The sequence below is a fragment of the Vidua chalybeata genome, chromosome 23, assembly GCF_026979565.1.
Source record: "Vidua chalybeata isolate OUT-0048 chromosome 23, bVidCha1 merged haplotype, whole genome shotgun sequence".
In the NCBI taxonomy this organism is placed as follows: Eukaryota; Metazoa; Chordata; class Aves; order Passeriformes; family Viduidae; genus Vidua; species Vidua chalybeata.
The window spans coordinates 2,168,505-2,309,561 of NC_071552.1; the positions used below are offsets into that span (position 1 = coordinate 2,168,505).

A 141,057-nucleotide genomic window follows, 5' to 3' on the forward strand; every position below is an offset into this window, starting at 1 on the left:
CTTCCTGGGAAGTAAACCCAGTCCTGGGAGGAGATGCCAGGTTCCAGAAATGCAGGATAAACCTGTCTGTGTGCAGGCTGAGGAGAGCATTGCCAGCTCTCTGCTCCCACCATCCTGTGTGATATCCTGGCCCTGAGCAGAATTGTGTCTCTCCTTGGCATTTCTGAGAAGCAGCCCAGAGAAACTCTGGAGTTCCCAGCAGAATTGTGTCAGCTCCTCTCCCACAGCCCAATAAACCCTTCCCAGTCATGACCAGCTTTGGCTGCTGCTGGTGCAGGTGCATTCAAACCCTCCATGAACTCATCCCTCAATTCAGCCCCAAATCTGGGGCTAAATTGTTCCAAAGGGCCTTTACCCAGAGGCAGAGGCTCCATCCCTGTGCAGTGCAGCTTTGCTGGTCAGAAATATCCTGGGGCTTTTTCATTCTCAGAGTTAGTGCTAAAAAAAGGCCACCAGTGAAAGGTTTATTGATCAGTCGTGTCTAACAGGGAACCTCCTGAGGAAGTTCTGAGTGTTCAGCTGGATTGGGCTCACACCCATTCCCCCAGCAGGGCAGGCTCGGTGTCTCCCTGCCTCTGCAGCCAGCACTGAGTGCCTGCACCAGGAAATCAGCATGGCATGAGAGCTGGGCTGGGGAGGAGGAGGAGGAACCCCCCTTTTCTCTCCCTAAATAGCTGCTGGCCACGAGGGCTGGCTGTTTGTGACTCGATCTGTCCCACCCACGTGCAGGGGGAGGCTGGGAGGAGGATTCCCAAACAAAGTGAAGGGAGACTGGCACCTCTTGATCACCCTGAAACTGGCACCTCTGGAGCACCCCGAGACTGGCACCTCTGGAGCACCCTGAGACTGGCACCTCTGGAGCACCCTGAGACTGGCATCTCTGGAGCACCCTGAGACTGGCATCTCTGGGAGCACCCCAAGACTGGCACCTCTTGATCACCCCGAGACTGGACCCTCTGGAGCACCCCGAGACTGGACCCTCTGGAGCACCCCAAGACTGGCACCTCTTGATCACCCCGAGACTGGCACCTCTTGATCACCCCAAGACTGGCACCTCTGGAGCACCCTCACTGCTCTGGGGGCACGGCCAGGGCAGGGAAGTGCAGCAGGTCACTGAACTCTGCTCCTCTGCTTACCTGTGGGTCCTGTGCGCCCTGTGCTGCAGGCAGGGAGGGATGCAGCAGGAAAAGTGGGTTGTTCCAGTCCTGAGGAGCCTCTGGAACGGGCAGGAACTCCTGGGAGAAGGCAGGAGTGCCTGTGGGTGCATTTTGGGGGGTGCAGTGAAAGGGGCGAGGGATGTGGAGGACAACTCAGCAAGAAGGCAGCCCTGGGAGCAAGGCAGAGATCAAACACCCCCCACAGGCCCCACAGGCAGGACAGAAATTGCTGTAACTCTTCAGCTCACTTTTATTTAAGTTCTGTGATCAGTCTTTTCCATCTGCAAGAGCTCTGGTGTCAGTGCCACCAACACACGGAACAGAACCCGTGACATTTCACCCTGATAACAGGAAGAACAGCTCCATCTTAGAGGTCTTTCCAACCTAAATGATTCTCTATCCTACAACACCAGCTCCTCCCAGCCCACTGGATCCCACTCCACCAGTTTCCAGCTGGACTTGTTCAGTGATCCACGCCCAACAGCGCTGCTGGGTGGCTCAGTCTCCAGAGCAGGGATCTTTTGAAGTCAATTGGCACGGTGTCAGCAGGAGAACACCTCCCCCTGGCCCTGATCCAGCACCTGCAAGCTCCCCCCAGGCATGGGCAGCCTTATTGTGGAGCAAAGTGAGGATTTAGCCCTGGCAGCAGGTGCAGGGAAGTTTGGGAAGAGCCACTGGGCAAACGCTGTGTGACACCAGGGAAAGGGAGCGAGCCCTGAATCAGAACAATTTCCAAGCATGGATTTGTAAAACCAAAACAGTGGACTCACTATTTCTTACTTCAGGGCTTTCCTTCAGGGTTTTCCCCTTTTCCTAGGGCGCAGAGGAATTTGGTGGCGTGTGGCGAGTCCCTCTTGCCATTTTTTGAGATCAACCCAGCTCTTCAGGAGAGGCAGAGAGAACCAAGGCATTCCTAGACTAAATACCTGTGCTGGCATAAGTCAAACTAGTGCTTTGAGCTGCGGCTTCTCCTGCCTTTACCTTTTCAAGGAGCATTGAAATGCTTTTGCTTTGCTGCAAGCCCAGTAAAACCCTTTGTGGCAGACTTCTGTGGGCAGCTCAGATTCAAAGCTGCACAAGGCAAGCAGAGTTTTTCTGTAACGCTGCAGTTTGTATCCCTGCCTTCCCCTTGCTCATCAAAGCAGCTTTGTCCCAGACATGGGCAGCAGAGAAAACCACCTGCAACGTGTTCTCAGCCTCCTCTGGCAAGCAATCATTTTGTCTGGCTTCTTTCCTCTTGTATCTGAAGACCTGAACATATTCCACTTCTCATTTAAATTCCTGGATCTGTCTGAAACCACATCAGGTGAAGGCTCCAAATGAAACCACAGTACAGGCAGTGCTCTGCTATTCCAGGCATGCAGGTAGGGAAGCTTGGAATGGATTTTTGCTTGCTTTTTCCTCATGGTCAGTGGTGCAGGGTTGATTCCAGGACATCAGAAACCCGTGGGGCTTCCAGCACCTCCTCACCTTTCCAAAGAGAGGGAGCAAAGGCAGATTTGGCAGATTCAGCTGTGCCTTCAGTTCAGAGCCAGTTTCCAGCTCTGTGGTACCCAAGGTGTATTGAGGAGAAAACCAGAGAGCAAAATGCATTTTCTGAATAGAGACATGGAGCACTGGAGTCCTTTGGTGTGAGGGAACGACCGGCTGAATCCTCTGGAGACTGGCAGAGGAAATGTGACTACAGATGGTTCCAGAAAGGTTTGCATCAGTCAGGACTGGCAGGATGGGATTGGAAAGTTGTGTGGAGTGCTCTAAGGCTGTGTCCTGATGATCCTCCCCATATCCTTTGGGAATGAGGGGGCTCCATGCACCAGCACGTGGCAGAGCTGCTGCTGCCCATTCCAGCTTGGCCAAAAAATGCATCAAAAATTCCCCTTCATCCTCTCCTCAGCCAGCCAGGCACGCCCAGGTCGCTCAGGTGATGCACCCACCTGTCACTTAGTGGGAGGCCCCCTCCCAGCAGGAAAACACCTCTCCAGGAGCAGCAATTCCCCCCACAAACCTCATCCTGCTCGAGCACAGAGTGGCAGCGTGCACTGGGGAAGGGCTGGGAAGAGCTGGGGGTGGTTTTTGCCATTCAGGGCATCCCCGGGGGATCCATGCACGTGGTGCTGTCCCCCACGGGGCTGTGCTGCCCGGCTGACCAGGGTGTAAACCCTTCTCCCACATCCAGATGTGTTTGTCAGCCTGCAGGGAAGCAGAGCGACCCAGATGTGCTGCTGTGGGGAGGGGGGAGCAGGGACAGGCAGGACGAGGCTCGAGGTGACAGGGACACAGCGAGGGCAGAGAACAAGCAGAGCTGCTGAGATCCAGCTAGACAAAAAGAAACGGGTGCCCCAGTGCAGGTGGCAGGGCAGGAGCAGGGCTGGGACACCTGTGTGGTCACACGTCCCCTGACAGGGGCTGTCACCTGCTGGGAGTTTCGTTTCTCACCTGTCCGAGCAGCACTGACAGGTTTTGGGTGCCTGGGCAGCAGGGTAAGGGTGCAGTGCCCACCTCTCCCTCCCACATGCCCTCAGCTCAGGCATCCTCAGGTTTTCCAGAGGGATTTTAGTGTCTGCAGAATGCCAATTTCGCAAAGCAAAGGAAATTCCCTGAGCCAAAGCAAAGGAAATGCCCTCTGGCCACAAAGCTTTATCCCCTTGGTCAGAACCATCCCAGCCATCACCTCTTCCATGCCATGGGTGAAACAGATGGGAGTTATCCCTGAAACCAGGCTCTGAGGCAGGATGTTCATTCCTTGTCCTCCTCTTCCCCTTCTTTGCTTTTATATACATTGAAGTGTATATCGATAATTATTTTTTTTTCCTCTAATACAAGTGAACACAAATGTGATGTGGAGATAAATTCCCTTCTCTAAAACACTTTGTGGTCACAGGAATGTACACGTTTGGATTTACACACCCACACACATTCCAATATCAAAAAAAGGTGTAGTCCCAAAACTAAGATGCTTTTATAAAAGTTAAAAGGCCAAATTCATGTATTGGCTTTTATCCTTCATTAAGAGCAAGGAGATTACCTGAAAACCTGATTTATTCTTCATATTCTGCCTGAGTTAATTTTAAAATTCCAATCAACAGATGTGAGGAAGAGAGGGAAGAAAAGCTCGTGGGGGGCCATGTTAGGCTTTGGAAGGAAAATTAGAGAGAATGTTTTCCTTTATAATTATTTTCTCCTTTGGGTTTCAGGTTATCAGACCTGGTATTTAAAGGATGCTTTCTCCAAATGTGTTGACTCCAAAATACGTCCCCTTTAAAAGAGTCAATCCAAGAGACTGGAGTGGGAGCAGGAAGGGAAAAGGACAGAAACAAACTGCCTAAACCAAGTCCTGATCTCTATTTTTGGGTTGGTTTTGAGCATCTTTCGTTATAAGCATCTTACGATTTGGTTCAGCAATCTTGGCTGTTTAGCTCTTCACAAACGGGGATTTGCTATCCCCACTTCCGAGGGGGAAAAGGAGCGGGGGAAAAAAACAATTAAAAAAAAGAAATAAAAAGCCACAGGCTCAGCTTTGAGCACTGGCTGTGCTGTAAAACCTCACTGGGCTGGGAATAATCCACACCCGGCTACTCCGGTGTGAAGAGTGCAGGAATCGACACAGGGGAAAACCTACAGACACTGGACTGGGTTGGGCACATCCCATCCACCACAGGGCAGCTGTCACCCACAGACACATGCACACACAGAGCCAGGAGGAGAAAAGAAAGATGCAGGTACTGGAGAGGACGTGGGAGAAGGCAGAGTGCTCCCTTGAGCGTTAGCAAGCCAGGCAGACACTTGGAACTAATCATGGCAGTTGCACCCGGATTTAAAAACCAATCAATAAAACGAGCAATGGCAAAGGGAGGGGAGGCTGGAAGGCCTTGGTTGTTGAGCGACAGGAGAGGTGAAAACCATGAGTTTCTTCTTTTTTTTTTTTTTTTTTTTTTTTTTTTTTTCAGTGTTGACACTTTAAACATACTGTTCCTTAGGACAGATGTAAGGAGCCCGGGAGCCGGGAGGTGGGCAGCAGAAGGAGATGTCGGAATGGTGAGGATAAAGATCTTGTGGGAGGTCTGACAAGGGGGCATAGACATGAGGGATCTTCTCCAGATATCGATCTTCATGTGAGTAACAGCGGGTCAGGTAATCACTCGCATTCGATATCTCTGAGTGACACTTTCCAAAGTTCTGCAAGTAGAGACAAAAGTCAACGGGTGAAAACTCCGGGATCCACGGCCAGAAAACACACACAGCTCTTCAGCTCCTTGCTGAGACACACAGAGAGCAAGCAGGATGGAATATTAACTACTTTACCGAGCTCGCTGCTTCAGGAAAATGGAAACCCAGGTGATAAATCCTCACGCTGCAAAGTTTTTGTCTTGCTGCCTGAAATAGCCAGGTCGCTGATGAATATGTATGGATCGGGCATGGTTTGTCCCTTGTCTGTAATACTCTGCTCTCTGGACTAAACAAGCAGCCAGCCAAAGGAAGGGCAGTTTATTTCCACGCTTTCTAACGCTTTCCACACCTGAGTTTTGGAAAAGCAGTGCTTGAAGGCATCATTAATCTAAGCCAGGCTTGTGCTCTTCCATTTAAAGGGACATGTGTCCTATCGGGGCCTTGGGATGCAGAACAAGCTTACTGTGCCTGTTGTTTACGTGGGAAACAGGAGTGCTGGGCTTTACCTGTGTGAACAGCTCCCCGGGAGGCCTCGGGGCTGGTTTTGTGAGTCAAATCAACTACAGACAACATAAAACCACTTCCAAACCCGAGGCTGCTCTGTTGGCCCCGTGATTTTCCCTCTGTGTGTGGATGCTTTGCTCCCTGGGGTTGAGGGAGCATCTCTCCCACATCCCCGGGCTGCGGCTCCCCAGAGGGTGGCAGCAGATGGGAAGGATTCCTCCCTGCTCCCAGACCCTTTCCTGCTTTGGAAACTCTGCAGGACGACCCAAGCAGGATGGACATTTGTTTTTAAAACCAACCTGGGCTCAGGGGTGCTCACCAGGAGATAATTTCTTCTCCAAGACAATTTCTTTTCCAAACAGTGCTGGAAAATGTTTTGATGCTTGTGGTTTGAAGCAAGCAACTTGCCCTTGAGTCCTTCCTTGTTCCCTTTCAAAATCCCAGGAACAGTGAGTTTAGTGGAAAGGACAAAGGTTTGGCCCTCAGGAGAAAACGCCTGAAGGAGCAGAACAATCCACTCAGCTCATCTGCTGCCAGCTCCTGGATGAATATTTCACCAGGACGCTTTAAAAAAAAAAAAAAATCCTAGAGAAAACAAGGTGTTTACAATAATTTATTGATGGCTCAGACCACTGGGAGAGGCACAAAGGCAATTTTGGGAACAGTCTGGCTGAGCCCAGTGAGGGAAAGTTTGCCTGAGCCTCAGGAAAACAGCAGCAGTGCTGAGGTCAACCTCATTTTCATTTCCCTTCCACTGGCAAAACTGTTTATCCTGCAGATTGAGCTTTTAAAAGCCAGTAGTGGAGTTGCTGTGCTGGGATCCTAAATTTGGGTGGGCCATTCCCACAGTTTTTTGTCCACTTTAGCCTTTTAATTGCCAAATGAAAATGTGGGTAAGTGCAGCATTAGAGCTCTTTAACCAGAGGAGCCCAAGCCAAGGGCCATGAAAAAACCTCACTAACTCTACCTTAACCTTAAATAAATGTTTGCTGTTCTTCTGACCAGCTGATAAAAAGAGGTTAAAAGGGGCTCACAGACTGGGAAAATGGGATGGGTAAAGTCCTCTCCCTGTACAATCTGCTCTTTAAGAATTGTCACACTCAACAGAATCCCTTTCCAACCTGGAAGGGGGAAAAAAATGTATTTAGCCATGTTCTCCTCCTGCTTTAATTTTCTGGGTTAAGCTAACCTGAAAGGGAATTGTCTTAATTACAGAAATTTAGTAAGACAAAGCAGGCAAGGGGGTTTCTTGTAATTTGTTATCAATTAAGTGGGAGGGGAGGTTTATGTGCTTCTTGAGAAAAGCAGAGGATTTGCTGGTGCTGTGTGCAGGTTTGATGGACAGAAAGGTCTCTTAGGAGAGATCCACAGTCAACATAAGTGGAAATTGAGCTGGCTGTGATCAGGTGGCAGCAAAAGGGGCTGTGAGACACTCTTTTACAGGCTGGCTGTGACAATAAACGGGGTCAGCAAAGCGTTTGTCTTCCTGCTTATCTCCCAGTTAATGTGGCCGTGAGACAGGGCCCATGAAGCATTGCCACAGACACCCAGTGCAGTTTTGTCAGCACTTCTGTTTGCACAGGTGAGTGCAAACGAATCCTCCTTTTCTTGCTGGCCCCTCTTTTGTGCTCACTCCTCATAGGTGGGGTCAGGGCAGGGCAGCTGGAGAATGTCAGGGCCAAAGAAAGAGAATTCCCTGTCTCCTTTTACCTCTCCTCAGCACCTGAGCTGGGAGTTGCTTTGCTCCTGAACTCATTTACAGAGTGGCAAAAGGGAGGAGAACAAAACCAGCCCGGTGTTTTTCAACACATTTCGCAGCCGGTGCCCTTTGACTTCCTTCCCCAGTCCCACTGAGACTTTTCCCCAATCTAATTTATCTTTAACGAAGTTTGAAATTAAATTAGGGATAATGAACTAATTAAATTGAACTGGCACATGATTCTACCACCTTCCCCCACCTGACTTCTCCCACTTGCCTTTGTCTCCAGCATGACTCCATGCAATTCTTCATTATCTGGGTTACATCCTCCCCTCTCGGTTTTATTTCCAAGAGCTTGATTAAAGGGGATGTCAGCAATCTATCCACTTCAGACAGCCTGGCAGATTACCTTTAAACAGGCTTTATTTGATTGAATTAGGGAGCTTTCATTTCTGCCATGACTTTAACTCAACCCTTCTCCATCCCTCCACACCCAATTCCATCTTTTCTTCTATTTGCAGAACGTCTCTTTGGGTAGCAGGAGGTGTGAGGCAGCTGACCATGTCCTGTACTTTTAATCATCTTGGAATGATGAGTTCCTACTGGTCTGAAAGTGAAAAACTCCTTCTCAGTGACCTGAGGATCTCTCTGCTGTTTTTTGGGAAGTCTGAAGATTTTACAGGTGAGAGTTGGACGGGTTATGGTTTTCTCTGCTTGGCCAAGCTCATGGCAAACACATTTTTGCTCTTAAGGAATGTGTTTGCCTGTGTTTTCCTGGCTGGGAAAAGCCCCTGCTGCTCAAAACTCCCGAAATTTTGGGCTGCCACTACCCTGACCCTCCTCATCTGTGGGTTTGGAATTTTGGGCTGCAGCACAGGCTGATGGCCAGGAAGGAGCAGCTCTGCTGAGTGACAGCGTCACAAAGCTGCTGCCACACTGTGGACCAGCCAGGGCAGAGGGTCTTGGGTGTCTGGGGACAGAAAACACACTGGGAACCAAAAAAAAAAGAATTATTTCCTCCTGGTGTTGGGAGCCTCGCATCCTCTCCTCCCCTGGGTCTGAACTCCCTACTCGCGGTATTCAGGGTGTTTTTCCACCTCCAAGTATGGCCATGATTGTAGGGATCTCTGGGCAGGTTCCTGCTCTGTTTGGTGCTTTATCTGTGAGGGAGCTCTCGGGTAATCCCTGTCCTGAGTAAAGGACAAGCATTGATGTGTCAGGGATGAGCAGGAACCAGTGCTCCTGAGCTCGGGCTTCTGTGAGGACCAAGCTGAGGGCGAGTGGGACAGAGGGACTCGCCCCTGGGTTCAGGAAATAACAAAGATTGAGCTGAAATTCCCAGAATACAGAGCAAGGACCTGTGGTGAGGGATGCATTCGGACACATGCAAGTATTAATGATGCAGAAAACTTGCTCAGAACGTTGCATTCCTTCTCACAGCATGCTTTTCTCTTCCCCTGCTGCCTCTGGTACCTACCTGGTCCATGTTCCTACAGCACCTCACACCATCAATCGTCCCAAACATTTCCCTCCTGGCTGTTTCTCTCCCAAATCCTCCTCTCCACTCTTTTGGAGTCAAGGCAAGGCTGATATCCTCATTTAAAAATGGGAAATTAATAAGGTGCCACCTCTTGGCTTTGTTTCCCCTGCAATTTGGAAATGGGAATCTGAACCCTGGTCGCTGATTTGTTGTGTTCTTGATTCCAAGTCTGACTGTTTCCAGCTATTCCTGCTGCAACAGGGACAAGAAATTCCCAAGCAAAATTGAGAGCTGGAGTGTGGGGAGGTGAAGGGGGAGGAAATAATTAAAAAAGCATAAAAAAAATTAAACTGCCCTGATCTGTGGTGTGTCTTAGCAGGGAGATTACACCTTCAAAGCACCATATGACTGGCTTTATTTTTACTTCAGAGAGACTGGGAGGATTTCCAAATTTGGATTTGGAGGATTACTGTCCTTTTGCTGACAATAAAATTCCCCACCCTGGGGAGGACGAGGCGAGACCTCCCAAGATGGATTTGGGAGCTCTTGCCTTGTTTGGAACAGTGGGAGCAGCCCAAGAATCTGTTGGGAACGGGAGGTGAAGACACGAGGGAGAGCGGCTGGTTTCAACCACCCCTTCCTCAGGGCTGGAATTCTCATCCCAGAGAGGATGCAGGAGGCTGGAAGTGCCTGGGAGCGCGGTGACAAACAGATCCCCAGAGGGAAACGGAGAAAAGGGAAAACCAAACCCATCCAAAACTTACTGTCCACTCTCGCTCGTTACGTCTACGAAGACCTTGATCCTCATTCTGGGAGCAGGAGTGGGTGAGACACCGCAAGAGAGAGAGGTTACGGATCTGCTCCGGCCCAGGCTGCTGCAGACACTCACCTAGGAGGGCTTTTGCTACACCAGGGGAGCTACAGGGCTGCTTCCAGCACGGGAAAACCAGGGAGCACAGGGGGAGAGCAAACTGGAGCAGCCCCTGCGCACCTCGCACCCAGGTGTGTGTGCTGCACCCTCACCCAGGAGTTCCTCATCCCAGGGAGACACTAAACAGGATTGTCCAAGGGGGCTTTATCAAAAGGCCGTTCTCCTCCTGCTCATCCTCCTTTCCTTCCTTCCCTCCCAATGATCCAATGGCTTTTATCTTCTCCAAGCTGTCCCTCTCTGTCCCCAAGCTGCCGCCTCCTCTGATCTACCTGGGGTGACCAGGAGGGATTCAAGGACCTGCAAAGCACCTCTCCGTTTGCTGTCTGCTTTTTCTCCTCTCCCTTCCCTTCCTCTAAACCCACAGGTCCTTCCTGCTGCTGGAAAGGCAGCAAAACAAAGGGGAAGGAGCAAGGCAGAACCTGGAGTCACCAAAGCCTCAGGAATACACGGGAGTGAGGTAGAGCTGGAGCCAAGGAGAGGGGCACCAGTGGCATTTCCTTGGCCAAAAACTCTTGGAATCATCCAGCAAAGGTGGGAAAGAGGAGAACTCTCCCTTTCAGGGACCTGGTGGCTTTAATAGCTGAGAAAAAGCTGTGATTATGAGGCAAAGGAACATAGGACGAGCTGAAGTCACCCCAGTTTTAGTGGTTTTTCCACTAAAAAAAACATCATTCAAAGGGTTACTGGAGATGGTCCAGAACAACCAACTGAGTCCTAATCACTCCCTGCCAAAGGGCCTGAGCTTGAAAGAGTTTGGTGACACTTGAAAAAGTCAGGAGAACAGGGCTCAGTCTGTGCCTAGTTTTGAGAAGGAGAACACCAAGGAAAATAATCTCTCCCTCTCTCCCAAGCATCCAAACTTGCCACCTGCACCAGCCTCACGCCACGCCAGCCCTGTCACTGTCACATGCACAGTCCCTCTCTGCCTGTCTCCTATCCACGGAGTCCTTCAGCTGTGGGAACCTTTAGGTGCTCCCATATTCTGCTACATCCTCTCCCACCTTGTTCTTTCACACATGCACATATGCTCCATCTTCTCTAGAGTTACTTCCACATGCACACAAGCCCTTCTTTTTAAAATTTTCCTTTCAATCATTCCCTTCTCCTTTCCCTCCCCTCCTCGTCCTGGCCTGGAAGAGCCCTCTCAGCATCTCTGACTTCTGATTCCTCACAGGTGCTGCAGAAATTCCCTGAACCAGAGCAGGAACTTCAAACCCGCCTGGAGCAGGGGGGCAAACCCCTGCTCTGCCACCAGGCCATGAACCCTCTCCCCCTGCCCCGCATGCCTGGCTGCAGGAAGCAAAGGGAAACAAATGCAGCAAAAAGAGCATGCAGAGAGGCAAGGCAAGGCAAAGGCATTCTGGGCAGCACCCCCAAAAAAAAACCAGGGCAGCAGAGAGACAGAGAGAGAGCAGGCAGGGAGGGACAGACAGGGGCAGCGCTCCAGAGGGAGGGAGGAATGCAGGGAGGGGGCAGCGGTGGCTTTGAGGGGTGCAGTGAGGAAGGCAGAGTGCCGTGAGTACCTTGAGGCCAGAATCTGAGGGGAAAGGGCCTAGAGTGACATGCGCTAGCGTAAGTTGGGCTGGATGGTTGCATACTCGACTAGGTCTCCGCCAGCATGGATGGAGCTCCGAGGGCTGGGTGACGCGGCCAGAGCCGACGTGTCCAGCTCTGCATACTGGACATCACAGTCCTTGTTGCCAGGGTTCTGGAGAGAAGAGAGCAGCAAGGCGGTGGGGGGACACGAGGGAGGAGTGGGGGAGTGGGGACAGAGGGTCCGTGCAGATGGTGAGGGGTGAGACAGGACACGGCGGGTGAAGGGGGAAGAAAGAAGAAAAGGGTGAGGAGGGAGGGGAGGAGTAAGAAAACAGGGGAGGAGTAAGAAAAAACAGTTAAAAAGAAGGAGGTAGGGAGGTAATGAATAATCAGTCAGGTAAAATCCCAAATCAAAGCAGAAGTCCCAAAGGCGCTGCTCCCCCAAAAGCAGAGCTGAGTGACCCAGCCCCGGCTGGCAGCACTCCCAGCCACTGCCCCTTTCACTGGGGCTGCTCCCAGCAGCATCTCACTGCTCTGCTCTTCCACTGAACCCCTCTGGGATTCAGCATTTTCCTTAGCTGCGGCTGGATCAGTGACTTCAAACCTTATCATGCACCTGAGCTGTCTGTTCTAACCCAAGAGTTTGGGATTCGTTGCAAACTCATGTTTGGGGAACATGAATGAAAATCCTTGGTTTGAAATTCGGGGTTTTGGGAGGGAGATACCCAGAGGGAATGGCTTTAAAGCCAACACTCCAAAGGCATGGCCACAGGGGAATGTCACTGTTGTTCTGCCCCAGTGTGGGGACACTGTGGAGTGCTGAAGAGCCTCGTTTAACACAGGGCTTGGCTGCACAGCTTGGCACTGCAGAGTACCCCTGCAGCACGATTTTGCCGTTGTAACACGGTCTAAGAGATGCTAAAAGCATCCTCCTTTGGCATGGAAATATTTATGGGCATCCCTTCACTAAGCAGGCTTATCAGCAAGGACTGCATGAATGGAATATTATCCAATTTGTCTGATCCTTCCTACCCAGGCATCTTTCATGCAGATAACAATGGGAGAAGCCTGGAAGGCAGGATAGCCCAGAGCTTGTGGCTCAGGGGGGAGTAAGGATCACCAGGAGGAGCCTTGGTGCCAGCAGCCACGGTGTGAGGGGGATCCTGGCTTCTTGCCCCGTGGAGCTTCTTTAATCCTCACTTTTGGGGCTGGTTTCAGTGCCAGCATTAGCCAGGCATCCGCCGAGCCTCTCTGAGAGGAGAGAGGTGGCTCTTGCAAACAAAACAGCTTTGCAGTCTCTCTCTCCCCTTTCCAAAATGGCTGCACCGCATGGCAGAGGTGCAAAAGGTGTTTAATTTGAAAGTGTTCCTCTCCTCTCTGTTTGGAAGTGTCCTCAGCCACCTAGCAGCTGTGGCTGAGCCGTTTTTAGAAGCTTATAGCCCGGTAATGAGCTGGTTGAGTGCCTGTTGCTGGAAGGGGCTGTTCACTCAGTGATTATCTCTGCCTGCTGCCTGGCCGGTGCCAGGGCTTGGCTCCCTGATCTGCCCCTCAGCCACAGGGATGAGGGGAATGAAGGGGAACGGGGCTGCAGCAGCATTTCCAGTGCTCAGCAAAGCTGGGGGCTGGGGGAGCAGAGGGCTGGAGGTCACCTCTGTCCTGCCCTTGGTGGCCAGATGGCAGTGGCGAGTTGTTGGCATGAAAGCAGCACATCCTACGGAGCCTCTGCTTCGTGTCTGGACCCGGAGTTTGGACACTTAGGAAAATTAGCAATGCCAACTCCAGCCTCAGACCTAAATCTAGGCCTTGCAGAGCTCTCTCCCCCTGAGTTTTGTGTCTCAGCACCTCCCCTACTCCTGGAGGAAGCCAGACTAAGTTTTACCTCCTCATTCCTATCCTGTCTACTTTGCCTCACTCCTCTCCTGCTTCCTTCCCACAGGAGGTGTTTTCTCCATGGATTTCCCTTGCTTTCTCCCACTCCTGGGCTCGCTCCTGCTCCTTGCTGCCTGCTTGGAGCAGAATTTATTGCAATATCAATAATGTGCCTTGTATACAAGGCCCAGCACTGCCTCGCACAAGCGCTCGGTGTAAATCATCACCACCAGCACCCCGGTAATTGCCCTGCAAACCCAGAGAAATTATTTTGCTGTCTGCAGCAACGAAACTTCCCCTTCTACCTGTGCAAATGGGCCCTGCTGACACGGACACTAATCACAGCTCTGCTCCTGCACTCGCTCGTGCCTCCACCTCTCTCTGGCTCCTGCTGCCTCTCACACACGCACGGAGCACCCACCTGACACAAAAGCACTGGCAGAGCACACCTGCCTTCACCCACACACCTGAGACACACTCTCCTGCTTTGATGTCCTCACTGTTACCCCAAAACTGCCCAAAGGAGAACCCTGCAGGCAGCCCCTTCACCCCTACACCCACCCCTGCAGCCTCAAGTGTCCGCGCCACTGTCCTTGGGCGTTTTGGGGCTGTCAGCTCTGTGTTGGCTTTGCCACAGCCTGCAACACCTAAAAACACAGATTCATTCATGGCTCTGCTCCCTGCTGCAGGTATCCTGACCCTGCAGACGTGCCCCAGCCTCTCCCTTTGTCCTGGTCCCCTGCCAGCACACGTCCACACACATGTCCCTGCACACCCTCTTGGAGGTTCCTCCTCCACCTGCCTCTTTGATTTCCTCCTGGCACTTCTCCCATTCCCCCCTCCCTCACTCTTTGCCATCTCTAATCACTCCCTGACTCCCATCCTAGTGCTGTGAAATCGTCAACCCCAGGCAGTGGCTTTCATGCTGCCTCGTGATAAATCTGGTTTATCCCAAATTACGAGGTTTTGCACAATTCATTCAAAGCTGAATGCACCCGCCCCATTTTCCTGCAGAATCTGCTCCCTTCCACTCTCATCTTCTTCACTCCCCTCCCAAAGCCAAATCTGCAGATGAGGTACAGGCAGAACAAGAATATCCTGCCTTTCTGCTGTGCCTTTCCCTCGCAGGGATCCCAGAACCACGGATACCCCGGAGCAGCCGCCTGCGTCTGCATTTTGGGCAGGTGGGAGCAGGGCTGTTATGAAGTGAGGCTGGCAGGGACCAGGGATGCGCTTCCCTCCTCATCCTCCAGCTGGGCCAGCCCTCAGGTGAAGGATTGGGCAGGTCTTGCTCCATCCCATGGTGGTTTTGGTAACCACTGCTGTTCCCTGGGGCTTCCCACTCCTCAGAATCCCACTGTGACATGAAAAGGCGGCTTCTGCAGTGCTTTAAGGGTGAAAAAAAAGTGATGCAAGCCACTTTTTTCCCCTGCAGGGAGGAAGGCAAAGCTTGTTCCTCTGCAAAGCGTGGCCGGACAACACAACCCAGCCCTGGCCTGGCTGAGGCGGCACGTCCTGCCTGTGTGACCTGGGAAGAATCCAGCAAAATCAGCACTCCTTGGCAGCCAAGGACACCCTGGTCTCCCTTGGCAGCCCCGAACTCCAGCAGCCAGCTGCCTGCCCGAAGGATGCAGCGATTCAGCAAGGAATGGGAGCAGGCTGCATCCTGCTGCTGGGGCAGGGAGCCAGAGCACGGCGCAGGTACGTGCTGGGCGAGCCAGGGGCTGCCAGGCACGCTGGCCAGGGACGGGGCTCTGCCACAGCTGTGCCAGGCCCCTGCCAAGAGCTGGAGCCCCCCAGACACCCCGTCCTTGCTGCAGAGCCAGTTCTTGGTGGGCCAAGTGAGAGGAGAGCTCCACAGTCCGCCAGCTCCCGGCTGAATCCACGGGCGAGGAGCGGCCGGTGCCAGGCGTGGGACACGGAAATGCATCTTCTCCGGCCAGGATTGAGAGCAGCAAACTCTGTTGCCATGGTTATGGAGCAGCAACCCATCAGGCCCCATCTCACATCACTAACTCTGCCACTTAATTAACTGACTGCTCGTTATTTCCCAAAATGAGCTCCTCCATCCTCCTGCTTGCCTGAAATTCAGCTTTCAGATGCTTTTCAAGCTCCAGCATCCTGTGTTTCATTTAAAACTCAGCAAGGAGTAGAAAGAGCTGGGGACCAGCCCCAGGACTGAGGGAGGGCTCCAAGGGGAAGTTTTCCTTTAGGGATGAAGTAAATAGGATCACATCCACCCAGCTCAGCACAGAACTGTGGCTTTTGATTTCCAACACCCCTGGCTTCAGACTTGTGCCAGCTAAAGGTCACTGGGCCCTGTCCTTCCATTATCTGCACAGGAACACACATGGCAGGGTCACTCCGGGATGAACGGGGCTATAATCAGTGGTGTTCATAAAAAATGACTCCAGTCACATCCAGTCTGGGCTGATGTTTCTGCACCTTTCTCCAGCCAGGGAGTTCACTCTGCTGAAGCACCGGGCTGGGTGTGCAGTGCTCTGAACTCCTGGTGAGGAGGAGTTTGGGACAGACCTGAAGGATTTACATTGGGATATCTTGTCTGCTATGGATAAAAATCCAGAGTATCCCCATGCCGTGGGGTGAGGGAGGGAAAGGAAGCTGTCCAAGGCCTGGCAGGGGGATGGTTTCCTGTTTTCTTGTCAAAAACTCATTCTAATCTTACCTGTTTTCTGTTCCCTACACCTTCACATCTAAGACGTCCTCACTCCTTGCAAACCAGCCTTTCCATGTGACTGCCAGCATCTCCTCCTGACCCTTAATCTCTCCCCGCTGCTGCTGCCTCACATTAACATCTCCCCATCTGAGGCTGAACAAATCCACACACCAGAAAAAAAAAAAAAAAGAAAAAGGGGTTTAAATAACTTGTTGTTGTCAAGTGAGAGTCAAACGCTGGCATGCTCTGCCCTGCAGATAATTGCTTTGTGAAGCTCTCACTGCTGCTTCCCTCAGCTGCAAACCCTAACAGGGGCTCCTTGCAGGAGCTGAGGAGTGCCCAGGGTGGGGTAGGTGGGTTGCAGGTAGAGAATTTGGGGTGGGCAGGGCATTTTACCCATAAAGGCACAGCTCTGGGACCTACGGACAGCTGAATTAGGGTGAGCTGAGCCCAGAGCGTGGAGCTTTCCTCCAGGATGGGATAGTCCCGGGCTGTGGGTGGTGGGGATCTTGCTTTTTTAGGGTCCCGTGTGGCAGGTGAGGCTGGGCTGAGGTGCCAGACAGTGCCACCATCACCCTGAGCTCCTTACCAGTTTGTCACTGTAGGGAGAGGGCTCGGGGGCTGCCATGTCATAGTAGGGAGTCTGCAGGGGGAACTTCTGGATCTCCTCCTCGTGTTTCATGTTGTCCAAGTGAACGACCTGGAGTAGAGGGGACAGAAGAGGGATGAGAAGAGCAAGAGTTATCCTCTGGCACAGCTTGGGGCAAGCTCTGCTTCAGGTGACACCAGAGCCACACACCAACCCCTTCAGACTTCACTATCCACCAGAGGGGCAGAGCAGAATCCAAATTACAGCTTTTAATTGATGCTAGACTGGGAATTCTGGGGGGACGAGTCATAGACCTACAGAATCATAGAGTCATAGAACAGTTTGGGTTGGAAGGGACCTTAAAGATAATTTAGTTCAAACCTCCCACTAGTTTCTCAGCACCTCATCCAACCTGGCCTTGGAAAATCCTCACTTTCTGCCCCTCAAACTCAAGCCAGGAACTTCTTTGCTCTTGCAACCCCCACTTCCCAAAATCCAGGCACTGTGGACACTGCTTGGGATCACTTTACCATGCCAGAGGCAGGAATTTGCAGGTTTTTACCTGGATGTCTTCTGGAGTCAGGTGGCTTTTCATGTCCTGTTTCCTCTTTGGTGGAGGGGCAGGTTTGTGGGATGGAGGGAGGTCAATCCTGCAGGGACAGAAGAGGCTGCTGAGTAGGAAGCAGGAGAAAAGGTTCTGCTGCTTTGATGTGCCCAAGGATTTGATTGTGTTTGTCACCAAACTGCCAATACAATCACACAGATTATCCTCAGGAACTCCCCCGCGCCCTTTGTCTCACCCCAATTAGAATTGTTCATGGAAATAAACTCCCTCCTAGCATTCTGTCCCTATTCCAGGCAAATCCCGGAGTCAGAGGGCGGATCCCGAGGGAGCAGCTGGGATAAAAACCCAGAGTATCCCCATGCAGCTGGGATAGCTGCTCGGGAGTGGCTGCAAGCCATGCCCTGGGAGGTGTTTGTGCCATGGCTCTGAGGTAAAAAGCGATAACGAGGCAATGCCAGCCCCAGCCTGGCATTTCTCTGGGATGGCAGCCCTGCCACGGCTTCCCAGGAGGAGTTTGAATCCTCCTCATGGCCATGCTCTGCTGCCAGGCAGGGACATTTATCCCTGACCCTCGCCGAGGATCAGCTCTTACCCCAGAGCGTTGGGATTGGCAGCCACGATAATCCCAGCCTAGAGACTGTCTCTGCACATTCTGTTCACATGCACAGATGTGTCTAATCCTTTTACAAAACTTATTAAAACTCTGATCCACTAATTAGCTGGCTGCCCCCCTCCCTTCTCGCCGTGCAGACTCCACCAGATCTGATGGAGATGGGCGCCTTCCCTTGGATTCCAGCGTGGGACTGGAATGTCCTGGTGGCAGGGAGGGCAGAACAGGTCCCCGGGGCTCTGTAAAACATTGACTTCATGGCTCTACAGAAAAGAAATGCTATTACCTTCGGGATCAGCCTCCACAATGGAGGCAGCACCTCGGCAGAGCTGGGCACGGTTGTGTTGCTATTCTCAGCTAAAGTGGCTCTTCCCTGAGCCTGGTGGAGGGCCATTGTGGGAAGTGGATTGTCAGAATGCATCTCGATCACAGGCCCGCTGCTGTTGATGCAATTTCACCTTGTGGTGCTGGTTTTTGTTGTCTGTGTGCCTTTCTGCCTCTCCTGCCGCTTCCCCCACTCCTCTCCCCTGCCTCTCCCGCTATCCTCCAGTGCCCTCTCTCAAATGGAATTAAATGGAGCACAAAATGTGCCCAAGGTGTGACAACAATGAGGTGGGGGGTGGGGGAACATAAAAGCAACCTCTGGGTGCTGGGCTTTGCCTCCCCTGCGAGGTGGGAAGGGAGGGAGGGAGGGAGGGGGCGAAGAGCTGGTGACAAGATAGAGCTGCTCAGCAGAGCCCTAAATGCTCCTGGAGAGGTTCCTGCTGCACAAAGTGACCCCCACACCACTCAATTCCCTGCCTGGGATCTCGGCTGCCCTGTGCTGGGCAGAGCAAAGCCCAGCTCCAAAGAGGAGCCCCTGTGGTGGCCTCTGTCCCTGCTGTTGACAGAGTTTATGTCACCCATAGTTCCAAAACTGCGATGCGGGTGGATGTGAACCCTTTCCAGACACTTTGGGATGCATTGAGAGGTGCTCAGGGTCTAGCAGAAACCCCTCTCTGACGGCAGGATGTGATTCAGTCTCATTCAGGAGCCTGAAGCCGTTGGCAAAGGAGGAATAGGAGCCTCCTCTACCCACGGAGGGGGACAGTGGCACTGAGCCCCTGCCCCAAGGACGTGCCACAGCAAACCCAACACCTGCTGGAGCATCCCTGTGCTCCAGCTCCCACTTCAGCCTTGTGCTAAGAGCTCAGAAACAGGAGAGAGCAGGATGGGAAGCACCAGGAAGCCCCAGGGAGGGGAAGCTGATCGGAGGAACGAGGCAGAAGCAGCAGGAAAACATTTTGCCGCCAACTTCTCCCATTGTGCAGGTGGAGGAAGGGCCAGAGGTGCCGTCCCCCATCCCCAGAGCAGCTGCAGCCTGGGTGGGCAGTGCTTGTGCTACTCACAGGTCGTTGTCCGTGTCGGAGCGGCTCTTCTGCTGCCGCCTGTAGACGATGACCACGGTGACGGCCACGCCGATGATGAAGACGGCGGCGATGACGCCTCCCACGATGCCGATGATGCCTCCGGGGGCACTCTGAGGTAGTGGCTTGTCTGCAACACACAGGGAAGCACAGGGGACAGGGTTAGAACACCAAAAACCGCAGCTGGGGTGGCGCTGGCACCACCAGGAGCAAAGGTGAGGGTGAATCCCGAAGCTTTGCCGAGTGTCCCTGCCCAGCAGCGCCATGGAGGGAGCCAGACCCTGTTGAAACGCGCTGCTCAGAGCTCAAGAGGAACAGAAATTGTGGCTACAATTGCGTCTCCAAGAGTTAAACACTTCCTCACTCCGCTCTGCAGTTTCATCTTCAGGTGTTTATTCCTGGATCCGCTCTCCTGCCTTTGTTCAGGCCTCAAAGGAAGAAGGGTTCAGGGAATAAAGGTGCTTCCAAGCATTCATGTGGGCCTGCTGCTTGATACTGTTGAAGTATTTTGAAAGCCTTCTGCTGGGCTTTGTCCCAGCGTCCTCACTGAATTCCTGGTGCTGCTGGAATGTTCTTGAAACGAGCTAAGGAGCAATGCTCAATTGAATGAGGTGGAGCAGAGGTTTGTGCACCCCAAATCATTCCAAAAAAGAGATGTCCTGAGTGCAGGATTTGGGGGCAGGAGGGAGATAGACCCAGTGCTGAATTTCATCCCCTGCTCGGTGACCTGGGCCAGCTCCTTGGTGACAAACACGGGCCTCATCCAAAGGAAACCCATCCCGATGGGAAAGCGCTTTGAAACCTGCGATAAAAGGATTTAATTTGCTCTACCTTCCAACCTAATTAAACTTGAAAACTAGCTAATTGGTACTTTGTACTTACAACTCAGGCAGTGATGAAAGGAGGAGATAATTGGGATGGAGGAAGAAGGAGGAGGAGGAGGAGGAAAAGATATTCAGGGGAGGGGAGCAAGACAAGGATGAGGGAACAAGGGGCTTTGTAGAACTTGTCTGTCACATCTAATTTTTGTACTTTTCTTAATGCCCTGGCTCCTGGCTGCTCTTAGAGACCAGATTGGGCTAATGGATCTTATTCTGCAACAATTTTGGCTTTGGGTACCAGAATCTCCCCTAAACTACCCATCCCCAAGGCCTCAGAATTAGGCCTGCTTTCCATGTGCAAAGTAGTAAAACGAAATGTATGTGGCTATAAAACATCTGTGCACATTCCCAAACCACACAGGATGACGAATCCAGGACTTTTCAGGGTGAAAATCCTGCCTTTTACTCCCACTTCACCTCCACGGATCCAGCAGTTGCTTATCCTGAACCCCCCCGTGCCAGTTGCACTCTCAAAAGGGCTGTGCGGGATCATTTCCAAGAGAGTATTCCCAGATCTCCCCTCCCAGCCAGCCTTCCCCAGCTCTCAGATTTGCTGCTGTCATCCAGGAGTGAACTGAGGTGTGCAAACATCTCCCTGGGAACCCCCCCCTGCTCTGCTCCATCCCAAATTGCACAAAGCACTGGAGCCCCACGCTGGGAATTGCTCTGACACCCATGCCCCGTTCCCATTCCCACAAAATGCTGCTTTTCTCCTGCCAAACTTTGACACCCCATGGGGCAGCATCCCACCCTCCCCCTGCCTTCCCCTGCTCCTTAATGAAGAGCTCCGAGCTCTGTCTCTGCTGGCAGGATGCTGGAGCCATCAGAACCCGCGGTGGCAGCCACTTCTCCTCCCTCCTCCATAAGCCACAATGCCTTGTAAATAATATTTGTGCCTCCAGAGAGCTCTCTCACAGCTGACATCTCACCATGGAGCCCCCCCCCCCCCCCCCAGGCCAGCATTTGGGATTGTGGCTGTAAAGAATGTCCCAGTCACTTTGGCTGGGGCATTTCTGTGATGGATTGGCCCCTGATGGCTCTCGGGATGGCAGGGACCGAGCAGAGAAGGAGCAGAGAACATCAGCCTCCTGCTGCTGCTGTAAATCAGCAGTGTAGGGAGGGGGAAAGGCTGGAAGGAGAAAGAGGGAAAGGAAATAAATAAATAAAATGGATCTCCAGGAAGTCAGGTGAGGCTGGGTGACAGCAGGAAGGGGCTGAGGAAATTTAGAGGAGGGGGGGGAAATACAGCAGAAATACAGGGAGAGGTGAACACAGGGCAGTGAGGGGAGGACGGGGGTGAAAGAATGAAGGAGCACAAGGAGAATTGCAGATATTTGGGTGTTTATGAGAATCCCTCTCCTTCCCAGGCTCTCTGTATGAACATCCCGGTGTCAGAGCCCGTCCCAGGGCTGTGTGGCCTTGTAGGGACAAGCACCAAGGCATGGCACAGCCCTGTAACAGCAAACCCTGCCCCTACACCTGCAGCTCGCCTTGCTGGGGACAGTCTGAGCCACTCCAGTGCTGGTGACAGCTTTGCAGGGGTCCAGGCAGGGAGGTGGCAGCGGTGACAGCGCTAATTGCTGGCAAGAAGAGGAAACCCCAGGAGGTGAGGAAGATAAATGAGAGAAAAAGGTCCTGAGAGAGCAGGAAAGTGCCCAGGATAGAGGAAAATGACAATTAGAGAGAAACTTTGCTTTATGCTTGCTCTTCTCTCTTACTTTTTTTTTTTTTTTTTCCCCTTTTAAACCTATTTTTTCATCTCTATCCACTGTTTATTTCCCCCTGGGGGAGGGTTGTGGTCGGCACAGCTCGGAGGGCACCACCAGGGCTTTTCTGTAGGGGAGGGTGGCTGCAAAAAGAGACGTTTCAAGTCAAAGAGGAGAACACCAGAAGAGGCTCAGGAGATGCCCAGAAGTGCCAGATGAGGATTCAGGGCTTTTGGGCAGCCCTGGGAAGATGTCTGCAAGGCTTGTGAACCAGGATCAGAATAAATTGGCAGGACAGCTCAGGGGCTTCCAAACAGGAGTGGGAAAAGGCTTTGCCAATTAAGAATGCAAACCCCCGTGCTCTGTCACGCTTGAACAATCTAAAACTCTCTCTCAAAAAAAAGAAATAAAAAAAGAAATAAAAAAAAAAAAAAAAAGAAGGAAAAAAAGTTTGTGTGAAGCAGTTGGCAGTGAGGCAGGTACCAGAGAACCCAGAGGGGCTCAACAAACAGCTCAGCCTTATCTGGATGTCTGAGGGCTGCTGGGAAGCTCCTCGTTCCTGCTGGAAGCTGAATTAATTCACAGTATTACAATTAAGGAGAAAAGAAGGGCGTCCCACCCCCAGTCCCTTTCAGAGCTGTTTTGTTCATTACTCTGTTCTCCCACGGCTCTCCTGGAGATGGAGGCAGACACAGGGAAGGGAGGGAATGGTTATCCCTCCGTAAAGCATCATTCCCAGTCACCTGATGTGTGTCTTTCCGAGAGGAGCCGCCGGCAGAGGAAGATCTTGGCACCAAGCAGGCCGATGGCACCATTCGGAGGTGCTGATAGCCAAATGCCCAGCCCCGGAGCCCGGGAGCCACACTCCAACTGCCAGCCACACCCAGGAGGGATGCCACTAGCCACGGATGTGTGCCACTCCCATTAGCCATGGACGTGTGTCCTACTAGCCATGGATGTGTGTCCTGCTAGCCATGGATGTGTGTCCTGTTAGCCACGGATGTGTGTCCCTCCTGCTAGCCACAGATGTGTGTCCTGTTAGCCACAGATGTGTGTCCCTCCTGCTAGCCACAGATGTGTGTCCTGTTAGCCACAGATGTGTGTCCCTCCTGCTAGCCACGGATGTGTGTCCTGTTAGCCACGGATGTGTGTCCCTCCTGCTAGCCATGGATGTGTGTCCCTCCCGTTAGCCATGGACGTGTGTCCTGCTAGCCACGGATGTGTGTCCCTCCTGCTAGCCACAGATGTGTGTCCTGTTAGCCACAGATGTGTGTCCCTCCTGCTAGCCACAGATGTGTGTCCTGTTAGCCACAGATGTGTGTCCCTCCTGCTAGCCACGGATGTGTGTCCTGTTAGCCACGGACGTGTGTCCCTCCTGCTAGCCATGGATGTGTGTCCCTCCCGTTAGCCATGGACGTGTGTCCTGCTAGCCACGGATGTATGTCCCGTTAGCCACGGATGTGTGTCCCTCCCGTTAGCCATGGATGTGTGTCCCATTAGCCATGGATGTGTGTCCCGTTAGCCATGGATGTGTGTCCCTCCCGTTAGCCATGGATGTGTGTCCCTCCCGTTAGCCATGGATGTGTGTCCTGTTAGCCACGGACGTGTGTCCCTCCTGCTAGCCATGGATGTGTGTCCTGCTAGCCACGGATGTGTGTCCCGTTAGCCATGGATGTGTGTCCTGCTAGCCACGGATGTATGTCCCGTTAGCCATGGATGTGTGTCCCTCCCGTTAGCCACGGATGTGTGTCCTGTTAGCCACGGACGTGTGTCCCTCCTGCTAGCCATGGATGTGTGTCCTGCTAGCCACGGATGTGTGTCCCGTTAGCCACGGATGTGTGTCCTGCTAGCCACGGATGTATGTCCCGTTAGCCACGGATGTGTGTCCCTCCCGTTAGCCACGGATGTGTGTCCCTCCCGTTAGCCACGGATGTGTGTCCTGTTAGCCACGGACGTGTGTCCCTCCTGCTAGCCATGGATGTGTGTCCTGCTAGCCACGGATGTGTGTCCCTCCCGTTAGCCACGGATGTGTGTCCCGGCGGGATGCCCCGGGCTCGGTCACAGCACCGAGCTGATGGCACTGGCTGTGACAAACCATTTGTCCCAACAGCCCAAACAGCCTCGGGGCTGGTGGCTCCGTCCGTGACTGGCTGCCAAGAGCCAGGCCAGCGTTTCCCAGCGCAGGGACAAAGGGACAGAGCCGTCCTGAGGGACAAAGGGACAGAGCCATCCCGAGGGACAAAGGGACAGAGCCATCCCGAGGGACAAAGGGACAGAGCCGTCCCGAGGGACAAAGGGACAGAGCCATCCCGAGGGACAAAGGGACAGAGCCATCCTGAGGGACAAAGGGACAGAGCCGTCCCGAGCCATCCCGAGGGACAGAGCCATCCCGAGCCATCCCGAGGGACAGAGCCATCCCGAGGGACAAAGGGACAGAGCCATCCCGAGGGACAAAGGGACAGAGACGTCCCGAGGGACAAAGGGACAGAGCCATCCCGGCAGTGACACAGTGCAGCAGCAGTCAATAATCACCGAGGCACAGCGGGACAAGCAGCTTGCAGGAGAGCAAGAAAGATGTTCCCCAAGGCAGCGTGCAGCCAGGCAGAGATGGATCCACTGGAAAGCATCCAGGGAAAGCCATGGCAGGGCGGGAATGACTCACTGGCTCTTGGTGTGGAGGGATTTGTGAAAGGAATGGGGAGATGGGCTCTGTCATGTTTTTGGAAGTGAGGTCTCTTTCCTCGGAGCTACTGGAGTGGCTGGGACATGTACTGGGACATGTACTGGGACATTTGCTGGGACATTTACTGGGACAGTTACTGGGACATTTGGATCATGAAGCAGCCTGGCTGTTCTTGGGATCAGGACTTGAGAGTGGGATATGCTGCATCCCCACTAAGGGTCTGGGCCTGCCTGGGGTTGGCTTTGTAAAGCTGGGCTCCCACAGCTCGTTCTGCACTTTGTGCACCCACAGTGACACCCTCAGCAGGTGGGGGGAGCAGAGCTGTGGGGTGGAGTCTGGGCAGGCAGGAAGGTTTTGTCTGGGGGAGATGACTGGGTCTCACCCTGGTATTTTTTCTGTTCTGACTGTCTGCCCTGAATTCAGCTGCCCTAAGGAGAGCCTGAGCCCCATCTCATTGCTGAGGCACTGACCTGCGTCCCCCAGGTGAATCTGGAAGCTGGGCCAGTCTCAGGGCTGCTGTACAGCAGCTCTGAGTGGAGTTAATTTGTTCCAAGAGAGCTGCACACCCTTCTCCTGTCTGCCCTCTCCTAAATCCAACCCGATCCCTCTTTCCTTCCCAGCAAACCACCACCACAACACACAACACCTCTGCTGAACCTCTGCTCCGAGGTCTGCCTGCACCATAACCAGTTCCAAAGCAGGGTTCCCTTTCCATTTATCACCTCCCCACAGTGAGCAAATCCCCATCTATTTCACAGCTGGCTGGCCAAGGGGCTCAGCCTTGCTCAGAGCCATGGGAAGGGACTGGGATCCTTCTCTTTTGTGCTGGAAGCTCTGAAGCTCCTGCAGCAGCCAGCCTTGCTGCATTTAATGCAACCTCGGTGCTCCATCCATCCCTGCTCACAGCATTTACAGCAGAGCACCCTGTGCCCAGCCAGTGCCAGCCCAAACCAAGCCTGTCCCCAGCCTGGGTTGTCACCCTGACCAGTGCCAGCCCAAACCAAGCCTGTCCCCAGCCTGGGTTGTCACCCTGACCTGGTGGAAGGAGACATTTGCTGGACTCTTTCTGCCTGCTGGTCCTTTTGAGCAGGACAATGAGCTCAGATGATGCATATTTATAATACACCCCACCTGACACATTCCAGGGAGCCTGAGACAAGTTCACAGAGCTAAATTAAACCGAGTTGAAAAGCTTGGCAGAACAAATACTTCCCCAGCTTGGTTCTGAAGGCAGGAGCAGGATTGGCTAATTTGAGACACGCTCCAGTAGAACACACACCCCCAGGCACAAGCTGGCTCCCAGCCTTGTTGTGATGCCTTTTGTTTGCAAAGGGTTAATGGAAAGCTGTTCCCAGGAGCTGACAGGGCAAAGGGGAGGATAAACAGCGGGGCTTGCAAAGCACTGGGGGTTTTAAAGGGATCTGAAGTCTGAGGGAGGAGAGTGGGGAGGGTTTCTCTGGGCTGTGTGCAGTCAGTGAATCCCTTCCAGGGACAGCCAAGCAGCCAGAGGATGAAAGGGATTAAGGAGGCCAAGACATGGCTGGGAAAGCTGCACCAGCAGCACTGGACCATGAGTGTGTGAGGCTGAAGTGCCTTCAGCCCTTCATCCCCTGGGTCCAAACCCTTCAGAGCCCTTGCTTTGATCCTGGTTTGGAGGGGAGAGGAGAAGGGGAGCACAGCAGCTCACTCTGCTCCCACCCAGGCCCCCTCAGACCCTGCTCCAGCTCAGACCCTTCCCTCACTGCAGGTGGAGGTGACCAGGCTGCTCTTCACAGTGAAATTCTGTCCTGTGAGAACACAAACCCGTGTTCCACATCAATTCGTGGCTTGCAGCACCACTTAACCCCTGGCAGGAGCCAGACCCAGCTCTGTCACCAAGGGCTGCTCACCCAGGGAGAGGAACAGGGGCAGCTGGAGCTCAGCTCGGGGAACAGGAGTGGTTTGGTTAGGAAAGGTGGCTTTTCTGAGCAGGAAGAGTGTCTGGGCTTCACTTGGAGACAAAATCATCATGTTAGTAATTCCCATGCCAGTTATGTAACCCCAGCAAACTTCTACACATGCTCAGGGGAAGAGTTTTCTCCTGGGCAGGGCCTTTGTGGTGTGATTTTCGATATTACAGTGAAGATAGCTCACTACAGGACCCATGGGCAGTGAATGTTTTGCCACACAGACATCCATCAGCATTTTGATTTAACACATCCTTAAGGCTTGTTGGCTCCAGGAGGTCCTGGAGTAAGAGATGCTCTCTGCTGTCTGTTCCACTGATAGGCAACATCTTCATTTACCCCAACTTGTTAGTTCCAGGACGCCCTTGGCTGAGGGATGCTGCCTGTTCCCCTCATTAGGTCTCCTTTCTTCCTGATGAGGTTTGAAAGCCTGCAAAGATCTGACAGCAGGGAACATCCTGACACGAGATAATCTTGACCTGTTCCACATTTTGCAGCACAGCCAGCTAAAGGTTAAACACCAAAATGAAGGCAGAGCTGCTCTTCTGCCTCCGTGCCCTGATATAAGTCAGATGGAATTTTCAGAGCCGTCACAGCCTCTCCCATCGGGGTGTTTGTTGATGTAACTCTCACTTACACAATCAGCCACCACACAGGCGAGTGCCAAGGCATGGCTGCAATCCTGACAATGCCTCATTTCCCTGGAAATCCCCCTCTGCACAGGCTGGGCCCCCAAAATGTGCTGCTCACCTCCCACGTGGCGCTGCTGGTCCCTGCAGAGGGGTGCTGGGAGTGTCCTGCTTTTATTGCGTGTGTGACGGGGGCAAAACCAGTGTCCCCAAGGGTGCTTAAACAAACAAATGCCCCGACCCCTCTGCATTGTCCTTTCTCTCCCTCCCACAAGTGAGAATCCCTCTGTCCCTCTCTAATTTCCCTCCACTGAAGCCCAGAAATCTGGGTATCCCCGGGGTGCTCAGCTCGTTCCCAGCACGGCCATGCCCCTGTCTGGGTACTGATCACAGCATCCCTTCAAGATCCCTGACCACTTTCCTTCCCTCTGTCATTTCTGCCAGCCCAACTGGCACTTTGAGGTTTCTCAAGCCTCTCTCCAGCCTCTGGTGAGGTTTTGGGAGAGGCTGGAAGTGCAGTGTGTGGATCCAGCCCTCCCTGGGGTGCCTGCTTTGAAGTGGACACTGGGATGTGCTTGGCTTTAGTGGGGATTTCACACACATTCCAGCTGGGGAATGGCTTTGCCATGCAGGGCTCTCTCCAGTAAGGACCAGTTTGTCCCTCTCCTCCCCTCCCCTGCAGGAAGCACCATCCTTGGTTAAACAACATCTGGTTAAAGAGCTGCTGGCCGCAAAAACATGTCTGGAATGTGGCCCTAGCCCTCGGTGACCTCCCTTTTTATGCTGCCAGTGGCCACTAACAAGGATGGGGTTTGGATGCAGCAGTGGGAGCAGGGTGTTATCCCCACGGGATCCAGCAGGGATGAGGATTCTGCAGAACTCTGGTGGGAACTCCACCACAGATTCCTCTTCCTGGGCTGGCTTTTCTTCTCTGCGCCACTCCAGCAAAGAGGGGGCAAACATGACCTTGCTGCCACTAATCCACCCCAAACTCACCTGCCCTCTCCTCACCTTGCTTGGCCAGCCCCACGGACCCTCCTGCCTCCCATAACCCAGGACTTGCAGGACGGGGAGCACCCCAGCCTGTTTTGGGGAAGAACATGAGCCCTGCAGAAGAAGGGAAATGTTCTCTGGCACTTCCTCTGCCTCGCAGCCCTTAATTTTAGTTCTGCTTCATTTCCTTGCAGCTTGGCAGAGTAATGAACAATCAAATCCCTTTAGTAATTTATTTCTTCTGCCGCTCAGTTTCGAGGAGGTGATGACACTTGAAATTGCCTCTCCTGGAGGGATGGACGGGCCAGATCCTGCAGCCCATTACAGCAGAATGTTCCTGTCCTGCTCTCAGCAGCCTGCCCAGAGCACAGCGAGCTCCCAAACCCATGTTCAGCCAGAGATACAGCCCTGCTCCCTTGATGAGTCCATTAAGGTCACGCTATTACAAGCAGCCACCAGATGAATTCTGTCAGATAGAAGGCACAGGAACTGCAGCTCAGACTCTCATCATTTGTGTTAATAGAGTTAATTTGCTCAACGATCCCCAGCAGCACTCCTGGGAACGTCTCACTCTGCCTGGCCGTGTGCCCCGGGCCGTGTTTGTCTCCTGTTGCCGTGGGGGTGTTTACAGCAGCGGGCAGCTGTGTCCTGGATGTCTCCAAAGGATGAGCTCACCTCCCGTTTGCATCCGCGTTCAGGGACCCAGGGGATGCCCGGCAGGGTGAGGAGGAGCTGCTCTGCTTCCCTGTCACCCGGCCAGAAGTGCACGGGCAGGGAAAGGGGGACAGTCCTCTCCCGTCCCCGGGCAGCTGCAGCAGCAGGGAGGGCTCCCGGCTGCTCCTCACACCCCCTTCCTTCTCTCCTCCCCCAAAAACCCCTGAGAGCTGCAGCAGCCCAGACCGAAAAGTGACTGTCCAGCCTCCTGGAGCAGGGAGGGAGCTGCCAGATGTGTGAGGATGGAGTTGCTGGAAGCTCCTGTGGCTCTGGTGCTGCTGCCCCTCACACACCTTCCAGGAGTGTCACCGTCCCTGTCCTGGTGTCCCCAGCTGTCCCCACCCAGTCCTGCTCCAGGAGAGGGACCTGGTGCAGAAAACAACTCAGACTTCACCTTCCTGCCCCTGTTCCTGATTTCTCCCTCCTGTTAATGGCATTGAAAGGCTTTTCACACACCGTCCCACCTCGCCTAACTTCTGAAATGATAAAAGCACCAATTATTAATTATTAATTAGCCATGCAGCCTCATTCAGCTGGGAGTTTCTCAGCTTGGACACAGCTTCCCCCTTCTCCAGCGTGGAGCAAATGGAAAAGCAGGAAAGGGAGCAATAATCAGGACAGAGAAGCTGGAGGACAGGCCATGGGTACAAAAGCCAGGCTTACCCTGGGGACACAACAGGACTGAACAACATCCCTGCACTGCTCCATGGGCTCTCCAGCAGGTGGATGTGGTCAAGAGGGCTGAAAGGATTCAGAAAAGGCACAAGATTTGAAAAGCTGCTCATGATCTGTCTCTGGGGACTGGCACATTTTTGTTTGTGGCTTCTGAGATGACAAAACAATTTTCCTGTGTTTGAGGGCGGCAAGGCTGAGGAGCTTGCTGGACAGCATCTCCTTGGATACTCCACTTATTAGAGGCAAACAGAGGGGTTGAAAGGCTCAGCTGAGGAGATTCCAATCTCACTGCTGTTGGTTTTTTAATATTTTTTAAAATAGTTAAATTTGAGCAGGTTAAATTCCAGCAGAATGGAGGAGGGCACAGAGAATGACTCGAATCCTACAGGGTGGTTTCCTGGCACCATGGAAAAAGCAAACACAGGCTCTAGGTAATAAAGAAGTAAAAGGCAGGAATATAATCAATGCCAGTCTGTGAGGTTCATGGGAAATGGGCCTTGTCAGTCAAACACAATGTCATTTTTTTGCCTACTAAACCAGTCATGTCATCAAAGCAAGCGTAGAGTCGGGATGGAAAACAGATTTAGAATGATTGACAGGATTTGGGAGCTGAACACAGAGGCTGCCAGAGCTGGCCAGTCACAAGGTCACCCCCTAAGCCAGGACAAGCTCTCCCCTGCTCCAGATCTCCTTCTCCCACCCCAATCCCCTGCTGGGTGTCAGCCTCTGGGCTCAGCTGGATGCCAGGAGAGGGGAGGTGACCCCTCTGTGAGGAAAGGACCCCCTCGGGATGGGACAGGGCTCTCAGAGCCTCTGTGGAGGCTGCAGAGCTGTCTGTGCACATCCCTCCTTTTGGGAACATCCTCCTCTTCACCTCCCCCCATTCTGTTGCTCAGGTAACACTTTCAAGGCAGGTCCTCCAAGCAAATTTTTAGGTCAGTTATAATTGGAGAAGCTCACACGGAGCTATAAAACATCAGTTAATATGCTGGAACTATCTAGTTAAATGCCAATTATAAAAGCCCATAAGCTCCTCAACTCAAATATATTAATAACATAATTAAACATTTATTGCTTATGCAAATTAAAAGTTCAGTTAATCGGACGTCAACGAAGCCCAGGAAGTGACCATTTAAGTAACGAATTTCTATTTAATTACGATTCCTCCCCGTTGCAAAGCCCCCCATGCCATTATTGCTGGGCAGTGTTTACTCCAAATTGGCGTTCCCACCCCATTCCCAATCCATTCATTACCCCCGACAGCTGCAGCATTCAGAGCACAGCTGGCAGCAGCTGGACTGGGCACACTGGGGGAATTATGGACCTCGGCACGAGCATTTCGGGGTGGGATCAGCGCCCTGGGTGGACAGATCTGTGTGCCAGCAGAAAGCCACTGTGCATTGTTCTGGTGGCAGGGTCACTGGAAGGACTGGGAGCTGCAGCAGAGGGGTGAGGCTGGAAATGAAGCATTTATTCCTCGGGGAACGCAGGAATTTCCCCTGGTGAGCAGCGCCATAGGGGTGGACTCCCTCCTCCCCTCCCTCCACGGGCAATCAGTTAAACCTGGCAGGTGTGAAGTTGGCAAATTTCTTTCCCAAACCGTGAGGAAAGCAGGCTGGCAGGAGTTTGGGGAGGTTCAGGGAGATGAGGGAGAGAGGGAAACACTCCCACACCCTCCCTCCGTGGGGTGGGCGGAGGGAGGGAAGGTGCTCCTGGGACTCAGGGGTGAGGCTGGAAAAAGACTTGAAAACCAAGAAAATCAGACCCCCCCCTCCTCTCACAGCTCCCTTTGATCCCTTAGGATTGGATCCCTAATCACCTCCTGGGATTTAGCCAGTGCTGAGCTCCCCAGCAAACCACAGGACAGTGTCGTCTGCACAGAGGCAGGAAAAGACCATTTACTGTTCGCATTCAAACCATTTTCCTCCCAAAATTCCCAGCCATTCAGACAAAACCCTCTGCCTGCTTCCTACCAGGACCTGGGTTTGGTCCAGCAGTTGTGAAATCTGTGGAGGAGGGAGCATCCCTAGCTCACCTTGAGCCTGGCTTAGTCAGATGAGGCCACATTCACCTCAGCTCAGCTCGGAGGGCAGGTGTCCATAAATCACTGCCTTTCAATAATTCAGCCCCTGGAGGGTGACACAACATTTTTACCCTACATTTCAGGTGAAAATATCAGCCTGGCTCTTTGATTTCTGCTCGCTAGGATGTGAAATTCCAGCAGTGCAACACATATCCATTTTTTATTCTTTTTTTTTTCTTTTTACTGGCTGAGCCATGTTCTGCAAATACTCTCTAAATCCAGGCTGCATCTAAACACGTCTGGGAAGGCTGTGAAATGCCTCGTTTGGCAGGAGGAGGAGAGAACCAGCCCCCCTTGCCTTCTGCCAGGCACCACCGAGGGCATCTGAGGCTCAACAGCACTTCTGGTGTCACAGGTCCCTCAGCTGGAATCCATTTGCATAAAGCAATTTCCTCCAACAAATATGTTCTTACAAATCAAACTGGAGATTGCAAATAATTTGAAAGTGGGAAGAAAAAAAAAAAAAAAAAACAAAAAAAAAAAAAACAAAAAACCAAACCCAACCCTAATCAAACATATTTGTTGCTACAAGTAATTCAGCCTGCACCGTGAGTTTCTCTTGGTTCCATTTATCCAGCAGTAGCTGGAGGAGATTTAATGGGCTCTGTGTGACCTTGAGTGCTCTGAGCTGAACTGGAGCAGGGCTTGCCTCTCACCTCACAGGGAATTTGGGATTGAAGGTCACGTATTTCAGCGACCTGACCTGTTTCCAGTGCCCCCTCACTGGCTGGACATCTCCCAGTCCCTGCCTTCTGCTCTGTCTGCTGGAGCCCTTTGGCTCCTGCACTTCCAGTTGTGATTCTGTGATCCCTGGGAGATCCCCCTGGTTTTGGGTGTTGTGCAGGGTGTTAATCCCAGGTGCTGTTCCAGGGATACGGGGCAGGTTCCCTGGAAGTTCCCTGATTACCCTGAGCTGTATCTCACCACAAATCCTACTCCAACTCCTTTATCTGGGCAGAAATAAACCCCCGTGGTAGCCAGGAATGGTGAGGGGACACACAGGACAGGAACCTGGCTCTGCACCCCCACCAGGGACATTCCAGCCCCGAATTCCACGTGCATCTCCCAGGGCCAGGGCAGTGAATCCCACCACGCTCAGCACTGTGCACACAACAGCCACAAAGCTTCTCCTGCCCTTGATAGCAAAAGGGTTTGAAAATAACGGGATCTGGGGAGTTAGAAGGAAAGTTAGGCTTAGTAGGCCCTGGGAAAATACCCTGGGAAAGCACAGGCCTTGTGCTTGCTAGAGCTGCACCTGTGTGACCAGTATATGAGAAATGATATAATTGTTAGATGGGATGATTGTTTAGTAATTAAATGTAATTACTGTTTAATCATAAGAATAATCATGAGAAACTGTGGTCAGGGGCTTGAGAGAGACCACGAGAAATTCATGCTTGAATAAGGTCAATATATACGACAGAACAATATAAGTTTAATAATTAATATGTAAGTTATATAAGGGTAGAATATAAAATACGTTCAAGCTCAAAAGCCATGTCGGAGTCAGATTTGGGTCTGTACCCCTGGTTCCCAGAGCTCCTCAATAAAAGCACCTGCACATGATGAAATTCCGTGATTATTTGTGTTCCTGATCACTAACACCCTGATGCAGCTCCTGCCTCACCCTGTGCTGCTCCTCGGGGCTCTGCAGCCCCTTTTGGGGCCAGCAGGGCTCTCCTGCAGAGCTGTGCCTTGGACAAGGGATCCAAGATACTTTATTTTTTTTTCCATTGGCTACAGGCACCGCTGGCACTCCCACCCCCAGGGTGTTTCTGCTTGGTTCCAAAGAAACCCAATCCTTGGGGGCACTGCGTGGGGGGCTGGTCCTGCTGCCTTCAGCCCTCTGCAACCCGAGCTGAGGAAAGGCCCCAGGCCCTGGGTTTTATCCATCATCGCTGAACTCTTTAGGCCTGGCCTAGGAAATCAGAGCAGCATTTCCCAGGGGCTCATCCCAGCCAAGACAGCCCCTCCTGTCCTTCTTCCCGTCTTAGCCCCAGCTCGCCAGGGCTCCTTTTGTCCCTCCCCACCCCCAGAGTTGGCTGAGGTGGCTGAGGCAGCTGCTGGGAGCTGGTTCTGTAGGAGCTGTGGTCGCTCCTGAAGGAAAGCTGCCCCTCCAGCAGGTGCCATGGCCAACGGGGCAACATGAGAGGGGGAGAATGTGGGGAGAGCTAGACACAGCCCAGAGAGTGCTCACAAGTCCTCTTGGTCACCTTGAAGCCTGGCTTTTCCTCCTCTTCCACAAGGAAAGCATTCCCAGGGCTCTCTCTAATCCCTCCCAAAGCAGAAGGACAGAGCCCTGGCCCTGTGAGCAGTGCAGGAGTTTGGAGGATTCTCCTGCCAGGCTGCACACAGGGCACCAGCCTGGTGCCAGCCTCCCGCTGCCCTGGCACAAGCCCCAGGGACCAAACCACTCCTTCCCACCTAATCCTGAGCATTGCCCTCTCTGTCCAGCTGCAATCCGAATTTGGGTCAGCATCCCTCTCCCCCTGTGCTGGGGAGCTCTGGGGTTTGGCTCAGATTTAGGTTCAGGCCTCCAGCACATCACCCACGTGCTGAGGCTGGCTGCAAAAACCCCTTCCCAGGGAGCACCCCACTTTCCCAGAGAATGGCAGAGGAGCTGCTGATGGCAGTGCAAGGACAGCAGAAATGTTTCCTCTGATCCCTGCCTGCCCTGTCTCTCCCTCCCTGGCCTGGCCTCGGTCTCTGGGAACAAGGCTTCCTTTGCAGCCTCCTTTCACACCAAGTGTCCTTCCCAAGGCAGGGGGCAGTGACAGGGACAGGGGGATACTGATGCCTCAGGTTTGAGCTTTTCTATTTTTCAGGTTCTGTGCTGCCTAGGTGTGGAGTTCTGAGCTTCATATTAAGTGTTGGTAAGCTCTCCTCACAGAGCAGGGAGACAAAACAATTCCTGCTCCAGCTGGGCACCAAGGACAAATGACCCAAAGCTCAGGCCCAGGAGCACAAACAGCGTGGGCTGGAGAGAGAAAAACAAGCAGGATGGGAGTGCCTGGGCTAAAGCTGGAATGGGACAATGAACTGCAAGGTGCAAATGGAGCAGAGCTGATCCCAGTGAGAGCCCCCGGGAGCGCTCGTGCATTTTGGGACCATTTTGGTTCATCTTGGGTTCATTTTGGGACCATTTTGGTTCCTCTTGGGTGCAGCCCTGGCTGGGCTCTGGTGCTGCCCAAGGTGGATCCATGGAGGTCTCTTAACAAACCCCCACTTTATTCTTTAGCTCCATCTAGTCTCTGTTCTAGGCCAGCCTTCAGAAGGCATCAGTGTGCCCTGAGCTCAGCCTGAGCACCCCTGAGCCTGCAGAGGGTTTTGAAGCCCCATTGCCATGGCAGGCACGTGTGGCACTATAAAACATCCTCCACTATCCCTGCATCCTGGCCCTGCCACCAGCTAATTCCACATTTCTAAGGAAATATTGACATTTTCCCAATAGCCTGTCCCATCTGCTGCAGCCAGCAGTGAGAACTTCCTCAGCCACAGACACTTGTCCTAACTTTTCACAGATTTTCAATGGATTTTTTTGCCCTGTGTTTTTCTAGCCACTTATTTTTAAGCTCAGGTTAACTTTGGGCCTCGGCCAAGGAATTTCACTGTTTACATCAACAAAGGGAAGCTCTCCCAGCCTCCTTCTGCCTGTACTGGATCTGCTGTCCAGGAATTCCACACAAAACCACACTGCCAGTGGCAAACCCAGTCATTCCCAGTCACCTTCTCCAGCCCATTGCTGGAGATCTCTTAACCCTTAACCTTCAGCCTTCACCTGCAAGCAAGTCCCCTTCCAAAATACAAATACAAATAATTGGAATTTCCATAAAAAACCACTGCATATCCTGGGATGTTTCCAACCCAAAGCATTGGAAAACAGGTGCCACGTGATTCCCTCACAGCTCCCAGTCACTGAGTGCACGGCGACGCAGCCACGGATGCCCCAAAAAGGAGGAGAAGGTCTCTTTTTTTTTAAAATTCTTTATTTATAAAAAAGTACATTTTTTTTTCCACAGCTCAGCCACGATTGGTTTTTTATACAAGTAAAAGGAAGGGTGATGCAACACCCCACCCACACAAATTATAACCATGAAAATATCCCGCCCCCCAACCCAGGACTCAAAATGAACAAATTACAAAGGATGGAAAACAAAACAAAACAAAAACCAAAAAAGGAAAACAAAAAAATAAGAACCCAAAAAATCAAAACAAAACAAAAAAACCCAGAAAAAAAACCAAACCGAAATCATAAAAGTCCATTACATTATTATTATTATTTTTATTTTTTATTTTTTACAAAAGCACTTACAACACAGATTACAAAATAAAAAAGAAAATAAAAAGAAAATCAAAGATTAAAAAAAAAAAAAAGTGGGGTTGGGGTTGTTTGTTTGTCTGTCTGCAGTTTTAATTCCACAATGATCATTACAGCCAGAGGACGAAGAAAAAGAGAGATAAAATCCCTGGAGCTGAGGAATCATGTTTTTTAAAAAAAAGAGAAAGGCCAAAGAAAAGAAAATCCAGATCCTCAAGGAGAGTCCCTCCACCAAGAGCAGAGGATCTGACTCCGTGTGCTCCTTCCATTCACCCCGGGGGAGTCACACAGGGGAACCCCCCTGGTCCCAAATCCAAGCCCAGCCTTAAGGCTTGGCTTTCCCTCCCTTGCTGAGGGGCTGAGCCCCCCCTGCTCTCCCCTGCTCCCCACTCCGGGTGAGTTTGGGAGCGATGGGAAGGACCCCAGAGCTTCACACCCTCCCTGGGCCAAGGCTTGCCCTGCTCATCCCGGGGAAAAGCTGAAAGTGGCAGCAGATTTCCTTGGGGCGCAGGGTGGGGAGGGCCAGGGGCTGTTTCACACCTCATCAGTGAAGAACAGGCAGCAGCCACACGATGCTGGCAGCGTCCCCTGTCCCCCACAGCCTGCACAGACCCCAAAACTTCAGCGCTACAACAGCAGAGCTTGAGGGAAACTTAAAAGTGGATTTTAACCCGCTGGCAGCCTGGGATCCCCCCATTTCCGCACTGGGAAGCTCAGAGCCTGCAGGAATGACACAGCTGACCCCCACGAGGGCAATGGGGTTCTCCCCTCCATCTGATCTGCTCCCCAAACCCCAAAAGTCTGCGTGTGTGTGTGTGCTTGTGCACGGCAAAGGGAAAGAGCCCAGCAGAGCAGCAGCCCCCGCTCCAATCACACTCCCTTCTCTAATTGCCTCGAGATCAATCTTTGGAGTCTCTCTCTCTCTCTCCCTAACCCTCCGTGAGTTTTGCTGAACTGTTGCTGTGTTTCTTTTTGACTCAACATCAGGAAAATGCCTCCCTTTGTCCCTCATGTCTTTGCAGTCAATTCGGTGCAACCATCTCAGTTTGTTGATTTATTTCACGAGGAAATCTTCAGGTTGTTTTTTTAATTTTTTTTTTTTTTCCCCTGCTTGAATGAAAATGATTTAACAGGGGGGAAAAAAGCCAACAAACCTGGTAATTAAATAAGGGAAAATAACATCACTAGGGTGAATTGCAATGAATAATCCTAGAGAAAAGTCCCCAGCAGGGAAACAGCTGGGGTGTCTTTGTACATAAAGCACAGGCTCGTTGTGGGTTGTGACACGGATCTGTTTGCTTGTACGGCTCCCTGAATTCACACCGGGGAAGGAAATGGGGGATTGGGCCAAATTCACCTGAATTTTGGGTCATTTACTCTCTCTGCCTGCTCAGCTTCCCCACCCACCCCGAGGTACCACAAGCTTTGCCATCCAGGATGAGGCTTGGAAAAGGGAAAAGCACCAGGCTGATGTCTCTGCTCCCTGTCCAGGGATGCCGGCCAGGGGAGGAGATGAGGCACTGACACCCGGCCCCAGCAGGGTGAAGGCGTTCCCCAGGCAGGAACCCAACGCAGGCACAGCCAGGGGGGCCACACCAGTTCGGGACTGGTGTGAAATGGGGCATTTCCTGCACAGCAGCAGCTCCCTGGCACCGGGCTGGAGAGGAGGAGGCCCGTGGACAGCTTCCCTCTCCCACCTGGAAGCTCCCACTCGCTCTTTGCCAGGTCCCACAGGGGCATTCCCGCCTCCTTAGCACCTCTGATGAAAGGGGGGTGGGAGAAGCAGGGGATTTTTCACTTGAGGCAGCCTGAGGGTCCCAGAGAGGTGGCCCAGCTCATGTGTGGCACTCCAGCCTGACAGAATCTGCCCTCTGAGGGAAACTGAGGCACAAGGGGACAGGTGACACCATCACCAGAGCAAAGACCAGCCCAGGCTGGCCCTGCTGCTGAGCCCTGCACAGTCCCAGCTCAGTCCCTCCCTGCAGGAGCCCCCAGGAGCAGGATGCACGTGGTTCTTCACTTTGGCCTCTCTCCTGAGCTCACCCCTGCACTCAGGTGGGAACAGGGACCACTTCCTGCTTGATGATGCTGGAAAAACTCATCTGAATCCCTTCGAGGGCCCCCTCAGAGCAATTTAACCCAGAGAAGGCAGTGATGCTATTACTGGACCAAAACAGCTCTCAGATGAAGCATCAATCTGATTTTCTTCCCCCACACTTCTTTTTTCTTCCACCTCGCTATGGATTAATGGCTAATCACTCGGCTAATTACCACCCCAAGAGTCTTTTGGCCATCTAGCTGACCTTGCAAGGGACAGCAAGAAGCAAATGACAGCACAGAGGAGGCATTTCTCCATGGCTGTGGTGATAATTGCACCAGGGGAGCAATGCTGAAGAGCTCAAGGATGAGGGAAATGCAGCACTGAGCCTTGAACTCGCAGGGCGCCTCGCTGCTGTGCCGGGCAACGCTGTCTAAGGGTCTTCCACTCCATGTTCTGGATGAAAAATGACCATTTGACCCCTTTTCTGAACCACTCCGAGGAGGTAAGTGGCTGAGCTAAGTCCTAAATTTGGGCTGGTGCAAAAAGGGCAGGAAAAAGTGCTGCAGCAGGAAGGGAATTGTGTGCAGGCTCTAGCTCGGAAATTCCACATTGTTCCACTCTCTCCTTTCCTTTCCCTGGGTCCCACTGGGTTTTTGAGCCTTCACTCAGTGGACAGTGTGGGAATGGGCAATAAATAAGCCAAGGAGGCTACAGCTCCAAAAATGACACCCTCAAAGGCAAGCTAGCAACTCCCAAAGCAGATTTCTTAGGGTTCCTTTGGTCATCCCTGAACTTGGGAGCAGCCATGCAGCCCTGACCTCTCGCAGGCCCTTCTGCCCCACTTGCCAGCCTTTGCACCTTTGTTCCTTAGGACACAGAGCTGTGGTGGGAATTGGCCAGGCCTGAGCAGTGGCCTCAACGTGAAGAATCACTGCTGGACGCTGCAGGTTTTATAAGAGATTGTTTTCTGCCAATATAAAAGATTGTTTTCTGCCAAAGCCACCCCCTCACGGGGAGATCTGCAGGGCAGGGTCGGTGCCACTGGTCTCTCTCAGTGCCTGCTGATGCCTGCCCAGAGCTTGGTGTTGGAGGCACTGCCACCACCCTGTTCTGAGCCTGGTTCAGATCTAAAGGATTATTCACTCCAGAGATGGATTTTGTTGGGAATTCTCCCTGCACCACACATTGGGCCAGATTACAGGCTCTCCCTCTGGGGGAATCAAAGCCCTGTGTGTGCTGCTCTCGCAAGGCACTGGAGGGAAGTCATTCCCACCCCTAATCATCACTAATCAGAGAATTGCAGGGATGTTAAGAGGTTTTATTTCCTTTATTGGGGGCTTTCCTGCTCGCAGGGTGCTCCTGGTGGCAGTGGATGGACCTGGGACGGTTCAGCCTGTGGGAATTCCCTGAGGGAATCTGCGTGCCCTGGCTCTGAGAGGACACAGAGCAGCCTTCCTGTGGCATGTGGCTGTCGTGCCAGAAGCCAGGAAGCCTGAGGGGCTGGCAGGAACAGCAGAGAGATTACAGCCCTACAATTGGATTGCCCACTGCCCTACCCCACTAATGCAATCAGAGCACACTGGGGATGGCTCAGGCTGTGCTCTGCAGCGAGCACCTCACGGCAAAGGAAAGCTTTGGAGGCTGCCTGGATCAGAGATCTGACCTTGACTCATCTGTGTGGGTCTGCCTCTCCACCCTCCTCCCTTTTTGCAGCAGGATAACCGCTGTGGAACAAAACCCAGCGGGTAAGGCGGGAGGAGAATTAGTCCTGCTATTTTTAGATGTGCATGATAATACAGCTCAGAAAACTGGGGATTTCTTTTCAAACAAAAGATTTATTTATACATCAAATTAAAAAAAAAAAAATATATAACCCACAAGAAGAAAAATAAGCCCCAACCCAGTGAATCTAATTTGGAGATGGTCGGTGTGAGACAGAGGGCCCTGAAGTCTGGAATCCCATTTATTCACAGAGCAGAGATAGCAGCAATCCAAACCTCCCCAGCACAACGCCGTGGCTCAAGGCAAGGAGGGAAAGATCAATACCCCAGGCTCAATCCCTCCTGCCCTGTCTGCCAAGCCTGTGCTCAGGAGAGGGATGTGATATTGGAAAAGTGGCAATCAATGCCAGCTACGTGGTGCAGCCACGGGCTGGGGTTGTTGCTAGGAGGGGGAGAGAGAGAGAGAGAGAGAGAAAGAGAAGCACCCCCGTGCTCTGACCAAAATAAAAAATAAAGTGTAAACACATGACGATTAAGTCTTAGTGGTATAATAAAATAAAACTCAGGGGCTGGTCCTGCCCTGCCTGGGTGTGCAGAGCAGGGCTGAAGGCAGTGAATGTGTGGAAGCAAAGTGTCCTCAGTTGGTCCCTTCCCCAGTGGATGTGCCCGGCACAGTGGTGCCCCAGTGAACTGCTCTGTGGCTGGCACCAGCGACAACAACAGCAACAAGAACAAAAAGAGCCAGCCTTTCTCTGAGCCATCACGGGGGGAAACGTGTCAGCAATAAATACTCCTTTTCTATCGTTTCAAAGAACACTCAAACAAAGACAGAAAAATGGAAAGCCAGGCCATAATAAATTGTAGGAGGAAAATGGCAGTTTTGTTTCCCTGCTCTGCTATCAGCCCCTGCACCTGGGGTTTGGTCTAGGGCTTTTTTTCCCCCCCTTTCTCCTCATTTTCCTTTTATTGAGTCATTAAAAACTGAGTGTGGTTCTCTCCAGGTGTGCAGCAGGCAATGGGAATGTCACCCAGACCCCATTGATTAAAAAAAAAAAAAAAAGTGATTAGGGGGGGGAAAACCCAAAATCCATTCACCTGATAATGGCACCTATGTTTCCATTGCCATAAAACTCTCCTGGCCTCTGTCCTACGGACAGCCCACCTGCCCCCCTCCCAAGGTTAAAAAACAAACAAAGAAGACAACATACAAACAAATTTCCAGTGTTTCAGGGGGGTGGGAGCGGGAGGAGGAAGCCTCGGGGAGGGAAGGGCACTCTGAGACATGAAGACACAAACAGAGTGTAATATACAGGCTGGGCAACAGTCGTTAAAGCAAAGAGTAACACCTAAGCCACCGACCAATACAAACACCACAGAAGGGGACGAAAGTCGTCGAAGAGAGGAAATTAAAAAGCCAAACCAAAACCGAGAGAAAATAATTACCCGACCTCCCGCCCTCCCGCACGAGCCCCGCCCTCCCCCCCGTCCCCAAAAAATGATCCGAAAGCAAAGCCGCCCTCCCTCCCCGCTGGCCCCCAGCATCCAAAAAGTCTGTGCGGGGCCGGGGCGTGCGTGGGTGTGCTCGGAGGGATGCAGGGGAGGGAGGGCATCGCTCGTGGGCGTGTTTGTGAGCGCGTGTGTTCGCGTGTGTGTGTGTGTGAGTGTAGCAGAGGGGCGTGGAGCTACACGTACCACTCCTTTTTGGAAATAAAAGACCCGTCGTTCTGCGACACCATGTTCTCGGCCAGGTCGAGCTGCTCGGGGTCATACTGGAAGCCGAGTGTCCTCTCGTCGTAAGGTTCGGGGTGGGCCTCGCCCTCGTCGACGGTGAAGTAAGGCCTCTTGGCGTCCTCCTCGTAGGCTTTGGGGCCGCCCAGCTTGCGCTCGCCTCCTGCATCCTCATCCTCGTCCTCGTAGGTGCTGCCGCCCAAGGGGCCCGGCTTCTTCTCGTCGTCCGAGTCGTCGGGGTACTGGAGGTTCTGGGCCATGGGGGGGTGGTGCTGTGGGATGCCAGCCTTGCTGTAGCCGTTGCCGTACACGTGCTTCTTTGTGCTGTAGTCACCCTTGAAGGTGTGACGCCGGCGCCGGAGTACCACAAAGAGCACCACGGCCACCAGCAGGACCAGCGAGACGCCTCCCACTATGCCCCCAATCACCGGTGTGGGGATGTTCGGCTGCACCATGGATTTGTGATCATCGATTGGAGACGGGGTGTAGGGAAATTCTGGGTAGGAAAAGACAGATGGAAGGGGGAACAGTGTCAAACCATGCGGAAACGCGCCCTCCCTCCATGCTCTCATTGCCAGTTTGGGGCGGGGGGTGAGGGGGTGGGAAGATGAGGGTAAGGAACAGGGAAGGGAAAAACTGGGGAAAGGGGAAGAGGGGCGTCCTCACAGGGGTCAGCTCTGCCTCAGCAAGGGGAAGGTGCCGTGCCAAGCTGGCCAAGCCTCATGCAGGAGCCCAGCAGGCTGGAAGCAGTGACTTGCCCTCCCCAGCCCTCCTGGTGTCTCCAGGCGCGCTCAGATCCCACCAGCCCCGTGTCTTGAGTCCGGACGCGCTCCGTTTTACCGGGTGACAGAATTCCAGTTCCAGTTTCCCTGAGAGTGCTCCTGGTAGGGAGCGAGACCCCAGACCCCACCCGAGGGTGGGCACCGAGCTGCTCAGAGGTGCCACGCTGGACCCACCAGCTCTGCACACATCCCAGCCCGGATCAGAACCAGCTGGGGCCAGAAGGCAGCAGCAGCTTGTGATCCCCCACCCACAGGTGCCCTGTGGCTGCACGGAGCTGCTCAGAGCCCTGCTGGCTCCTGACCCCTTGTGCTGACCCTGCAGCGTGAGGACACAGCCCTCCCACTGCTTCTTCCCCTTCCCTGGCCAGCACAGTGCCACTCCTCCTGCTAATCTTGCTCCTGCAGCTACCCTGACCTATTTAAAAAAAAAAGAATAAATAACTCAAAAAGAGGCATAGGAAAGAGATGAGAAAGCAGCTCTCTTCTCTTTCATGCAGTTCAACACCTACACTTTGGCACAGATAAAGTTTGAGCCAGGACTTCAATCAGCCTTCCTGGGCACAGTTACAGCCCCTGGCCGAGCTCAGAGCCTGTTGAACACCCGTGTGCAGCAGGCGTTAAACACCACATGCTTGTCTCAGCCCTTCACCTGCCTCCCAATTCAGGCAGCAGGTGCCCTGTTAATGCCCTGTGGCAGTCTTGTTTTTGCACGTGACACCTCTCCCAGTGCTCTTCCCACCCCTAAGGCCTCTCTGCCAACCCTGGCCTTCACGTCTTCCCCCAGCAGCCAAGGAGAGGTGCAGACCCAGCAGCAAACTCAGCATCCCTGAGCACAGCCAGGGTGGGGTGATGGGCAAAGAGGGGCTCAAAGGCAGCAGATTCCGAAGGGATGAGAGGCAGTGACTGCTGCCTGCCCCCCTCCGTGTCCCTGCTGGCACAGCTTAGCCCAGCCACTGCGGGAGAGGGGACAAAAGAGCTTCCCCCAAGTGAAGGCACAGCAACAGCTGCAGGTTTTGGACAAGGGCACTGAATTCGAGCAATTGCTGGCCTGAGCCATAAATGTTTTAGGTTTTTTTGTGCCTGGAAGATGATTAATTCCTGCCTTTCCTGAAACATCAACCCAACAACAGTGTCTTGGTTTCTGCAGTGCTGACTTGCCTGGAGCAGAGCCTCCTGAGGCTGAACCCACACAGAGAGCAGCCCACTGGGCAGAGTGGGCTGGGGGACAGATGGAGGGGCCCTGCTGCAGCCAGAATGAGGAGCAAGATGCTGTGCAGGCAGGAGCCAGCATTTTTTTCCCAGAGACAGCCTTAGAGAAGCAGCAAGGACATGTCTTGCAGCACGGGGAGCCGGGGCTGGGCTGTGGAAAGCCAAAGCCACATGTTGCATCAACAGAAGGCCTGTCCCAGCCGGCTGGGTAATGCAGAACCTCTCTGCAGGGACAGTCACGTCCATCCCCTCGTGGTCCTGCCTGCTGAGGGCTCAGCTTCAGCCACACAACATCCACACTGTTCCCTCTACCCCTGCCCAAGCCACCTCCCCGGCGCTGCCCCTCGCTGTCCCAGCCTCTGCGGTGCCCAGTTCCCAAAGCTGTGCACGAAGCAGGGGAGACCTGGAGGCTGGGTGGGAGCAGGGGAAGCCCAGCAAGTCCCCGGGGGCTCAATCGTTCATTTTCCCACAGCTCTGAAGGCTCCTCACACCCTGCTGCTCCCTGCAGCAAGGCTGACTCTGTGCGTGGCCCCAGAGTCCCCAGTGCCACCCTGAGAAGCCCCAGCCGTGGTGTGCAGATGCCCCAAGGCACACTGCTCCCTCTGCCTCGCAGCTCCGGAGAGCACACCCGAGAGGGGAAGGCTGTGCCTCATTTCTAAAGGAGCTTGGCCCACTTTCCTGTTAAAAGCCTCATTAACAGTCCAGGTTGGACGCGTGCAGAGAAAAGGGGGGGATGTTTTCCTACCTTTCTCAGGAGATATTTATTTTTTTCCCTGCCCTTTGTGCTGCCCACCCCCGATGTAGCACTCGCCACCCCCGTGCCACCCCCGTGGCACTGCCAACGCCGCGGACACGAGCAGGAACACATCCATCCCTCCATCCCTGGTGGATTTCACACCTTGCTCAGGCAAGGAACTATTTTCTCCCCTCATCCCATCCCCACCCTCCGTTCCCATGCCGGAGAAAACAAACCCAGACTGTGGGAAGGGAGAAAGAAAGAAAGAAGGAAGACAGGGGGAAGATCACCTGTCAGCAGCCCCAAATCGCCCCCTCCTCACCCACACAGCTTCCTCCCTCCTCATCCTCCCTCCGGCGCCGGGACAAGGGGGGCTCTGGGGGTTAGGGGGTGACCCTGGGGTGGGGTCAGTGTCCGGGGAGGACGGGGTCCGGCCACTCCAGAGCCCGGCACTGCCACTGGATGGCGGCACAGACCGGCGCTGGCTCCGGAGCAGGGTGGGCACTGCCGCGACCCTCAGCGGGATGGGAGTGGCGTTCCCGGGAAGGAAGGGCTGTGCCCCGTGACCAGGTGCCTCGGCACTGGCAGGTGGCGAGCGGGAGTGTCACCTGTCCCCACGTCCAGATCCATTAACGGCCGCCGATCCCACAGACTGGGATCCACCCCTCTGCCCACCCCGTTCCAAACAGAGCAGCACCAAGGAGAGAGAGGGAAGTGTGGGAACAGGATCCCCTTTTTTTGTGTCCAAGGGGGCCGTGAAATTTCTGGAAACCGGTGCGATGCCTGAGCGTGCTCGGGGGCCCCATGTGAAAAATCCATTAGGAAGAGTCTGGAGAGAATTAAAGCCCCTGTGAAAAGCAGCCTGGAGAAACAGGAGACAGCGGAGCCGAGGGAGGGGGAACAAGCCAGGCTTTAATGCCAGCATGAAAAGCCTCCCCCCCGCTGCCACCCCCCAGCCCTTATAAAAAGAGGGAGTGCTGTATGAATAGGAATTAAAGCAGCAACACTATCTGCCCGTGCCCGGCTCTGCCAGCTGTTGCATTCAGCTCAGCTTCCTGTCCCTGTGCCAGCAGCCAGACCTCTGGGACAGCAGCTGGGAGAGCAGGGAGAGAGGCAGGAGGTCAGTCCGGGCTCAGCCTGGCACCTGGCCCAGCCCACAGGTTCTCTTTGATCCCTTTGCAAGGCTCCAGGCATCTCCTGCCCTCTTCCTGCAGCACCCCAGGGCTCAACAGTGAGGCCACAAACTTCCCCAAACCTTCCCCATCACAAGAGTGGCTTCAAAAGTACAGGTTTTAAAGAATCCCATCTTTCTCTTAATGGCAGTTTTTCAATAAAAATGAGGCATATGCACCTGTCCATCAACCCTTTATCTGCTGCTTTTTTGAACTTGCTGGCCAATTTTAGTGCTATGTGACAGAAGGAGCTGAAATTATCCCTACCAGAAAGCTCCTGGAGACGGCTGGAGTGGGATCCTTGGTAGAGGTGGGAGCCAAACCTCATTAGACATCAGAGAACCCAGAGGGACAGGAGGCTGCTCCCAGGGGCAGGAAGGGCCCAGATCAGAAAAAGGGTATTTTTAGACACGCGGTAATTCTTCTGTGATATGCAGATCCACTGGAAATCAGCTTTCAAAAGCTCTTCTGCTCATCTGCTGGGATATTTTAAAAGACTGCTTCCTGTGGACATGTTTTTCCTTTAAGTCCCATTACCATCCTTTTCTCCTCAATTCTAAGGACAAGGGAAAAGCCAACCCCAGCCCAAATTCTCCCTGTAGCCACAGGCACTGAAGAAAATGTCAAACTCCATAAGGAATTAGCTGTTGGCCATGTGTCATCCCAAGCTCTTCCACAGGAGTACTCTGGATTTCCTTCTGCCTTGGAAAACCAAACATCCACACAACGTGAACAGCGCTCCACAGAGGAACAAGGATCTGAATTCCAGTGTATTCACGGGGCTTCCCAGTTCCCAGATGGCCTCAGCAAACACAGAAATGACCCTGTAGGGTTTGTTTAGGAGCCAGATTGCTGATGGCAAACTTTCCCTGCCGGAACAGCCCACGCCAAATTATCCCAGAACTTTGCCCGTGTGTTAAATTATGTACACCAGGGAAGATAAGGAGAAACCTCGGGACAAAGCTGCAATTTGAGAAGCCCAGAGCACTGCTGACCTTCTCCCTCCCCGCTGCACCTCTGCATGTCCCTCTCCAGCTTTCCAAGCTTTCCTCTCCCTCCCAGGGGTTCCTGCAGGGCGGGTGGGGATGGAAAAACCACTGGCAACTAATCCAGCAGTTCAGCAGCTGCCACTGGCGTGTCAGAGTGTGACGGCTTTCGGGCCAGATGCCAAACGTGTCTTAGGTTTTAATCTCTCTCTCAGGTCACCTATCCCCTGTCAATCAAGCCCTGCTCCCGCGGGGGCCGCTGGCACAGATGCCACCAGACAGGAGGCACAGCCACTCTGGAAGATTAGCATCAGCCAGACCCCCCCTCGGGGCTTGCTCCTCTTTGGCCCCCCCGGCCCTACATCCTCCCACCTAAATCTGCCTGGCTTTGGGAGCACCTGCTGCAGGAATTGGGATTTAGGGCTTCCCAGAAAGGGCTTTCCCCTGCCCGGTGCTGCGTGGCAGCAGCTCCAGCGAGCCCCACGGGCTGTTTGCAGTGACCTTGCTGGGACGAGAGCTCTGCTGGTGTGTAAATAACTCTCTGCTGGAAGCCAAGCGAGCAGGGGGGTCAGCAACCCCTGCCAGCTTTTCCTCCCCTCCAGCCTGTAGCACATCCAAGGCCAGGGCTGCAAAGCTGCTGGCACAGGCTCTCCCTGCTCCCCCAGCTCTGTGAGTCTCCTTCAAATGTCCATTTGCCATTTTTTTTCCCTTTTCCCTTGTGCTTCCTCTGGCTGGAGCCAGTGCACAAGGGGGTGAATGTCTCCTGCACAGGGCCAGGGGGTGTCCATGCTCTGCTGCACCCAGAAGAGCCCATGTCCATGAATCCATGGACATTCCCACTTGCAAATGCTTTATTCGTGTCATGTGCAGCAGGGCATCCCTGTGCGTGCAGGGTTGGGAAAACCATTTCCATGGCCAGGGTGAAAATGGGATCACACAGGTGTGAATGTCCAATGGGATCACACAGGTGTGAATGTCCAATGGGATCACACAGGTGTGTAAGTCCAATGGCAGGACAAAAATGGGATCACACAGGTGTGTAAGTCCATGGGCAGGACAAAAATGGGATCACACAGGTGTGAATGTCCAATGGGATCACACAGGTGTGTAAGTCCACTGGAGTTGCACACATGTGAATGTCCACGTCCAGGATAAAAACGGGATCACACACATGAATATCTGTGACCAGAACACAAATGGGATCGCAGAGGTGTAAATATCCATGGCCAGGATACAGGTTGGGATCACACATATGAATATCCACGGCCAGGATGCAGGTTGGGATCACACATATGAATATCCACGGCCAGGATGCAGGTTGGGATCACACATGTGAATATCCACGGCCAGGATGCAGGTTGGGATCACACATATGAATATCCACGGCCAGGATGCAGGTTGGGATCACACATGTGAATATCCACGGCCAGTTCTCTGTGCAGGAGCACACACGTGCAGTCCATAAGCACAGCCTCTTTTTGTGTCACCCACTGCCTGCAATAAATAGTTACATGTCACACTACATGGCTTGCCTGTGACTGACAAAGGTCCTGCAAGGCAGGAGAAGCTATTAGGGGAACAGATTGCTGGAATAAAATATTAAATTTTCACTTATCAATCTCTTTAATGCGCCATAACTCTCATAGAAGCATTCAGCCTTCTCCCTCTGAACAAATTGCCCTCCCCATCAGGGGGCTGAACCAGCCCTGCACTTTTCTTCTCTGGGGCCTGGAGGGAAGATTTTGGGCGGCAAAAGGGGGGAGAACAGGGAGACAGAAAGGGGAAAAGCTGCTGCAGGGTTTTCTCTGCATCAGCCTTCTGTGGTTTTTTTTTTTTTTTTTTTTTTCTCCCAAGGCTGGCTGCTCACTAGATTGAACTCCATTTATTGCGTGCAGCTCTTGAAAGAGGTTTCGTGGTCCACTGACAATCCCTAAATTGCCTGCAAGACCCAAACAAATGTACCTGTAATAGCTGAGAGAGGAGGGCTGAGCCCTCCCCAGCACCGGCCTAATCGCTCCTTAGGGAGAGCTGGATAAACATATTCAGATCCCATGAATTATTAAAGGATTTTTTTTTTTTTTTCATGTGGTGCAGGCCTGGCCTGTGTGGTTGGCTGTTAATCCCTCCTCGCAGGGCAGCTGGGGGTGTGCCCTTCATTGCCTCTCATTTAACCTCAACCCCACAGCCAGGACCTGTGGGAACCAGCTGAGATTACAGGCAGGCAGACACCAACCCAACCCCAAAAATCCTGCCAGCCCCCACTTCCTCTGCCAGCCCTGTGCTGGTGGAGCCTGAGAACGATGCTCTTTTCCAGTCCTCTGAAAAAACACCAGGAAAAGAGACAATTCCAAATCCCAGAGAGGGAACCCACAGCCCCTGGTCTCTGGAGGAGCCTGTGCAGGTGAGCTGGTGCAGCCACCTCCAGTGCCACTGAGGTGCTGAGACACATCAAAAACGGGCAGGAAACATGAAGAGAGGGCTGTGCCTGGTGTCCTGACACCCCAAATGATACGGGGTGGTTGGACAGGCAGAATGGCAGCAAGAAATGGACACAGAGGCTATGGAGGAATGGAAAGTGAGAGCCTGTTACTCTCAAAGTCTTCTTCAGTCCCTACTCCACCTCCTTCTCTGTGTCTGAGGGCTGAGCTTGGAGGTTTTTGAGCTCTGCTCGCTGTTGGGATGGATTTCTGTTGCCAAAGGGAGTCACAGCTTGTACCAGGCACTGCCCCAGGAACACTGAGGTGACAACTCCCCTGCAATGGCCAGCAGCTGATTTTGGCCATGACCTTGCCCTGGTTTTGGGTGGTTGGGCAGGGCTGGGCACAAAGGGCTTTGTTCTTCCAGTGCCTTTCCCTGGCAAAAGAAACAGCCCCCAGAGAAGTGGCCGTACCAGGAACAACTCAGCAGGCAGGGATCCAGGCCAGGAGGTGTGAAAGAAAGGCCTGCTACAGTGATAACGATCATAAATAAATACCGGGTAATTAGCATCTAATTAGCACATCCCATCCATTGACCTCCAAGCACTTGGATAGAGGGAGATTAGCCTGGCTTGCCCACGTTACAGAGAGGGGAGCTGAGGTGCCAAACACGGAGTTATTGCTCATTTTAGCTGCCCAGACTGGGCTCTACGCTTGCTCAGCATTTACCAGCAGAGAAAGCTGGCGGAGGGGGCTGGAGTTTCATCACCCTCCGGTCAGACAACTCCCCAAGGGCTGGGGTGGCAGGAGAGGCTCTGACTGCCTTGGGCTGGACAGAGGAAGAGGGAACAGCCCCGGGAGCCTGTTCTGTGTTCCCCGTGCCTCGGAAGCCCCCAGTGCACCTCATTGCCCACCCTGTCCGGGCTGTTCGCAGCCCAGAGCTCGCTGCAGTGTGGCTGTGCTCCACCTCACTGCTCCAAGAGGCACTTCCAGCCCTCCTGAGACCCACCAGTCACTGCCTGATAGCCCAAATCGCTCCTTTTACCCCGAAGGAATGGGTTAAATGTCCCTTTCTTGCTCTCAAAGCACCCACAGCCACTTTTCTCCCTTGGTGATGTCTCACAATGTCACTCTGACTTTCAGAAATCAGGTTATTGCCATATGTTATTTCTTCCCTTGAAGCTATTTCTTGACAAGACTTTCTCTCCCTGACACTACCTAAGCTTGCCCACATGTCTTTCCCTCCCTCCCGTGGCCGCACTGCTTTGCAGGCCGTCAGATTCCTTCTGTCTCCTGTGACATCACAGCCTCACTTCCCACTGCCTGCATGCTGGGATGTTGTTCCTCCCTGGAGCCCAGACAAAGCTCCTCCAGCACTCACAGGAACCCGTGGCAGGCAGGTGAGCGAGTTCACAGAGCACTGCAAGGAGCTCAAATGAAGACCATGAGAACTGCCCAACACCAGAAACACCAAACACCATCCTGGACAAGTGACTCATCCATCTCCTGCCTTCCTGGCAGTCCACATCCTCATCCTGCCCCTTGTTCTCATCAATACTGCCCTGACGTGTCACTGCTGTTAACATGTACAACAATCCAAAGCAGAAAGGTCGGGGGGAACAGATTGAATTGGTGTGAGAAAGAAAAAGACCATGAGAGGAAAGGAGAAAAAAAAAAAAAAATCCAAAGCAAACCAGTGCAACACCAGTACAAAGCCAACACTGCCCCGTTTGCCTCAGGAGATTCCCACACCTGGAAGGAGACGCTGGTGACTGAAGAGATGGAACTGGTAGATGTCAACTCCTCACACGTTTGCCTCCCTCCCCACCTTCTTGTCCACGTTCCAGAGCAGCCCAGGTGCTGTCCTACCTGTGACATTGACTTCCACCAAGCCCGAGCGTGTCCCGATGGCGTTGGTGGCCTCGCAGACGTAGGTGCCGGCCACGCTGTAGGACACGGGCCCTTTGAAGTAGATGGTGTTGTTCTGGATTTCCACGCTCCCTGGCAGGGTCCCGTTTGGCCTGGGGGGGACAGAGACCGTGGTTGACCCCACAGGTGACACCCAGAGGTGACACCAACGTTCTGGGGCTGTGCTTGCCCTTGGGTGTGGAAGCTGGAGGTGCTGGCTGGAAAATCCCCATTAATGTAGGCAGGAAAGGGACACAACCTGACCCTGTTTTAGCCCAATTTCCTGCCCATTTAACTCTCCTGATCAGCCACTGTTAATTACAACTCGAACTCAAGGACAGCAGTGTTGATTTAGAGCCCTGCTCATGTCAGAACAGTCAGGTAAGTGTGAAACTGGAAAAATGCAAAACTAAACCTGGAGATACAGAAAATAAATTGACAGAGGCAGATGAAAAAATTTTAAATAAAGCCCCTGTGTGTTAGGAAAAGACACACATGGCCTGGTTATTCTTAATTACTGAAGCAAAGTAAAGTAATTACTCCTCTTAGGCAATTAAAAATTACTCAAGCAATTCCTCCCCCTCCTCCCAACCCAAATGTGCACATATTGTCAGCAATTTATAAGAAACAAAAGGGAATAACGGGGGTATAATTAGGATTGTGAAGAAGTGCCTAAATGCATGTATTTTGCATGTCTACATGTACACATATGTACAGAAAACACAGATTTCCCAGCTGCATCAAGCCAACGATCCCCAAGCTGATGGAAAAACACCTTAACCATGGTCCTATAGAGCCCTGAGCCTACAAAAACAAGAGCCCAGCTCAAAAGGGTGGTGTGGGATGCTCCAGGAGGCTGCTGCCTCCTCTGACAGCTCCCCTGACTGCTGCTCATCACCATCCACACGGGAGGAGAGGAAAAGCACTGCTGGGTTTTACATTCCAGGCACAGAAATAGCCTCAAGGGGCATCTCTTCTGCCTTGGGTGCATTTTTGCCTCTGAGGCTTTCCTGGAAATGTTGAGAGCCCCCTAGGAGTTTGTCAGACTGGCAGAACCAACAGGTGGAGAGAGCTGGGGATGGAGAACTAGGAAAAAAGGCAGGAAAAACAATCCTTTTCAGACTTCCACTTTGAACAGTTTGATCTGGGAAGTGGAATGAGAGAGAATGTGCTCCTTGCAAAGCCATGTTGAGAGCCTCTCTCCTGATGATAAATGCCAGCTGAAAAGAAGAAAGGATCCATTTGATCTTCCCCTTTTAAAGCTACGTGAGTGCTTACAGAGAAGAAAGAGCAGCAGAGAGAACCACATCAGGTTGTGCCAATTCCCACCTGACTGCCCAGACACCCCTCACTCACTTTTCAAGTCCCTTTAGTGTGTTCAGCCAAAAGCTGGAAACCTGAGGACAAGGAATTGTTGCTGTTTAATGTCAGTCACGTGAGGAGCTGATTCCAGGGAAAGGTTGTTCACACACAGACAAATTTTGTGTTATTTGTGCCCTTTGAAAGCAGGGAAATCCTGGGTTCTTCCCCAGCTCTGCTGCCGAGGCACTTGGTGGTGCTGGGCACGTGAATCACCTTGTCACATCTCAGCTGCCTCACGTCACCAGGGCAGAATATCATCCCAGTGAGGTGAGAGGGGGAAGTTTTCCCTGGATATTGAGGCTGCGCTGAGCTGGCAGCCACCTTCACCACAGGCACAGGTTGTACCTTGGGGTGACACCGCTGACACTAATGGGACTGGGCCCTAAGTGACCAGAGGGTGAGTGAGGTGTGTGCAGAGACTCCTTGTCCCTGTTGGGAGGTGACATTTGCTGCTGGCAGCAGGGCTCTGGGGACACTTACAGCTTCCACTCGTAGGTGTGAGCTGGGGGGTTGGCATCAGATTTGCAGATCAGCTTCACATCCTTGCGGTTCAGGAACCAGTTGCCATCAAAGCCCTCGATGGTGACTTCTGGCTCATCTGCAGGGGTGGGGAAAGTCAGGAGAGCAGAAGGGGAAAAGGAGAGAGGAAAGGGTTGTGGGAAAGGAAAGGGGAGGAAATGAGATGGGAAGAGATGAAGGGCATGGGTGGAAAAAGGAGAGAGATTAAAAGGAGAGGAAAGGATTGTGGAAAAGGGGAGAAAATGAAGTGGGAAGAGATGAGGGGGCAGGAGTGGGAGAGGGAAAGAGATTGCAAGGAGGGGAAGGTGATGGGACAAGGAATGTGGGAAAGGAAAGGGGAGAAAATGAAATAGGAAGAGATGAGGAGGCAGGAGTGGGAGAAGGAGAGAGAACACGAGGAGGGAAAGGTGATGGGACAAGGAATGTGAGGGAGTGCAAAAGAGAGAAGGGCAGCAAAAGGGACACGACAGAGGCAGAGAAAGAAGGTAAGAAAAAGAGAAAACCCACAATCATTCCAAAGGATCCTTTCAGTTTCCACTCTCAGAACCAAGACCACGACCCCTCCACCAGCCCAGCCCCTCCCCTGACAAACCCCTCTTTTCCCAGAGCCCGTCCCCCAGGCAGCCCTGAGCAGGGAGCCCTCCCAGCCCTCCAGGCCCCTTACACTGCACGTTGAGGGTGATGCTGTCGGTGAACCTCTCCAGCTGGTAGTTGACCACGCAGGTGAGCTGCTGCCGGTGCGCCTCGCGGCTCGGCACCAGCCGGTACCGGCTGATCACCGTGATGGTGCCGTTGCTGTTCCGGATCTCCTGGAACTCCGCTTCCCCCTTCAGCTTCGTGTCCCAGGTGACGGTGCTGGGGGGTTTCCCGTTGGAGGAGGTGCAGGTGGCTACCAAGATCTTTTCTGTCCTGCCAGACTTGGCAATTAGTGGCCTCTTGGTGCCCTCCATCCAGTTCGTGGGCTTGGCTGCAGGGGAGTGCAGAAAGGAGGAGGAGAAAAGGGTGCAAAGGGATGGTTAGAAAGGCAATACTGCTCTGTTTGCTCCATGCCAAGAGCCATCTAACACCACTGAGGCTGTGACAGAGCTTGTGGTGAGTCCAGAGCTGTGCAAATTGCCAGCAATAATTCCCATGTAATAATTGCTTTATGGCAGTGCCTATGTACCTTGCACCATCTACCTGCATCATTTATGGGGAAACAATGGTGGAGATGCCATAAATGTGGAATAAATAATAAATAAATAAATATGGAAAGTCAATCCTTTCCTCCCAGAGGTTTTCATCCCTGTGTTAGAAAGGAGCTGAAATTGGAGAGAAAACAACTCATGTAGACCTTGGGTGGGGTCTGTTCACTCACAGCCCTGAGCTCTAGGGACAAGCTCTGCTTGAGTTTAGGATCAATCTGTTGTTTCTTCTCTCTTGAAAACCCCAGCTCACTGAAACTCACAACTCCCACAGGGACCTGGTCACTGTTACTGCACCTACATTAGGAGTAGGTGGAGGGAAAAGGGGAGCTGAGGTCTGGAAAGAAGAAGTGTGACAGCTCAGCTGCCTCAGAACCACCTGCTTTGTGCTCCCTGCTCTTCACCTCTTCCCAGTCAACTTAAAAATCCATCCCAGGTACACTTTACACCCCCAATTCATGTTTGCCCTGAGCTCCCAGGATGTGAATCCCAGGTTCCTCCAGCTCTGCTGGACTGGAGGTTCACCCTGCAGAGCCTGCCCAGAGCCTTACCCAGCACGGTGAGGTTCAGCTGCCCTTCCCGGTTGCCGGTTGGGAAAGTGGCAAACTCACAGATGTAAACCCCCTCATCCTCCAGCTCCAGCCGGGACAGCTGGATGGTGCCATCCTTGAAGGAAGGGTTCCGGAAAGTCACCCGCTCCTTGTAGGGGGACAGGATGGACACGCCCATGGCGGGGTTGTAGATGGCCACATTCTGCTTGGTGCCGTTGGTGGCCTTCTGCCACGTCACCTGCGTGATCTTCACAATGGGCAGCGAGTTGGTGAAGCTGCAGTGCAGCACCACGTCCGTGCCGATGAACCCCGAGACGGAGTCATTGACCAAGACAGTCTGAGCTTGCAGCCCTGCAAGGAAATGGCAACACGTGAGCGCTGGGGTACTTCCCAGAAGCAGTGTGGTTATTGGGCATCAGGATCAGGAATTCCTCTGTTTATTCCACTTGTTTCACAGAATTCACAGAATGACCGGGTTGGAAGAGACCTTCAAGGTCATCGAGTCCAACCCAGCCCCAGCACCTCAACTGAACCCTGTCACCCAGTGCCACATCCAGGCTTTGTTAAACACACCCAGGGATGGTGACTGCACCACCTCCCCGGGCAGAACATTCCAGAACTTTATCACCCTTTCTGTAAAAAAACCTTTTCCTAATATCCAGCCTAAATTTCCCTTGGTGCAGCTTAAGGCTGTGACCTCTGGTTCTGTCAGTTCCTGGAGAAAGAGCCCAGCCCCAGCTGAGCACAGCCACCTTTCAGGGAGTTTAGAGAGTGACAAGGTCACCCCTGAGTCTCCTTTTCTCCAGGCTGAGCACCCCCAGCTCCCTCAGTTGTTCCTCACAGCGTTTGTGTTTCTTATTGGCATGGCTGATACAAGAGCAATTTGTGGCTACAGGCACCTTCTGCACCCACCTGCAGCTTCATTCTTGGTCATAAACACCTTCCTCCCACTATGGCCAGCCCAGGGCTCATCATCATCATCACCCAAAGGCACAAGGCTGGATCAATAACACCTTCCTCCCACTATGGCCAGCCCAGGGCTCATCATCATCATCACCCAAAGGCACAAGGCTGGATCAATAACACCTTCCTCCCACTATGGCCAGCCCAGGGCTCATCATCATCATCACCCAAAGGCACAAGGCTGGATCAATAACACCTTCCTCCCTTTTGTCTTCAGCTCGGGGTGACTCTGAATCGGTTGTGGTAAATATGCAGGGCATGTGTGTCTGCAGGCATGTGAAAGCCCTGATGTTTATCAGCTCAGCACATCCCAACATATGCTAACACACACTCAGACATCCATTTAATCCCGTTGGAGCTGCAGCAGTAATTAAAGGAGCTGCAAAGACTCAGCCTTCATTTCAGGGCAGCAATAATTCCCATACAAGAACGGCTTTAAGGCACTGCCTCTACACCTTGCATGATCTCCCTGTATCATCCAGGTCATTTCTGTGGCCTTTTTATAACCCCAGAAGTGGCTGAATTTAGGAACCTTCCACCCTGATTCTGTGGAAGGTGCTAGTGAAAAGTGGGAGCTGCAGTCCATGACAGCTCTTCTGTCTCAGTTGATTCCTCCCCCGGAATCTGAAGAAAAGTATCTCCCACCAGACTGACCCTGAAATTCATCTTTGCTGCCACTGTGTCTTTTCCTAATCTGTGTGTTTAGAAATAATGCTCTGGTAATTATACAGCCAGTATTTGTATGATAAATACAACAGAGAGGCAAGGTGGGAAGAACGAGAAAAGCGGGTTTTGCTCCCAGCTTCTGGGAGAATCTGCAATTGGATGGATTCTAGGAGCTGGGGAGGAAAGGAAAGAAAGGGAAAATAAAAAAAAAAAGAATGATAGAGAACTCTTTCATGTTCTGCACAGAGAGTGGGGAACATGAAAGAGTAATGGAACAGAGGGAGGGGCTGGGGAAAGAAAAATGCAGAGCAAGAGAAACAAGACAGCACCTCCTAACAGAAATGTCACCCTACTCTGTTCTTCCAGGGATGAATGGCTCCCTGTCCAAGGGTAAAATAAACTCCTCAGTGTTGGTCCCCGTGGCAGATGTGCCCTGGGACTTCTCCAAGTCTCCTTCCTGCAGTTTCTCTCTCACACACATGAGTGCAGGCAGACAAAACTCTTCCCCACCCACACTCATGTTGCCCCCTCACTCCCTACCTGCTGTTCCCAGCCTTATCCTCATCCCCACATCTCATCCACGCCTCTTCTTTCTCCCTTCTCCTTCCTGTGACCCTGAGGACAAGCCCCAACAACCCAGCCTGGCCACGAGACGCCACCAGCTGACCACAGCCATCAGCAGTTCCGACCGAAACCCGGCCTCCAGAGCTTTGTGTGGACTTGCCCCCTGTTCCCCGAGCCAAGCCCCACACCCCAGCACTGCAGCTGGGTGCTCAGGAATGTTTTCCAGAGCTTCTTACAGCCACAGCAAAGTGCTGGTGCCCTCAAGTGCCTGCACGCACGAAGCCACCATGTCCTCTGGGGCTGGCAGGGTGCACCCTTCCCCTCCCAGCACAGCCAGGGCCATTTCCCCCACAGTTTTCCCTCCACAAAGCAGAGGGTAGGGATGTCCCCACCCTGAGAAAGTCACATCTGGACCACGTTTTCCCTCTGGAGAAGGATGTCCCAGCAGCAGGACACAGTGCAGGACTTTTCTGCCACCAGTGCCCACAGCATCCTCCCTGATGAACTGAGGGCACAGGCTGGGTTTAGACGAGGCCACGCTGAGCTCTGAGGGAAGGATGGGTGGACAGGGGAGGGGGAGATGTCTCCACCATGCTGTGCAGCATATGCTGCTCCTTCCACCCCGGAGGTGAGCGAGCCTCTTGCAGCGTTGCCCACACCCGCCGAGGTGAGGAACAGCTTTGCCAAGCAGTCTGGCTCGGAAGGCTCCAGAGCCTCCCAGAGCGTGTGGGAGCTTGCTGGGGAGCACTTCAATCACGTAGCCAGGGCCTTGGGAACGGCCCAGCCTGGGTGGGTGTGCTCAGCACTCCCTCGGCTCCCAGGGCCGGGGGAGCGCGGAGTCATCAGCGCCTCTTTCACCAAGGGCTCGTGCCCCCAGCGGGGCCTGCCTGGGGCTGGGGCGCTGCCACAGCTGGCTCTGCTCCCCACAAGAGCTGGCTCTGCTCCCCACAAGCTCCCTGACCCCCCACGGGGCCCAGCGCGGCCCTTTAACCGGCATTTCCACACCCCAACAAAGGAAGTCACGGCTCAGCGTCTCCTCGCGGTGCCCGGGAGCAGCAGAGGAGCCAACCTGCAGGCAGGAGAGGGTGGAAGGCCACCAGCTTCTCCTCAGAGTCACCCTGCAGGGCTGGCAGTCCCTCGTGGCGTGAGCACTGCCAGGCTGAAGGCCGCCACTGATGGGCAGCCGAGATGTGCCTCAGGAATGAAGATAAAGTCAATCAACCTGCAGCCATTCCAGCAGGGAATGTGATGGATAGCACTGGGGAGGTCAATCCAGTCCCTCACTCCATCCATCATTACTGTGCCCTTCCTTTATGCTTTGATTTCCCTGCAAATTAATGAACCGACCCTTTTAAAAATCAAGTTATTTATCTTGACCTTGAGGAGCAGCAACAATTCCCAGTTCTACCCTCCCCCTGCCATGGGATCCATGCATCAAAACAGGCAGGGCTTGGACATAAACTGGAGAAAAAGTGGATTTTGGAGATGATAAACCTAATCCTGAACCCACAATGGTCCTGCAGAACCCACCTGTGTCCAGGTGTGAAGAGCCAGGGAAAAAGCTGGTGCCAGTTGAGTGAGGACAGCTTGCCAAGAGCCAAACGCTGCCAAAGCTGGGATTCAGGCCCTTACACGCAGCAGCCTTGACAAAAACACATTCCAAACTTTCTCGAGGCTCCAGGGGAAAAAGGAAAACAAAAAAACAACACCCGGCAGAAGAAAAAACAAACAAAAAAGCAACCTGAAAAACCCCAAACACAGCGCGGAAATCGCGTTTCCTTTCCAGGTGACTGAACAACTCTTTTGCAAGACAGGAAAAACTCTCTCTGTTCCAGTCACCCAAGCCTTAAATCAGGAAAACAACGCACCCATTCTGCTCCAGGAGCACCCACAGCTCAATGCAGCGATGAGGAAGGGGGACAGATGGAGGAAAGGGTTTTGGGAAGTTGCTGGATCAACTTCCCACCCTAAATCAGAAGCCAGAGGGCAAACTTGGCTGCTGCCACGCTCTGGAGAGCGCTTGTTTGCAAGGTGACTGAGCTGGGCTGGCGGGCCTTCCCTCGCCCCGTTACACACTCAATAATTCATCAGGGCAAATGCATAGATAATTGATGGCAATGAGCACGCACGGCCGGCAGAGGAGGAGAAAATAAAATCACTAATCAGCCTCTGGAGAGGTTTGAACATATTCAGCTGGATGTGTGTGTGTGTGTGAAGTGCTGGGATTGGCCGCGTTTCTCCTTTGCTGAACGATCCGTGTGGTTGGAAGGGCAGGGAGAAAGCTTGGGATGAATCCTGCCATTTTCACACCCCAGATCTCCCAGTGCCCACCAATCCATGCTGACACCTCCCAGGGGCGGCCAGTACCCAAGCAAGGATTAGCTGGATAGGTTGCAGCTTGCCCACTTGCATTTTATTCATTAGTTTTGTGGTGTTATTTTTTGTCGCGGACCAAAAAGGGCCCAGCCGTGTGCCAAAGACATGTTGGTGCCAAGACCTCATTAGCGCAGACCTCGGAGATCCTACTCCTCCACCTTGGTCTCTGAAGTGGTTTGTGTTGATGCCTTTCCCCACGATCCCAACCTCAGATATTCACCGCGGCCTCGGGGGCACCGTGCACAGCTCGGGGTGCCCTGAGGCACACGGGCTGGGAAGGAAGGTCTGCACTCCCTGAGTGTTGGACACAGCAGAAGTGGCAGGTGGCGGCTCTTGGAGCTGGAAACCCTTTCTCCTAAAAGCCCAGGAGGTGCTGTTCCAGTGAGGCTCCCGCACTTGCAAATCAGGTTCTTGCTCCCCCGTATAGAAAGCTCTGGAAATGATCTCCAGGCTCTGGGGGAGCTCTGTCACAACCTCACTCAATGCCTCTTTGTTAAGAGCCATGTGAACTCCACTGTGCTTTGCACAACCTTGCCTGTGCTGAGCCTCTCACCAATTCCTCTCCCTCCTGTTCCCTGATACTCATCTCCCCCCAGGGGCACTCGAACAGCCCTTGGCAGAGTGTGATGAGCCACCCTTTGGTGTGGCAATATCATGACTGATGCAGATGTCACAGGGATGGCTCCTGATCCTTAGTCACAGCAGCTGGGATCTTACAGAAGGACAAATCAATGCATCACGCTTCAACTTTGTGCACAATGTCCCACAAAAGGACCTGATTTTGTGACAGCACCGTGGCCACGGGCAGTGATGTCCCACCCGTGGTCCCGTATCTCTCACAGACACCCCAAATTTTCCATGAAGGAAAAGTGGGATGGAGCAGGAGCCCAAAACTTTCCACTCGGTGGCACTTCAAAATTTCTCTGCTGGTGTTTCTGAACTCATGTTTCCAAAGGAAAACAAGGTCTGAAACACAACTCTTGTGCGGCAGAGCCTCCAGAACAGCCCAGGTGTGTCAGGCAGGGTGGGAAACACGGGAAAGAAGATCCTAAATCCCAGCAGGGGAATTTCAGGTGGCAAGAAGCAAAGGTGTGAGGTGGCGCTTGGCCAAGAGGTTGGGGTTAGTACCTCTGCTCCTGCCAGGGAAGCTTTGCATTGATTGCCAGGCATTTAAATCAGGATTCTGCTGCTCTTCCAAGAGCACAGAGCCTGCCTCGCCCTGCTGGGAGCCCGTTGCAATGAAGGAGTGGGCTCCAGTGAGTCAGTGGGCTCCAGTGAGTCACGCCCAGGCCCTTCCTGTGGCAGCAGACCTTCACTGGAGGTCTCTCTGTCATCCACTGATTCACTCCTGCAGAGCCTGAGCACCACAGGGATTGTAAAACTTGAGTTTTACACAAGGGGAGGGGGAGCCTCAGAAGGAAGATGAGAGAGATGTGGCAAGATTATAGCTCCAGGTGACATGGCTGCACATGAAAGGCCTGAGATAACACTGGGATGGGGTGGGGGCACCCTAAGAAAGAAACTGCACGCCCAGACATCCCTTCCCCCTTCCCAGTGGGAGCTGGGAGAGATCTATGGGAGCTGTCGGGAAATGGCAGCGTTGTACAATGGCCCGCCTGGCCCTCAGCCAATAAATCCCTCCAAACAAGAAAGGACTGGGCTGGGATTTGGCTTCAAATGGGAAACACGGGGTCCTCTCCTCGAGGTCATTGGTTCAGACCCAGATCCAGCCCATGGCAGCAGAGCAGAGATGATTTTATCCCAGGCCCAGTCAATGGCTTGTATCGAGCGAGGTCTCCAGCCAGGCCATCACTGGCTGCCTTTGGGATAAAGCCTTCTCCTGCCTATGCAGGATTTCCTCTCTGGATAAATGGAGCACAAAGCAGCCTCAGGAGCCCCTGGAATGAAAGCTCTGCTCCAAAGGGCCTCATCCATAGATGCTCCACTTATTCCCTGTTACACTTTGGGAAATCTGGTCACTGAGCCACCGCTGGGATTCACACACAGGCCCCAAGCAAGAGCAAGGCCATGCTTGTCCCATCGAAAGAGATGGAAGAAAAGCAGAGGCCAGGGTGGGATGGGCCACAGACTGAAGGGACAGGGATGACCACCTGACTAGACCAGGAGTTTTTCAACTTTGCAAACATGCCCAGCTGCATCCAGCCAGGAAAAGGGCTGCAGAGCAGGGGAGTGGGGTGGGAACAGCAGCCTGCCTCTGCTCCCAGCTCTCACTCCCTGCCGTTCCTTCCCTGGCTTTCTCACAGCTGCTTTGCTTCACCCCCCAAGTCACGGGGAGGGGAACATGCCCCATGGCAAAAGCAGGGAGGCTGGCAGAGCAGGGCTCCTGCAGAAAGAGCTGACACAGCACTGGGAAAGGCCTTCCTGCAATAAAGCTCCCAAAGCCCATGCTCAGCAACAAAGCACAAAGGCTCCGTCCCCGCCGCGCAGCGCCCGGCCCGCCCCAGCGCGCTCAGCTAATCCAGCTGCCAGCTCCCACACACCTGAGCACTCACGGGCTGCCCTGTGCCCCAGCCTGGCGTGCCCCAGTGCTGGCCACTTGGCTCATTTCCCCTCTCCTTCTGGGCTGGATGTGACTCCAGCTCCTTCCTCAGCTCCTTGTCCTGCTGTGTGCTCCCACCTGTCCAGGTAGCCCCAGGGAGGAGCTGGGTTGTGCTACAGCACTTAGGGGAATTTGATGACAAATGTCCCTCTGGAGGTGGAGTGACACCAGTGCTGAGTGCCTCAGTGCCCAGGGATAAAGGTGTCCCTTCAAACACAAACTTCAACACTTTTGGGGCCTCTCTCAGGATGTTTCACTTTTATTCTGATCTCCACAGCTCCTGCAGGCCTCAATCCCTGTGGCAGTCTGGAATCACAGATTTGCCCTAAAACTGTTCCCCAAGTCCTGGTTCACGAGAGACAAGGCAGGAGCAGAAAGCAATCAGCTCCCCATGGAGCTTGGTTTCACAACTCCAGTCTCCTTTCTCCTGCAATTTCCACGTCACATCTCCTTCCCTCCCCACTGCCTGTCTCCAGGATTGCCTCTCCAGCCGGTCAGTGCTTGTGCCTTTGATTTGCCCTCCTTCCATTGTATCTTTAAACATCTTCCCACCCCTCCTGTGTCTCCACCACCACACCCCAGCCCACTTGCTTGCCTCTGCTCATCCCCAGCCACTATTCCACCAGTGGATATGTCCAGGATGACATGCTGCACGAGGAAAAGCAGGCAGCTGGCCAGGCAAAGACAAAGATCCAAAAATCCAAGACTCTTCTCTCCAGAATCATCTCGCTGCCTGCCAGCAAGGAAAAAAAACAAGGTCTTTTTGCTTACCAATTCTAACCTGTAAGCAAAAGAAAGAGGACCACAAGCAGAGCCAATGCTTATTTGGTGGTTGGGTGGGGAAGAAAAGCTGGAAAATCAAGTGTGGAGGAAGGGAATGAAGCTGGAGCTTTGAGAAGAGGGAAGCTAATTAAGCTGAGACTGTCCTGAGACCTTATCTTGATGGGCTGAGTCCCCAAATGCACACGAGTGTTTGCTCTGCTCTGCCTCTTTCTTGGACTTCCTTGTTGCCTTGGATGTTGTTCAAGGAATTCTGGTCCAGTGCTAAATCTCCTCGCTATTAGAGCTCTCCAGGTGCTAAGGAGGAGAGATTTAATGAGGAACTGTGAAGAGGGGATCAAGATAGTAACCCATGGAGAGCCTCATTTCCGAAAGGAGGGAACTTGAGACTGAAGAGATTCAATAAAAACAAAAATAAACTTGATGGCACAGAAAAATGAGAGAACATCAGATCCTTCCTTCCCTGGCTGGTCTGTGGGCTCGGAGCTGGAGCAGGAAACGGGGGAGCTCTCAGGGCTGGAGCAGGGAATGACTCACTCGCCTCCACAATGGGAACGGGACAAAGCCGAAACTCTGCTGACTCAGGCGTGACTTCAGCGCCAGGGTTAATAACTGGCAGCCTCCTCTGGCTGGCCCCACCAGCCAATTCCCTCTGTCCCCACTCAAACCAAGCCTCTTTCATCAGGACAGATGCCCGGTCACAGGAAATTATCAAAGATCCAAACGCTGGTCTTGCGTCCAAAACGCGGTGAAAAATGCATCCCTGCCAAACCCCGCTGGTGCTGGCCAGCCCTGTAATTTTCATGGAGAAGATCAAAACTCTGACTTTCCTGTAGCTGAAATGTATGTTTAAGAGTCACAGCTTTCTGCCTGTGGTTTTGCTTTCCTCCCATTATCTCTCAGGATATAACATATTGCTGATATCTCACTATCTCCCGAAGTTAAAAAGAAATGTTTCCTCCTCTCGCAAGCAGGAATGCCACGCTCTGTTCTTCTGCAATTTGTTTCGAAAGACAGAAACATGCAAGTTTTTTCTGTAACCAGGAGAATGTGATATATGTTCTGGTGGCTGACAAGTAGGGAAAAGCTTTGCAAACAAGACAAATGCAAACATGGCACCAACAGATGCAATGGACAGACACCCTTCGCTGCCTCCCCGCCTGTGATTTCTCTTTTAATGCATTTTTATCTTGCCCTAGAGATATCTCTGCAGGGAAGTGGGAAAGGCTTAGACCTCCCAGCTTTCTCTGGGTTTTTTAAAGATTCCTGCCCATGAGCAGCAGCCCAGAAAGAACAGTGAACACAAATAACCCCAAATTCAGTGCTCTGCTCGATTTCCAGCCTGCTGCTGCTCAGCTTTCTTATCATCAAGCCCCTGTGTAAGGAATTTCTACAAATTTCACTTCTTCCCGGGTTTATGATCTCCACAGAGCAGAGGCAGACACAGCTCCAGTCCTACCTGGGCCCCATCTGCAGGAATCACTCTGCATATTTATGGGAAAAACCTTTGCATCTTCAAAAGGCTTTTCAAACAGCAACTAATTAATCCTCCAACACCCTGAGAGGCAGGAAAGCCTTATTACCCCTGCTTTCAGGGGTGGGGAAATCAGAGGTGCTGAATGACAAAGAGATGTGCCCAAGGCCACCCAGGCAAGCACCGGCAGTCTCACCTGGTTGGAGGTGGGGATGTGCAGAGGATGGTGGCAATTCTCACCTGAGGAAGCAGGGATGGAGGATTTGTGGGGAGGCCCCACAGCCCCACCCACCCTTCATGCAAATGGACAAGTCACCCTCATTTCCAAGGCTGAGGAAACCGAGGGAGATGAAGTGGAAAATCCATTTAATAGGCCGAGTGTGGAAACCTAAACATTGCCCAGTCAAGAGCTCCACTAAAGGTTCCCAAAATGTGGCTCACTATTTTACCAACCACGAGCAAACTGCTTGCAACCAAATCTCTGAGATTTTGTGCTAAGGACATGCCAGAAATTAGGAGAGACTTTGAGGCTGGGGGTGAGTGTGCCATTCACCCTCTGAGCAAAGCCAGCCCCACGTTTCTGAAATATCCCACATACTGAAAAAGAGTGGGGTTAGATTAGATTTTAGGAAGAAATTCTCTACTGTGAGAGACTGGCACAGGTTTCCCAGAGAAGCTGTGGCTGCCCCGTCCCTGGAAGTGTCCAGGGCTGGGTTGGATGGAGCTCTGAACAACCTGGGAGAGTGGGAAGTGTCCCTGCCCATGGCAGGGGGTGAAATGGGATGAACTTTGAGGTCCTTTTAACCCAAACCATTCTGTGACCCCCGTGCTGGGTGGAGATGCAGCTCTCTCAACCTCCATCCAGGCTGTCTGGGGAATGATTGCTGGGCTTAGAGGGGCCTGCAAGAGCCAGGACTGTAAACAAGTGACAAGACCACCCATTAAAGGCAGGCTGAGCAGGGGGAGGGGGGAAAAAAGCAGGGAGGGAGGGTCAGAGCCCAGCAGGGAGACCTCCCAGCACGGGTCAAGCTCCCTGCCCCATCCTCTGGGGTGCCTGGGCTTTGCTTTCCTGGGAGACCAACACAGGAACAGCCCCTCTTCCCTGCCCAGAAAGGTGAGGGCTGTCAGCAAGGGCTCAGAGAGGCCAGAGCAGAGGGCAAGGCAGGAGGAGCAGGGAATTCTACAGAAAAAAAAAAAAAAAAAAAAAAAGATTTTTTGTCCTGCAGAGAGGAGTTCACAAACTCCCATTTCCCTTTGGACACCTCTCAGTGGGAGCAACACTCCTCCTGCTGAGTTAACTGGGGACTTAGACTCAAAAGTTGCATCTCCTTAATGATTGTAATGCAATGAGGGACCCAGGTGAACTTCCAGGAAGAGAAATGAAAGATTTCTCCATGCCTGATTATCCCGTTCTCCAAAAAGGTGGCTTTGTGCTTCCCGGTAGCCCCAGGGAGGAGCTGGGTTGTGCTACAGCACTTAGGGGAATTCGATGACAAATGTCCCTCTGGAGGTGGAGTGACACCAGTGCTGAGTGCCTCAGTGCCCAGGGACAAAGGTGTCCCTTCAAACACAACCTTCAACACTTTTGGGGGCCTCTCTCAGGATGTTTCACTTTTATTCCAAGCAGGAAGGTTGGGATCCCCACAGCTCTGGCAGGCCTCAATCCCTGTGGCAGGCTGGAATCACAGATTTGCCCCAAAACTGTTCCCCAAGTCCTGATTCACGAGAGACAAGGCAGGAGCAGAAAGCAATCAGCTCCCCAGGGAGATCCATGCACGGGCAGCAGGATGGAGCAAGCCAAGAGCCAACACCCCATTCCCAGCCTCGTGCTGGAGAAACCAGGCCTGGATTCTCAGGGTTAAACAGCTCAGTTGGCCTCAATTGACAGATTTTTATTGACTTTCGTGGTGATTTCACTGACTTTTGTTCAACTACATCAGCACCAGGCTCCCTGTTTCCTTCTCAGGGAACAAGCCACTTGCAGAAGGATGTGGATGCCAGATGGATTTTCCTGTGCCACTGGGGAGAGCTCCAGGGAGTCATCCTGCTCTTCCAAAGACCAGGAGGTCAACTGCTCTCAGGGGACTCCTGTGTGCTTTGTCTCAGCTCAGACTGGAGGCTGCCACAAAAATGGAAAGCATGCTATGAAAAAATAACCAGAGATGGTGGAAAATTTTCCAGCACAGCGTATTTTTCTGATGGAAAGGGTCACTTAGTCCAAGCCAAAACCATCTAGTGGAACGTGCTGATTTTGGCAAAATTCTATTAAAAAAAAAAAAAAAAAAAAAGCCCTTTTGATAAGTTTGAAATGTTTTTTCCTTGTGGACTCTCATTTCTTTGAAATGGCATTATGGTAAAACACCGGCCAGGAGTGCAGCCAGGATGGGATGCTTTGGTTGCCATGCAATGGGAGCATTTTAGATGAAGCCAGGCCAAAGTTTTCTTTTGAAATTTCCTTTCTGTGGATGTTTTCAAATGCCAGCCACAAAGCAGAAGGAGACCTCCCTCTGATACGCCCAACTTCCCCACTCTGCCAGCCCATGCTGCGTTAGTCATCCCTGCAGCCGACCTTTCCAACAGCTCTCACCCCCAAGCACAAATCACCTCCCTGTGGCTCTCCCCACCTTCACTCTCCACAGCCCACTCCAGGCTCTGATCCATCTGGATTCGTCCTCTCCTGGGTCTCATCCCACCCTGTGCCTGGGTTAGGAGTTTTCTGGGGGCTTGGGCCAGCCCTGCAAGCTGGGTGGGACCCCCAGCCCCCCTCCAGCACCTCTCCCTCTGGATTCCCTGTCTGTTCCTCCTTCCTGACAGACGGATTTGCTCCCACCCTGCACCTGCCTGGTGTGCCCACCTCCTCCTCCTCCGTCTGCTGCTTGTGCCTTTCCACTCTCAAACAGCTCCAGGGGAGGCTGGTTGAGAGATCTCCTGTTCCTTTCAGATTTGGGGGCAAAAAGAGGGAGAGAGAGAGAGAGAACACCAACCAGGCTATTACATTTTTTTAGCAGACATGACAATACGGACGCAGCTCCTCCAGAACATTGTGCATATTTTAAGACAAACTTCACCCCAAAAATGTCAGCCAGCTCTCCTGGTGGGAGGAAGAACAAAGGAATGAAAGGGTCCTCCAGGCTTCCAGCAGAACTTTTATCATGGAAAAGATGGGAACTCCTGAGCACCTTCCCCAGCACAGCATTCTGCTGCCTCCCCCAAGGGCTGGAGCGAGGATGGGTTATAATATGGGTTAAATGGTTAAAAATATGGGTATAATGGGTTAAAAATACCACATTTCCCACAGGAGCAGTTCTGTCCTCCACCAGGGGGGTGCCCAGGGTGGGGGAAATGGCTCTGGAGACAAAACAGTGGAGGCAGAAGCAGGGAGGCCTGGAGGGGAGATGGGCTGGGCTTTGCCCAGACAGGATGTGGACTCTCCATCCCTGGAAATATCCAGGGCGAGGTTGGATGGGACTTAGGGGAAGCTGTCCCTGCCCGTGGCAGGGTGTGGAATTAAATGGTTTTTAAGGTCCCTTCCAGCCCAAAGCATGCAGTGACTCCATGCCTTGACCTCCCATGCCAGGACCATCACCCAGGCGAGGAGGAACTCTGCAGGAAGAATCCCTGGGAGACAAGAACTCCTCCCCAGAAGGATGGGACCAGCCTGGCTGTGGCTCCCCTCGCTGCTCCACCACCTCTGGACGTGGCAGCTGGGCTGGGGCTGCTCCCAGGCTGCAGTGTCACTTGTTTGTCACCCCTGCTCGAGCTAAGAGCTGCTCAGAACCACCTTTAATTGTTGCTTAGGGACCAGAGTGGCAGAGAGAACACAGCTGGATGCTTGGCTACCTAAAGAGATGGATGGGAGGATATAAATAGCTAATGGCAAGAGGAAAGAGGACAAAAAGTCCCATTTCCAATTTGGTAAAACACTGACCAGAATAGTAGTGGAGGAAGACTTCCAGAAATAAGCATGTGGGTATTAAATGAATGGAAAATGAATTAAAAGAGAAGATGGGGAAAAGAGACTAAAAGGAGATTCTGAACCTGTTTGAACAGTAATTGTCCCATCTTGGAAAAAGAGTTTATGTCACCTGGGTTACTGGAGGTAACTTCAGAGTGAGAAGAGGCAGTGGAGAAGGAAGGTAAGTTGTAGATAAATGTAATTAACCCCTGTTAGTGCAGGGCTTAGAGAGTTCAGAGGCTCAATCTGCAGTGAAGGGTGGAGGTCTCAGGAATTGTCTGTAAAAACTCTCAGAGGAGGCAGTTGAATGAACCAGAAGTTTTTTCCAGGCTTGAGAGCCTCCTGTTTGTGATGCTGCCACACCACCAGGGCTGTGACAGTCACAGGGATCTCAGCAGATCAAGAACGGGGAGAGGAGATCAGTCCAAGGTGTGTTCTGCTCTGAGGTCATCCTGTGCCCTGACCCACAGGGATGGAGCAAACAGAGCACAGAGGATGAGAAGGATGTGCCCCAAAGGGAAAGGAAGAGCCTTCCCTGAGGGGAGGGACACACCTTCCTTGGGAGAGATCCCATCAGAGAGAAACAACAGCCCTGAAAAGGAAAATAACAGGCTCTTCTCGAGCTGAGGGAGCCCAGTGAGATCCCCACGGCTGCTCCCAGCCCTGTGGGTGATCCAGCCTCAACAAACACCCTGACAAGGACTGGGACATTGTGCTGTGGATGACCCCAAGCAAAGGACTCAGACAGGGAAGCAACACAAAGCCCGAGAGGAAGAGGAAGTTTACAGCTGTCCTCAGAAAAGTGAGCGTGGCCTTTCCTCTCAGAGCTTCCACATCCCCTGGGAAAGAACAACAACTCATCTGCAAGTCTGCACAGAGCCCTTTGGGAGCTGGAACCTCGGGCCTGACAACTCAGTGGCAAAGTGTGAATCCAAAGCAATTGCACTGTTTGCTCTGGGAATACTCCAGATACACTTGGCATCACAGAGGAACACTCAGAATTCTCTCCTTGTAGGATCTACAAACCCCCTCTTTCTTCACATCCCTAGGATTCTCTCCTCTCCCTTCTTTCTTTCCATTGCAGTGATTTTAGAAAAAGGCATTCACGTTTCTGCCTTCACTCTCTGCCTGTGTAATGAAACGCTTTTAGCCTTGCAGAGGGGGGGTTCTCTGGAGCAGACACTGAGGGCAGGGTCCCTTGGGCATAAAGACGAATGATCTGCAGGCAGCTGCTGGGGCTGCAGGGTTAAGCCATTTTAATTACCTGCCAGCAGAGCACCAGCCAAGGAATGGCCAATGTGCAAAGCAAGGCCTGCTGGGATGTCTCACCAGGCTCCTGCTGATCCTCTGTTAGATTAAATTCTTGGGTGAGAGCTGCCCTACGGTTTTATGGCAGCGGGGATGACTCCCCTGCACCATGTTTGGGCTGGGGCAATGCCTGCGATCCCAGAGCTGTGCGACTGCAAACCTCCCACCTGGGTGACACCACTGCGAAACCCAAGGAGCTTCAGCAGGCTTTGAAGCTGTTGCTTTCCCATTCCTAACGCAGCAGAGAGGCAGATCCCTCGTCTCTATCTGTCCCCATCTTACCAAGCCCTTCCCAGCTCCCAGCAGGTCCCCGTGGTCCCCTCATATCCCTTCATCTTCCTCAGATGCCCACAGCAAACCCAGGGGAAGGAAAATGGTGTTTGGCTGTGTGTCTGTGTGGGCAGAGGGAAGGGAGGGAACAGATCTTTCCCAAGGGACTCAGATGGGAGTCAGGGCTGAGCAGATGCTCTCCCCAAGCAGGGAAAGCATTTGGGGCACCCTGGCTTTGTGTGAAGGCATCTGAGGCCATGGCGGGGCTCCTTCCCAGCAGGAATGTGGCAAACTGTGCTGTCAAAAACTCCTGCATGTGCCTAACTCCCCTCTGCCTCCTTCCCAAGCACTCCACAGGGCAGCTCAAGCTGATCCAGGGAATGCTGTCCCCTCTCAGCTGGCAGTGGCTCTGCTGCCCTGACCTTGGTTCCCTGCCTCCATCGCTTCTCCCCCATGCCTGCAGGTACTGGGAAAGCCACAGCTGGGTCCCACGGGGCTCAGGGTCCCCATTCCTTCCATTTCCCTTGCCCTGGTGCATGGGAAGCCGCACCCTGACCTCTTCCAGCTCCGACTTGCTTTCTCAAATTGGGCCGGTTTTGGGCAGGACGTGCCTGGACCTGCCACCTCCTCCCCAAGCCTTTGAAGGCAGCCACGTAGGCAGCTGCACCCCGCAGACTTTCGTGTGGAAAAGCCACAAATCCCTGAGTCACCTGGCTCCAGCCTGTGAAGCTTCCTGTTCCCTCTCTCGGTGGGACAGACAGGCCAGGACAACAGGACTCCCTTCCCAAAAACTCCTGGGAAGGCCGGCTTCTGTGCCAGGCTTGGGAGCAGCATTTTGGACCTCACAGTGGGAGAAGGGGAGGACTTTGTGCAGGGTTTTGGACTCAGGATGGGAGAAGGAGAGGCCTTTGTGTAGGATTTTGAACTCAGGATGGGAGAAGGAGAGGACTTTGTGCAGGATTTTGAACTCAGGATGGGAGAAGGGGAGGACTTTGTGCAGGATTTTGGACTCAGGATGGGAGAAGGAGAGGACTTTGTGCAGGATTTTGGACTCAGGATGGGAGAAGGGGAGGACTTTGTGTAGGATTTTGGACTCAGGATGGGAGAAGGAGAGGACTTTGTGCAGGATTTTGGACTCAGGATGGGAGAAGGAGAGGCCTTTGTGCAGCCTGCCATGAGAAGGGGGAAGGGGACAAGGGACAGGGATTCCTGGTGCCACAGCAGATAAGCAGAGCAGATGATTCCCTGCAGGGCAAGCCCCAAGTCAGGGGGTTCTGGTGTCCTTCAGCCTCAGCAAAGGAATCTGCCTGCTTGGGGGATTCTCTGTGCTCAGCACTGACCCATTTCCCCTTTCCAGAGAGCCCCTCTCCCCCTCCAATCCACTTCCATCCCATTCACCCACTCTCCCTCTCCCCCCAGTGCTCTCCACGGAGGGCTGAGGCTGAGCTGGGTGTGGGAAGGAGCCACCTGGCAGGCAGGGCACAGAGCAGGGTGTGTGCACAGGGAACATGTCAGGGAAGAGGAAACACGTGCTGTATTCCAAGTACACAGGGCTCGGAACAAAACCCTCCTGGATTTCCGCAGCCCCAGCTCTGAATCCCCCACCAAGGCCATTTTCTCAGCCAAAGGGACAATGGAGACCTGACATAAACAATCCCATAGGATCAGCACATGGAATCCCAGCCTGCCCCCTCTGCTGCCTCGCCTCCCCCTCAGCCGAGCTGAGGCCAGCAAGACACAATGTGTAATTAGGTTAATGAGCTAAGCACGGATTTTAATTGGGATTCCCCAATTTACTGGTCTATCTCCTCCTTTTGTTTTACTGCTGGTGCAGATTCCTAAAAGCTGCCCTTGCTAAAGGTCCTGATATTAGAAAGGTCTTACGGATCTTTAATTGTATTTAATCATCGAGGTAATTAATGATCCTTGAGCAAAATGGAGATTGCATCTAGAGTAGTTCCAGTCTTGCCCTTTAGCATCTGTTGTGTCTGGGCACAGGAATTCTGCAGGCAGGCAGGAGAGGGGCTCACACAGAGCCAGACAAAAGGATGGAAGAGAGAGGAGAGAGGTGGGGAGGGAAGGGATTGGGAGGAAAAAGCACATTTGAAATGGAGAAGGAGCTGAGTAGAAGAGAGGGAAGCAGGGAAAGGGAAACAATGCCATTCCTTCTCCTCACAGACAGGAGCCATTCAATTCCAGAGCCTGGAGTGCTGGCCCAGGGGGGATGGCTGGCTGTTCCCTGTGTCCCCAAACTGGACAGCCTTTCTGTCCCCCCTTTCTGTCCCCCCAGCTCCCATGAGACAACCACCCACTCCTCCTGCTCCCCTTCGCCATTCCTTGCTCCCCTCTGGCACCGTTTCACACCCCTTTTTTCTCAGGGAGACATTCCCAAAGTTCAAAACCTTGAGCTGGAACAGTGCAGAGGGGGAGTGATGGGCAGCAAGTCCCAGCACGTCCCCTCTCTCCCAGGCCACAAACCGTGCACCTCCCATCCCTGCTCCCAACCCCTGCGCTTCTCCCAGAGCACAAACAAAGCCTGTCCAACCAGAAACGGGGCTGCCTGCTCCAACTTGCCCCAGAAAGGCAGATTTAGTGAGAAATGTCACAGGCAAAGCAGCAGCAGGGACGTGGAATCAGCCCCTGTGTGTTGGGACGTACCAGAGCTGTCCTGAGCACAGGGATGTGTGAGCAGGGAGCTGGAGGGGCTGTGCTGGCTTGCTGAGGAATGTCCCCTGGCTCCCAGCCCCAGTGGCAAGGGACAGTTCAGCCCAGGCAATGCACTGCTCTCCCCTCCTCCAGCTCCAGCGAGGCTGAGCGCAGGAGAGTTGCACAAATCGCACGCGAAGCAGTGCAGCCTGGTAGTGGGGTGATATTTGGGACTGCACGAGTCCTCCCCAAAGGAAAATTCCAGCTGCCACAGCAGATCCCTGTTCTCATTCCCATTCTGGCGGGCTCTGTGCCGGAGCACAGTGAAAGGTGCTGGCGTGGTGCTGGAATGAGCCTGCTTTCATTCTGTCACTGCGAATGAGCCCCGGCGTGGCTCCAGATCGGGCCCAGATAAGCTCTGGGAGTTGGGGCTTGCACAGAGGAGTTGCTGGGCTGGGCTGACATTTCCAGCTGCCCACAAACTGAGCTCCTCCAGCTTGGGGCAGCCTGCAGTCAGGGTTAAGGGCTGGGGGCAGAGTTCCCCTCCAGGTACTGAATGAAAGCCCAGCTCTTCCTGCAAACCTGGGGCTCTGTTGCCATGGGAAAGGCACTGCACAGAGCCAGTCCTGACTGGGAATCTGCCCCTTCCCACTCTGGAACGAGCTGCCTTCCCAGGCAGGTTTCAGCTTGCTTGGGCCGTCAGCTTGGCGGATCTCATTTCTGGTGTTTTCTTCTCCTTTATTGCCTCCTGATCTGCCCCAGGGCTTGAGAGAGGGCTGCCTCCTCCTTCAGAGCATTAGCAACCCTGCCAATTTTCCCCACTTGGAATATTTCATGCACAGGCCCTTCTTTCTCCCACGCTCCCTCCCCATCCACCTTCTCCGTCCCACGTCCGGCTGTGGCTCCTGTGGCTCCTGAGCCTCCAGGAGCTGGCACAGTGCAGGTGGTGCCCCTGCTCCCTGGGCATCACCCCTCCAGCCACGGCACAGCGGGGCAAAGGGGAACACCAGATGGGAGATACTGGGAGGGGCAGAGCAAGCAGTGACACCCAAAAACGGGGGACACGGAGCGAGCCAGCACAGAGGGGACAGGAGGGGAGGAAGTCACAGGCCTGTCCACAGGGATGGGCCTTGAAAAGGGGCACTGCAGTGGGGAATGAAGGGCTGGGAGATTGGGAAAGCCTGGCTACAGATGCTGGGAAGGGAAGAAGGGGGAGATGTTGGAATCAGAAATGAGGGGAATTCTCAGAACTAAGCCAAAGCTTAGAATTAAACACAGGATTTGATCTGACACCTTGGAAAAGGCTTCCAAACTTAAGTGATACCTTTGGTCCTGCTCCCACAAAACCCTCACGCTGGCAGAGCAGGGTCCAGCCTCTCTCCCAAGGCTGATCTCCACAGCCCCTGATGCTGGGAATGGCTAAGCTGATTGCAACAGCCCCGGAGATCTGCATCAAGCCTCTCCTCCCTCCCAGCACACCAGATCAGGCCGCCTGATTGTGTCATTTATTCCCCCGTAAACAAAGCAGCCAAAGGAGAAACCCAGCCCAGAAATGAGAAGCCTTCCTGGAGACACAGCTGGGCCAGGCAGCAGGAGCAGGGCAGGGATGAGGCTCCCTGGCCTGACCTCGCTTGTGCTGGAGCTGCCTTGGGCTGGAGGCACAGCAACACCACCTGCAGCTGGCAAAGACCCCTGCCAGGCCCACCCTGCCCCACAGCACCCTCAAAAAAAGCAGCTGGAAGAGAACACAGCCAGCCCTCGAGCTTCAGGGCAGGAGCTGATCCAGGCTGCCACAGCAGGGAGGAGCTGCCCCTTCCAGGCACGTTCCCTGCTGTCCATCCTTCCCTGCTGCCACTACCCAGAGCTTTCCCTGGGCTGAACGGCAGGCCTGAGGTCCCAACCCAAAATCTGCAGCAGTGGGGCTCAAATCCTGCTGCCTGCTCACAGGGGTTGTGCTATATCCCGTCAGGGAGCGACTCCAACAGCCCACACCCTCCTGTGGGGATGCAGAACTCCAAGCTCCCTGTGCCTCCCTTCCAGCTCTGATATTCTGTGATTCCAGCACTGCAGCCTGACCTGGTGAGCAGCCCCAGCTGGGATCCCACGGAGGCACTGCACGCTGTCCCACTGTCCCACTGTCACCAGGCCACGGTGGCCTGCACTGGAGCAGAGGCTGGGCAATTCCAGCACCCCCAGAGCTGGAACACCCCGAGGAGCAGGGGAGGAGCAGGGGGATTGTAAATGCAGGTGAGCTTGGTGGGAAGAAATGATGATGTTTGACTCTGCTTCAGAAGGCTGAATGTTTCTTTTATTATAACTATACTATAATACATTAATATACTATTTAAAGGAGAGACTAAAACTATAAAATTAGTTCTAACTACCATACCTAACCCACAACTCGTGACTCTCTGCTGAGAGTCTAGACACAGGTGGATCTGATTGGCTATTAGGCTTAAACAATCTTCACTAGACACTAATTAAGTAATCACTCTAGGTAAACAATTCTTTAAACACATTCTATATGTGAAAAACAAGGAGCAGAAATAGAAATTGTTTTTTCTTTTTTTTTTTTTTTTTTTCTTTTGTGTTGTTCTATGAAAAAAAAATCTTGACAGAAAAAGAAATGTGCTTACCACACCGGGGCTGGGCCCCTCTTTGATAACCTCACCCCGTGCCCCAGCTCGGTGCACCAGAGCCCCTCCAGCTGTTTTGGGGAGCTCCCCCCCAGCCAGGGCTGCCCCAAGGGGGGCTGGAGCTGTCCCTGGAGCTGCTCAGCCTGGCTGTGGTGCCTTCTCCTGTGTGGGGCTGTGCTGGAGCTGCTCAGGGGTGATTTCCCTCTCTGTGTGTGTGCCAAGGGCAGCCAGCAAAGCCCTGGCTGTGTCTGAGCTCTGCCTTCCCAGGAGCAAGGGGAAGAGGCAGCACTCACACTTCCCATGTGTTTTCCCTTTCTCCCACCCTTCCACAGCACCTCTGGCTCTGCCTTTCTGGCACCTCTGCCCACAGCAGCATCGCCAGGAGGAGCAGGCTGACAAATTCACAGCAGGGAAATTCAGCGTACAGGGAGCCGGGGCTGTGGGAAGGGGAGGGCAGGGGGACTCACTTGGCCCTGTCACACTGCAGAAACACTTCCCTGTCACCCCTGCAGAGCTCGAAAGCTCTGCGCTTCACCAACGTGAACGCATCCAGCACCGGGAAGCACCGCAACAGGAGATTTTAGCCACAAAACAGCAAAAAGCCCCCACTGTCTGCTTGGCACTGCTAGATGAGACAGAACCAGGCCAAAGCATGCACAGAGGTTGTCTGAAAACTCCTCTTGATCCACTGCCTTCGTTTTTTCACAGAGGTGGAAAAAGAGCAAAGGATCTTGAGGGAGGCAGAGAAGTCACTGGCTGAATGCACAGCCTACAAAACCTCGCCAAGTCCCTGAGAAACCTCGGAACCAGTCCTCAAATAGATTTTAAATGGAGTCCCAGGCCTTCCTGCACTGAGGGTGACGAAGAATAAAATGAGCTGAGAGCTTTTCAATGCACACACTGAGGACAAATGGCTTTTTAATTGATAATGCCAGGAGCTGGGGCCAGGGGATTCATCAGCCATGTTTTGGCACCTCTCAGCACCGCAGGATTCTGCCCACACTTGTGTTAAATGACACATTAACAGGAGCAGGAGTGCAAGAAGAGTGCAAGGACTCAGAACAGCTCAAAGAACTCAAGAAGCTGCTGCCAGAATCCATCTCTGAGAGTCCACCTGTGGAGAGCAGCTCCTGCAGTGCAGACAGCAGCTCCCAGCTGCTTTGGCTTGGACTGTCCCCTGCCACACCACAGCTGTCCCAGGGCACAGGGATTTCCTGCAGCGAGCACAGGAGATGATGCTTCAGCTTCAGCCCAGTCATCCTGCCCTGTCTATCCCCAGCTTTGGGAGGATGCCTTGTGCCCTGCCCTTGTGCCCTGTCCACCCTGGCTGTGTGTTCTGCTCTCCATTCCCCTCAGGAAGCTCTGCCCGGCCTTGCTGTCACAGTTCTGTGGCTCCTGGGACCGTGTGGGAACCCAGGCAAGGAGATGAATCTTGGAGAGACAGTAATTACTTCTGTCAGGTTAATAAATTAATAAATCTCCCATTAATTCTCCAGATTTAATTTCCAATCCTTGCATTTTCTCTTCCTGCCATGCAAACACACCACAGAAAAATAGGGGAAGGCACAAGAGAAGCAGGAAAGGGGGAAGGAGGCTCCAAGAAAGGGCCACCTTTCCCACTGTGAAGCTGTTAAGCATCTCCAAGCCACTGAAAGGGCTCCTAAAGTTGCAGAAAGGTGAGAGGAGGAGGAGAAACTCTGCCTGCACAACGAGCAGCACACCTTGATGGAAAAACCCAGCTCACCGTGCAGACATCTTCATCTTGGCTCTCTGTCTGCACTCACTGCAAAGTCAGTGAGGAGAAGTTCTTAATTCAGGCACTCTGCATAAGAAATCTACCTTGGGCTGGATAAATCTGGAAGTGCCAATTTTTTTCCCTTGGACACGAGGGAGTCTGGATGATTTGCTCCATTTTTTCCTCTTTGTTTCAAAGCGGGTCTTGCAGGGAACTCGGTGAAATCGAGCCTTTCTCACTGACCTGGACAAGAGGGAGAGCTCTGCTCATCCAGAGACTTCCCCAGTCACTGCTAAAATCTCTTGTAGAGGAGACCTCAGCCTCTGTTGCCTCAAGGAGCTGCTGAGCTGGAGAACCCATTTCAGGAGAGCCTTTTTTCTTCAGAAATCACTTCTGAAGTGCTGCTCTCCTTAGTGGGGCTTAACCAGGACAGCCACAAGGAGAACATCACTTGAGCCTGTCTCCTCCTCCTTGGCACCACTGCTTCTTGCCCAAATTTCTGAGCAGAACTTGTCTTTCCCCTTCTCCCTTTGCAAATTCCCCCTCTGAGAAAAGCGACACGGGCTGCGGGTCAGATTTCAGACTCATCACTTAAAGATGATGCGTTTTGGCCCAGTGCTCAGTCCAGCCTTGGTAAAATGATGCTTGGTCCCACCCCCTGCTGCCCTCCTGGACCAGTCTGAGGCAGAGGCAGTGCAAACCCAGCTGGGTTTGTTGCAGGGGAGGAGGCACTGCAAGGACCTGCCTCTGTTTCCCAGCTCAGCAGAGCTCAAGTGGAGCATCCATGTAGAAATAATAGGAAGGGGAGGAAAATTAGGATCCTACTGTGGGCCATCAGGTCTTTTCCATTCCTTTCCCAGTCATACATCCCTGGATGACCCTGGATTCCCTGCCTTGCTTGCGATTTCTTGCTGGCAAGCACACAGGCAGGAGGATGAGAGGCTTGGTGCCAAAAAATAGGTGGTCAGAGCAGGAATAGGAGCAGAGACATGAGAGAAGCCAACAGAATCAACCTCTCCTGCTCAAAGCATTCCTCTCCTGAGCAGCCCAGACAGCAGCACGCTCACCTGTGCAGGTGCAGGGCTAAGCCAGCGTTTTTCCTTCTTATTTTGAGGAGGCAGAAAGCAAATCCCCCAAGGATCGCCGCAACTCATGGCCACATTCCGGGCACAGAAGGTAAAAAAAAAAAAAAAAAAAAAAAAGCCAGAACAAAAGGCAGCAGCGGCTCCCTGCCCCCTCCCTGCAGATGTCCGCTGGCTGCTGCCTAATCCGCCCGGGCAGCCAGGCAGCAGTGTCACCCCGCGGGGGGACAGCGCTGTCCCCTCCCCGGCGCCCCGCACAAAGGGGGGGTCAGCGGGGCCGGGGGCGGCTCATCCCCGCTCCGCCGGGAGCAGGAACAAAGCGCCGGGGCCGGGAATTCAGCGCGACCAACAGCATTTCCATGCTAATGAGCGCTCCCGGTTCCATCCTGCCGCCCGTGGCAAATTGGAGCGAAAATCCAGGCTTGAGAGGATGCAACTTTTATGTCCGATGAGCGTCGCTGGGCTCCAACACCAATCCTCTCCCTCGGTTTATTTTTAATTGACTCCTACTAAGCCGGAGTGCATTTTCATCCGTTCCAAATGGAGCAGCTGTTGAAACTAAAAATCAGCAGCAGAAAGTGCGGACGTTTCTATTTTGCGGTGTTCACTCCTCAGCGCTCCATTTCCAAACCTCAGCAGCCTGCCCAGAACAAAGGATGCCTTGGTGCAGAGCATTAACCCCATCCTGAAACCTCGGAGTCCCCATCCTTGCAGCCCTCACATTCCACTCTGAAAGCCTCACATTCCATCCTGAAACCTCTGCATTCTCACCCGGCATCCCCATCCTGCCCTCCTGACATCCTCATCCTGTAGCCCTTGATATCCCCATCCTGCACCTCTCACATCCCCATCCTGCACCTCTCACATCCCCAGACTGCAACCCCTGCATCCCAATCCTGCATCCCCAACCTCCCCATCCTGCATTCCTCATGTCCCCATCCTGCACCTCTCACATCCCCATCCTGCAACCCCTCCATCCCAATCCTGCATCCCCAACCTCCCCATCCTGCATTCCTCATGTCCCCATCCTGTACCGCTCACGTCCCCACCCTACACCCTCTTATATCCCTGTCCTGCACCCCTAACACCCCATCCTGCATCTCTCATATCCCATTTTGCAAAATCTGTATCCCCATCCTGCATTCCTCACATCCTCATCCTTCATTCCTCACATCCTCATCCTGCACCCCTCAAATCCCCACCCTTCAACCTCTGCACCCCCATCTCATCTCCCTTCCATCCTCATCCTTCAAAATCTGCATCCCCAGCCTGGATCCTTCACATCTCCATCCTGCAGTGCCAGGTCTCTGGATTATTCTCCCTGCACCGAATGTCACCAGCGCGGTGACAATGTGCGGTGCAAGGTGAGCCTGGAAAGCTCTGTCCCCCAGGCAGGGAGTGCTTCTATCAATAGGGTCAGCAGGTCAGTTGTGCTCTGCACAACCGGCCAGCACACAAACCCCAGCACCTCAGAAAAGCCCTGGCAAGGCTCTGACCCCTGGAGTGGACAGCTGGACTCCAGGAGCTCATCCCAAGGCTGGGATTTAGCAGGCAGGATGTTGGGATCAGGCACCAGAGCTGACAAGCTTTGGTCCTGCTCACAAATAAGCCGTGCCCTCCTCCACGAGGCAAACACCAGCTGGCCAAGTCGTGGCCATCCCACTGCTCAGTCCCAAGGGATAATAATCCACAGACCTGGCACTACAGAATCCACTGCAGAACCCTGGGGATTGCCAAATCCCTGCACCAAGCCAGAGCCAACATGGAAATGCTGCGAAAGCGAGCACCTGGGATGGAGCCCGGGAGCTGGGAGAGGATCCCTCAAGCAGGGGTTGAGCTGTGGGGTCTGGCTGGCTCTGGGGACACCCAGAATTCACTCCCTGCAAAGAGGGGAACAGCCAGTTCCTAGGGGTGCTCTTGCAGGCAGCCTGGCCATGGAGCCCAGCTGCTGGACAGGTTTCTGTACATGGCAAGGGTTGCAAATGGGGGAATAAAAACTCAACTTCCCACCCTCAGGAGTTTGCAACAGGGTTTCTACAGGAGCAGTTGTCCAGGGCCTGGATCCCTAATCCCAACAAAGCCAGAGGGAAGCTGGATCCTGCTGTAGGAAGGACATCCTTCTCTCCTTGCCTTCCTCGGAGAGCAGAATCCAAGCCCCAGGAAGGAGCAGGAGGAGGGGGTGGATCCAGGTAACACTTTGCTGGCACATGTCAGCAGGGCTTCCTCTGTAAATAACATTTCACTCCAGGGGCATGCTGAGTGCCAGCCAGTTCAGGTGCTTTGGCACCTCATAGGTTTGCTGGGAGCTGAGGTGTTCAGAAAATCTGTCACTGACCGGTGTGCTCCAGTCTTAAAATAATTGATTAATTAAAAGCTGACCCTGAGCTTTTTTTTTTTTTTTTTTTTGAAGGTCTGTCCCTAGCCCTAAACCCCAAAAAAGCCATTTTTATCTTTTGCCAACCAAACAAATCAAGCTTCAGACCTCTGATTAAATATTAACAACTTAGCACAGACCACAAGCAAGCTCCACAGCTATTTATTGCTCCAAAGGCAGCTGCAGCAAGAAGCACGGAACAAAACAAACAAAAACCAGCCAGGAACGAACCTGTCATCCACATCAACAAGTTTCCCTTGTGTGCCTGAGTCAGCTCGGAGCCAGGGGGCATTTCAAGCACGTTTCACTGGGCTCAGAGCTTGGGGACCTGGTGCTGTGGGAGCTCTCCCAGCTGCAGATGCCTCCCAGCACCCCTTTCTGGAGTGCTCCACGTGCTGGTGATGTCAGTGGTCCTCACTTTGGATCTCACTGCAAAACCCCTGCGATGCCTGAAGAGCTCGGTGAGGGTGAACTGGTGACTGGCTGGATTTATCAGCCTTTCATCCCCCTCTCCAAGCCCAGCTTGGGGCTGGCAGAGGCCTGGCAGTGACATTTAGGGACACAGAGATGCGATGGGGGCGTGCAGGAGGCACTGAGCCCACCAGCAGCCAGGGGGGGTCAATGTTTGTCCCTGTGCAGTCACAGCCAGGGCCAGGTGTGGGACACCACTGGAACCAAGGTCAAAACCCCCAAACTGCCCGGTGTGCCCCCCTTTTGTACACCCCACACAAGGCTTTTCCCCAGTTTCACTCCATCCCCTGGAGCAACAGGACGAAGCTTGTTCCCCTCTGCACTGCTGATCCTTACTGGAAATCACAAAGCAGCTGTGCCTGCGTTTGGGCGCCGAGCCAGGCTGGGATCCCCCTCCCCACCTGATTTCCCAGGCACGGGCTCAGGTTTCTGACGCACAGGATCAAATAACCCATCACTCAGGGCGAGATATTATCCCCTATTACCAATTCCATGCAAACAGCTCTGCTCTTCCCAGGATTAAAAGCCAATTAAAGAGCCTTGCTTTTCAAGGGGAGAGGAAGATGAGAGGAGGGGTTTTTGTTGGTGTCTGGCTGGTAGGAAATATCCCCCATAAGGACTATTGATGAGTTCCTTTCAGATCACATTGATTTTGCCCAGAACCATTTGGGACTCGTGTCTCCAGAGGAAAAAGAGAAACACAAAGAGGACAACAAAATCCCCACAAGCCGTGTCCTAAAAAGGAAAAAGAAAGAACTTTTATTTGCAGGAGGATCAATGGTGTTTGCTGAAGTCAGCAATTGGTGTTTTGGGTTTCAAAGCTTTCTCAGGGCGAGGGAGCCTTACTCTCAAGGTGAAGAGCAAGCTCATAAATCTGGGAGAAGCTTCAAGCCCAGAATCTGCTGATTCCCCACTGCAGGGAGGGCAGAGCCAACAGGAAAAGGGCATTTGCTCTGCAAACAAGGAGCAGGATGAGCGCTTGTAAATCGCTGCTCACAAGGGAACAGGTGACATTCAGCCCTGCTGCACTCAGATCTGGGATAAAGGGGAGCACAAAGGTGACTTTAAGCCAGCTCTGCATTCACCAGGGCCATGTGAGCGCCTGGTTCCTCATCCCAGCTCCCAGCACAAGCTTCAGGTCTGATGCTGGGAAAACAAAGCTTGTCTTCAACACTTGAGCCTGGCCCCAAAGCCTAAAATCATGCAAGGGGTTGGAAGGGAACTTAAAGATCAACTTCCCACTCCCCTGCCATGGACAGGGACATTTTCCAGGTTGCTCCAAGCCCTATCCAACCTGAAATGCCTCCCATTGCCTCCTGCCCTGGGAGCAGACGTGTCCAGGGCAAGGGGAAAGCCAGAGATGGGAAAATCTCCAGCTGGGACTGCAGCCAGCCCAGCCAGACTCCACCACAAAATGCACAGGGAGAACTCACCCCATCGATCCCCCTTCCCTGGACTGAGGAGGAACAAACAAAAAGCCTCGTCATCAAAAGCCCAGCCTGCCTCTGCAGCAGGTGTCCTCCCCAAAAGGAGCCCTGGGTTTAGGATCACAGGATCGTTAGGCTTGGAAAAGCCCTCCAAGATCATCGAGGGCAATCTTTGCCCAAACACTAAACCACAGAGCTCCCCCCAGCCCGCTCCTGTTGCCCCCCAGCCCCAGTACCTCCAGTTTGGATCCAGCTCCTGGCAGCCCTGCCACTCAGAGCAGCCTTCTGGTGCCAGGGGTGTGTGTTCAGCACACCCACCCGCCTCAGCAGGCAGGTAGGTGACCCCTCAAGGTCCCCTGCAAACCTGAATCATCTTCTGTTTCTATCAGGATGCTAAACTAGCACAAAAACATGTCTGTCTTTCTGTCAATCTGTCACTTCGCGTTCGCTTCGCTTTCGTCTGTCAAACATTAGCCCAGATCTCACTGTCAACAAGCAGATATTTATTTGTTGTTTCCTCTTTTGTTTGCTTTTTTTTCCAGGCCATTTCCACTTGAGATACACCCAGGCAGGCAGAGCCATACGCACACAAATAGCAGGGCACCATTTTCACTCCATTCCAGGCTTTTTTTACTGGAATGACTGGGAGTAACTCGCTCTGACAAGTGACTCCTGGCATTAAAACCAAGCTGCCAGGCTCCTCTTGGCCACACACCTGGGCAAGGTGAGGGGATCTGGGCTGGGCAGAGATGATCTTGAAGGTCCTTCCAACCCAAACCAGTCTGGGATTCTATGGGAATGGCTCCAGGGCTGGGGCAGAGGCAGAGCCTCCTGTCAGAGCATCCTCACTGCTTGTGGCTATGCCAGGGGGGCAGGAGAGCTCCCAGACCTCACCTGAAGAGATCCAGACCTCACCTGCACAGCCCCAACCCTCACCTGAAGAGATCCAGACCTCACCTGCACAGCCCCAACCCTCACCTGAAGAGATCCAGACCTCACCTGCACAGCCCCAACTCCCACCTGAAGAGATCCAGACCTCACCTGCACAGCCCCAACCCTCACCTGAAGAGATCCAGACCTCACCTGCACAGCCCCAACCCTCACCTGAAGAGATCCAGACCTCACCTGCACAGCCCCAACCCTCACCTGAAGAGATCCAGACCTCACCTGCACAGCCCCAACCCTCACCTGAAGAGATCCAGACCTCACCTGCTCATCCCCCACCCTCACCTGGCCACTGCCACACACCTGGATGGGACACCCAGCCTGGGGGAAGGGAAAGGCAGAGAGCAGGAGGAGCCTGGGGACAGCACAGCTCTAAGGGGGGGCCACAGGGAGGAGCCAGAAGGGTCCCCTCCCTCTCCCCTTCATTTCTGCCCAGGATCCAAAAAAAAAAGGGAATATTTTTCCTGCCTGGATTCTTTTTCCCGGCCCATCTCAAGCCACCCCGTTGCCATGGCGACGGGCCGAAGGAACAGATGGGCCTGGCAGGCAAATCCCCCTTCGAGGCGAATGCTCAGGGCCACACGCCTTGGGGACAGGGAGGTCACCGCCCCCTGGCACCCCTCCCCTCATCCTCCTTGGTGGCACCTCGGGGTGGCTTTGCTGGACGAAGGGACAAGGGTTCTCCCCTCCCAAGGGGCCTGAACTGTCTGAGATCCACCTGGCTGTGGGAAAATCCACATTTTCTCAGACATCTGGAGCATCTCCCTGGGTGCCTCCAGAAAGCCTCGCCCCTAAACCAGGGCATTGCACAACGGGACAGGCACAGGGGACAGAGTTCCCATCCCTGGAGGGAGTGGGCACAGGGCTCAGCTGTCCCAGACGGATTCATCCGACCAGACTGCCATGAGGACGGGGTGGGTGAAGATAAAACTCAGCCACTAATCTCCCTGTGGATTAACCATCCACACTGGGGCCGTGGTGTGGGGCTTTGGAGCAGGCAAACAACAGCTGAGCCCTCCTGGAGAGCCCAGAGCTCCTCTGGAATATCTGAGAGGAGCAGCCAGGCCTGTCCTGGGCACCCGGAGAGAAGAGGGTGTTCTTCCACCTCATCCTTCACCTCATCCCTCAGCTCGTCCTTCACCTCCTCTTTCCTCACCCTGCGTGCAGCCAGAACTGCAAACCTGATGCAGCTTGTTGTGCTCAGCCCCAGAACTGGTTTCCCCTTTTTTTTTGGGGCAGGGGGAAAACAGCAAGTGTGAAGCTACACTTCAAAGGCTCCACGGCTGTCTGGGCCTGCACAGGTGAAGGGCTCTCTGTGGGGAAACACGGGCTGAAGGCACCAAGAAACTCTGCTGCAAGGAAAGGAGAAATAAAAAGGAAATGGCTCTTCTTTAGGAACTTCAGCACAGGCCGTCCCAGCTGCTCCAGCCTGTTTTCTCCTGAAAAACCCAGAGCAACACTCACTCTCCAGAGCCAGTTTTGGAGCTGTTACCACCATCATCCCAACCTCCCTGCTCCACACAAACCCCTGTGGGTGGTGGGGGAGCTCTGCAGCCCTGTCCCCATTCCACAGGGGCCACACATGGGCTTTCCTTGCCCGTGGAGGAGACTCTGGGGTTGGGAAGCAGCGTTCCTCAGGGCTCAGAGGGGGCTGAGGAGGGGAAGCAGGGTGGGAGATGATGCTGCTGGGAGGCTGAACCCCTCCAGCCTTCCCTTCCCTGCCGGGCTGCTCCCTCCCCGCGGCCCTGGCACGCTCTCAGGGGTGCTGGGTGCTGGCCTGGGGGCCCAGCCCGGCCCAACCGGCTCCAGCCCACACCCGTGGGAAGCTCAGGAGCCCGTCCTGCCTCTCAGGCGTGGCCCTTGGCCCGCGGGCTCCCGCCCGGAGAGCGCTCGGCTGCCAGCTTGGGAAAGGAGAGAGGGAAGGGCAGCACCAGCGCCCCTTTTTGGGGCTTCTTCTCCTTCACAGGGGGGTTCCCTGATATTTTTTTTTTTTCTGCTGGTGTCTGGAATGCTTGCAAAGTTCTGATAATCCTTCACGTGCTTTATGACTTTATCCAAATTTCACTTTAATTTGTGTGTCCAAAGCTGCGGTATCAGTGGGAGACCCTCCTATTAAATCCATGCAGAAATTAGTTGGCTTCCTGGTACCATCAGCCTGTGTTACTGCCTGCCCCCCCGAGCCCACCTCTTCCCTTCCCTCTGCTCCCTTTCCCGGATCAAAGCTCCCCTCCCTGTATTGCAAACATTATTCAGCTCTGAGATAAGAAGCTCTCCAGCAGCACTTTATTAATCCCACAGGAGGCAGAAAAGAAGCAGAGTGAAAGGTTTAGTGTGGCCAGGACAGACTAATGTTCCACAAAACACCTTTGCAGAAGAGAGCCACGTCTTTTTTCCCAGAAAGTCTCCTTGGAAGCTTGGGTAATAATTAACAATTATCGAACTTTAAACCCTCCATCTCTCTCTCTCTCTCTGTCCTGACCAGGATTTTGTAATAACTCCCCCAGTCTGGAACAGTCCCAGCCCGGGGTGCTGGGGTGCACTGGGGCTGCAGGGTGAGGAGGAGGAGGATGCAGACAGACTCCGTGGGCAGGCAGGAGGCAGCTGCTGACTCTGCTGCTTCCCTGCTTCTCCACTGAGCTTGGAAGTGAACCTCCCTTCCTTCCTCCAATGAATCCTGCAGCTCCTTTGGCCACGGAATGAAGTGGCTCTTTGTGGCTCTTCCCAGGGAAGTTTCTCCCAGCCTTGGAATGCCAAAGACTCTTGCATATGGCTGAAATCATCATCACCCAGGAGAGAGACTCGGGAGCTTTTCTAGCACAGAGACACTTGTTTAAACCCATCTGCTGTCTGAGGCAGCCACACTCGGTGCCATGTGAGGCTCACACGGGGACAAACTGGGTGGCTCAGCGGGCCTGGGTTCCATCCCTACCTGGGGGAAGGACCAGGGCAGAGCTTTGGAAGTGCTTGCTCATGCAACAAAGGGTGCTCCTGTTATCTGCAGCCTACCACAGGGCAACTCAAGTGCCAGGAATCCTGCTCACAGCCGTGTAGGGAGCTTTTGGGAAAAGCAAAACTGGCTGCAGGTGCCTGGAGACTCCCACTGCTGTGTGGAGTCATGGTGGGACACCATGAGTGTCACCTGCTGTCGTGGTGGGACACCATGAGTGTCACCTGTCATGGCAGGACACCGTGAGTGTCACCTGCTGTCGTGGTGGGACACCATGAGTGTCACCTGCTGTCGTGGCAGAACACCATGAGTGTCACCTGCTGTCGTGGTGGGACACCATGAGTGTCACCTGTCATGGCAGGACACCGTGAGTGTCACCTGCTGTCGTGGTGGGACACCATGAGTGTCACCTGCTGTCGTGGCAGGACGTCCTTCCTGCCTCAGCACCCACGGCAGACCCAAGGACAGGGCAGGATGGGAACACCTGACAGTCATTCCTGGTGCATTGTCCAGCAAGGAGCCAGGCTGTGGGTGGGAAGGAGCAGGGAAGTGCTGAGGTGTCCAGCCCACACCTCTCACCCTCCTGCAACCCCTCTCCTGGAAAGCAGAAGTGACCTGAACACAAAACCAGCAGAGCAAGAAATCAAGAGGCCTTTGTATTCAAACAGGCAGGGAAGCCAGTGGGCCATGTTCACCCAATTCCATGATGTCAGCCCCAGAGCAGCCAGAAACTGAGCCCAGTGTTTGCACGGACAGAATATTTGTACGTGGGTCCATGCAAAAGCATTTCCTGCCTTCCAAACCTCCTGGGCAAGGAGCCGCCTGCTTCTGGCTGCCATGAGAAAATGACCAAATAAAGGAGAGTCACCTTTCCCTGTGCTCTGCAAATGTCTCCTGCCTGGATCGGGGAGGATCAGGTGTGCAAGGCACCCTGCAGACACGGGGCAATGTGAGCAGAGCAGAGAGGGACAGCTCCCAGCAGCTCCTGACAAGGAAAGGCACACAGAGGTGAAGTGAGCCGGCCAAGGATATTCCAGGGAGCTCGTGGCAAAGCCAGGAAACGCTGCCAGCCCTTCTGAGCTCAGCCTGCCTTTGCCATCACCTCCAGGCCATTCTTTCCCTGTAAGTAAAAGCTGATTCACGCCTGGTAGGAGTCGGTGTGAGGCAGCAGATATTCCCATTTCCAGCGAGGCGCTGTAAGGTACTCCACGGGCACGGCAGCATTTGAAATGTCAAGAATACAAAAGAATATATGTACTTAAGGAGAATGATCTGAGCCTTTTATTTCCAAAGTTAGTTTAGGGGCAGTGAAAGGTCTCAGATCAATACCTGCAAAACTGCAAATTGGAGTCCTCCCCTTTGCCACAGAGAAGGTACAGCTGAGACAGCATCTGCACAGACAGCCTGCCCACAGCCCTGCCAGCCTGCCTCAGCTCTGACCTTCAGGAGTTGCCTTCAAGTGGGAGAGGGAAACTCCCCCTTCCCTTGCAGCCCAGGGCTTTTTTTCCCTGGATGCTGATTTGTTTAACTTGGGTACATTCTGTCTAGGGAAGAACCTGAGTCTTGATAAACTCACTCCACGTGCACACCAAGGAGAAGCCTGCCTCATCCTGCAGCTACAGACAAACCCCAAGGGGGTTTTGCAGCACAGATTTTGAGGTAAATCCAGAAGAGAGCTTGAGTACCAGGCTGGCTGTGGCATTTTGGAAGGTGAAATGCAGTCACCTGCTCAAGTGCCCCACTACAAACAGGCTTTTCTTCCCCTCCCTGCCCCACAGCTGTCCCTGTGCTCAGCCCCAGGGACCCCTGGAATGGTTTTCCCCATCCAAAGTTGGGATCAATACAGCTGCCAGGCTCTGGCCACGCTACCCCTGCTAATTGGAATTGCAACAGGCAGACTGCAGCTTTCACTCCATCTCTCTGTCGCTTGTCATAATGTAATCAAAATCTCTCTCTCTCTTTATCACCGAGCGTGACAGGGGCAGAGGCAGCCACGAGACTACAGATTCCTTCAGATCTCACTGGGGCTGGGGAGCTTTGCCACAGGGCTGGGCAAAGAGCTGCCAGAACTCCAGCTTTTGGATGAGCAGGATAACGGGAGAGCCGGCCTGAACCCCCAAGGGAGGAAGGGATGGGGATGTGGGCAGGGGGTGCAGCCCCAGGTCAGTTGTGGAGGTGGGCAGAGCCCAGGAAGGAGCCTCCCTCCTCTTCCTCGCTGCCTCCTGCCATCCCAGGCTCCTGCCTCGCCTCAGCCACAGGTTCCCAGTGGCTGCCAGAGCCAGAAGTGAGCAGGGATCACTGGATAAGGCACGAGGCAGCCTGGCACGGGCACGGGGCACTGAGCAGCACTCGGAGCCAAAGCTCTGTGCTCACCCAGGAGCCCGTGCACGTCTCGCTCCCCCCTGCTCTGAGGGCTTGGCCAATTTACAGAGCCAGGGTGATCCATCCTGGGCAAACGGTGCAGCATCCGTGATTTGTTGGCCATTATCAAACAGCAGTAATGCAGGGCTGAATTGCCCAGAGGAGGGAGGGATCAGCAGCCTGGACGTAGCCAGCTCCCCTGAGAGTGGCCATAAACAAAACTTAAATAATTAAGAGTGCTTGGGTGGAGATGCAGCCTCTAAGTATTCTTAGGCTTGTGCAAATATAGGAAATAAATTCTTGGAAGGTGCCAGGCTGGATGGGGCAGAGGGAGACTCATTTTCCAGATCACTTGAGAGCAGCCATTATAAATCTCAGTGAAAGATGCACCTCCCCAGGCTGGCGATATTTTTAAACTCAGGGAGAGAGAGAGAGGGGAGGGGGGGGGGGAAGAGAAAAAACACATTTTAGTATTTACACCACAGGCGAAATGGGTATTTAAAAATCAGGGTACATTTTCCAAAGTCTGTTCCTGCCATGCCAACAAATAAAGAATTTTCTTTCTATAGTGTGCTAGCTGGCAATATTAGCCCCAGAGAATTCACTGCTACCACCATCATTCTGTTGTGAGCTGAGAAATCAAACTCCCAGAAGGACTGGGGGAGTCAGGGGATAAAGGTTCTTTCACTGGCAAATTGCTACTCCAGCTCCAAAGTGAATCAGCAGCAAATGCGAATCCTTGGAATCCTGAGGGGTGACTGCTGCCCTGTCCCTGCTTGCTCGGTGTCTGGGATGATGTCCCAGGGGAGTGTCCCAGCCCTGGTGAGGCCCCCTGAGCTCTGGAGCTGGGGATCCATGGATCAGCAAGGGCAGGATCGCCAGGCCAGTTTTCCTTCCTGATCCTTCGTCGTGCTCCAGTTGGTCAGTGCTGGACTGGGCACTTGTGAACTGGTTTTTGGGTGGACATCCAGGAAATCTTGTCAAGAGTGACTGATCACGGGTTGAATGAGGCTGCAGGTGACAGGATGTGAGAGTTTGCAGCCTGGCTCTCCCAGAGAGCCCCAGATAAGAACTGCCAGGGCACTGCCTCTCCCTGCAACCACTGCAGCCTTCCTTTTCCTCAGTCCTGCTCCTCAGGCACAGAGAAAATTCCCCCTTTTACGAGCTCTGCTCTGTTCAAGCCTTTCTCCCTCCCCAGGACTGCTGCCATCCCCCAAAGGATCCCATCCAGCTCCTATCAAAGGGATACACGAGCACACCCATCACGCATCACAGCATCCAGCAAATCCCCAGGGAAGCCTCCTGGAAAGATCAGAGCACTGCAACCACTCCCTGTGAGAGGAGATCCCCACAAGGCCTCCCCCACTTCCCCTGGGTTCTCATTGAATCTGAGCTCGAGGTAAATTTGCCAAAGCTCAGCCCCATCACTGGGAAAAGTCTCTCCATAAAACACACACACGGAGAGCTCCTGGCCTCTCAGACAGCACCCAGATTTTGGGGGGGCTGAACTGGAGTAAAGAGATCCACGCCTGCCCTTTCCCCTCAGCACCTTGCACACGAAAATAACCTCACCATTCCCAAGAAAAATATCCAGCACTCCATCGAGCCTAGCAGAGCCAAGAGGGGTCCTGTATCCAATGGAAACTGGCAGCTGATATGAATTACAGCATGGCAGGGATGCTGCTATGCAACACATCCCTGATCCTCAGCGGCCGTAAATGGGCACAGCCCCGGTTCTGCCCCGTGCCCAGAGATGTCCCTTCCTCCAGCACGGTCCCCAGACACTCTGTTGGTGCAGCTGACCAGGGAAGAGCCCAAAGAGGCCCAGGAATGAGCAGCTTGTGCAGTGGTGCACCACCAAATCTGCTGCTGCCTCCTGTTCCAGCCCTTAGAAAACAACATCGCCTTGGCTAAGTGGGGAGACAGGCATGAAAGAAAAAGGAAATACAACTCCTCCAGAATGGGGGAGATCTTCTTGTGTGTTCCTAAACTGATCTGGATTATCCATCCTTAACATTTCCTCTAGTTTTGGCACCCCCATGTTAGGAAGGCCATCAGAACTGGTGGGAACAAGACTCTGGGCTTGCCTCCAAGGGGTTTCTGCTGATTGTGTAGCCCAAGAAAAGTCAGGGTAAAGCCCCCTGGATGCCTCTTCCTAAGAAAAATGTAGCCAGAGCTTGATGCCGGTAATTCTCCAGTGCAAAGTGTCCTCCTGACTGCAGGCTTTGTAGGGTGTTATTTCTAGGAGAGGTTTCAAGGCAAGGGAAACCTCCATCAGGGCCGTGGGTTTGGGTGAGGGCTGAGTTATGACTCCACAGAAGTGATAACTCGGGGCTGGTGACTCAGAACTGATAACTGGCACCAGGCTCGAGCTGAGCAGGCTCACGCTGGGCTGCTCAAGGGCAGGGCAGGGCTCATCCCTCCCTTGCTGCTCTCTCCTGCCCTGAGTGCCACAGTTCCTCACAGGGCAGCAAAACCACCCCATGTCAAGCTGCTCTGCACAGAAACCGGGAACAGAAAGTGACAGAAACTCTGACCTCTCTCCCCCGCTACTTCTCCTATTAAACTCTCCCTGGGTCTGTGACTTCTGCCCATCAGGGATCATTTGTAACCCTTGGCTCTGCCAGGGCACTCAGCACAACAAGCTCTAATTACAGCCCTCTGCTCTCGAGTCACACCAAACTCTTGTACCCATCAGCATCAGACCCTGAGCCCACAGCCAGAACTCTGCCCCCAAACTGTGCCCTTGGGCTGTGAAAATGGCCAGTGGAAAGCTGCTCCAGCAGCATTTCCCTTGGTCCAGAGGGTGTCCTGCCAGGGAATAAGAAATGAAGCCTGGTTTTGCCACATGTGAGAACCTCAGAGCAGAGAGCAGACACTCTTGGGACAATCCTTAGGTGGAATCCCTGGACCCACAGGACACAGCTAGAGGCCCTGCACTGCAGCAGCCTCACTGCCTGGAGCCACACACGGAGCACAAGGCTGCCTCTGCTCTCAGGTGGCCACACAGCGCTCCAGTCCAGCCCCCTGGGTCCCTCACAGACAGCCCTCCGTGCTGGAATGGCTCTGGGAAGGCTGGAAAGGCTAACAGGACCCTCTGTCACTCCTGGCCGTGCCTCCTGATGCCCCTCTGGAATGACTCTGGGAAGGCTGGAAAGGCTAACAGGACCCTCTGTCACTCCTGGCCGTGCCTCCTGGTGCCCCTCTCCAGCACAGGGGGAGGGAGGGATGGATCTTCCACAAGAGAAGCAAAACAGCCTCAAAAGCAGCCTGATTGCAGGTAGGGAGAGAACTGCTGGGAAGAGAGGTGGAGGCTGAGTCCTCTTGCCTAAGCAGGCTTGGGAGAACCTGCTGTCTCTCAGCCAGGTGGTCCATCTGGTGCCTGCCGCTGCTCCAAGGCAGGGATGTGATTTGCAGGTCCTGGACCACATCTGGAGCATCCCTGCATGGTCGGGAGCAGATGGAAGCACTTTGCTGTTTCCTGCAGCTAGAAAGGCAAATAGGCTGGGATGGAGGACAGAAAACCCCTTCATTGTGCTTTAACTCCCAGGAAGGAGAATCACACTGATCCTGCCTCTCCTAGGCTCTTCTCCCTGCACACCTGGAGGCTGAAGTGCTGTCCAGCAGTCCCCAGCTGGTCTGGCTCAGGGCCAGGGAGGGCAGGCCTGCAGCAGAGCGAGGCAGAGAGAGGAGAGTTGGGTGGATAATGCTTAGAAATGCTTCCATCTTGCATCACACCCAATAATGTCAAGGCAGGATTATAAACCTCCTGCAGGGACTGCTTTGTGGTGGGGGAATGGAGAAGAGATGGTTCATCAGGTTGGGTCAGTTCCTCCCACCCATCCCCAGCACCCCACAAAGCTGCTGACATGACAGGAGACCGCTGGCCAGCCCTCTGTGCCTCCCTAAGCTGGGCCCTCCTGTCCCTCTGAGCTGGGGACAGCGAGGGACAGGAGCTGTCTCCCCTTCTCGTGGCCAGGAGCTGCCCTGGGACTGCCAGTCTGTGGGGAGGGCTGCAATCAGTGCCCAGACGGGGACAAACACTCAGTGGGCAGCAGGAGTTGGGCTCCACACGTGTCCCCAAGGAGGCTGGGACACAGCACAGGGCACAGAAAGCAACACGTGCTGCAAAGGGCAGCGAATTTCACTTCCCATTTCTCCATGTGACAAAGAAGGGACGTTAAACCCAGCGAGGAGACAGAGGGGAAACTCTCCTTCCTCTCTCCCACTTTGGCATTTGAGCAGATTTTCTTCTGCTCCAGAGCCAAGGGCTTCCCCTTGAAAACCCTGGGTGTGTGCTGGGATGTGCCTCGATCCAGCCTGGGCTAATCCTGCACTGGGAGAAGCCAGGCAAAACGTGCACCTGGGAGAAATGTCCAGTGTCACGAGACCTCTCATTCCTTAGTTAAACAAACCTTCACCCAAAACGCTGCTGTGGGTTCAGAGCTGGGAAATGTCCGTGCTGGGATGGCTGAGCTCTGGTAATTAACACAAAGAGGTGTCTCCAGTGCAAACTGGGTCCCTGCTCCAGTGGCTGGCGGCACCAGCTCACCCTTCAGCAGAGCTGCCCTGATTTAATCTGACATTATTTGAAAAAGCAAGATCTCCAGGGGCTGTGAGATTGGAGTACCTTTCTTTGTCCCTCCCTCATTTGCTTCTGCATTTTTGCACTGATAAGCCTGGCTGGCCTGTGAAAGGGACTGAGCAAGAGCCATCAGCACCTTGGGCAAGGATGTTGCAAGATTCAAACTCTTTCTGGGCAGCCCAGAGGACCGTGGCCATCCTCCTGAGCACTGGCCAACTCACCCCTGCCGCTCTCACACACAGCCCAACTCCAGCTCTTCCCAAAATTTTTGGCTTGGAGCAAACCAGTCTGGTGGAAGGTGTCCCTGCCCAAGGCGGGGGCTTGGAAGGAGATGATCTTTAAGGTGCCTTCCAATCCAAATCATTGTGGATTCTGTGATTAAAACCCCTTTTCCCTGCAGTGCTTGCCCCATCCCTGTCTGCTGGCAGTGCTGTGTAACTCCCCGGGGCGCTGGAGGTGGGAAGAGGTGGGAAAAGGCCACTTGATGCTGTCCCCCCAGGCTGTCCCCAACCCGAGTGGCACTAGCGGAGGGCACGAGGTGCCAGTGGCAGCCAGGCCTGGGAAGCAGGTCATGGACAACCGGCTCTTCTGGTTCCTTCCATGATTCAGCCGAGGTGTGAGCCCTGCTCAAAGGAGCCCTGTGGTGCCTCCCCTTAAGCTTGGCTTTTGTGGCTGGTCCAGCTGCAGGGGTGATGCAAGGAGAGATGTGCCAGGCCCTGCCAGCATCTCCTCGGCCGCCAGCTCATCCCAAGCGCTGGATGTGCTGCTGGATGTGCCCCTGGAATCTCCCTGGATGGGACTGGGCTGGAGCTCCTGCCTGACGACCGCTGCTGGCTCAGGGAGCAAACAGCGTCTCTGCCACGGGGCAGACACCCCCTGCTCGTGGGCTGAGCTGCCTCTCCCCCAGCCTGGCGCCTCGCCCACGCTGACACACTCAGCAGCTCCTCCATTCACGCCAGGGTAAAACCCGACCGGTCGGTTTAAGTGAGGTTTAAAGAGAGAAAAATCAGCCAAAGACACGCTTTTGCTTCCTGAAATAGCCTGATGCTGCTCTTTGTGAGTTTTGGGAGGAGGCAGGTGGCGGGGGAAGAAAAAAATAACAACCAAGAACTCAACCCAAAGGCTGAAGGAGACTCTGGCAACTTTTTTTTGCATTTTGGAAGCTACTTTGGGATATTAAAGCAGCTCTAGAAAGTACAAGATGGAGCAGATCCTGCAGTGACACGCTTTGGCTCTTCCCAGCACTCCACAGAGCCGTTGTACCTCCCCAAAATGAACCCTCCCTCCAGCTGCAGCCAAGTTTGACCTCAGCCCTGCAGGTCACCACGGCTCACTCAATGCTCCTTTCAAGCGCCGTGATGGAAAAACCCCGTGTCAAAGCAGCTCCAGCCACCTCTGCGCCTCTCCCCTGTGGAGCATCTCAAAGCACTTCGCAAAGTGTTCCCAGGCCCCTCTGGGAGATCAGGGGGTAGCCCAGCAATAGCAGAGAGGAATTTGTCTGCAGCCAGCGTTTGGGAGCAGAGGCCCAGATGTGCAGAGGCAGGACCAGGCACAGATGATGCCTCTGCTCTGTGTGGCTGCATCTCAAGCTGCAGGAGCTCCACGGTGGGGATAAACAGACAGATTGTTAAGGCTCGTAAAGCATAAATTTAACTGCAAGTGTTCTTAACCTCTGCAGATCAGCTGCCTGGGATATCTCCTCTCCTTCCCCCACGGCTTTCTGTAACCCCTGTTGATATCAATGTTTGAATGGAGCGTGAGTTGATACCTGGTTCCAAGTGGATGGGCATAGAAGGCTGCAGGAACCATGAATTGAATCCGTTCTAGACGATTGAACTGCTCACATTAAAGATAATTTGTAAAGCAGATTTTTATACGAGACTCCTTACAGCTTTTACAGTGGCGGAACTTTTATTTCCTTATCAGAGCAAAGAAAAAAAGCTAACATTATCTGAAGGGGGAGGTGGATGGGAATAGAATGAAATGGCATTGATCAGCTGGACATGAAAGGTTTTCCAGAGAGCAGGCACTGCTCTGATTCTTCTCAAGTGTTGGGTACGAAACCACATTTTCCAACAAGTCCACAGCTACTAATTCACTTGTAGTAGAGGATCCTGAGTTTCCTCTCCTCGTTAAGCAAGCTGGTCTGTATTCAAAGCTTAAATACAGCTTTATATATGTTTATATATATGATTTTGGCACAATACATTGTGAGCTCGAGGAACTACGTGCCTCAGGAAGGCATCCAGACCTGGGGTCTGGTAAAGACTCTGCTTTGTGCAGCGCTGTGCTGGTCCTTCCCTGCAGCTCTGGGTCCATCCACAGCACCCAAACGAAATAAATGAATGAATGAATATTTAATATCCAGGATCAGACATTCCTGCAGCTGTGGTGCACCCACCACTAAACTGGTCGGGCCGAGAGTCTCGCCCACACAGGCTGCAGGGCACCAGTGTTCACGGCCAGGGTTTGGAGAGGATCATCCTCCTGGAACACTGCGGAGCTGGCTGTACCCCGGGCTTGGCAAGGCACCACGAGATGCACCACTGGCTTATCCTGGCAGAGCTGTCAGCGGGACAGTGCAAGACAGACTGCCACGCTACTGCAGAGGCAGGAGACGAGCCCGCCTGACTGCTGGCAGCACAGCCCTGAGAACAGCCAAAAATAGGAGAAGTGCAGGGGAAAAAGTCTCTCTTGGCAGGACAAGGTGAGATGCCAGGCTGTGTCAGGGTCACTGCGTGTCTCCTTGGTGAAAGCAATTCCCAGGGGAGCACAAAGTCCTTTTGGTTTAGCCAGCACAGTCACCACAGCACTGCTGCCCCGCCAGTGCCTTTGCCCGGGGCTGTGGGGAGGGGTTCCTGCACGGGGCTGCCGGGTGGGAGGATGAGGAGGGAAGGCCAGGTGAAGAACGGCATGGAAAGTTCTGAGACTCCTTGTGAGGAGCCAGAGCTCAGCCAGGCACCTGCCTGCAAGCACAGAGGAGTGCAGGGAGCCCGAGGCTGTCCCTTCCGTCACCTCTTTTTGCAATGCACAGCAGATCCCTTTGTCCTGGGAATACCGAGGTGCACCCAGCCCTGCTTTCTCACCGCCCTGTTAACCTTTTCCCTCTCACAGCCTCCCTGGTTTCTGGATCACCACCCCCTCCCATTCCATCTCTGTCCTCATCCATTTTAACCAGACCATCCAGTCGCTGTGATCTGTTGATCTCCCGTGTCCTGATGTTATCACATCCCCGTTTTTGCCAGGGCCGGGGAACTCTGGGCCCTGGCATTTGCTCTGACGGCCCAGACCTCGCTCACTGCGGCCACATCGCAGAGTCCCAGCCCAGCCAGCCTGGCCGCTCCTCCGGGACGCTGCCCCAGCGCCAATATCGGAGAAGCGAGCGCAATTCCACCCTGCCTTCACCGCGACTTCTCTCCAGCCGCGGATCCCAGCGCTGCTGCAGGCACAGGCTGGATCCGCTCCTGTGCCCGCTGCCAGCGCTCCAGCCCCAGCCACCCGCAGCCGAGCCCCAAAAATGCAAAACACCGGCTCTGTTTGCATCTCTCAGTTCATTCACAAGCTGTAAACGCAGACTGCCGATCCCCTTTCCATGGCTCCCACTCCCGGAAAGCCCTCCAGGACGGCATTAACCCGTTCTGCACTGGAGCAGAATAAATGAGTCCCCGCAGGGCACTCGCCAAAGTGGGTCACTCGCCCGCTTCCCAGCGCTGTGCTGAGCCCGGGGCAGGTCCTAGCCCAGGGAAGGGACACACGGACTGCTCTGCCACCGCCCGGGTGGCTCCAGCGAGCTGGGGAGCAGTCGATGCGCATCTTTGCCCATCTCCTCCGTCCCAGAGATGGATCAGAACGCAAGGGATGGATCGGAACCAAAGGGATGAACAAGATGCCATCAGGCAGCCAAGCCGAAAGGCAGCGAAAGGAAGCGCTGAAAGCTGGGAGCGGTCCAGTCCCTCCGCAAAAGAGCCCGTGGGAAGTGTGTGCGGAGGGGAGCGGGGATTTTGGGGATGCTGGAGAGCCGAAACCCTCCCTCTCTCCTCCCGAAACATCTGCGCTCCGTGCCCAGCCTCGTGGCTGCCTTTCCGGGGAAGCCTGGCTGCTGCGCCTCGCTAGACGCTGCTCGATCCAAAAAGCAAACAAACGGCCTCGGCTCGCAGGGCTCCGGAGCCCGCTGCCTGCAGCTGCTTCCAAAACAAACGAGCGTGTTGTTCCGAGCCGAGCCGGCGCTGAAACCGGCCCCGGCTCTCTCCCACCCTCGCACGGATGCTCCCACACCTGCTCCAGACCCGGGCGCGCACCCCAAAACGCCGAGCCCACACTTCCCCGCCGCTCCGCAGCACTCCCCGCACCCCCTTTCCCCCACGGGCACCCCGCAATCCCCCGCCGGGGCTGCCTCCAGCCCCGCAGCGCCCCGGCGGAGCTCAGCGCCCTCCGGGGACCGGCTCACCTGGTAGGAGCGCGGCTGCCAGGATGCAAACTCCGATAGTCCACCACGATGCACGGCAACTTGTCTGCAGCCGTGAAGCCATGAGAGTTCCTTAAGAGCGATGGGCAGGGGTCGGTCTGGCAGCGCCGCGGGGCCCCCCACCCTCCCAGCCCCGGTGATGCTCAGGTCTGCTTGAAAAAAAAAAAATTCAAAAAAAAAAAAAAAAAAAAAGAAGATCGTGGATGGGTGAGGACAAAGAGGCGGCGGGAGGGCGGGAGGGCTCCGGGGGGAGCTCTGCACATCCGCGGGGCCCCTCTGGGCGGGCGCGGGGCGCTCCGGCCGCGGGGCAGCGCGGGCTCTTCCTTCCGCAGAGCCCGGGCGAGTGACGAGGGAAAGGGGGGTGGAAAATGCGATTTAAAAAAATAAATAAATAAAAAAAGAGAGGAAAAAAAAAAAATTCACCCAAAAGAAACCCCAGGCAAAAAAGAAAGAGGGGAGGCAAAACAAATAAAGAGCAGCGAGGCTGAGCCCTCCGCGGGTTGCGGCGGTGCCGTGGCTCCGGCGGCGGGGCTCGGCAGCCCCCGCCCGCTGCCCGCCCTGCGCTGGGGCCCCGGCGGCGCTCAGGCGGTGCCGGTGCGGGGCCGGGCGCGGCGCTCCATGGCCGGGCGGGGGGCGCGGGGCCGGGCCGGCCGCGGGGCGGGGGTGCCCGGGTGCGGTGCCCGGGTGCGGTGCCCGGTGCGGGGCTCGGCGGCCGCGCTCGCACTCACGCACACACTCGCGGGCGGGGCCTGCCCCGTGATGTCAGCGCTCGGCGGAAGGAGGGCGCAGCGTTAACCCTTCGCCCGGCGGCTCCCGGGGATGCGCGGCGAGGGCGGGACGGGTGGCCGGGCTCGCCGCCCGCCCCTCCGGATGTTGGCAGCTGGCGGCAGCTGGGCTTTGTTCGCCGTGTCCGGCCGCGCCGCGCAGCCCAGGGCGCCTCGCCGTGGGTTGGCGGAGGTGCTCCTGCCTCGCCACGCGGGGCTTGTGGACTTGAGGCTGTTCCTGAATTCCCTTCGGACGCCGGAGCGCCCGGGCCGCGGCTCTGGCAGTGCCCGACACCCACCTCCCAGACTGAGCACATTTTTCACCCGGCGCGATGTGAGTGAAATACGTGGAACCTAAACCGGCAATCCGAAACGCCTGGGATGTGGATACCACAGCGTTTTCCTGGGGCCTGCTGAAAGAAGGAGCTTGTTGTGGCCACCCTCTGTGCGCGCTGAGGAGCGAGGGGATTCGGAACTGGCACAAGAGCTGACGCGCGGGAGGAGGGGGCAGCGGTTTCGCTGCGCTTTGTGGCAGCCTTTATTATGTGGACACAGACACAGCCTTTGTGGATCTCTCGCTAAGGAGGTGTTTAGCCTGCTAATGCCGGCTCCTGAACTGCCCTGGCCTCTGCAAGGATGCTGAACCAAACAAAGATGTGAACAACAATGACAACAACCAACAACAAAGTCATGTTGATTTCAAGCTCCATTAGAACAACACGGGAACAAATCAATGCCTGGCAGGCAGAAAAGGATGGAATCAGTGGGGAAGGATACCACACATAGTGGGAAAGGGAAAGAGGGGGGGCAGCCAGCAGCTATAAAAAGATACCCCTAAGGACCCCTTCAGCAGTCTCCTCCTCCTTTTAATTCCTTTAGAAGTTAATTCCTGTTCAAGGGAAGGATGGGCAGCTCTGTAACAAAGCGGATTAGGCAGATACAAGGTTTGTTCCGAAATAACAAAAGTTATTACGTAGTAATGAGGTTTAGTTAATAGATTCGCAGACTGTAAGGCCGCTGGGATTCCTTTGGACATCCTGCCTGTGAAGCTGAGGCTGCTGAACTGATGATTTCTGCCTCCTGCCTCTTCTCTAAAGCTGCAGACCTGAGCTTAGGAGTGCAACCCCCCATCCTTGTGGGCAGGCAGGCTATGGGGGGTTCCCAGCATCCTTGTTGTTGGTTGGTTTTCCTGCCCGTGGAGTGTTTATCTGTCTAATTTCAGTTTTAATCCATAAAATCTCATTATTTCCTTTCCCAACTCCATTAAAGAGATACCTCCGATGAGACATTGTTCCCCTGGGCAGCTCTCTCTGAGTTACCATGGAGTTCCCCACATTAACAATGTTCCAGCTTACATTATTCCCAGTGTTACATTCCCCTTTCTCTTCCCCTTTCTTTTTCTGTTGTCACTGCACCTGAGCTGATGTCCCTGAGATCTGTGGGGCAGCCACACCTCAACGCTCCTCCTTTAAGCTTCCTGCATTTCAGGTGGTGTTTCAACCCAGGGGAAAATTGACATTTCCCTTCAAGAATCTGGGGAGATTTGATAGAGCCTTGGCGCCTTGGCCTCCCAAATCACAAACCTCAACCATGTGAGACAAAAATGTAAATCCATTTAGCAGCAGCAGCAGCAGCAGCAGTGGACCATTAGCCCTGGTGCATGAGGCCTGACTTACTGAGCCAGAATGTATTATTTTCATGATCCTGCACAAAGCAAAACCCATCACATTTGGCACAGTTCTGGCTGTTAACTTCTAAGATTTATTACACAGTGCCATGGGGGCCCCTGTTCTGCAGCATTTTGTGAGTCCAAAATTTCCGTGAAGCCCAAGGGGACTTGTGCATGAGCAGGAGAGGCAGGAGCAGAATGCTTTGGTTTGGCAGTTTTTTTGTTATTTCTAGGGGAGGAAGATCATAATATGTAACATATTTAATTGCATCATCCTTTATATTGTTTTTAATTTGGGGAGGTCTCTGTGTGCATGGCCTCTGAGGGGCCGGGGGAGCTGCCTCCTGCTTTGCTAAATCAGCTGGTTTAAGCCCATTTTTTTACTTCCTTGTTCTACCCCTCACAACAGTGGGTTCCTAAAACTGATCCCAGCCAGAGGTGTGGAAAAGGAGCCCTGACTGTGGTGCCTGCAATGATAAGACAGGGAATTTCAAGGTTCCTACTGCAGGAACACATGAACCATTGTGAGACTCAGAAATGCCTTCCATAAATCGCTAAATGTGTTCCACTAGAAACAAAGAGAGAAAAAAAAAACACCCAACCCACCTGGTGCCTCATATAGAACTGGGCTGTGAGGAATCCCACCTTCTCCAAGGAAGATAATTTCTAAAACTGTGATATTTACCCTCTCTTGGGTTTTAGGGGTGGTAAAAGTCTCATTTTAGGTGGCAAATAGCCACCAAAACAGAGATCCAAAGCCTTTCCTGTGCACCCCTGTGAAATCTGGTTTAGGCACAGACCCTGGAAGTGGTGCAGGAACTTGGCCCACACTTAGATAAGTTGTCACGCCAATATTGTTCTTGAAAATCGCCATTAGAGCATGAAACAACATTTGTCTGGAAAAAAAAAACCAGAAAAAAGAAAAAAAAACAAAAAACCAACAGGCTTGCAGTGTTTTGTGCTCCCAGCGTTTTGGCTGTTCTGCTGGCACCGGGGTTTTCTGCTGATGCTGCCGTGTGAGGTAACGTCTCCTCAGCAACCTGCTGGAATGGGACCTCCCCAAACTCTTCCCGCTGGAAAATGTGGTCTTTGGGCAGCAGGCAGGGGTTGGGATGGGGTTGGGATGGGGCTGGCACTGGCACGACTCCTTTGGATGAGGGTTCTGCTCTGGCACAGCTCCTCTGCATGGGATCTTCCCTGGCGAGCTGATGCACATCCTTCCCCAGGGTGGAACAGTTCCTGGAGTCAGACTTGTCCAAATCTTTCTAAAGCAGCTCCTGGCTGCTGTGGAATGAGCACAGAACCAGGGTTGGGCTGGTGGATGGCCCTCAGGGGAGCCAGGAATTCCCCCAGTGTCTTCCCAAGCAGTGGCCTCTTCCCAGTGGCTCCCTGCCACTTGAAAGGCTCAGTGGGAATGGACACCTTCGCTGAGATTTTTACAGTTATGACTACCAGAAAATCTTGGAAGGAGGGGAGGAGGAGGGGGGAAGGGGATGCTCTTTAAAGCATTCCTCGGTGGGGTTTTTCAGCTGCTTTTGTTTGCTGCAGAGCCCACAGCAGAGAGCTGTCACTCCGAGCTGGGAGCGCGTTTGACGCTCCTGTCTCTGCCGCGTACCTGGTGTGTATTTGCTGCAGTGCTGATTACATTAACTCCCGTGTTTATAAACATTTGGAATCAGTGCAGAAGGCTGTGCTCGGTGGAATTTTGAAGCCGGCATCAGTTTTATTTTTGCTTTTTCATCTGTAAACACACATAATGCGTCTGCAGCGCAGCCAGCAATGGGGGATCAGAGGTGCAAAGGGCTTCCCGAGCTGATTCCGTGCTTGGCTTCACTTCTGAGCTCTCCTGATGCAGCCTCCTGCATGAACTCACATATATACACCACACATGCACTGCACAGGCAGCTCGCACTCCCTCAGACCTCCGTGCACCATCCTATTTTAAAAGGCAATTCAGCACTGATAGTCGTTGCTGCCCTGCTGTTCTCTGGATAGGGCCAGCAGTTAGAGGAGGAATTAAGTCTGAACTGGGGAGAAAATTGCCTCCCAGTTAATGGGAGCTGATGTGAGCTGTGAGCAGGCTGCAAACAGCAGTGGGGTTTTCTTTCTCAGCCCCTCTGCTGAAGGGTTTGTAAGAGCCTTTCGGTGCTGTCTGAGTGCCTTAACCCTGGCAATCCCCACAGCACCACCTTGTGAGGCAGGAATTAAACCGTAATCCTCATTATTCATGGAGAAAAGAAACCCGGGAAGATTAGGAATCCCAGCCTTGCAGGAAGCAGGATGAGTTCTGCTAGGGATTTCCAGTGGAAAGCAGCTGGAATTGCAAGGCTGGTGGGCTTGGGGGGACCCACGGGCTGGAAATCGCTACAAGGGCTGGAGTGAGTGGATTTCAATCCAGGGGAGCTATTTGGGCTGGAATTTGGGGTCTTGCATGGAACTGTAGGAATTGGAATTGTAGGAATTGCATTGTCTTCTAGGAATTTCTACGGGAATTGTAGGAATTGGAATTGTAGGAATTGCATTGTCTTCTAGGAATTTCTACAGGAATTGTAGGAATTGGAATTGTAGGAATTGCATTGTCTTCTAGGAATTTCTACGGGCTGGAAATGCCTACAAGGGCTGGAATGAGTGGCTTTCAATCCAGGGGAGCAATTTGGGCTGGAATTTGGGGTCTTGCGTGGGTAAGAGTGATGCAAACAACAACCATGGCCTGCTCAGACCACTGGCCCGAGGTTTGGCCAGCAGTGCTGGGCACTGCAGTGCCTTGTGTGGGCTCTGTGTCAGCCTGTTCCCATCAGCAGAGAACAATTCCTTCATCAAAGCTATGAAATTCCTCAGAGAAGGAGCTGCTGTCTTCCCAGAAGGAGCTGATACGGAAGAAGGGATTGAAAGGTGTCTCTCAGATGCACACAAAGCACTGGGGATGGTGTGTGCGTGTCCATGAGGGCCAGAGGCAGGCAGGAGATGAGGCACAGCATCCACGGGGAGCCCGTGGCACAGGGAAAGGGAAACCAGAGGAGAGACAGAGAATGAAATCAGCAGGAACACTTCAAAGGGCATTGCTGATGAGGTCGGGCAAGGGGAATTCTCTCTCAGCTCCAAGATCTGAACCGAGGCACGGACACAGCTCGTTCAGAGCCAGCAGTTAGTGCATGAGAAAATAACATTTATTATTGAACAGCTCTGTGCCCTGACATCCCCAGGGCCTTGGCAGTGCCCATGCAAGGAAGGCAGGACACAGAGTCCCAGACCAAGTCTGGGAGCAGCCTCCTGATGGAGGGTGTTAGGAGCTGTGCAGCCATCCGTGAGGGAGAGCTCCCAGAGAGGATTTCTCCTGCCCTGGAAATTCACTGACACGCTCTGCTTCGGATTTGAATCGGGATCAGGGCTTGCTGCAAATTTACAAGTGGAAATAAGCCTTTTGCTTTTAGTGGTTGGACAAATAGGCTTCTCTTCCTGCATAAGCTCTTCTGGGGCCTGATCTCTGGGTCGCAGGGAGGGTTTGTGGGCCTGTCTCATTTGCAGGCTCTCATGGCAGTGGCACGAGAGGGTGAATTTGCAGAGCTGCTGTGCTCCTGCAGCCATCCCAAATGTGAGGGGCACATTGCCATCAGCAGGGCAAAGCCACTGCCACCCTCTGGAGACCTTGGAGTTGGACCAGATCCATGTCAAGGTGTAATTCTGCAGCAGCTCCACTGCACTGAGTTCAGCAAATCCATGCCAGACGTGGGGATTTTTGGTGTAATCCTGGAGTGAGTTGAGCACAATCACTGCTGTGAACACGGAGGAGCCCCAGTGACAGGGAAGGGACTGCCCCACTCAACCCTTGCCATTTTCTGAGGCACATCCAGCAAACATTATCTTTTATCTTCCTTTCTTTCAGCCACACCATTAATTTCTCTCTGTGCCAAACAACCAGGACCCTCTGCCCCCATCCACCAGGCCAGGTGGGACAGAGGAATCAGCACATCCCAGAAATGCTGATTTATCATCCCCGAGGCTGGCAGCTTTAATAGCTGATAAACAGAGATCTGAATGCCAAAGGCTGAGTTTCCCTTGTCTGCAGCCATGGATCTCCTGTGAGGTTTCCTGTGCACGTTCCTCCTCCAGCCCAGGAAGGGAAGGGGTTTTACTGTGAACAATGCACTGTGAGCCCAGAGTAATCCCCCTCCCAGCCTGTTTTGTAAATGCCAACCGGGCCTGCCTGATGGCCATTCAGAGGGGTTTTGCTGCAGCCTGAGGAGTTAGCAATGGGAATTTGGAGGGACTCCAAATGTTTCTGTCAGCCTGGAGTGACTGCAGAGGGGGCAGTGGGATGGGGTGACTGCTCTGTCCCAGGGCACAAACCTCTCCTCACTGGCCACTTCCCTCCTCCTGGCTCATTGTTCTCCATCCAGGAGTTTCTGCTTTCTTCTGCAGGTGCTGGAGGGAGGAGGTCACCTGGGAAATCATGAGACCTTTCCAAAGGCTCTGGGTGGCTTTTTGGCCACCTCCCTGCTGGCCTGGCTGTGGCAGGCACATTCTTCTCTCTCTCAGGATTTTTTCATAGAAAAACACAGAGAGAAGAAAGAGAAGACAATTTCCATTTCTACTTGTTTTTTTCCCATGTAGAATGTGTTTAAAGAATCGTTTACCTAAGGTAATTACTGAATTAAATTCTAGTGAGGATTGTTTGAGCCTGGTGGCCAATCAGATCCACCTGTGGCTGGGCTCTCAGAGAGGGTCGCGAGTTATGAGTTAGATATGGCAGTTAGAAAAGTAGGTTTGTAGTTTTAGTATCTCCTTTAAATAGTAAATTAATGTATCATAAAATAGTTCTAATAAAGAAATCATTCAACCTTCTGAACTAGAATCAGCCATCAGCATTTCTTCCCACCAAGTTCACCTGCATTTACAACAGCTGGCAGTGAGCATGAACACGACTCCTCCTGGCAAGACTCCCCAAACTTTCCACCAGCCAACGAAACGGGCTCTGCTCCTAACTCCTCTTTGCTGTTTGGGTTTATTTGTGGTGAAAAATAAAATAAATACTGGGGAAAAAAAAATCAGTGGATTAATGGTACTTTTGAGCCTTCCCATGAGGAAGAAGGATTCATGCAGGCTTCGGATTTTGGGGAGCCAGATTTATTCTCCCTCCCTCCCAAGTGTGACTCTATTTCCATGTGCCATGAGCCCCTGCCACCCTGGGCACCCACTAAGAGCTGTAAAGTGACTTAATGAGTCATCTCCTCCCGAGCGGGGACAAAAAATGTCACATTAAATTTCTGTTTGCAAATTTTTCAGATGCGTGGCTCCAGCTCTCTGACACAAAATGAACTCACAGTGGAAACTGTCTGCAGGGCTGCATTTCCATGGGGTTTTGGTGGGGATTTGGTGACATTTCTGCATTCCAAATCCTGTTCTCATCGGGAGACAGCTAAGCCAGCACCTACACAGAGTTTGGTGGTGGCAAAATTCAATGTTTTCTACAGATTTGTGGCAAGGAGAAAACTTTTAGCAGCAGGAAGAGACCCCTGAGTTCAGCCTGTATTTTTGACACCTTTTTTCTCATGGAATTTTCTGTGTTCGAGGCTGGGTTGGGTTTGGTTACATTTTATTTCACCCTGATGCAAACAACTGGGACAAGAATTCAGATCTCCCAATGCCTGTCTGTGGTACCTCCAGATTTGAGGCTGAGCCTTCATCACCTCCTGCCTCAGTTTGCCACCAAACATGGCAAGTTTGGAGGCCAAAAACCTTTCAGTCATTTAACCCAGTGCTGGGATAAATGAGTAACTGGTTCCCATCTGGAGCATTATGGGGAAATTGGACCTCTGTGGAGCTGAAGTGTTGGAGATGGATAATGGCACGGACAAGCTGTTAAGGGCTTTTTGTCCTTCTGTGGGCAGCAAAAGTCTCTTTTCTCTTTCAAGATAACCTGAGTGGAGCTGGGCTATGGGCTCACTCCATTTGTCAAGTGATTCTTCTAAATGTATTTAAATACTTTTACAGCCTCTGTTAATGAAACTTTGGTGACCCCGGGGCTCCTGAGGGAATCCATCTGCATCTAAGTGATGGAAAATGAACTCGTTAATGGCTGGGCCCGGCTTAGTCAATATAGGATATCGATCCCTGGTGATGAAGGGCTGGATGGGAAGGGGCTTGGTTAAATGGGCTTTATCCTGGGATGAGCAGGGCTGGGTGGGCAGAGATTGATGAAGGAGAGCTGGGAAAACACCTCATTTTCCCTGCTAACTGCAGGGGTTTAGGAGAGCCTGCCAAACTGAGGAGGTGGTGCCTGAAGGACGCGTGGAAGGGCTGCTCGAGATCTGATTGCAATCTCTGTTTTCTGCTTCTGCACTGCCTGGCTCCGGGGCTCTCCTCATCCCAGAAACTTTGGATGTCCCAATTTCCCCCTCTGTGAAGGAGAGATGTCTCTCCCAAAGCACCCAGCCCTGCCCCGAGCAAATCTGATTTCCTCTTGTCGCAGCTGATTCAGCCCAGGCAGGGAGATTAGATATGGATAAGGCAGGAGATAAAGGCTGGCACTTCCAGAAAGCCACAGAAAACTGTGCTCTGGGGGCCTGCATCCCCTGGGAAGTGCCCTGAAGGGTTTGGAATGTTTCTCATCACCTGATGGGAGTTATCCTGGGGGAAGGGCTTGTCCTAGTCTTGCTTTTGGGCTAACAAACTGCCCTGAAGTCTTTTCCTGTTGCCCATCATTGAGGGGAAAAAAAAAGGAGAGAACCACACCTGGAAATTTGGGAATCTGCTGCAGGAAGTGGGAATTCCTTGTGTGGTTGTGCCAACACATTGCACAACAGGAAAGGAATGAGATGGGGGAGGAATGACAGGTTAGAAGAGGGAATAGGGAACAAACCCCATATTTTTGGTGCGTTTTGGGTGCAATCCTTCTATAAACACTGGCAAAAAATGGTGTTGGGTCTTTTAAGAGCCCTGATCCAGCCTTTCATCACTCCCACAGGGCAAAACACGGCCCGGGGAGCTGGGAACAGAGCCCCAGACAGAGTAAATTGGTGGTGTTCCACAGGATGATGCTGATTTCCATCACAGCGAGGTCAGAACAGCAGGGCTGGCTGGGCTTCACTCAGGGTCCCTCTGCTCTGCCTCAGGGGCACCCCCCTCATTTAAAGGGATTGCAGGAAAAAAAAAGGCAAGTTTGGAAAAGTTGGTAAAACCTTTCTGGCTCTGGAGCAGCTTTGGCTGCCTGCGCAGGGTTTTGGGATCTGCAGGGCAGAGCTGAGCAGTTTTAGGAGGGTGGGATGGTGCTGTTGCCCTCAGGGATTCCCAAATCCCCTGGGTCTCATCCTCAGCTGATAAAAGCTGGCAGAACTGATTTATGGCCACTGAAGATCAGCTGCAGCAGGCCCACATGAGAGCATTTGCTGAGCGCTCTGCTCCCTCTCCTCTCTCTCCACTTGCCTTCAGTCACTAAAATCTGCTTCATTAACAAACTCTCCCTAATCACTGCTCCTGAGCAGCCGAGCACTCTGCCCACTGGGGCTCTGCGTGGAGCTCCTTCCCAAGGATTTTTCCAGCCAATATAACACACACTTTAATGACTTTTCTTCTCCTTAGCCAGTTGTTGGAGGAGGTGGAGCAGTGGCTCTGCACGGTGGCTGAATGTTAGCTGTGAATCTGCTGACATCCTGAGCAGCCAGACATCTTCCTTCCCTGGAAAGGGGGTGGTCTTTTAGCTGAAAAAATAAAAGAAATTTGACTCGGGGAATCGGTGGAGGTGATGCTCCAGCTTTTACGGCTGTCATGGAAAAAGTATAAGGGTCTTTAAGGATTTCAATTTCGTATCTTCAAAGGAAAAACTCTTCCAGAAAATGTTAATCTGGAAGCGATTAGATTGTGAGGGAGGGAAAGATAGGCATGGAAAAGAGCAGGCTCAGGCCTGGAATGATGCTCAGGATTTGTGCTCAGCAGTGTCTGTCGATGCTGGTCCTGCACCCCACGGCTGACAGAGCCCTCTCCCAGCCCTGGATCCGACACTCAGAGCATCTCAGAGCTGTTCTATTCCCATCCTGGTGTGGAGCCATCTGTGTGAGACGTCAGAGTCTCCCCCTCACCTCCCTTCCTCAGCACCTTTGCCGTGGGGAGCCGCCGTGCCGGGGGAGCAGCCCGGCCCAGGCAGCCTCACATCCCGTGGGCGGCTTGTTTTCCATCCTTCCCACCCTCCCGGTGGTGAGGAGGCCTATTTTTCTCCCTTTCCATGAGCAGAAATAGCTCGTGCTTGTCGTAAATCACCTCGGCTGCAGATGGTGAGTCACCGGTTGATCAAAGGCGAGACCCTTTTCTGGGGCTGGGAGGAAGAGTAGGTGCTTCAATAAATCATTAGGAATCAGCAGCAAAGAGTGTCCCTTGGGTCTGAGGAGAAAACCTGGCCACCCCCTCATTTGTCCCTGTGCCCCTGCCATAAATCACAGATTTTAGTGTCAGGAGTGGGGACAACCACAAATTTTAGTGTCATGAGTGGGGACACCTGATTTAGGATCCCTGTCACTTGATTTAGGATCGCTGTCACCTGATTTAGGATCCCTGTCTCAGCCGTTTCTAGGAGCTGGGCAGGGCTTTGCTGCCCTAACCATCAAAGCTGGACAGCATCAAACCTGTGGCCGAGGGGGACGGAGGTGCCAGGAGCAGGGAATGCGAAGGGACAGAGTGTTGGCATGTGCCACTCACCGCCAGAAATCAGAGGAGGAACGCGGAGTCGAGCGGGATCAGCGTCAGCGGGGCACGGGCGTGACAGGAGCTGGCGTGGAGGTGACAGCAGCGGGCAGGCACGGGGAGGGGAAGTGCCAGCCTGTGACAGAACTGCCTCGGGATCCAGGATAACACACCGGGCACCTGTGGCAGGGCGGGAACGAGAACAGGAGCACCATGGCAGCGGGGAGAGGAGGAATCCCTCATCCCTCATCTCTCATCCCACACCCCGAATCCCGAATCCCGAATCCCAAGCCTTTCCCCGCGGCTGCAGTGCCATCCCAGGAGGGAGGATGGGTCGCACAGGAGCACAGGGGGGTGTGAGAGCTGCCAGGGAGGAGGGAAGGAGCTGGAGTTGTTCCTGTACCCTGAACACTCCTCCCCTCTCCTGCGTGTCTCCAGCCAGCCTCTCCGGGAAGGAAGAGACATCAATGGCTCTTGAGGCAGAGACTCCGCCGAAAGCCGAGCAGATGAAGGGTTTGCCATCTGTGAACAAGTTGTTCTGATTGAATTAGAGAACATTTAACATTTACAGATAATTAGGAACAGCCACCCATTACAAAGGCGGCGGAGGGAAGGGGAGCTTTTGAAAGGCGATTGGAAACTCCTTGACACATCAGCCAGGGGAGCTTTTCAGACACAACTTCTGAGCCTTTCCAGATGCTTTGTGCTCCTTGCATCCCCGAATCTTGGGAGCCAAGAATCTCCCCCGGTCTCTCCCTTCTGTCCTCTCCATTTCTGTTTAACTGCCTTTTGCCTTCTCTCCCCGCCAGCACTCAGCCAGCTCCTCTGTGGGAGGTTTTAGCAGGGTTTCCTCTTTGGTCCCATACTGGGCCGTCAGCTGTGAAGCAAAAGGGAAAGAAATTTGCTTTTCTGCTCCATTACTGTCACAATTCCTTTGGTCTGGAGTTGGGCTGTGCAGCCATGGGGAGGGACGGCCCTGGATGCAGAGGCTCCTGTGCTATCCTGACCTCTGCAGGAGAGACCTGGACCTAAAGCTGGTTAGGATTTTATTCAACCTCTATTACAGAGCAAGATAAATACCTTTATAATAGAAAAAAATATATTTTTTTGTAGATAAAAAAGTAAAATACTCTCCTTTACGCTCAAAAATACGTTCTCCTCTTTTTATCCTTGTGCTTCCTTAATGTGTTTTTACATCAACAGTATTAAGAAAAGCACGTTTGCCATCCTTTTCTTTTGAGCGCCAAAGAAGCTCAAATTCCCCAAAACACAAAAAGAGATGATTTCCATCCCAAATTTCTTCTGAAAAAGAACTGGCATTTCTCAAGCAGCTCGAGCAGTAATTGCCTCGCAGCAGTGCTGGTAATTTCCCCGCATCTGCTGCAGAGATACCCAAGGGGTGAAGCCATAAAGCTGCAGCTGCCCTTTGGCTGGAAGGAGCCTCAGCGATGGTTTTTGGGCAGCACATCCAAGGCTTGGCCTCTGCTCCCAGAGCCGTGGGCAATTCCGGAGCAGAGCCATGGGATCCCAGTGGGATTGCTGTGCCTTGCAGGGAAGAGAACCCGCACAGGGAGTGAACAGGTTCGTGTTTGCATGTCCTCTTAGAAGGAAATGAATACCCAAAGAAGTCCTGGATGCTCTGGAGGTGTTCAAATCCAGGCTGGATGGAGCTTGGAGCAACCTGGGACAGTGAAAGGTGTGGAACAAAAGGAAGGGGGTGGAACAAAATGATCTTTAAGCTCCCTTCCAACCCAGCCCATTCCGAGAGTCCGTGAAACGGCAAACCGAGGTTTTTCCCACCAAAACATCTCAGGAATCCTGTCTGGGACGCTGATACCGGCACGGGCACAGCTTGTACCCCGTCCCTGTCCCCTCTTTGCCAGGCTGTGCCCAGCAGGCGCTGCGCAGGACCCTGACAGACATCTAGTGGCATTTCCTATAACTACAGGCACGTGGGGCTGCCCAGGGGCACCAGGGCTGCCCAGGGGTGCCCAGGGGTGCCCAGGGGTGCCCAGGAACCGGGCAGGGACGGGGCAATACAGAAATCAACATCAGCCATCGGGCTGGGCAGCTCTGAGCTCCATCCTCTGCTCTGGAACGAAGAAGGGGAGAAATCCCAGCAGGGCTGGTTCTTGGACAGCCGGGCTGGATCATTGCAGGCTCACCCTGCACTACCCCGTCCCCGTGCCACCGACACTGGCGGCTGGCACCGGGCACGGGCAGGGCATGGTGGGCATGGGCAGGGATGGTGGGCACGGGGAGGGGATGGTGGGCACGGGCAAGGATGGATGGAGGGCACAGGGATGGATGGTGGGCACGGGGAGAGGATGGCGGGCATGGAGAGGGGATGGATGGTGGGCACAAGGATGGATGGTGGGCACAGGGATGGATGGTGGGCACGGGGTGGCTGGGCACAGGGATGGATGGTTGGCACAGGGAGAGGATGGCAGGCATAGAAAGGGAATGGATGGTGGGCACAGGGATGGATGGTGGGCACAGGGATGGATGGTGGGCACAAGGATGGATGGATGGTGGGCACAGGGATGGATGGATGGATGGATGGATGGATGGATGGATGGATGGTTGGCACAGGGAGGGGATGGATGGTGGGCACAGGGATGGATGGTTGGCACGGGGTGGCTGGGCACAGGGATGGATGGATGGTGGGCACAGGGATGGATGGATGGATGGATGGATGGATGGATGGATGGATGGATGGATGGTTGGCACAGGGAGGGGATGGATGGTGGGCACAGGGATGGATGGTTGGCACGGGGTGGCGGGGCACAGGGATGGATGGTGGGAAGCTCATCCCCGCCGCTCCCCGGGGCCGCACGTGCCCGCGCCCCGGCTGCGAGCATGAGCAAATGCCTCCAAGGGGGTGTCAGACACAGTTACAGTGAAACGCGATATTTATAACAAAGTGTGGGGGAAGGTGTCACATCACATCACGCTCATGCTCCGGCGCCCGAGACGCGGGGACGGCGCTGCAGAGCGGGGATGGGGAGGGCGGGTAGGCAGCGGGAGGAGCCGGCTCTGGGAACGCTGATCCCTCGCTGGAGCCCACCCCGAGCAGGGCTTTCCCGGGGCAGGAGAGCAGGGCAGGTCTCTGCTGGGTGCTGGAACCGCCTGGCGGTGCCACTCGGCTCTGGGAGCCACCGTGCCTGGCCCTGCTCTGCTTTCCCATGGGGAAAAATAAACTCCAGGTATCTCCAGTGACCTTAAGCACTGCTCTGCTGTTGCTTTTCTGCATGGCCATATCCCACTCGCCTGTGCGTCAGCTGGCTTAGCACAGCCTTGCTGATAAACCTCGCTTTACCAAGCTGAGATTAGGCACTGTAATCTTTTGAATAAACAGTTCTTTGGACAAAGCTGTGTCCCTGCACACAGCTGGGATTGCACCGCTCCCTCCCTGGAGTCCGGGACTTGAGAGTGCCCAGCTCTTCCCTAAGAAGCCAAGGGCCAGGTCTCAGAGCTGCATTTCCCTGGATCCTGCATGGAAATTCCCTCACATGCTGCACGGAGAGTGGTGGGAGCTCCTACACACGCACATGAGAATATTTCTGTGCATTCATCCCCTGCCCTGGCAGCGGCACAGTAGGACCTGGATGCAGTGCAGCACAGCCATCCCAGCCTTCTCTGGGGGCTGATTGCCCGGGAAGAGCTTTTGGCAGCTGCCTTTTCCCCCTGCTCAAACTCGGGAGCATCTCCTGAGGGCAGGCAGAGCTGCTGCTCCTCCCGTGCAGGTCCGGTGACAGCTACGGGCTGTCCCCACAGGGAATGGCTCTGTGCCCACGGGTCCAGGCTCAGGGAATGTGCAGCTGAGCCTCTCTGCCCTGTGGTCCCCTGAGACTGACTCAAATCCAGCCACGCTGCCCCACAGTCCCTCGTGGGCCAGCTCAGCCTCTGCCCAGCCCAGCCCAGCTCTTCCCCCTGTTTCTCCCCCCACGAGTTTCCTTTTTGGGCACTCAGCTGCTCAGTGCCTGCAGGGATCAGCGCTCTCTCCCAGGGTGGTTTGAGGTCAGTCTGAGCATCACAGCTCTGTCCAGCAGTGGAGACCTCATCCCTGCTGGTGTGGCAGTGCCAGCTTTGATCCTCCTGGGAGTGCCACTGACTGCTGCCACTGGAGTGCCAGCGTGGTCGGGGTGACCTTGGCCCCGCTGCCTGCCCTTCTGAGGCCGCTTCCAAGTGCCTGCAGCGCTGCAGCCGCAGTGCCTGCCTGGGGATGGCAGCGGTGGCTGCAGGAGGGAGGCTGGGCTCTCCCTGGGAGGGAACGTCCCTGGCAAAGGCACCAGCTCCTGCCCGCTCTGCAAGGAGAAAGCAAATATTCGTTTTCCCAGGGAAATGCACACTTGACCTCAGCCCGAGGCTGAGCCAGCCCTGAACTGTCAGCTTCCACTGTCAGTGGTGATCATCAGCAGGCAGAGGTGACATCAGCAGGCAGAGGTGACATCAGCACATTGATGAGAGATGCCCTTGTTAAGTTATCACCCAAGGCTGGGCTCCTTCACTCCAGGCATGAAAAAGAGCCAGGAGAAAAGAGGGATAAGAGCAAGGCTGGCATTTAAACCCCGGAGGGAAAAGGCTGGAGCACCTTGACAGGTGTGGACTGTGGTTAGTGGTAAATTTTGGCTGCTTTGGGGAGGGAAAGGGGCTGGAAATGTTCAGGGAGAGCCTTTCAGGAGGTTGTAGACTCGGTGTTATTGTACAGGGGTGTGCTGGGTGCACTTTATTTGTATTGTATTGTCTGGATAACACATCCCTGTTATTCCCATGATCTGCAGGGCCTGGATAGCACATCCCTGTTATTCCCATGATCATGGCCTGGATAGCACATCCCTGCTATTCCCATGATTTTATGGCCTGGATAGCACATCCCTGTTATTCCCATGATTTTATGGCCTGGATAGCACATCCCTGTTATTCCCATGATTTTATGGCCTGGATAGCACATCCCTGTTATTCCCATGATCTGCAGGGCCTGGATAGCACATCCCTGTTATTCCCATGATCATGGCCTGGATAGCACATCCCTGTTATTCCCATGATCATGGCCTGGATAGCACATCCCTGTTATTCCCATGATCATGGCCTGGATAGCACATCCCTGCTATTCCCATGATTTTATGGCCTGGATAGCACATCCCTGTTATTCCCATGATTTTATGGCCTGGATAGCACATCCCTGTTATTTCCAGAAGAGGAGTGCCAGCTGTGAGGATGCCAGAGTGTGACAGCCCAGGGAAATCCATCCGCACAGAACATTTCCCAGCGGGATCACCGAGGGACACGACGCTCAAGCCCAGCCAGGGGTCCCTGCTGGCTCCCTGCACACCCCACAGCGTGGGTGGCACACGTGGTGCCGGGGCTGTCTGAGCACAGGCGTCACCTCTGAGGAGGGGTGGCTGTCAGTGGGTGACACTGCCAGCTCCGTGTCACCCTCGCAGCCGCGTGTCACCGCAGAGCCCGGACACACCACGCCTGAGTCACTGCTTGTGCCAAAACTCAGCACTGGGTCCCAGCTGGGGCGACAGTGGGGGACACGTGTGGGTCCTGGGTGTCCCTGGGCACTGCCCACGGCCGTGGCACGAGGCCATGGCACGTCCAGCCCGCAGATGTGGCCACAGCCCCGCTCCCTACACGGCTGAAAGGAGCTCGTCCTCGTCCCGCTCCCTGCAGTGACTAAGGCAGCCTGGCATTTACCCAGGGTTTATTTGGACACTCCAGAGCCAGCTGCACACATTTTTTTCATTTGCTTTTTGTCTGACTTCATGCCCTTTTGGTGATTGCTTATAAACTCGGTGTGGAGAAGGGACCGACGCTCACTGCTTCCAGGGGAAGGAGGCTCGTGCTGCAACCACCAGAGGCAGACAGACCAAGAGGGAAGCAAGCTGAGAGAGGAAAAAAAAAAAAAAAAAAAAACTAATGAATTATCTGTCCTGGAAACAGCGTGTTCTTTTTGCAATTCCCTTTGACTGTTTAGGGAAAGATTTATCCTCTCCTTTCTCTGACAGCACAGTTTGCAGTGTTGCTGTTAAGTTCGGGCCAGCCTGGATTAACTGTGCATCCTCAGTGTCTGATTAGCTCTATTTGCTGTGTTTTTATTGACCTATGCAAGAGGGAAATCTAGGTCAGGCCAGGCTGATGAGGCTGGAGCTGGCTCTGCAATATAAATCAGTACAAACGAGGCCATCCAGCCGCTGAGCCATCAAATCACGCTCTGGGGTGGGTGGCCTCCAAAGTGGCCAGGGGACATAATTAGGAACTTTCTCAAGCTGTCAATCAGACAGGGAGCCCGCTTTGGAGGTGGAGGGCTGTTCTAGGAGCTGCTCCTTGTTTCTGGGTGAGATGCATTTTATCAGCGAGCGGCTGCAAATAGAAAGGGCCCCTGCCTGGCTGTGACTCCGTGTTTCTGTGCACACAGGAGGGATGGAGACAGCTGAAGGAAGCCTGCAGGGCTGAGATGAGTTTTTCTATGGAAGCAGGAGGGGAGGGCAGAATCTTTTACCCAGACTTTATTGATGGCTTTTGCCATGCACAGCCAAAGGGGAAGCAGTGGAGACTGTGTGCTCCTGGCAGTCCTGAATCTCCTCTAACATTGCCACTCCTGGTTTGGTTGGATCAGAGCAGGGATCAGCCTGTGACCCAATCTGCAGCTGTGTTAGTCACCCTACTCTGGGGCAAAGAGCAGGCAGCGATGGCTGTGACAGGCTGATTTCAGCTGCCTCACAAAACCCCTCCACCGCTGGAAAAGCTCTTTGCAGGGAGACAAAGGTGTCTGGTGCTGGAAGTTTCCAGGCTGGGAAGCAGGGAGCAGCCTCAGCTGGTGCTGTCTGGGGTGTGTGATGTGCTGGGAGCGCGATGTCACACGGCATTAGCTTCACTCTCAGCAGGGCCGAGGCGCAGTGACAGCGCCGGGCACCACGAAACCACCCTGGGAGGGGACAGGGGAGCAGCACGGCCACGCACAGGGGCCACACCCCAAAGTGGGCACCCAGAGAGGGGGTGCTGTGGGCACAGAGGGCAGGGCAGGCCATTCCTGCTGTCAGGTTCCCCGCGGGGCTCTCAGAAGGCGCTGCTGGCTCAGCCTGAGCTCAGCGGAGGGAGGCGAGCTCAGGTCAGCGTCACGTTGTGCTGCCAAGAGCCACACATGTGGTGGCCAGGCAGCGCCCCGGCCACGGGGAGGTGGCCCTGGAGAAGGCCACCTGGGTGGGGAAGCTGGCTGGGATCTGCTTTTGGAGGAGCAATGGTCTGGGCAGGGCAGTGCAGGGTTGAGCTCGGCGCTGGGAAGGGAGCAGGGAGTGCTCAGCGCGCGGAGGGAGGCAGAGCTCCCGCTGCCTGTGGGAAGCTCACAGATGGCAGGCCCCAGTGATCCTGCAGTCCTCTCCCTCCTGGAGGCTTCTGGAGGGATTTTGGAACGTATGGAGCAGGAGCACCTTCAGCGGGAGTGTCAGGAAATGCCCTTTTGGGAACAGGGAGAACCCACCGGTGTTTATACAGCTCCACACCCAGGTGGAGTGCAGGTGTCCAGCGCTCTTCTTCTGGGGAAAATCCAGTCAGGAAAACAAGAGGAACATCAGCTTTTGTGGAAAGAGAGAGAGACCTGCTGGAGATGCAAGGCATCCTCCACTGAACCCATTTCCAAGGAGATGCTTCCTTGGGCGAGGCTGGTGGATCCAGGGGCACCCGGAGCTGCCTGTCCTGCTGAGGGGAGCAGCCGCCCGGGGAGAGCCTGGCCCTGCCTCCCCAGGCATTGACATTCCCTCCACACGCTGCTCCTGCCTCCCTCCCCTGCTTTATGGCTGTGATTTACTCACGTCACAGGCGCGGCATCGCGGAATTGAATTTACAGGAGGCTGAATTTATGATTAGAGAAATTAACCCTTCGCCACTTCGTGCCTCCCCCAGCCCCTTCTGTGTGCACCTCTGCAGCACTCTGACTGAGAGAGCCCAGGGAAGACCCGAATTCCTGCAGGATTGCTGCTCCTCTGGAATGAAGGGATCAGGGAAAGGGTTCCATGGGAATCTGGGCATCCAAAGTTCCCGGGCTCTGCCCACAGAGCTGCGAGCTGGCACTGCAGCCGCTCCATCAGGCTCCTGTCTGCTCGTTCCATGCTAAAAGTCCCCTCCATAATGATGTATTCCCACTTCTGGGCGATTTCCAAGGCATTCCCAGCAGGTATTTCTCAGCCTCGCCATCCCCTGCCCCTCCCCATCGAAATTCGCCCTCTCTCCAGCTGAATTACTGGATAAACTGCAAGGCACAGAAGCCAAACAAAGAAGGAAGGGGAGCAGAAACGAGAGACAATTTACAGGTCACAAGCCAAACTCGCTACGGGACGCAGCTCCGCGGCTGAGTTTGTGTCTGGGGGTGTTGGAATTACTCCATCCTCAGGAGCTAATTTGGGACATCCTCTGCTCCCTGCCGGGAGAGGAAATGGCTCCTGTACAGCAGGCGCTTGTCTGTGACAGATCTCTTGTAAACAGCATAATAGCTCCGTGTCAGACAAGACATCTTTATCAGGTGCTCTGCCAAGGCCCCAGGGGAAGCTGGAGGACAGAGCGTGGTCAGCGGGGATTTTTCAGGCACAGGCTGGCTGAGATTCCGTCTGCACGGAGCCCTGGCTGAGCCAAAGGCTGCTCATAAAAAAGGCGGTCTGTGTTGTACCTGCAGCATCCCACAGCAGAGCAGCTTTGCTCAGGTATTCTCATCAGAGGCACTAAAGAAAAGATGATAACAGAACTGGAGCAGGCAGGAGAGCAGGATGGAGAGAGGATTTCCTGCTCTGGCGGAAGGTCAAAGACTTTTTTTCTTCCCCAGTATGAAAATCCTGGCGTTTTTCTTCAATCATCAAAACCCATTTTTATCCGGGCTTGATCACAATGATTCATTTGGGCCGTTTTATATTTTTCCTACTCCTACACATGTATTCACCACCCTTCCCTTCATACCTACAGTCCCCAAAATCCCAGTTTCAAATCTGGAACGAAAGTGCTGCTGTGGTTTTTTTTTCTCTGGGATTGCTGTTGAGTGAGAGGAATCTGTCTTGCTTTCAAATGAACATTTTGGGATTTCTCTTTCTGCTGGAGGCTGAAACCAGAACAATTTCTGTGGGCATCAGCGTTCCTCTGGTGATGTGATTTTTTTTTTTTTCCTCTCCTCTTCCAGCCTCTAAAAACCCACAGCCCTGTGCCTGTGAGTCCGTCCATCCATCCATCCATCCATCCATCCATCCATCCATCCATCCATCCATCCATCCATCTCCCCATTCCCATCCTCGCTGAGCAGCCCCGAGACATCCCCAGCTGCAGAAATCCTGCTCGAGGTGGAGAAACTGCAGCAGCAGAAGGAGCTTTTACAGCAAAGAGTGTTTATTGATATTTTATTATGCTGTTTAGCAGGACCCTGGTGCCTGTAATAAAGCATTAAGGAAGTGTAGCAGCACATTCTCATTGATCCCCTTCGGTGCTGTGATATTTCTGGGAGGATCAGGGACAAAGAAAAGGAATCGTTTTGCTCCCCTCCCCTGTGCTGAGTTGCTGATGGCAAAATGCCCCGGGAGCCTGAGGATTAGTCAGATTTAACGTGCCCCCCAACTGAATAATCACAAACCACACGGTAAGAAGGAGAAGCTTTGGGGGTTTTTGATCTGTAGAACTGCGCAGTGAGGAATCCATGGTGACTCAGGAGAGCTCAGATCTGCCCAGCCTGGCATTTCCTGGCTGGATGGAAATGCTCTGGGCTGGTCCAGGGAAGGGATGAGCTGGAAATCCCTCTGTGTGACAGCAGTGGCTGAGGTCTTGTCTGCTCTGGGGGCTGCAGCCTGGCTGGGTTTCAGCACAGGGAACAAGCCCTGAGCTCTGCACCTGGCAGGGACCTGTCCCTCTGTCCCCCATGAACACTGGGATTTCACCTGGCACCAAAACTGGGAAAAAACCTGCTCTCACCTGGAATTAATCTGATACCAAAACTGGGAAAAAACCTGCTCTCACCTGGAATGTATCCAGCACCAAAACTGGGAAAAAATCTGATCTCACCTGGAATTCATCTGGTACCAAAACTGGGAAAAAACCTGCTCTCACCTGGAATGTATCCAGCACCAAAACTGGGAAAAAATCTGCTCTCACCTGGAATTCATCTGGTACCAAAACTGGGGGAAAACCCTGCTTTCACCTGGAATTTATCTGGCACCAAAATAAACTCTTAGGTCAGAACTCTTAATGCATCCAACCTCGTGTTTGAGACCTGCCTGTGCCCCCCTTCTCCTCCTGGAAGGTGCTTTAGGATCCAAACCTGCTCCCAGGTGAGCTCCAAAGGGCAGCTTTTGTTCCTGGAGCTGCTGGTCCTCACCCCTGGGAAGAGCTGGGAGCCTCTGGCTCTGCCATCCGTATGCAGGCACATAATTCTGTCTGGGATGGAGGTTTTATTCTTGTAAACATTGTATTTATTATTAAAAGAATACATATATATATAGGCTGGTGAATTCATATTGCACCAAAAAAAAAAAAAAAAAAGTCATAAAGCTCCCACTAAAGAGGCAGGAAAATGCTGTGAGAGAACAAAGCAGGAATTTATCATTGGGTTTGGGCAATCTCAGAGCCAGGCATGGCGTTGTAAATAAAACACACAGCGCTTCTTTCACCACAAATGTACCCTCAATCAGGGAAAAAAATACAAATAATTTGAGGCCTGATCCGCTCCTCAATCAGGATGTGACTTATCCTCAGGAATCAGAGAGGTAAAAAATGGGGGCAATTTCTAAATCACTCTGGTCTCCAAATGCTTCAGTGTCTTCAACTGTCGGAGGGAGGAGCTTTGGGAAGGAGCAGAGGAATTTGGAATGCCTCAAATTTTGAGGTTTAATCCCAGTTTTCTTAAATTCCAGCACCCCACAAATGAAGGCATCCAGTGCTGTTCATCTTTTCTGAACAATTTTATCAAGTTCCCCACACAAAACCTTTAATCTTTATGGGATGATTTAACTCTTGCCCTGCTTGGTGCAGGCTGAAAAATTCCAGGATTGGTTTAAACCAAGAATTTCATGCCTGAGGTCCTTTTAAAGGATCTTTCAGAGGGATTAAGGAAAGCAAAGCTCACTAATATCAGGCTTTCATTTGCCACACTGGCTCCACACTGCTGCTGGTGGATTTGTGGGGCCTGCAAATGAAGGTGAAAGCTTTGTAGCCACTAAAACCACGGTGGCAGTGACTTGTGGAGATCCTGACGGGGTGTAAAATCCCTGGCTGAGGGAATTTCAGCCCGGTTTTAAAACACTGACCAGACAGAACCCGGCCCTGTGTGCCAGAACCTCCCAAGGATGCCGCAATGCAGAATTATTTTGGTGCCTGAATGCATCTGATGCAGCTTCAGAGCTATTTAAGTCCAGCTTAACTTGTTCTTGATCCCTTAATTGTATCATCAGGAGCATTTCCAAATCAGTTCTGCAAAATATCTCGCTCCTGGGTCTGAGGAGAGCCATTATCCAAGTTTGGATCCATTTCCCTGATAAGAGTGATGAAGTTTTAGTGAGGCTCTGCTTCCTGTGGGTGCTGAGGAGGTCTGTGCCTTGGGGTGACAACCCCAGAGGTGACATTCAGCTGTGGCTCTGTGGGCTTTTGAACACTCTGGGGGTGTTTTGGTGCCCGGGGAGGGGTAACTTATGCTTTGTACAGGTAATATTGGGGGTTTTATCTCAATCCCGTGGTTCAGGGTGCTGTGCAGGCACCCAGGGGTGCCCGGGGAGCCCAGAGGGGCAGGCAGGTGAGGGATGAGCAGCAGGAATGTCATTCCATCCCTCCTACAGCTGGGGGCTCCGAGGCACAGCAGGACCGAGAGCGCCTTTCCCATCCTTTCCCATCCCTGCGGGTTTTCCTGGTCCCCATCAGCCACGGGATTCCCGAATAAAGCTGTGTTATAAACGAATGCTCCAATTTATTAATTAAAGAGAATTTATGCAATGGTCCAAATATAAATGTAGAGAATGACAACGAAAAAAGCCACTATCCAAAAAAAGGTCAGTGCCGAGCCCGGGTATCAGCGCCGGGTGAGACTCAGGTTTGAGAATTCCAGATTTATGCCATTCCCTGCTTTCCAACAGCCCCTGTGTCCTCAGGCAGGCACTGGGAAATGCCCTGTGTGGTGCTGCCTGGTCCAGAGGCAGATTTGGCTGAGGTCAGCCCAAGTTCATGACTCTGCCAGGAGTTTATGATTTCTTTGTTATGGAGGTTCAATACGGATTGATTTTAAAATAAACTTTTTTTTTTTTTTTTTTTTTTTTTTTTTTTTGGAGGGGGGACAATTTCATAAATTCACTTTATTGTTCGGCTTTGATGTTATTTTTCCATGTGGTCAGCATAAATCTTCTCCCTTGATTCCCTCACCACTGGTTTTTAGACCTTGAGGCCCTTCTCTCCCTCTCTCCTGATCAAAAGCTGGGCATGGACTGAAGCTCAGCTGAGGCTCAGGTCTAGGGGCCAATTTTGAAGTTACAATTCAGGAATTCAGCCAGCCCAACTCACTTTTTAACCCAAACCTGTATTTTCTCAGGTATTTTCAGTTGGAATCAAGGAATTTCAAGACTTTTGAATGAGTATTAACAGATGGGAAGTTTCAAGTGCTTGAGCATTTGCATCACGGTGTCATTTGGATAATAATTGATTCCCCAGGGATGCCTGGGAATCAGCTTGGCAAAGAGGGATCTTTAAAAGGAAACTTTATCCAACGTGCTAAAACCTAAATGTGTTGTGAAACAGGAACTTCTCCCAGCCTTAAACACAGAAATCCATCAGAGCTCCCCTGGTGCGCTGCCAAAGGGAACTGGGCAGGGATTTGGGAATTCTGGAGGATAACGGGCAGGACTTACCCTGGATTGTCCCAGGGAGGTTCAGGTGACAAAAATGTGAATAATCCTCAGCCATGCAGCTGATCCCATTAATTGGGATTAATTCAGTTTGAAGTTTTCACCCCACGCTTTCCCTTGGGAAAATATTTCCTCCCATCCTCAATATAAATTTATTCTGTCAATTAAAAATCGCCTACAGCTGCTACCAACCCTCTAGGCTTTGACTGGCATCGGGGCAGGTGGTTTTGGGGGTAAGGAAACCACTTTTGGGAATTCTTTCCCCAAGTGTCACCAATTCTTTCCCCAGGTGTTTCAGCTAAAGCCAACGTCCCCAAATCCCCATCGCTTGGGTCACCACCTCTGCAGGAATTTTACTGAGCAGCTCAAGCCCCAGTTTGCCTTTTGGGATGTTCCACTGGAATTTTTGTTGTTTTTTTTTGTTTGTTTGTTTGTTTGTTTGGGGGTTTTTTTTGGTCCATTTTTTATTTTGCAGTTGCACCTCGCCGTGGCTGTAGGTGCCAGGTGATTTTTCCATCTGCTCTGCTCTGCCTCCCTTGACCTCAGAGCTGCAGAATAAGGTAGGAAAACTTTCTGCTGCTGCTTTTTGTGAGCCTCCCTCCAGCCTGGAGTGCCAGGGGAAGGAGGAAAAATCTCTCTGGAGGAGATGAGTGTGTTTTAAAGAGCAGTGATATCTGTCAGTGAGACAGCAGCTGCTCTGTAATTCACTTCCAGCTCTGCCTCCTCCTCCTCTTGGCCCAGAAATGTCGACACAGCACTTTTCTCTCTCGGGGGTTGTTTATTGAGGGCTTTTTAAAAATGCTTTCGGTGTGTCTAGGGGCAGTATCGAGGAGAGGACAAAGAAAATTAAGGAAAGCTCGGAGTCTGTGCAGCCCCTCCCTGGATTTGTCAGAGGTGGATGAGTTCATTTTACCCAGGCTGAAGGCACAGGAGGCCGAAGGAGCACCGAGGGGAGCTGCTAAAATCCATCCAGAAGAGCCCATCTGTTAATTTGGCATTTGCAGACTGTCCCTGTGCTGCTCAGGGAGGTCAGAGAGCTGCAGGGCACCGAGGCTGTCCCAGAGCAGCTTTTTGGGAGGTGTTGGGAGCAGCCAGGCTGTCACAGGGAAGAAATCGGTGGCTTTTATTGGGTGGAAAACGCAAAAAAAAAAAGGAATTCTGGTGTTCCCTGGGAGCACCTGAGTCACTCTGTGTGGCCAAAAGCATTCCTGAGGTTTTTCCCCCCAAGTTCCCATTCCCAAGGTTTCACCCTGGGTTCCATTCCTGAGGCTTTTTCCCCCAAGTTCCTGAGGTTTTTCCCCATTCCCAAAGTTTTCCCCCCAAGTTCCCATTCCTGGGGTTTTTCCCCCATTCCTGAAGTTTCTCCCCTCCAAGTTCCCATTGTCAAGGTTTCCCCCCAAGTTCCTGAGGTTTTTCCTCCATTTCTGAGGTTTTCCTTCCAAGTTCCCATTCCCAAGGTTTCGCCCTGGCTCCCATTCCAGAGGTTTTTCCCCCAAGTTCCCATTCCCGGGGTTTTTCCCCCATTTCTGAGGTTTTTCCCCAAAGTTCCCAAAGTTTTTCCCCCCAAGTTCCTATTCGCAAGGTTTTGCCCTGGGTCCCATTCCTGACGTTTTTTCCCCCAGATTCCCGAGGTTTTCTCCCAAGTTCCCATTCCTGAGGTCTCCCCTGCTCCAGGTTCACACCCTCGAGGTTTTTCCCCATTCCTGAGGTTTTCCCCCCATTCCCAAGGTTTCGCCCTGGGTCCCATTCCCGAGGTTTTTCCCCCAAGTTCCCAAGGTTTTTTCCCCTATTCCTGAGGTTTTCCTTCCAAGTTCCCAGGGGTTTTTTCCTCCCCCATTCCCGGCTTTTTTTTCCTCCCCCATTCCCGTTTTTTTTTCCCCCCCCATTCCCGGGTTTTTCCCCCCATTCCCGAGGTTTCCCCAAGTCCCCTGTCCTGCCTTTTGTCACCTGCTGCTCTCTAGCCCTGCCTCTTGCCCAAATCTCCATTAGCGCCTCATTTTTTGGGGCATTACCAGGGAAACTTGGCTGCTGTCCCTAATTACGGAGGGATCACTAATTATTCCTGCCCTGAAACCGGGCTGAGTTTACCAAAACCGGGACTTTTGTCCTCACACCGTGAAAGATTAATTATTTTTGTTGAGATTTTCTGTGAAAAATTAATGAGGGGAAGCACGGTTTTGCTGGCTGAATGTGAGTGGCAAAGGAGCATTTTGCACCTCTAGATACCCTGGACATATCGAGTTTTACCTCTGATTTAGCAAAGATTGATAAAAGATGAGTATTTGCTAAAAAAAAGGGGAAAACTGCCACACACAGCAGAGGAAAAAGCTGAAAATTTCCTTGGGAGCAGCTGATTTTTGGAGCTCCAGCAATCGAGGGTTCATTGTTTCCCCACTCTGCTAAACAAGATTTAAAGAGCTGGGTTTTTTTTCTTGTTGTTGTTTTTTGGGGGGTTGTTTGGGGTTTTGTTTTGTTTTTGGTTTTTTTTTTTTCTTTTGGGTGGTTTTGGTTTTTTTTTTTGGGGGGGGGCGGTTTTGGTTTTTTTTTTTTTTTTTTTTTTTTTTTTGTGGTTTTGAGGTTTTTTTGGTGGTTTTGGTTGTTTTTTTTTTTAGTTTTTTGGGTTTTTTTTTTTTGTTTTTTTGTTTGGTTTTTTTTTTTTTGGGGGGGGTGTGAAATAATGCTTCTGTGTGTGGGAAATTCCCTGGAAAGGCTTTTCTTTGGGCACCTTTATTTTCTTTGAGCACCTGTCCTTTCTTGCTGCTGCAAACCCCACCCATCAAACCGGAGTTCCTGGAACGCTCCCTCACCTGCTCCAAATAATTTGGAATTCTTGGGAATAGCTGATGAAAACTCTGCCAGGTTTCAGTGTGAGCTGCTGGGTTTATTTAAAACACTGCTTGCTTCAAGTTGGGAAAGGAAAACTTCCTTTATAAAACTTCCCTTATTTCTGCAGAATTAGGGGGCCAAATTATCACCTGGAACTCCTTTCTGGAGCAGAATTTGGGTTCAAAAGCTGTTGTTTCGGTGGAAATAAGTTGATTTATGCCATCTGAAAATGTGTTTCTAAAACTGCTTGAAGCTTAGCGTTCCTTTCTCAGCATCCCTGCGAGATAAGGATTTACTGCAGCTGTTGGAGAAATGCAAATTTTTTTTTTTTTTTTTTTTTTCTCTCCACGAAATATGTCTCCTCATAAAAATGCTTCTTTGGTGTGTGGAAATATTTCATGAGCATCTTTAAGGTTTTGATGGGAGATGGGATCCCAGAAAGCAAAACACTTTTTTTTTTTTTGAGCTTTATTTTTTAGAATGCTGGGTTGGTTGGGGTTTTTGTTTGTTTGTTTGTTGTTTTTTTGTTCTTTTTTTTTTTTTTTTGCCACAGTCTCAATTATTTACATTTTCCTTGCTGATAAAAAAGTGTGATAAATGAAAGCAGGCGAGTTTCTCATGCACACAGAAAATGGTGTTTGGGGAGAGTGAAGAAATTGCAGTGTATTATGGTGTTTCAGGCAGTTCTGCCAGTGACGAGCTTCAAATAAGAAAATCCTGGGTTCAATTTTTATTTGGCAGATTTCTTTTTTTTTTTTTTTTTGCCTTTTATCAGCTCCTGCAAAGCAGTCCACGCTTAAAGAGCAGAATCAATACCCGGGGAGGGTCAAGCAGCTTACAATTCATTACATGTGTGTGTTTCTGTCTGACAGTGCAATTCTTCCCTCTCATTTTTCACGTCAACTTCTTCTCGGGGAGAGGAAAAAAAAAAAAAAAAAAAAAAAACAAAAAACCAAAACAATAAAAGAAGGGAAAGAAAAGTAAGAATAGACAAAAAGACAGAGAGATTTACCCGAGGCATCAAGTGGAATGGGAGCTGACAGGTTTCCTAATGTTACATGCCCAGAACAAAAATGATTCCTGGCTGTGCTCCTCTGTAAGTGCTTGAGAATCCTTTGTGCTGTTCAGGGGAGCCTCAGCTCCGGGATTCCCCACTAATTCCTCCCAAACTGTGCCCGAGATGCTCGCTGGCCCGGCAGGAATTACCCGGCCGATCAAAGGCGAGCAGCAGTGAATTGTTGGGATCTTTTCCCGGTTTTGTCACCGAATGTGCCCAACTTCCCCCAGGCAAACCAATTCTTTTTGGCTTTTTTTTTTTTTTTTTCCTTATTGTGAGGCAAGAGTAGAGGCAGCTTTGGGAAGGGTGAGGATTTAAAACTGCTGGAAAAATCCCTGTTGGGGAGGGATCTCTCTGCTGATCCAAATTACCACAAGTTTCAAGCGAATTCAGCATTTTCCCAGGTCCAGCCGTGTTTGCAGGTGCCCTTGGAGGTCCCAACCTTCTCCACTCAGCTGGGAGCTGCAAATCCAGGGAAAAACCTTGGCTTGGGGCTCCCACTCCAGCAGCTGGAGCTGAGGGGGCTGTGTGAGACTGGTGGGGTGTCCCTCCAGCCCTGGGGAAATTGCAAAATCAAGTCACAAATACATCAGGAGAGGTCCCAGGCTTGTCTTGGCTGGAATCTCCCAATGAAAAGCTCACGGATGAAAGGGAGAATTTGGGTTTTTGGGACTGCTTGATCACAGCCAAGTGTCTGGGAGGGCTTGGAGACACAAACTTCCACCCTTGGGAAGCTCAGGTGGATGTTTGTTGCACTGGATCATCCAGAAGGTTGTTTTTAGGCAGACCTCATTTACGTTTGTGTTTTCTGGGTTGGGTGAGGGAAGACCAAAAGGAAATTTGGTTTTTGCAGTCGATTAAATGCAGCTCCTCTTCAGGGCTCCTGAGGTTTCAGGGTTCCTCTGCTGCAGAAGGAGGAATCAGCACCATCATCTTTTCTACTTTCCCACTTTTGCTCCCATGTTGAACTCGCAGGAGAGGTTTGGTCATGGAGAAGTGGGGCTGGTGGGACTTGGGGGGTCTCTAATCCATCCCCTGATCCCCTCTCCAACTGATTATATCACATTAACCCTGATGGAAGTCCCTAAAATCCACCTCCAACAAAGGTTCCGTGCACTCCGTGTCTGTTATTTGCCCTCAGCATTAAAAGTTTATCCTAAGAAGGAATTTAAACCTCTCTTTTCCCATCTCCTCCCCTGCAGCTTCACCCTGTTTCCCCCTGTCCTGCCTCCCATGGCCTGAAGGATAATTGCCCTCTTCTCGTCTCAGAACAACCTTTTACATAAGAGAAATTTGCTCTATCTCCAGTTCAGAAAGCTCTTCCCTGGGCTGGGAAAGGTCAGATAAAATTGCCTTTTTTTGAGGCTTGGCTTTCCTAAGCCTCCCATCCATCTCCTGAGTGAGCTGGGTGTTGATACAGAGCCCGAGGTGAGCTTTTTGTCCACCAGAATCCCACTCAGCAATTGAATTCCCGCACCCTGCTGGGGCAGGATGGCAAAAATCAGCACTCCAGAAGTCAGGGTGAGTCCATACCTGTGCCAGAGCCACAGACTGTTTGTTTTTCGTGGCAGAGCTGTTTGCTTTGGCTGGGGGAGGGACCTGCCACTGTCCCCAGCTGCCTTGGGACACAGGATGTGTTTCCCAGTGGGATCTGCTCACACAGCTCTGCCCTCTGAGGTTGCCACCAGGGCTGTTTCTTCTCCAAAGCTGGGCTGGAAATCGGTGGATTTATTCCCTTGTCCTGGGAAGCTCTGGGTCTGGTTTTATGCCTTGAGCTTCTCCTCGGTGAGATGCAATCCCTGTCAGAGCTGACAGCTCCAGCTTTCCACATTAGCCAGGAAAACATGCAGGAATAAACCACTCGTGCTTCTCCTTCCCTGTCATGTTTTCCCCCAGTACCTGATGTTTGCAAGTCTCTCTGCTTTCAGATCAGCTCCAGGAGCAGAGCACACACACGAGAGCTACAACTTTCTTTCACTCCCTCTCCCTCCCCCTCAGCCCGAGTGTTTAATTTGCTCCCGACTCTGCTTGAGCAATTTTTTTGAGAGCACAGTTTATATTTGCCTATGCAAATCAGCTGAGCAAATATGCTGAGGAGCTCCAAAGATAGATCAGGACGTTTCAGCACATGCCCAGCCCAAAGGAAAATCATCCCAGGCCACTTTGCTCTGTGTTAAACCCTTCTGCCTTCACTGGTTTGGGGCTTTTTTGGCAGGGAGCAGCTGTCCCAGCTCCTGTGGTGGGGCTGTTCTGCACAGCAGCACACACAGGGCTGTGTATTGAGGAATCACTTGTCTTTCATGTCCTTTTATTGGAGAACAAGCAGTTCCAGGAGCTGCACGAGTCCCAGCCAGCTTTCCTTCAGCCCTCTGATTGATGGAGTCTCTGGTGCCTCGTAAAGTTCTGCTCTTCTGAGGCTCTGGGCATGGTTGGGGAGTTCATAAAAATCCTCTTCCCTCTGGGTGCTCTCTGAGCTGGGCCCAGCTGTTGTCTCTTCTTTAGGGGGCAGGGAAAGAATTTGACCTTTCTCCTTGAATCCCCACCAGCGGTTATAAAACAGCAGAAAAATGAATTTTCCTTGAAAGTGGTGGATGGCTGAAATGGGTTCCAGCATCTCCTGGAGAACTCTGGTTTCCTAATTCGATTTGCCCTCCCTACAAGGGGGGAACGAGCTGCTTGGCATTCAGTGGGGTGACAAACAGCTCCTGCAGAATAAACTGTTCATTCCGGAAAAGCACGGCCACACTCCTCGGGAACACAAGTGACAGCACTGGAGAGTAATTACTCCACTTTGGAGGAATGCTAATTACTTTGGAGAGGGTTTTTATTCTGGAATAAAGACCTGCTGTCGCAGTGTCCTTTGGGAGGCGCGAGGGAATCGTTTCTCTGCTCCAGATGTTTTCCTCTTGGAGATGAGGGCTGGAAAGGCAGGGGCTGTAGTGCTGCTGAGCCTGGGGAAGGAAAAAGGCTTTTCAGGGATGTTTTATAGCAGGGTTGATTTAACCTCAGAGCATGTGGAAGACGACACGGCTGCTCCGTGCTGTTTTTAGCTGAGTTTCCTCGAGAAATGAGCCTTACATAAGCAGTGTCTGTATCCATCACTTCTGCACCATTAGCTCACTCCAGCCGCGTTCAGCACAGCACAGGAGGGCTCAGGGGCCGGGGCTGCACGTGTTTGGGTGCTCAGGGAGACCCTGGGCTCAGGGAGAGGCTGCAGGATGTCATTCTCCTGCTCAAGCATGGAATTACCTGTGGAATGGGATTACGGCCGAACGCAATTCTCCTTGGAAGGAAAGCTCTCAAATGGCCAAGCCCATCAGCACCCCAGCCCCAGCACTGATTTCTGAGGCCACAGTTTTATTCCTGGTGGTTTAAAGCTTCAGCAGCCCCACAGACTCTTCTCTCAGACTGAGCTGGAGCCAGCTCTGAGGAGGAAGAGCTGTTGCTCATCCTCTCTTCTTCTTCCCATTTTGCTGTCCCAGATCTCCCCAGACAGAGTCAGATGGCAGCTCGGGGTGGTTGTGCTGGTTCTGCAAATGTTTTACTGTGCTTGCAGCCAAAAGCAATCTCACTTTGCCAGACAGTGGAATCTGAACCCTTCCCCCTCAGCTCTACACTGGATGGAGGGTGAGGGACAGCTCTTGTTCCTCTGAGTTGTCCAAATTTATTGCCCAAATGGACGTTTTGGGTTGAGATTTAGTATTTTTCACACCTCTGCGTGAGGGAGGCAGCTCCTCTGATTGCTGTCATCTGCTCACCTGGGTTAGGAGGGGAAGAACAGGGGAGGAAAGTTCTGCTTTGGGATGGGAATTGCTCCTCACCTCCTTCTCTTGGCTGAGGAGCAGTCTGGATAATTGCTGACATTAACACCTTCTCCTGGTTTTGGGGCATTTTGATGAGCTCTGTCTGAGCAGGATATGGATCCATCTGCTGTGACTGTGCAGAACAGCACAAAGGGGGAAGAGAATACTGGAGAATGGGGGACTCATCATGGGGGGCCGTTTCCTGGCGTGGTGTGCACCCAGAGTGGAGTGGTTTGGGGGAAAAGCACCCATTTTTGTGTCCCATCATGGTTCTCTGAGAAACCCCAGCTCAGGCAGGGCTGAAGGCAGCTTTGTTGTCACTGCCGGGGGTTTGTCCTCCTGCTGAGGGCGACTTCAGCTCCTTTTGCTCCGGATTGTGCCAGAGGGACCCGATTGCCCCAGGGCACAGCGAGGTCACCCCGTCCCCAGCCAGAGCAGGGCGGGGGGCACCCCCTGTGCCATCCCAGCCCTGCCCATTCCAGCTGCCAGGACAGCTGTGACAAGGGGCTCTTGGAGGTGTCAGAGCGACCCTGCCGAGCTCTCTGCCTTGTCCCCAGTGTCCCTGCTGCTGCCTGGTGACAGCCAAACGCCTGCTGCAAGGCCTGCCACCTTCCATGGCTCTGGGACGTGTTCCCAGTTCCAGGCACAGCAGGGAGGATTTTTTGTTTGTTTGTTTGTTTGTTTGTTTGTTTTTTTTTACATGTGTCAACATTAGAAAGCAAAAACCAGACAGGGAAACATTGAAGAATCTCTTGCCCAGCCCAGCTCTTGTGCTTTTATTTGTCAACACTTATTTTTGTTTCCTGGCACAGCGTGGAAACATTTGGTCAGTGTTTTGGCTCGTGTCCCTGCTGTTTTCCCTGTCTCCTGCAGTGTCACTTGGAAGGACATTCCAGGCTTTTTTTGTCATTTCTGTCAGGCACGAAGCTGTAAAATATTTGGGTGGTGGGGTAACAGTGTTTTAATCCCAGGAGATGTTTTTTTCCTGGCTCCAGGGCTGTTCTTTGGGCGAGGAAATGTTCTCAAAACCTTCTGCAGAGCTTAAAACTTGTGGTAATTTGGATCAGCAGAGCTGCTGAACCCGTGATCATTTACCTCAGCAAATGATGGCACACAGAGCTGGACAGAAGCAAAAATAATTTGGCTGAGCTGATGCTCAATGGTCCAAGGCTTAGTTGGAGTCTTAATAATTGTAATGCAATTACCCTCACAATTATGGTCAGATAAATCAATGCTCAGAGATCAGGGGAATCTTGAATTTCTTTTTGTTCTTTGTCCCCATGTTCTGGGGAAATTTATCTGGCTAAAACAGGACAGTGGGTTGGAGGGAACAGGGGTCTGACCCAGCACAGCCTGGGTCATATTTATCCAAAATAAAATAATTTCTCCAAAAGAAAACATTTTATCCAAAATCAAAATTTGGATTAGTCCTATTTTATCCAAAATAAAGATTTTTGGCTTCACCATTTCCAGCAGGTATTTTATTGATGAGCAGAAATATTCACCAAGCTCTGTTGGCTGGGATTGTCTCCCGGGGTGAGGAGCTGGGGGATGCTGCAGCCAGCCAGGGACTTGTGCATTCTGCTCAAACTTTCCATGAGGCTTTGAGGGTTTTTCCTTTTGTTCAGGGCGCTTTGAATGTGGTTCTTCATGATATGGATGATGCTCTGTACGTGTGTATATATATATAGATATTATATATATAATTTCTTTTTTTTTTGTGGTAGGAGATATGTTTTAGCATGTGTGTGCTCCTGCTGAAGGTGATTTTATATAAATTTATTTTATATTTTATATATAAAATAATAAATATATTTTAAATACATATTATATAATGTATATTTTTAATATATCTTGTATATGTATATATAAAAGACAAATAGATTATAAATATGTTTATATATTATATAATGTATATTTTTAATATATCTTGTATATGGTATATATAAAATACAAATAGATTTAAAGTATGTTTATTAGATAATGCATATTTAAAATATGTCTTATATACTATATAAAAATATAAATAGATTTTAAATATGTTTATATATATGATATAATGCATATTGTAAGTATATCTTATATGTGATATAAATATAGATTTTAATATATTTATATATTATATATACAATATATATTATATACAAAATAGAAATATATATTTAATGATATATTATTTATTCTATATTTTATTTATATATATTTTTTAAATATATAAAAATATAGTTTAAATAGAAAAATGTAAAGGGTGTTTGCATGCACAGGGACCCCCTCAGGCGGTGATGAGAGAGGCAGAATCCCTGGAGGAGGAGGTGCCCGAATGGAACATTCCCTGGGATGTTCCTGGGGAGCTGAAAAGGGAAGCAGCTCCTGCCAAAATCCAGTGCAGAACTCAACGGGCATCAGGCACCAGGGAACTTCTGGGGCATTTTGGGAAGCGCAGGGGTTTTGTGTTGTCCTGAGAGGCGAGGCATGAACAGACCTGGATAAAATATGGAAAAAGAAGGGCTCATTTTGTGGGGTCAGCTGGCAGGGCTGGAGTCCCTGCGGCCACCCCCAGCTCTGTGCTGCTCCCTCCATCCACATCCTGGCAGCAGGGATCTATTTCTTTATCTGTGCTGCCTCAAGAGCAGGAGTTTCCAGGAAATTTGGATTTTTTTTTTTTTTTTGCAACGCCCTTGGGGCATTACCTGCAGTCCTCCCCAGGTGAGAAGGCACAGACTGGCTCAGCCTCTCCAGAATTCTGGCACTGCACTCCCCTGCCCTTGAAAGCAAGGGGAGATGAAGAGATAGTGCCTGGCTGGCCACCAGAACGAGTGGTTTTCATTAAAAGCGTGTGAAAAGCCTTGCTGTTTTTCAGCAGTGATTAAATGAAAATATATGTACACGCCAGAGACCTGATGTCAGCCCTGTGGGCAACACAGCCCGAGATGAGAGACTGAAGAAATAAGAAATTGTCACTGATGTTATGAATTTGCTGTGCCCCCGGGTCTGAGGGTTTTCCTTGATGACAGTTTTTTAATATAGTGCACGGAAATCGCTTTGAAGCCAAGAATTCCGAGTGCAGCTGGCAAAAGGGGGGATTTGCCATGCAGGAGCCTGGCGAGGGGAGGGGTTCCTTTAAAAAGTAAATTGGGGGGAGCCTGAAAAGCACTTCAGGGCTCTCCTGCCTTCTGATGCTGACAGATGACCAAAACGCTTGGGGGCGTGGGTTAATCTGGATTTTTAGCCAGGAAGGAACTGGAAGATTTTCAGGGCAGCAGAACGCCCTGAGCCAAACCAGATTTGTCTCCTTACAGCTGGAGGTGTTGCAGTCTTTGACCCCTTTTGCCGCCCTCAACGTAAGAATCAGAGTTGTTCAACAAGTGCCTGCTGAGATATTCTCCCAGAAGTGTTCTCTGCACCTGAGCAGGCTGCAGGCACGGGTCAGGGCTCAGCTGGGAGGCAGCTGCTCAGCGCTGGTGCTTAGGGGAGCTTTTGAGGCCAGCACAGAATCCTCTTCTTTCCCCCTGTCTCACAGCTCACCTTGAAATTCTCCCCAGAGAACAGAACAGGCACAAAGGCAGCTCAGGAAGGGCAAGAGACATCCTTGTCAAAAATCCTTGGCGTCAAAAATAGCTGCCTGAGACGCTCCTGCTTTGAGCTAAATGATGATCCTAACTCGCTGTCCTGGGGTTTTTCGGCGCAGTCTCCTTCCCTCCGCAGCATCTGCCGGCCCTGGGTAGCTCCGGGGCCCCATCCCTTCCTCTCAGCAGTGCCCAGGCTGCACAGGGCAGGGCTGCCAGATCAAAGGGCCCTTAATGAATGTGGGACCAGTGGCTTCCTTAGTGCCGGCCTTACAGGGCTTGGAAAAGCTCCTGGCAGCAGGGGAGGAGGAGTGCGGGGTCGCTGCTGCTGGAGGAAAGGGGACAGGGCTCTTTGGGGTGTGCAGCTGCCCGGCTCAGCCCCTCACAAGTGAACTTGAGCAGCTCCTTGTTGGCTTGATGCTCATTTTAGGGCAGAGCTGGTGGTTGCCTTTTCAGCTGTCCCTGCCTCCTTCCCTTTCCCTTTTCTGTAAAATTCCTCATTTCCCAGCCCCGCAGCCAAAGGAGTCTGAATGTGCAGGGTTGGCTTCCCAAGGTTGTTCATTTTCCCTTCTCTAGAACATTCTCTCTCTGCCCTGCTGAGCTCTGTCCAGCAGCTCGGCCATGGCATTCTGTCTGCCCTCAGGGCAGTGTTCACATTTTATACCAAAAACTCCGTGTGCCGTGGTTACAATAACGTGCCAATGTCTGTCATTGATGTTGGACAGTGTGTCTGTGCCTGAAACCAACAGAAAAGTGTCACCAGCACAGCGAGACATGGAAAGTGAGAGGAAGGAGAAGAAGGTCAGGGCACACCCAAATCCCTCCATCTTGTCCCTTGAACCCCATTCTAAAAATCCCCAAATTCCACTTTTCCACCCTGTGTTAATTCAACTACCACACCACTCAAACCCTTGTGGTTTGTAATTCCTCACACAGAGTTGGCAGCTTTTTCCACGGGCTAAAATCAAAGCCACAGGTGTTTTTGACTTTGTGCCAAGGTCCCCGAGCCCCCTCCAGGGTCTGGAGCCAGCCAGGGCAGCCACAGGGATGTGCTGGGCTCGGACATGGAAGGTCCACAGCCCACCTGTAAACCCAGACCTGTAAACCCAGACCTGTAAACCATCAAATCCCCTCCTCCAAAGCTCAATTTACCTCCAGCTTTACATCCCCTTGGTCAATAAGTTTTCCTCTGCCCCCCAAATAAATTGGCCTCCAATTAAATCCTTGGGAAACATCCAGGTAAAATTGTTGCAGCTCCTGTTTTACTTCTCAGGGAGGGGAGATGAAGATTTCTTTTTAAAAGCCTCATGCAAATGTGCAGCTTTTGCTGCTGTTCAATAAAGTTGATCATTTTAGTGAGGAAGTATCAATGCAATTTTCCACACCACTGGCTTAAAGATTGGCTCTGGGTGTGAATGCAATCATTCCTTTTTCTCTCATTTGTGTGGGGAGCAAACAAAAGGGAAGAAAATCTTCTGTTGTCTCCCCATCAACGTGATTATATCCTAAATAAATCTCTGAAAATCCTGCCCCAAAACAGGCAGCACCACTGCATTTTTGCAGGTCCTTATTCCATCTGTGCCTCAGCTGAATGCAGAACTCGGGAATGTCTTTCCAGCCCATTGCATTTCCCAGTGAAAAATGTGAGAATTACCTGTGGGAAGCCATCGGGATGTAAAACACCTGAAAATGAAATATTAACTTTGCCACCCAAGCCAGTAATGGCTGTTATGTTTTGTATTATAACACATTAAGGTGAAGTTCCTGCCTAAGAAAGAAATAAATAAAAAATCCCCCCAGCTCCTATCCCAGGAATGACAGGCTGATGGGAGAGGATAAAATTGGAAAGTTGGTGGGGGGGGAAAAATATAATATATTCACAGTTTAGATGACAGTGAAGATAAAGACAGACTGAGCTTAAGTGGAAATTGCAAAATATCCCTGGGAAGTCTTATTCCCTCCAGATTGCTGCCAGATATCCTGGAAAGTGTGTATTTGTAGCAGAAGAAAAGCAAAACCTTATGGATTGAGGAAGTAAAAGCATCTCTGTTGCTGTTTAGTTCATGGAATTGACAGAAAAGCTCAATATTTGTCCCTTTTTGGAGCAGTTTCCTGGCTGTGCTGATCAGGGTGGGTGCACACAGCTCCAAACCCCTGGGCCTCAGCAGTGTCTGTTTCTCCAGGGCAGGAGGCTTGGTTTACCTTGAATTTTGTGAAAAATTTTGCTTTTTTTTGGGCTTTTTTGCCCCTTTACTGCGTTGTGGTGGGACCTGCTCTGAGCTGGAACCTGCAGGCAGCAAAAACACCTTGAGAGACTTAGAGGAGGATGGATAAAAAAAGCTTTAATTCACTGTTTTCCCTTCACTTTTTGCCCCAAAAACCTCCTTTTATCACTTAGGAAGAAAAATAATTGCCAAAAAAAATCCCTCCAATCCTTTTCCTGCTCTGTCCCCTCCAAAAATCTGAATTTTCCTTCCCCTAACGCTGCTCATTTTGATGTGAAAAGGAGAAATTCTGGGTCATTAGCACTGATTACATCATTTTGGAGCCCATTTTAGGATTATTTGTTTGCACTTGCTTCTGTTTGGGCTTCTTTGCTGTTCATCAGGAGTGAGCTTCTCATTTTTTTTTTTTTTCCTTTCAGAAAGAAAAAGTTTGAGGCCAGATTTTGTGGTTAACAGATGCCAACAGGAATCCTCTGCTCTAAAGAGCCTTTAGATAAATGGGTTCTACTCCAGGGCTGCTAATTAAACAGTCTGGAGACTTCAAGGGCCAGGAAAGAGGGACAAAAAGGTGATAAAAACAATGCAGCTGATAATATTTAGGTTTCAAAATGCTCTCCAGCGAGTTAAAGGGGCACCAGGTGTTCTAAACGAGCTCAGATGAAAAATTATGGATAAACGGGAAGCAGTGGATAACGAGGGGCAAATTTCTTAATGTTTTCTAGGACTGAAGCTTCGTTTGAAAGCAATTTTCCTGTCAGGAGTTAAAGCAGGCTGGGTGTTTTAATGGGAACGCTCCCAGCAGGGATTTCTCTTCCTGGAGGTGCCACACCTGGAATTTTTCCCATTTTTAGTGACCCCACAGTGAGTTCATCTCTGCCCTGCCCTCAGCCCAGCTGCTGCAGGTGATTATTGTCACCGAGGGCAAGGAATGAGGATTTCTGGGAAGCTTTGGCTGTTTCCTGGAACAGAATGTGGGGATGGCTGTCCAGTCTGGGAATTTCGGCTGCTGGAATGATGGATTTGGATTATTTTGGTTCCCAGTGTGACTTTTTGCTGTTCCTCCCCATCTCCAGAGCTGTGCTGGGCTCTCTGTCTTTGTAGGGAGAGGATTTGGGAATGGGTGTCCAATCTGGGAATTCTGGCTGGTTTTTCCATCCAAGGACACTGCTGGAATGATGGATTTGGATTATTTTGGTTCCTAGTGTGACTTTTTGCCGTCTCTCCCCATCTCCCAGAGCTGTGCTGGGCTCTTTCCCTTCCCAGGGAGAGGATTTGGGAATGGGTGTCTAATCTGGGAATTCTGGCTGGTTTTTCCATCCAAGGACACTGCTGGAATGATGGATTTGGATTATTTGGGTGCCCGGTGTGGCTTTTTGGTGTCCCTCCCCATCTCCCAGGGCTGTGCTGGGCTCAGCTGCCCACCCAGCTGCTCTCTCCCTTCCCAGGGAGAGGATTTGGGATCCCTGATGGATTTCCCTGGAAATCTGCACCTCTCTGAGCAGTGGGATGTTCTCTGCCCTGCCCTCAGCCCAGCTGCTGCAGGTGATTATTGGCCAGGAATGAGGATTTTTGGGAAGCTTTGGCTGTTTTCTGGAACAGAATGTGGGGATGGCTGTCCAATCTGGGAATTTTGGCTGTTTTTCCATCCAAGGACACTGCTGGAATGATGGATTTGGATTATTTTGGTTCCTAGTGTGACTTTTTGCTGTTCCTCCCCATCTCCCAGGGCTGTGCTGGGCTCTTTCCCTTTTCAGGGAGAGGATTTGGGATCCCTGATGGATTTCCCTGGAAATCTGCACCTCTCTGAGCAGTGGGATGTTCTCTGCCCTGCCCTCAGCCCAGCTGCTGCAGGTGATTATTGGCCAGGAATGAGGATTTTTGGGAAGCTCCAGCTCTCAGTCTGTGACCTCCCCCTGCCTCCTGCAGCCCCTGGGCAGATCCTGAGGGATGGATTTGTTAAACCCAGCTTGGGAAGTGCTGTTTGAACTAAAAGCATCATCCAGAATTCCACTGGAGGCCTTTCCAGGCCAGGCTTTCTTTGCAGCACGCTCAGAAATTAATTTTTATTTGCAGGCTCGTGGGGGGAGAGCTCTAAAAAGCAAACAGAGGGAAATGCAGAGAGAAACTGCATTAGAAATGTTTGGAAAAGGCACTGCAAGGTCTCCTCTCAGAGAGGAAAGTTTTCCAGGTAAAGAGTCCCACACAGGGATGGCTCTGAGGATTAATATTTAGGAGGAAAGCAATCAATTATGACGAGTAGCAAATTATTTTGCAAGCATTTTGTGCTATTAAGGACACATAAAGCAGAAGAGGAGATAACCATCCCAATTAATAATGATTAATGCAGCCCTGTCAGCAGCTGGATCCTCACTGCCTGCCTAGAGCAGAGCCTGGCTGTGTGATTTAACGCTCAGAATTCAGCACAGTCTGGATTTATCACCATTATTTTGTTGTTCTTTGTTTTGACAAACATTATCAGCGAGTGTTTGTAGCTTCTCGCTCAGGTGTGGTGCTACAGGCTGAGCCACGTCTGGTGCTCTGCCAGGGGGTTTGACATGATTTGTCTGGGATAATATAACAATAATATTCCTCATCTGGAATAATCATAATATTCCTTACCAGGGATTTGAGGTGCCTCTAAAAGCTGTGTCATCCCCAGGGGTGACAGGGAGGCAGCACTGCCACGTTCTGTGCTAAAAATCAAATTTTTATCGAGATCTCTTAATCTCTGCAGTAAGCACAACATGCTCTGGCTGATTGCTTCCAAGGAGAAAACTGATTTTTTTTTTTTATTTTTGGTCTGTATTGGGATTTTTGGAGCCTCCAGGAGTTGTTAGAACAAGGGGATGATAATCCAGTGAGGACAGGGAGCTGTCCCCAGCTCAGAGGGGATGTGGGGCACAGCAGTGGGCTCAGCTTGGGGTGCACAAGTGTGGGGAAACAGGAAAAGTGGATAAGGGAAGGGAAAAATGAAAATTCACAGTGGGGAAGGTGGCTTTGTCCCCTGTAATCCATTCCAGAAAAGGAGGAATTTCCATTCCACTGTGCTCTCTGTGAATGAATCTGGAGCCCAGAAATCCCCGTGGCGTCTGAAAATCTGTTTACACTGAATTCATGGAGCAGAATTTACACTGAATTCATGGAGCAGAATGATCATTTAGGTTGGAAAAGCTCTTTAATATTGAGTCCAGCCACAAACCCAACACTGGCACTGCCACCACTTGCCCATGTCCCCAAGTGCCACATGCACACCTCTGTTAAATCCCTCCAGGATCTGTTAAATCCCCTGTGCTGAACTTTTTGGTGAAGACATTTTCCCCTAAAATCCAGCCTAAACCTCCCCTGGTGCATCTTGAGGCCTTTCCACCCTCATCCTATCACTTGTTACTTGTGAAAAACAAATCATGATTTAACCGTTTCTGCTTTTCATAATTTATTTATCCACGCGTTCAATGCTGTTTAATGGGAATTTGTAAATTTATGAAGGTAGATTTTGCTGATTTATATTTTTTATGTGTAACTGGTGGGTGATTCCTTTCTCCTTCATCTCTTTAAATCTTGGTTTTGGTGGCTGGGTCTGAGTTTTAAGCTCGGCTTTTGATGGCACAGCTCTCACAGCAAGCTCTTGGCTTCAAGGTGCCTCTCTGAAGTGCACCAGGCAAAGCTTTGCTGGGCTGGCTCTGTGATAAGGGGGAAAAAAATTAATTTTTTTAATGGGTTTGAGGAGAGGGAGGACTTCTAACTCCTTCAGGAAGGGTGGAATTACACAGATTTTAAAGAGTATAATTAAAGATCTGCTTCTTCTAGGTGAGGCTTCCTTGCCCCAGTGTAGTAATTATTAATTATTCATAGAGAAAATTAACCCAAACGAGGGAAAACTTTTGGAATCCGAGGTCACTTGAGGCCACCTGCTAAAATTGGCCACAGACAACACTCCCCCTTTGGGTCTAAAAATGCCTCTTGCCACCCTCAGCCCCATCTGAGATATGACTCAGAAGTGACAGAGAAGTGTGGATTCATTGGCAGCAGCACAGCCAGGAAGGGATCCAAAGGGAACAGCTCCAGCTCTCAGCCCAGAATCCCTGAAAAAACAAGGGATCATCCGTTTGGGAAAGGCTGCTGCAGGAATCAGGGGGATGGATGCCTTGGGAAGGCTGAGCTAGAACAGAGCTGGGCAGAGCTAAAGAATAAAGCAGGGATTAAATAAAAGGATCTCCTCCATGGATCCACCTTGGGCAGCACCAGAGCCCAGCCAGGGCTGCACCCAAGATGAACCAAAATGGTCCCAAAATGAACCCAAGATGAACCAAAATGGTCCCAAAATGAACCCAAGATGAACCAAAATGGTCCCAAAATGAACCCAAGATGAACCAAAATGGCCACAAAATGAACCCAAGAGGAACCAAAATGGTCCCAAAATGCACGAGCGCTCCCGGGGGCTCTCACTGGGATCAGCTCTGCTCCATTTGCACCTTGCAGTTCATTGTCCCATTCCAGCTTTAGCCCATGCACTCCCATCCTGCTTGTTTTTCTCTCTCCAGCCCACGCTGTTTGTGCTCTTGGGCCTGAGCTTTGGATCATTTGTCCTTGGTGCCCAGCTGGAGCAGGAATTGTTTTGTCTTCCTGCTCTGCTTCATATCCCCTAATATGAAGCCCAGACCCGCACACTGAAGCAGCACAGAATGTGAAAAATAGAAAAGCTAAAATCTGAGGCATCAAGGGCACTTGGAATGCTGCTGATTGTGGCAGGCACATTCCTCTCTCTCTCAGGATTTTTCATAGAGGAGCACAGAGAAAAGAAAGAAAATTTCTATTTCTGCTCCTTGTTTTTCCTGTGTGGAATGTGTTTGGAGGATTGTTTACCTGGGGTGATTGCTTGGTTGGAGTCTGGTGAGGATTGTTTGAGCCTGGTGGCCAATCCAACCCAACCCAACCCAATCCAATCCAACCCAATCCAATCCAATCCAACCCAATCCAATCCAATCCAACCCAACCCAATCCAGTCCAACCCAATCCAACCCAATCCAATCCAACCCACTGTGGCTGGACTCTCAGAGAGGGTCACGAGTTGTGAGTTAGATTTGGTAGTTAGAACAAGTAGGTTTGTAGTTTTAGTATCTTCTTTAAATAGTAAATTAATGAATTATAGTATAGTTCTAATAAAGAAATCATTCAGCCTCCTGAGCTGGAGTCACACATCAGCATTTCTTCCCACTGAGTTCACCTGCATTTACAATAGCTGATGATGTCCTGACACATTATCAGCTCGGAATTTTGTTGAGTTTGACTCCAGCTCCTTTCCTTCCATGCCTGGCAATTCTTCACATGGACTGTATTGATTCCATTTGCTGGAGCATTCGTTCCATTAATTTTTTTTTTTTCCATAATGTGGGGTTGAACATGTTCCTAATGGCTCCTGCAAGCCCTGTGTTTCAGTGGCACCAATAAAATAATTTGGTTTAAATTGAATTGGACTCGGCCAAACAGAGAGTGGAAATTGAGAAAAGGAGCAGAGAAGTGCAGGGTTCTATTGGAGGGGAAGGAAAGCAAAGGGAGAGAATTTTTATTCCCAAAGGAGAGAAAAAATTGGGGAAAAAAGCAAGGAGAAGTGACAAAAATATCAAACTGGGGAAATACCAGTGGTGACTTGGCTGTGGGGAGTGCTGTGCTGGGATCAGAGTGCACAGATGTGAGGATGCTCTTTGGAACACACAACCCCAGTGCCTGGCAAAGAAAACGGGAATTTTCCTGCAGAATTTCACCCTCAAAGGGGAATTTCCCAGTTCACCAGCTGATTTCCAGCCTTTGACAGGAGGGGAAGGGGACATGGTGACAGTTTTCCATGCCCTGAGCAGTGAGGTGAGAGCAGCCTTTCCTTCCAGGTGTTGCTCAGGATGTCTCCAGGTGTTCAGGCACCTTTCTTGACCTGCAGATGAAGCTTTTAATGTTCAGTGTAATTTCTCCAGGTTCGTGGGAGCACCGAAGTGATTCCAAGCCAGAGGAAACTCAGCTGTGCTCCCATTCCTTCTCCAAAGGGTCCCTCTCCATCCTTTCCTCTATTAGACCAATCTGTACATTTTGTTTCCTTCCATTCTCTATTCATTTTCAATTTTTATTATTTTTTTATAGAAATCTTATTTTAACTTTGATCTGATTTTCCTGTCTAATTGACAGGGAGTCAATTATCCCCCTGAATAGGACTGTCACACGCTCGGCAGCAGGAATTGTCAGGTGTCTCTTTTTGGGGGGGGGGGAAGTGAATTTCACCTCTCCATCCTCCCCTTCCTCCATTTCCTTTAGGTTTGTTTCCCCTCTCAGGTTTGTTTTATTGAGGATTCGATTTGAAAACAGGGAAGTGGAACAAGGAAATGGTGGATAATGAGGGAGCAGGAAAGGGTGAGGTGAATTTTAATGGGCTCCCTTTAGGAGGTGCTGGTGCTGCCTGTCAGGTTCCCATCGGACTGGGGACATTTCTTTCTCTTTTTGGGTCTTTCCTGTAAAATTATTGGGAAATTCTGTCCTTACAAGTGAAGGAGGTCTTGGAGAGTCACCTTCCCAGTGCATGGGAGCAGCCAAACCAACCAGGAGCTGTTTGGGTCTGGGCCATCCCTGATGAATATCGCAGGGATGATTATTTTGGGATGAATTATGGCTGGAAATCTCTCTTTACCCAGCCCTTGCTGCTCCCGTGTCCCTCGAATCCGGAGCCTGCTTTACAGAGTGGGGGGCTGGGAGAGCAGCATCGTTATCCCCACGGGAATCTGGAGAGGAGGAAGCCACAAAGAGCCCAGGAATTGCCACTATCCTCTCTTTTTGCTTCCTGGAGGGCAGCGAGAGCAGCTTAATGGCATCTTGATATTTAAAATCCAGGCAGGAGCTGAAACTTCTGG

General features: G+C 52.4%; 1 protein-coding gene across 6 annotated transcripts; it reads right to left on the minus strand.

The window, feature by feature from the left end:
* Positions 1–1,389: 1,389 nt before the first annotated feature.
* Positions 1,390–97,292, minus strand: NECTIN1 (nectin cell adhesion molecule 1). 6 transcript variants are annotated; one of them, XM_053963325.1, is made up of 10 exons: positions 96,707–97,292; positions 54,135–54,485; positions 53,064–53,366; positions 52,361–52,478; positions 50,480–50,631; positions 19,173–19,320; positions 17,172–17,259; positions 16,610–16,720; positions 9,772–9,816; positions 1,390–5,333 (listed from the first exon to the last, which is right to left on the minus strand). In XM_053963325.1, the coding sequence occupies exons 1-10, from the start codon at positions 96,786–96,788 to the stop codon at positions 5,115–5,117; spliced, it is 1,617 nt and encodes a 538-aa protein (XP_053819300.1). In that variant the 5' UTR covers positions 96,789–97,292; the 3' UTR covers positions 1,390–5,114. The 6 variants fall into 6 exon arrangements, with proteins under 6 accessions (XP_053819300.1, XP_053819301.1, XP_053819303.1 ...); XM_053963328.1 differs by lacking the exon at positions 9,772–9,816 and adding an exon at positions 11,462–11,646 and having other exon boundaries at positions 5,250–5,333; XM_053963326.1 differs by lacking the exon at positions 9,772–9,816.
* Positions 97,293–141,057: the final 43,765 nt, after the last annotated feature.

Bases quoted from the DNA above. Each gene is read 5' to 3' on its own strand.
- NECTIN1 (XM_053963325.1), bottom strand. From the start codon at position 96,788: ATGGCTTCACGGCTGCAGACAAGTTGCCGTGCATCGTGGTGGACTATC. The intron at 53,367-54,134 runs GTAAGGCTCTGG...ACTCCCCTGCAG, and splicing joins GCTGAACCTCACCGTGCTGG to CCAAGCCCACGAACTGGATG. The intron at 52,479-53,063 runs GTAAGGGGCCTG...CCACCCCTGCAG, and splicing joins CATCACCCTCAACGTGCAGT to ATGAGCCAGAAGTCACCATC.